The 143,259-nt window shown below is 39.9% G+C and overlaps 7 protein-coding genes across 17 annotated transcripts; 4 read left to right on the top strand and 3 right to left on the bottom strand.

Moving 5' to 3' along the window:
* Positions 1–40,044: 40,044 nt before the first annotated feature.
* klf2b (Kruppel like factor 2b) lies at positions 40,045–42,463 on the top strand. The gene is made up of 3 exons (XM_074688789.1): positions 40,045–40,362; positions 40,593–41,502; positions 41,635–42,463. Exons 1-3 carry the CDS (start codon positions 40,291–40,293, stop codon positions 41,808–41,810), a joined length of 1,158 nt encoding a protein of 385 aa, XP_074544890.1. The 5' UTR covers positions 40,045–40,290; the 3' UTR covers positions 41,811–42,463.
* A 981-nt stretch (positions 42,464–43,444) lies between these two features.
* Positions 43,445–64,535, bottom strand: LOC141804095 (epidermal growth factor receptor substrate 15-like 1). 7 transcript variants are annotated; one of them, XM_074688351.1, is made up of 25 exons: positions 64,464–64,535; positions 63,913–63,954; positions 63,693–63,782; positions 63,561–63,608; positions 63,373–63,468; positions 63,173–63,238; positions 62,970–63,095; positions 62,812–62,871; positions 62,448–62,714; positions 60,183–60,340; positions 58,818–58,983; positions 58,552–58,614; positions 57,161–57,246; positions 56,399–56,471; positions 56,097–56,258; positions 54,404–54,601; positions 53,757–53,921; positions 53,332–53,443; positions 53,013–53,149; positions 52,700–52,760; positions 50,221–50,306; positions 49,903–49,966; positions 47,049–47,173; positions 46,320–46,336; positions 43,445–44,992 (listed from the first exon to the last, which is right to left on the bottom strand). In XM_074688351.1, exons 1-25 carry the CDS (start codon positions 64,488–64,490, stop codon positions 44,923–44,925), a joined length of 2,565 nt encoding a protein of 854 aa, XP_074544452.1. In that variant the 5' UTR covers positions 64,491–64,535; the 3' UTR covers positions 43,445–44,922. The 7 variants fall into 7 exon arrangements, 6 of the variants coding, with proteins under 6 accessions (XP_074544452.1, XP_074544450.1, XP_074544451.1 ...); XR_012599629.1 differs by having other exon boundaries at positions 44,862–44,992; positions 46,320–46,970; XM_074688349.1 differs by lacking the exon at positions 46,320–46,336.
* Positions 64,536–66,466: 1,931 nt separating this feature from the next.
* Positions 66,467–70,699, bottom strand: calr3b (calreticulin 3b). The gene is made up of 9 exons (XM_074689436.1): positions 70,537–70,699; positions 70,002–70,103; positions 69,348–69,551; positions 69,150–69,244; positions 68,831–69,040; positions 68,519–68,632; positions 68,255–68,398; positions 67,598–67,690; positions 66,467–67,480 (listed from the first exon to the last, which is right to left on the bottom strand). Exons 1-9 carry the CDS (start codon positions 70,622–70,624, stop codon positions 67,265–67,267), a joined length of 1,266 nt encoding a protein of 421 aa, XP_074545537.1. The 5' UTR covers positions 70,625–70,699; the 3' UTR covers positions 66,467–67,264.
* A 7,336-nt stretch (positions 70,700–78,035) lies between these two features.
* rx2 (retinal homeobox gene 2) lies at positions 78,036–84,548 on the bottom strand. The gene is made up of 3 exons (XM_074689283.1): positions 84,266–84,548; positions 81,062–81,318; positions 78,036–78,473 (listed from the first exon to the last, which is right to left on the bottom strand). Exons 1-3 carry the CDS (start codon positions 84,546–84,548, stop codon positions 78,036–78,038), a joined length of 978 nt encoding a protein of 325 aa, XP_074545384.1.
* A 16,747-nt stretch (positions 84,549–101,295) lies between these two features.
* Positions 101,296–115,977, top strand: LOC141804476 (caytaxin-like). 3 transcript variants are annotated; one of them, XM_074688920.1, is made up of 14 exons: positions 101,296–101,664; positions 101,998–102,196; positions 106,574–106,679; positions 107,553–107,605; positions 107,683–107,910; positions 109,484–109,642; positions 111,091–111,193; positions 111,292–111,423; positions 111,552–111,638; positions 111,794–111,892; positions 113,374–113,409; positions 113,513–113,560; positions 113,920–113,966; positions 115,450–115,977. In XM_074688920.1, the coding sequence occupies exons 3-13, from the start codon at positions 106,603–106,605 to the stop codon at positions 113,957–113,959; spliced, it is 1,062 nt and encodes a 353-aa protein (XP_074545021.1). In that variant the 5' UTR covers positions 101,296–101,664; positions 101,998–102,196; positions 106,574–106,602; the 3' UTR covers positions 113,960–113,966; positions 115,450–115,977. The 3 variants fall into 3 exon arrangements, with proteins under 3 accessions (XP_074545021.1, XP_074545022.1, XP_074545023.1); XM_074688921.1 differs by having other exon boundaries at positions 101,296–101,668; XM_074688922.1 differs by lacking the exon at positions 101,296–101,664 and adding an exon at positions 101,722–101,870.
* A 3,388-nt stretch (positions 115,978–119,365) lies between these two features.
* Positions 119,366–121,888, top strand: LOC141804489 (nicotinamide riboside kinase 2-like). Of its 3 annotated transcripts, none has more exons than XM_074688941.1 (8): positions 119,366–119,684; positions 119,771–119,861; positions 120,550–120,598; positions 120,838–121,012; positions 121,100–121,171; positions 121,259–121,365; positions 121,458–121,543; positions 121,642–121,888. In XM_074688941.1, the coding sequence occupies exons 1-7, from the start codon at positions 119,659–119,661 to the stop codon at positions 121,541–121,543; spliced, it is 606 nt and encodes a 201-aa protein (XP_074545042.1). In that variant the 5' UTR covers positions 119,366–119,658; the 3' UTR covers positions 121,642–121,888. The 3 variants fall into 3 exon arrangements, with proteins under 3 accessions (XP_074545042.1, XP_074545041.1, XP_074545043.1); XM_074688940.1 differs by having other exon boundaries at positions 119,367–119,684; positions 121,639–121,888; XM_074688942.1 differs by lacking the exons at positions 119,366–119,684; positions 120,550–120,598 and having other exon boundaries at positions 119,772–119,861; positions 121,639–121,888.
* Positions 121,889–131,640: 9,752 nt separating this feature from the next.
* On the top strand, positions 131,641–140,354 carry LOC141804307 (protein-lysine 6-oxidase-like). Its single transcript, XM_074688662.1, has 7 exons — positions 131,641–132,761; positions 133,143–133,251; positions 133,700–133,837; positions 133,920–134,076; positions 137,631–137,726; positions 137,830–137,945; positions 138,039–140,354. Exons 1-7 carry the CDS (start codon positions 131,861–131,863, stop codon positions 138,043–138,045), a joined length of 1,524 nt encoding a protein of 507 aa, XP_074544763.1. The 5' UTR covers positions 131,641–131,860; the 3' UTR covers positions 138,046–140,354.
* Positions 140,355–143,259: the final 2,905 nt, after the last annotated feature.

The following is a 143,259-nucleotide window of genomic DNA, read 5'->3' as shown; positions in this document are numbered from 1 at the left end:
ATAATTAAATAATTATATTATTATCATTATTATTATTGTTAATATTATCATTCATAACAATAACAACAACAACAACAACAACAATAATAATAATAATAATAATAATAATAATAATAATAATAATAATAATAATAATAATAATAATAATAATAATAATACATTTATATAGCACAAAAAAAACCCAAAAATATACATAAGGACAGAACAAGAACAAAAGATACAAAAGAACTTTAACAGAACCCAACACAAAAATCCCAAACAGGAGACAACAACATAAAGAAAAGCCCTGATAATTAAAACCTTGGAGACACATTAACCCAAGAACACAGGAACCAAACAACATGAACTAAGACCTTGAGAACCAGGACTATCTGAAAGATTAAGAAGACAGGAAATTGAAAAATAAAATAAAATAAAATAAATGAATAAATAAAGTAGAATGACATAAAAGTGAAATTAATAAAATGAAAAATTTGAACAGTAAGTTAATTTAGTATCAGTGAAAGCATGAGTAAATAGGTTAAGATATAAATTAAATAATACCTCAATTAAAAACTGCATAAAGGGTGAAAACTGTAAAATAAATGCAATGGAAAGAAGAGAGTAAGAAGTGATAAGAAGACAACAGCACATAAAATCTAATCTATAAAAGTGAGTTTTAAGCAGGACTTTCAATAATATCAGGTGGACTAATAAGGATTGGTTTAATTGGCTCTGACAGATAAACAAACTCAGCAATTTAACAGATCCCATCTCCGACAGAGGGCTTATCTTTATGGCCTCTCCTGCTTCTGTTTCCCCTGTCTCCATGTCTTTACACCCCTCCGTCTCCTCCCGCAGCAGAGTTGTCTTGTCGTGTCTGTCTTCACCTGCGGGGTCAGGCTCAGGGCGCTGCTTTGTCACCAGGTGAGAGGAGAATCCTCCTGATACTCGTGTTTATTGCTGCAGAGCCGAGGAGCTGCTGAGTGAGGTCAGTGTAAACGGGGATTAACCCTTCCCACTTTCTGGTTGACCACGGGGTCAGGGGGACTCTGCTGCCTCTCACTCAGCTCCTGCAATTTTACTTCTTTTGTCTGGAGAAGCATGAGAAATATTTCAATCATGTAGAGAGCTTTTCTTAGCTGAGAGGCTGGACTGTGGCGTCACGGTCCAGAGCCCAGAGGTTCATTCGTGGAGGTGAAACTGGAGACGCTGAGGAGGAATTCTTCAGAGATTCATTCCTGACACGCCACCGCTCTGAATGAAGGAATCCTAATTGACATGTTTGGGCCAGAATCACTCCACAAGTTCATAAATTACAACCAGCAAAATGTAAACGTAATATTAATGTGTGTCATTTGTCCATCCGTCACCAGCTTAGATTAACTGTTATCATACCGGCAATAGTTCAGTTTGTATCAACTATAATTAAGTTAAAGTCAACAAACAGAGATCACTGTTACAGCATTTCTCTGCACACACAACTTCTACTATGTTATTTATCTTCTACACAGTGCACTCACAGTTTCAAACTTGATCTGTTTGAAGAAGACTTTTCAAATCATGTGAAGTTTTTGGCTAAATTTCAGCTTTCTCATTGATTACTTGACCTTTTGATTTTTAGGATGTATGAAGGCCTCATGTATGGTGGCCCTGAGAGCTCACAGCGCTGCAACTCAAGAAAACACAAGCAAAACTAGAAAAGCAATTTCTGAAGAAATTGCGCTGTGAATGCAGAATGCTGAACATGAACGACTGAAGACATGTCTCAAAAATACAAAAAAATAAATAAATAAGTAAATTAAAAAAAACGCCGCACCTTCTAAACCCACACCCAGTCACCACTTGCTCCCACTTGAATCACTAGCTTTGAAGGGTCATTGTGAAGAAACTATGAATGCTAGGAAACATTAGAAACCCACTGAATGAAGCCAATAGATAGCTGAATATTTTGAAGTTTGAATGGAGTTTGTAGCTGAATGAATAACAGAATGAGAAGGGTTTGAAACAGGCTGAAAAATGTCCTGAAAGAAGCTAATTTTGAAAAATTCCCATTCATACTGTATGGGACCAAAATTGCGAAAAAATCGAAATATCTCTGAAAGTATTTGTGAAAAGTTTGTAAAAAGTCATATCCCCCTTGTCCTAAATGAGACGCACATTTTGAAGTTTGAACAATGAAAATGGGTTTAAGTCTGTAGGAGATGTAGTGGTCCAAAAAAAAAAAAAAAAAACAGGCGGAAGAATGAAGAAGAAGTACAACATTTTTTGTCACAGAAGAACGTATGCTTTGAATGCATTGCTGCATTCACAGCTATAAATTAGTTTTTTTAAAGTGTGAAATAACTCAAAATATCTGTAAATCTACTTGCATTTTGTTGTTTTATAAGAAAACAGGAAAAATCTGTTAAAAATACAGACCATTTCCTGTAAAATTATTTTTTTTTAGCAGTGTATGACCGAATGAGAATGTTTTGAATGAAGATGAAAATTAGGGTTAGGTTGGGGTTAGTCACAGCTCCATTGCACATACTCTAATGAAATGTTAAGTAAATCAAAAACACTTACTTTTACCTCATTTTCCAACACAACTGATAAAAAGAAAACCAAAATCAAGCTGTGACTGAAAATCTGTGTCAACATGTTGGAACAACACTTGGCAACACTTCCGTTGTGTTGTGGTGTATTTGCAGCATGTTTCTTTAATGCTGCACACATGTTGTCCAAATAAAGATGTTTTCTTAATTTGCTTTTGTTTTGTCGTTTTGCATGTGTTTTCTTGAGTTGCAGCGCCTGTGTGAGCTCTCAGGGCCACCATACTCATCTGATAGAAGACGTGTGAAACAAACAGTTAAAAAGTTTGAACACCTCCTTTACAGCCACAGCTTCTACTCACGTTAAACCATGTTTTTTGCAGACAGAGCCACATGAAGTATGTTCTCAAATCTCTTTTTTTACAAAGTGTACACTCTATTTATGAATATTTCCATCAAACAGCTCTGAATTTTAGGGACTATGTTTTCATCCTTACCACAACCCTGTATTCTTCCATCATCTGCACAAGTTAAAACTAATGCCAGAACAACAATATATTTTGCGTTAGTTACCTTTCTTAGAAATGGCAGGATGTTTACATTCTGTTTAGATGATAATTTCAGAGGATTTTTCTTTATTAAACCACGTTTTTTTCTTTTTCTTTTTTTCTTTACTAGTCTTATCTACAGCCTCAAAGAGACGTTGGCAAAAACTGGGAAAGTACGATATGCAGTCACTGAATAACACCTCCTGAGAAAGTTATTCATTTAAATCCTGAGCTTATTTTTTATGCTAAAGTTGTGATAAAAAGTTTTGTTTTTAAGAGTTCATTTTTATTAAGTGACCTTGAAATAGGCTCATGTTTATTTATTTCTATGTTTATAATCCATGATTTAAAACGAGATTATTGTAGCCCAAATAGGTTTTCCCAGAAGAAAGGTTCACCTCGTCATTACCTCATTACTTTGCATCTTGGGAAAAGTTGTCTTGAACAAAGAAAAGGAGTGCTAAAAATTAAAATCTTTGCTTGCCCTTGCAGGAGTCACATGTTTATGACAGTAGGTGATGGTGCTCATGGGAAACTGAGTCTTTTTTTATGACTACTACTCATTCTGACCAAAGGTATCACTGCAATCAAGCTTTTAAGGTTTAGACCCTAACGCTGGCCGTCTATAAAAAATGAGCTGTAGGGTTGGACGCAGTGACAGTGACCTCTGATATTATGAAGCTGTAGCTGAATCATGGTTATGTTAGCCGGTCGCAAAGTGACTCAGCAGCTAACGTGAATTAACGAACTGTCTGATACAGATAAGTATTGACAGTCTGTGTAGCCTGCTACGTAATTACTATTAATAATAACTGTGGTCTCCTTTATTAACTAATTGCAGCTCCTTCATATCTACAGACCTTATCTGTATCTACATACCTTCCCTCCTCCTCATAGCTCTGTTAACTGATAACAGCGGAGTGCCCGACATCTTATCACCCAGCAGGTGCCACACACTGAATTATTTCATCACTCAGACTGTAATTAACAATTAGTGAATAAGTCAGGTGCCAAAGGTCTACCACGAGACTTCCTGTGGAGTGGCCTGAACTTGGTCTGAGGACACTGCAGAGCTGGATGTGGGCACCCTGACCCCCCAGGCAGTGTTTGCTCTCAGGCACAGCCCGGACATGTTTTCACTGTGGATCCTGGGCTCATAAAACACACTAAGTAGAGGGCATCCTTCAGTCAAGTGCAGCTATCAGTCACTCATTTTATGTTTACAGCCTTTTTTTCTGTTGCTGTAAAAATCCTGGAGTGGTGTAAAGCTGACTTAAAGAGCCGGGGGCACAGATAAGACACCCATAACATGTTGGTATCAGCACTGAGGTTAAAACTGTCTCCGCTGTGTTGTAACCCTTGTCCACACTCCGATACACGGCTCTGACAGTCACCCACGCATGTCTCCAAAGTCAAGAACAGCTTGTGCATACGTGTGTTCCATTAAACATATCAAACTCCAGCATTCTTGGGAGGTAAAAAAGGACATGCATGTGCTTTGACAAGCAGATCTCATCGTGGAGCTGCAAAGTAGTCGTGAGTGACACGGGACATGCAGATTTGAAGAAAAGAAAGATTGGAGAAGGGTGTTTTGTTAGCTTTGTGATGGATGTTAGCATGCGAAAAACGCAGATAGGAATAGCTGAGAGCTCAAGTCAAACAGATCGTCTACTTAAGGCATGAGAAAAGATCTACAGTCCCATCCAGAAAGCACGCAGTGAGTCACGGCAGCTTGGGCAAACAGTGTTGTCTGGCGTGAGTCATAACCACTGACACATGGGGATCCAGAACACGTGGATGGGCACACAACAGACAAGTCCAGGCAGAAGGGTTGCATCCAGCCTGACTACCATTTACACCCGGCTTAATCCTCTGATTTATCTTGCACCGAATCATCCTTTCTACACCCCAACTGTGAGTGTGTGCGCACACGTGAACCGAAAGTTTTGCTTTCACGGCATGCTTTGTGATTTCTGTTGTGCACCTTGATTGGTCATTCTTTACTTACCTGCAGCGAGGATCCTGCTCCTTCAGCCGCTCACATGGCCAGAAACTCTTCTGATCAACAGCCAAGTGCAAACAATGACAATCCTTCAATGAGTCACTGAGTCAACATGAAGAAGTTGTCGTTTTGTCTCTGAAGAAATTCCCATCGAATCATCTGAGTCTCTCTGCAGCGCCTGCGAAAGTTATAAGGATTATTCCTGCACAAGACAAACTTATAAAACTTTGACCTTGTACGTTGAATTAGAGGCTGTCCTCGTTTGCCTTTGGCTCAAAGTTTCAATTCAAATTTCCAAAAGCAAACACACACACATCTGTCAACCCTGGCAGTTACACAGGCTTTGCATATCCTGTCTTCTTTTACAAACAGGATTTAAAGATTAATACTTCACAGCGAACAAAGTCGCCAACATCTTCACCAAATTTTATGCAGGACTCTTTATTTGTTCACAGTTTTCCAGGATCTAAAGTTTATGCAGCTGCCACATGTGACTCAAGGCTGCATTTGTTGTTTTGGCGTTGCCACAGAGAGAAACAAGGCATGCTCTCTGCAACCTGACATTAAACTGGTGAATGCCCCTGAAGCATTTCACAGATTCTTGTGAAGGCTGTTTGTTTTATGTTTAACCATACGGATGGTAATTGATTTGGTGGAATGTGGTTAATCCTGCCAATGCCTTCAGGTGATTGAGAAGAAATCACCCAATTAACCATCAAACCGTCAAAGTTTTTTAGTTTTACTTTCATCGTCAAGTTCATGTTCTGCAGTAAAGGTGAGACTTTGCACGGCTGAATCATTTTGTTTTCATAGCACAGGTTTGTTTTATTTTCCAGATCAGTTTACAGTAAGTTTCTCTGGACTCACTCCATTTCAAACTAACTGAGCATTCCTCATGTATGAAGAATTTGATTATAAAACCACACGATTTGATAACAGTGGAATAGCATGAAATCATTCATCTGTTTTTCTGGCCAATTCTTGAACCATTTTTCCAATTTCTGATAACTGATGAACGTGGTGTTTTTCATCTATATCATAAACGCTGTGTCATAAACGCTACTAAGTCATCTTTGCTAAATAAACTGTTTCAGTGAGTAACTATATGATGATGATGATGAAATTATATGATTTTCCTTCTTTCTCCTGAAATTGAGACGAGAGGATTTTATTTCGCATCAAACACAGATATAATGTTGAAGGTAATTAGCATAGCTTAGCACAAAGGCTGCAACATGGAGAACATTGCACTTTCTGAAGTTAGAAAACAAACCAAAATATGCGATGAACCCAACTATGAGCAGAATAAAATCTGGAGGGAATGAAGCCGTAACTATTAGAGCTCCCCCTGCTGACTGGTTGGAGTAAAGAGTTTTTATTTAATAAGCGGATTCAGAGAAGAATGGTGAAAGAAAACACGTTTGAGAGCTATGAAACTTTCTTAGGCCACAAGTGTTTTGTGGACATTTTAGTGAATCCACAGGTATCACAATAAGGTTTCAGACCTCAGATAAAAGATAAAATCATCAGGTCTCAAGAAAACCTCTGTCATGTGTCCGACTTAAAACCAGTATCCTCAGACTGACTTGCTTCAACCCAACCAGCTTCAAAAAGAAGAATAGATACATTGGCCTTTAACAAAGGGAAAGAAGTAAAACACGGACATGAGGTCACAAGTTTGTCTGGAAAAGTTTGAGAATAGGGAAAATAAACCTGATATTTAGATGTAGGTACGTTAATTCAACAGACCGCATTGCTGTTACCGAGAACCGAGCCGTGGCTCCACAAGGCTCAGCCAGCCGCTGTAGGTCCAAACTGTCCAAACGGTTTGGACCTGATTGAAAACAAACGTGAGCCCTACGAGCTGAAAACAAACGATGAATCGTTTTCACATGTGGTGAAAGATTCTTAGCTCACAGAAGCTTTGAGCTCTGTGCTAACAGCTAGCAGCCATGTTCTCCGTTTTTTGTTTTTTTTTTTCAATTGCAACCTGTTGTATTTTGATCTCAATTTTTTCCATTTCTCACTTATTCTCTTTTGCTTACAAATCTTTTTTTTGGTTTCAAATTTATTCTTTTTGATTGAATAATAAAGAAACAAAATTCTCTCCATAGCTACTGGCATATGGTTCAAACTTGTAACGTTTGCTTGTCACGATTCAAACAACAGCGCTAAGTAACTGTACTGTTAAACACCTTACCTCGCCACGTTGTATCCAGTAAAAAGTTGTTGTGAACAAATAATTTTTTTTCCAAAACAAGCACACGCCTGGTTAAAAGTCACATCTTTATGACAGTGTGTGTGAGACTCTGTGACAGAAGACAGCGAGGCAGTCAAATTAAAACAGATCCTCTTCATAGCATCTTTAAATGAACCATGGCAGGCTGGTGCACCAAACAGTGGAAGTGCTGCTGTCACTTCACTGCCACAAAGCCTCTCATGGCTCTATCAAGTCACCGCCATTGAAACTTTTTTCCTTTTTGAGTGGATCATCTACTTTACATGCTTCACATTTTCAAACTCAAGACAAAATTCATGTTAATTCTGAGGAGTAGTAGCTGTGCAGGTTAGCGTGAAGGGGAGATGCAGAAAGTTCAAATATTTCTGAGCACAGCCGCCTGAAGAGAAAGCCAGGATTGGAATACGTATATCTGATATGTGGAGCTGGGAGGCTGTAGTTGTTTGCTTATGAAATTTATGAGACTGATAAAGGTTGGCCTTAATCACAAGCACATGTTGCACTATAAATGATCCTCGCAGAAACAGCTGCCGCAGCAGTAAGAGGTCTTTATCCTGAGGAATCTGTCAGTCTGACTGATGTTATTTTATTCCTTATATCCCTGCTGTTTTGTGTACATTTTTCATCCACAGAGAATCCAGCCTGAGCCGCGAACTCTCTGCGGCTGGTCATCCAGGGTCTTCAGATGGAGACGAGCTCCCTGGGGTCTCGATGTGGCTTCCTCACTGGACACCACAGCTCAGAGGTCTCTAAGCAAAGAATAGGATCTCATTTTTTCATTCCTTTTTTTTTTTTTTTTTTTTACTCCAGGGTCGCGTAAACACCAGCGCCAGACCTGAGTGGGATCAAAGTGCTCATTAAAGAAGCCCACAACCCTGAGAAATGGCAGACCAAATAGCAGCCCATGGTGGCGGGTGAAAACTAAATCTGGAACAAGGGCACGCATTCATTTCCCAGGAATGGGGTGTCTTAGGCAATTGCCATTGAGCAATGACAGCGTTTTTAAACAGTCGTTTGTCCTTTTTTTCAAGATTCAAAGTCACAAACAGAGCGGAAAACAGAAGTAGAGCAAATCTGAGGAGATAAAAAGAAACAGAAAACACTCATCATGACTGGTTATTCTGAACTTTCACTGAACCTGCAAAAATAGTGCTGTTTTAATTTGGCTGTATTATCAAATATTAATGTAGCATTGGGTTGAAAACAGCTGTTCCAGAAAAAGGAAACTGAAAGTCCCATATTCTGCTCCTTTTCTGCAGTGTAATATGGATCATTGATGTCTTCATGAAATGGTAGTAACATGTTTTGGTCCAAGAAGCCAATAAATCAAGCACAGCAGCATTGTTTCCAGGCTCTCATAGCCCCTCTGTTCAGAACGCTCTGATTTAATGGGCGTGGCCTTCATATGTAAATGAGCCACCGCTGATACCGCCCCGCTCTTCCGCGTCACTGAGGCCCCGTTTACACGACGCCGAAAACGGTCGATTCTGCAAACATTTCGTTGCGTTTTGGCCTTCCGTTTAGACGAGACCACGTTGCGTTTTCAGTGAAAATGCAAACTTTTGAAAACGCTCCCCAGAGTGGAAAGATCTGAATCCGCTCCTCCATCCAGCTTTGTGTAAACACAGAGCGGAGCGTCTCAGGGTGAAACGCTGACGTCACCGCATGCGCACTCGCAGTTTTAGGTGAAGGCTCCGCGCTCAGCCACATTTCCAGTTGAGCCAGTAGTTGGCGGTAATGCACGTTATGGTTGGATTGCCGACCGTCTCACACAACAAAACGGCAGAAAAAGAAAGAACAGAAGAGGAGACTTCTCCTCCTGGAGTCGTATGAATGCGAATCGTTTTCACGCCGTCCTCATGTAAACGCGGGTGGCTTTTGAAAACGCAAAGGAAGAATCGTTGCGGGAGTCTCCGTGTAAACGGGGCCTGAGAGCGCCGTCCTCATGTAAACGCGGGTGGCTTTTGAAAACGCAAAGGAAGAATCGTTGCGGGAGTCTCCGTGTAAACGGGGCCTGAGAGCGGCGCCACGAACGCCACGAGCGCCACGAGTGCACAATGTTTAGAAAACAGCGAAACTCATTCACCATAACATTACAGGCTAAAACAACAGGCTAACCGCAGCTAAAGTTAGCATCCTGAAGCTAACACAGAGACAGGGGGGACACTGAGGAAAAGCTCTTACATCTGCTCCACAGCACACAGCATTTAAAATACTCACATTTCCAGGGTCCCAGGTTTGTTGGTGGATGGTTGGTAATGCACCTGGATTCAGGACCAGTCTACTCGCTAGCCCTCTGTTGGACTGTCTAAAATTGGAAAAGCAGTCGGCCGTGAAGTGACTAGCACACACATGCACAGTTTTACTGAGTGTAGCTGGAACATTTCCTTGATAAATGAGCTCTAACCACTTAGTCTTGTCTTTTTCTGAGATGGGAATCTTGTGCATGGAACTATATGGCTGTTTACAGCCAAAAACAGAGCAGTGATGGCCCTTCAAGTTTGGCATTTGAGAGTGGGCGGGAAAGGGGTTCGGGGGTATTTGCTGCGGTGGATGAATCAGGTCAGACTTGCTCATGATTGGTCAAAAAAGGGAATCGCTGACGTCCGCAAATCCCCAAATTCCAAACAGCTCGTTTTAGGTCAGGGTTTTACATTCTCAAGCACTACTAAGTACAGGTTTTTTCATTAAATATCACATTTTATGGGCTGGAAGGAAAGCAAAAGACCCACAAATTTCACTAAAAGACTTAATAAAGTGATTTTTGCATAATATAGGACCTTTAAAGCTCGATGTCAGAAAGCGTCATTATCAGGCGTAATGATCCAAATAAAGAGAAACTCCTGCCAGCCATTCACTCCACAGGTCAGCTCAGCTCACGCGTGACCAACAGGTCTATAAACAGGTGACAGACCAGTTAGAAAAACACACTCCTCTGTGGAAAGAAAAAGTGCAATTTTCATACCATGGAGGTGTCATAGTTTCTGCTCATTTAACAGTTTCCGCCAGCTGTGTGCAGCGTTTGTGTGTGTAACAGGAACACACTTGGGCAGTTTTTGTCCCCAGTGAAACACAGGAGTGATTCTCAGAGTTTTTTTCTGATCAAACTGCTTCTTCTATCGACCGCGGAGACTTAGAAAAACAGCTTTCATGTGGCTTGGGAGAGAAAGCAAAAACACAAAAGCACAACTGCATGTCAGCTCTAAAGGCTCAATCAGAGAAATGTTAACAATGGTGCGAGGGACAATAGGCGCTCCAGCTCCGTACGTAAATCAAGACAGCCTTGTGTAAACTGAGGGAACGAGTCAATCTGGAATAATCTGTTGATTCAGATTTCTATTTGAGTCGTTGTGATTATGGCTTCCCCACCATCGCTCTGTAATTATAGGCCTGCTCTCCTCAGCAGTAAGGTTCGCATTACAAGTGTGGTTATCGACATGTGGATGGGAGCCGGTGAGAATGTGTGAGAGTGAGTGTACGTGACGGGAGAGGAGGACTGTCAGCGCGGGCTGAGCGTGCCTGTGGTTGACCTGCTAGCCTTAATGTCCACGTTGGAGGCTTCATTATCAGGAATAATGCCTCTGCTAAGGCTTCATATTCAAAGTGTGATACATGAGCGAGCTGACGACAGGCAGGCACGCTCGTCAGGGATTGAAAATAACTAAACACATTTACACAAGGTCTGCTGGAGTTCACTCTGTGGTGTCTGTTCGTTTAGTTTTTCCATTTCGTTCTGGTTGTTTTCCAGAGAGCAACTCAACCTTTACGACTTCCCCACGAGGATAACCACACAGCTAATTACTAGATACTTTAAAGGATTGTGTTTACTCTGTATGGCTGTATTCACACTTGCACAAAACTTGAGTTTCTCAGGGTGGGCTGCACGCAGGAACACAACCATCAAAAATTGTCCCATCTTTGCCCGTATGTTTTCCCTCTGCACTTCTTATAAACTTTCCACATCAATCAGAATTAGCCAGTGGGCAGAGTTTATTATGTTTCAAACTTGTATCATGCCTGCGTTGCAAACTTGAATAGCAACATCCAACTAGTTACCTCCGCCTAGGAGGTTATGTTTTTGGGAGAGTTTGTTTGTCTGTGAAGAACATAACTCAAAAAGTAACAAACAGATATTGATGAAATATTCAGGAAATGTTCAAAATGGGATAAGGAAGAAGTAATTAAATTTTGGAGGTTATCCAGATCACTGTCTGGATCCAGGGTTTTTTTTAAAGGATTCTTTATCATTGTGAGATAGGGCTGTTTCACCATATGTGTTTATAACTCCACCATAAATGGTTGGATTGCTTTACAAAACAATACAAGACAAGGTCACCATAATTTCTATCAGATGTAAAAGTACGATCCAGATCCTGGCAATATTCTGGATACTAAGATCCTGGATATGAAATATGTACTGGGTCATCATAATTTTCAACACTGTCAGGAAACAAATTATCGTACAAACCTGCAACTAACACCAAATTGTAGCAGACAGTCTGCTGAAAGGAAGTATAACATTAAAGTCGGACATGATACATCGCAATTTTTGTTCGGCAATATCAAAATCAGAATTCCTTGTCATTTTTTTCCCCCAAATTCTTCATTTTGTTTTTCTTTTATAAACTTGAATGGAAAATAGTTGCAACTTTTCTCCTGCAGAGGGTTAGATGTTTTTCTCTGACTCATGTGATGTTCATTATATGGGAAAATATGGCTCCTCATATAGTCTATAGACATTATCATCTTCATTTAACTTTTTCACATCCCAAAAATTCCCCAAGTTGTAAATTTTGAAGATTTGCAATTTAAATTGAATCAGCAACTCATGTATCACAATAGAACCAGATCCTGAGACTATCATATCGTCCCCTACTATTTACAGCCTGGTTCAAAAAAGGTTTCCTGTCTTAATCGCTAATTTCACCATCGGCACACACTGTACGGTGGGTGAATGTTTATCTAACACAGGAGCTCAGAGGATATTAAGATCGTGAGCTCGCCCAATCAGAGGCACAGCTCAGCTCATATGACTGACGGCGGCTTGTAGCTGTGTTCAAAGCCCCTATCACTTCCAAGATGGCTGTGATAGCCGATCTGCTTCAAAAGTCTGTTTCAGAAATAGATAGGTGACATTGGGGAGACTACATCCATAAATTCTACTGTCTATGTTTACTTCAGTCACCGTATAAAACTCAGGACATGCCGACACTTTCCGCTTTATATGTTAAATTATTTTCTCAAAGAAGTTGATAGTTTCTTATTTCCATGTATTTTGTACTGTGTGCATTAATTTACTAAAATTCACCAGATGTGACTGCAGTGTGTCTCCATTCCGTCACAGCAAACGGATCAAACAGGTATCATTCAGATCAATGTGTCAACTCGCACTGGATCCGATCTGTTGCAGTAAGTCTGCCTGGCTGGTCCGTCGTGTAACAGGTAATATGGAGCCATCCTATTTTTCACATAAATTGCGCATGAATTCAGCTTCGGAAAGATCGAGCGGGACAGGAAGTCGTGACTGGAAACTACCAAAAAACACCCAGTGACTTTCAAAATGAAACAAACTGTGTCAAAATCAGTTCGTATTTAGCTAGACTATGATGATAAACGGTCATAATAAGTGGAGCCAGACCAGACCAGCTGTCTGTTCAGTCACGCTGCTTGTCTGACTAAACACGCAGTGGGTGTAAGTTGACAAACACAGTCAAGACGCAGCACAACAGAGTCACACAGCAGACGTATCTGGTGTATCTCAGGCGTTATACTCATCACTCCTGGAGTTTTGGATTTAAAGCTAAAGTAAAAGTGCGAGGAGGTTGGAGCCTAGACTCCAAAAACACAAAATAACATGTTCCTCCATTGATCACTGGTGAAATTTCTTGAAATCAAACTAATAAACGACGCATATCTTTGGATTAAGAGATAAAGCCAAGCCAAACACTCGGTCAGCACTTTATTCATTACACAGTTGAACAAAGATAAAGTAAAATATGTGAAAGAAGTTTTTTTAATCACATTTGAAAGCAGAGTTTGAACACTGAGATTTATTATTCTCACTTTTTCTCGGTAAAGACTTTAAAATCCTGCATCGACGAATGTTTGTGTTTTGTGAATGAAGCCAAAAACCTGGCGGCTGAGACAAAGTGCTGTTTCCTCCGTCAGGCAGAGGGACTGAAGAAGTGAAAAGCAGGCGCACAGCTTTCAGGTATAAACCCACTTTAACCGTGGAATTTTGATTCCCCGGAGAAGTCATCAGTCAAACCCAGGACAGGACTGAGTTGTAGTTTCTTTAAGCTCAAGAGACAGAGCCAACAGTCCCACTTTCTCAGTGTAGATAGAGATATTCCCCGATGAGGCTTCGACAGGCCTAACCCCAGATGATGAATTAGGCCATTCACCTCTCCCAAATCCACACAGACCTCTGTGTGTTTTGTCACATGAAAACACAAGGTTGCCTCTTGTACCCAGGGCCCAAGTATGTAAAAACAGAGGAAATAGCTGAAAGAAAAGGTGTCATTTTTCTTCATCTTGAAAGAGTCCACGTGTGTGTGTGAGAGAGTGAGAAAAAGCAAGAGCTGCATGCGTGAGAAGCACATGCAGGGAAAGTGAGAGTGTGAAGGAGGGAAAGAGAAACCGGCCTTTAATTCGCTGATCTCAGCTGATTACATTTTCCCGTCCAGACGGTAGACATTCCTCCAACCTGTGGCCGAAACCATCGGGCCCCTCGGTTTTCACTCCACAGCAGAGTCCCATTAGAGGTAAACAATCTGATTCTTTGCCGGCCGCAGAAACAGGTGGGCGTCGGGGCTGGAGACCGGTCACTGCAGACCGACCTTTAAAGACGCTCCATGAGAATCTGCTCTTTAAACATTTGACCTTTTCTACATCTCATTTTCTCACACACATCAAAAAGGAGGGAAAACGTCTTTTTGTGGTTTCAGTTTGTTTACAAGGCTGTGAAAAGTCAACACGCGGGCCACGAAGAGTTAAACATGAGATCTGTTCGCTGCTCTAAATACAGCTTTGGATTGTGATCCGCCTGAGCTGATCCGAGCGGAGCTGTCATTCCCACAGGGAGGGAACCGCTTCACGTCTCAGCGTTCGCATGTAAACACCAGGATCTGCCGTCAGAGCCAATCAATGACACTGGGAAGACATGACATGGCAGAAGCTCATAGTAAATCAATGATGTGTGTGTGTTGACATCTCTCAGCGTCTGTGTGAAATGACACACAAGTAATGGAGGAAGCATTGAGATCTTCACAGCATGAATAACAAATGCTGAAACAGCAGCCCCAGGGGGAAACATGGGGATAAATGAAATTACTGATGAGGAGTCTTAAAGCAGCAGGAACTTTTTGTAGAAGCTAATTCAAACTTTCATAAATTCTGATATATAAGGGGCCATTTAAGCCGCGTTTCCACCAAGCAGTCCGGGTTGGTTCGTCTCGGTACGGTGCGCTTTTAGCGGCGTTTCCACTGACTCATCCCGGGACGGATCCCCAAAAACCGAGACGAGCCGTCCCACTTTTTTGGGACCCTTTCGTATGGGTGCCAGACTGAATCGATCCGCTCTCAGAAGGTGGAGCAACACACTGCAGACCGTTGATTGGTCAAAAGAATCGTCACTTACCCCGACACCGGCTGCATTTCTCCTGGCGGCACACAGACTTCTCTGAAACGAAGCTCGATTGCACTTTGTAACAGAGAGTTACATGAAAATCACAGAGAGGACGAAATGCTGCATGTCTTCCATCCGTGCTCTTTGTTTACTGTGTCGCGTTTTCTTCTTTGTTGGATTTAATCGCGGGGTAAGCTGCTACGGCGTCGCGCTATTGTTTAACAGCTGTGGCTTCCGGCATCCGGCTTACACGCCGCCCACCACGAGAGGGCACAGTTTGCTGTGGAAACGCAAACGGGATGAGACTTAACTGTCCCAAACCGTCCCAAACCGTACTGAACCGACCCGTACTGCTCGGTGGAAACGCAGCTTTACACAACAACAGTTTTAGGGTGAAACACAAAAGTTTTGTTGCATTTCAGCCTCTTGTTTACACAGAAACAGCGTTTCAGCCAACCTAAAACCCAAACTTTTGAAAACTCGATTCACATCAAGATTACATACAATGTCAATGCAAAGCACGTTGGACTCGTTTGCCGGGGTGCATTTGGAGCATAGAGGCATTTGGGGCATCAGACGCCTCTACGTTTGAATTGAAAATAAACTTTGGACGCAAATTTGCTTGAGGCTGCGCCGCGGCAGCCATTCAGCAATGATGTTCCCCTCAACGTCATTGATATGATGAGGTGTGATGCTCCCATCACCTGCTCCAACCCCGCTGGAAGATGGAGTGGGAAATAATCTGTGCAGTGTGTCATCATCCAGAGTTATACTATACGACCTGTGTACTCTACAGAGACCGGAAAAAAAGGAGCAGGCTTGGGTGAAAGTCGCTGTGGAGACCGGTTTTGAAGGCAAGTTCTGTAAATATGCATTCCCAGCTTGATTTTCCTGCACGGGTCATCACTGAGTCCGATTGTGTTTTCCTCATTGGAGTTTTGTCGTAAAAGTTGTAAGAGCCTGATAGATTAATATGCATACACATAAAGCGTTAGCACGTTGGCTTGTCAAAATAGTCCAGCCTCCAGCCTCGGGCGTTAGCATGGCACGTTTCAGGCATGACGCGTGTTTAAATTCGGCAATTTTCATCGGGTGTGGCCCCCAAATCAGCCAGTGTCTATATTCTGAAGTGTCCTTCTACTATGGAATTTATGGTACTTTTGTTATTGGGCTACTTTAGAGAAATTTGGTAGTTAGTTCTTTTCACAGCAAAAGCAAAAGCTGTGAAAGAGGAGTGAATATAGAGAAGTTCAAAAAGTAAAGAAACTGTTACCCTTTGATTTCCATTGAAACCAGCTTTTCTTGAAGGTCCCATCTTGTGCAAAAATCACTTTATTAAGTCTTTTAGTGAAATTTGTGGGTCTTTGTCTTTCCTCCCAGCCCACAAAATGTGATATTTAATGACAAAACCTGTACTTAGTAGTGCTTGTGAATGTAAAATCCTGACCTAAAATGAGCTGCTTTGAATTTTGGGGATTTGCCGACGTCAGCGATTCCCTTTTTTGACCAATCAGGAGCAAGTCTGACCTGATTGGTTCACCAGAGCAGATACCCCCAAACCCCACTACCTGCCCACTCCTCTCCCCCTTGCTGCCCCAGTAGCCATCACTGCCATCACTGCTCTGTTTTTGGCTCTAAACAGCCACATAGTTTCATGCACAAGCTTCCCATCTTGGAAGAAGACAAGACTAAGTGGCTAGAGCTCGTTTATCAAGGAAATGTTCCAGCTACACTCAGTAAAACTGTGCATATGTGTGCTAGTCACTTCACGGCTGACTACTTTTCCAACTTTGGACAGTACAACAGAGAGCTAGCGAATAGACTGTTCCTGAATCCAGGCGCATTACCAACCATCCGCCAACAAACCTGGGACCCTGGAAATGTGAGTATTTTAAATGCTGTGTGCTGTGGAGCAGATGTAAGAGCTTTTCCTCAGTGTCCCCCCTGTCTCTGTGTTAGCTTCAGGATGCTAACTTTAGCTGCGGTTAGCCTGTTGTTTTAGCCTGTAATGTTACAGTGAATGAGTTTCGCTGTTTTCTAAACATTGTGCACTCGGAGCTTGTGGCGCCGCTCTCAGTGATGCTGAAGAGCGGGGCAGTATCAGCGGTGGCTCATTTACATATGAAGGCCACGCCCACTAAATCAGACCAAAACATGTTACTAACATATCATGAAGACATTAATGATCAATATTAAACTGCAGAAAAGGAGCATAATATGGCACCTTTAACATTTTCATTTTCACGACAGGAACGCAGCACTGTGGTGTAATGTTGTGTTTTGTTTTCTCACTTTTTGGTACCAGAGCTTCTGTTACGAAGTCTTTGACCACATCCTGTGTTGTAGTAGTATTTTTGTGTGAGTGTCTCCATGTCGAGTCTTTAGTGTTTCCTCTTTTATTTTGTAGTTCTTGTGTGTCCAGTTTAGTTTTTCCTTGACTTGGCATTTTTTTTTGTTTTTAATCACTTGGTTTTGTTTATCAAAGACTTTTATTTCATCTGCTTTTGAGTCTTCCTCCATCTTTATTTCTTGCCTTGTTTATGACACCCTGAGCGAAACGGTCTGAGCCTGAATTCTCATTGCAAAGAGCACATAAGGTGAAGCTGTAAACCTGGAAAGAGAAAGGATCCAAACTCTGCTCTTACATGGAAAGATTTTATGATCATTTCAGGATTGTTTCTTTAATTTTAGCAATGATCATCCAGAGAGGAGCTCAGGGTTTAACCATCTGTCTCTAAACTTCTGTATCTTTCCTACACAGCTGTTCACGTCACAGTTTGTTCAAACAAAACCGACTTGTACCTGAACAAATGTACTCAGTTACTTTCCATCCCTGCTGCTTCACCCGCCAACACATCTCTGCAGTCAAAACACACCTCAGCCCCACGACAGCATCACTTTTTCCGCCATGGAGGCCGTGAAGGTCAGGGAAACACTGGCAGTGTTTCAACAAACCCCCCCGCCCCCTCCTTTTCTCTGTTCCCCAGCAGGCCACACGTTTACTATCAACAGGAAACATCTTTCACGGCAAAGGAAGTGTTACTCTCTAATTGGCCTGATGTGATTCAGTGACCGGTCTGCGCTCAGCCAATGGGAGGGGGCTTATTTTAAGAGGAGGTATAAAAGAGAAGTGCGGCCCTTCCAGAAAGCTTAGACGGCACAAAGTTCTCACACCGACGACATGGTGTGCTCTCGCCTCTCTACTTCTGCAAAAAAGACTGTACAGAGACACATTACTAAGCACATCTGGTTTCATTGTTGTTTCATGGATCCCATAACACATCATAAAACCACAGTCTAAGCAAAAGAAGATGGGGGGAAACCCAGAGTGTAAAAACTGACCTCATTACGATTCCCCAGACTTGGCGTGTGTTGCTTTGGTGCAAATTATGAAGAGAGAGATTTCTCCGTGAGTACAGTAGCCTGAAATGTCTGAAATCATAAATCATGATGGAGCTAACAGGCCCCTGAAGGCGAGGAAAAAGAGCGACTTGTGAGGCATTTTTCACCTCATGACGGATGCTTTAAAACGCCACAATTTCATTTTTAGTCCTCACATTCCTAAAGGTGATTGTTCCTGCCAACTTTGACATTTTTACCCCCCTTCAATGGACTGCGAGAGGCATGAGAGCAGAGCCAAAAATACCACGGCTCACACAGAGGGTGACATTAGGGGGAGCGTGCCTGTTGCGACGGGGAGCTATGACGGAGTTCCCTGATTAGTGAGTGAGCACGCAGAGACAAAGGGGCCTCTGAAATCACAGGAAACAGAACAATCAAAGGGCCAGCACACATTCCAAGAAAAGCAGAAACACAACATGATCCAGGACGTCGCTGCGTCGCTACATCTGATGAAAGCTTCAGCCGAGCGACTGCGGCGAATTAATAGAGAATGACGACAACGGACGGAGCTGGAGTCTTAATTTGCTGGAACGCAAACATCAGATGCTATCTTTGATCGCCGTTCCTCACTTTTTCTTCCTGCCGAGAGAGAAAAAAGTACAAGAAGATGTGAGCCGAGCTGACGAGACCTGACCCTAATTGTAAGCTGCACAATGTGGGAGCCCATCTCACAGAGTCCTTGACAGGTATATTCATACACTTCCTCATGCAAAACCCCAAACCTCCCAAATCTGTAGGCTCCTCTCCCCGTGAAAACACCGCACACAGGCCCACACAGCTTCCCCGTGATCCATTAGATCTCGGCCTGCGCTCAGGAAATAACCAGCTCCTTCTTTTTCTCCAAAATGGCAGCCCTGTTTCCGCAGCGTCGGTTTTCTGGATTAGAACAATTACCCCACCAGCCCATAATTTGTGGGATTCTCATAACATGCCACACCCTGCCATACATTTCATTTAAACCCCATTTTGCTCCCCGATGAGGGTATTTATGGAGTAAAGAGGAGATGTTACCCAGCTCTCTGGTGAAGGACCCTCCAGCTTCAGGGGTGCTGCTGCTGCTGCTGTGAGGATGAGCGGCGAAACGTCTCTGCCTCCTCTCTGGTTATTCAGCAGCAGGTAACAACAGGGTTGGCTGAAAAAGCCTCAATGTGGGTGCACAAATTCTAGGTCAAGCAGAGATGAAGGGGATCTATTTTGAGCCAGATGTGCTGTTTATCTCTGTGTGTAAAACCAGCGGGGAACCTCTTCCCCCACAGCGCAGACCCACTTCTCTAACTTGTGGCGTGTGGCTACCTGTGTGATGCGGTCACTAGATCGTCTGTTTTCTCCTTCTCTTTTGTCAGATCCTCTTTTTGTTTGCCTCCAAATCAATCAGAAACATCTTGTAGACATTTCATCCAAACAGAAAACACTGATGGAGAGTTTCTGTTTGTTGCCACATCTTTCAACAGATCCAAACAGTGAGTCGTTTCTCTGTGTTGGTGAGGCATAAATCTCATCGTCAGTCAGTGAAAGCTAACCTCTCAGTTTTCTGGGTTATTGACAACAGATTTATCTCATTATCTTGAGATAACATGTTCATTTCAGCGGTTTCTTGAGCTCTTTTTCTGAGTTTCTCAGGGTTAATCTGATCCCAGAGCTGTCTTATCACTCAGTCTCTCATCGACAGGCGAAACATGCCTCTGGGAACAGATGCCAACCCTTCAGACTCTTCTGATTTAGAGAAAATGACCGAGGGCCACTAAGCTCACCTGTCCCTCAGGTATCTCCTAATACCAGATAATAAGTGGTCAGTTTTCTGCAGTGTTACATCAACAGCAAACTCTGCTATTGACCAAGGATAAATTTCTCCATTAGGGGGCAATGTGGGGAAAATAAGTTGGGATGTTTTTATGGCAGGATCAGGATCTGGGATCACTATTTTTTGTCTTTCCTGACCCATTTCGTAACTTTGATCTGGTCTTGTGTCTTCTGATGTGTTCTTTTTGAACTCACAAATTTTACGCCATGATAAAAACATTCATGACCTGTACACCTCCAGGACTCTGAGGCGTACAGGCAAGATTTTGCCCGACCCCTCTAACCCTGCACACGGACTATTTGAGACTCTCCCCAGTGGTAAGAGGCTGCGGTCCATCAGGACTGCTGTCAGCCTGATGAACGCTGCCCATGTCCTCCCTCCTCCTCCTATATAACCCAGAGTCTTCCCATAGGACTGTTCTTACGCCTGATTATACTTGACATTGACATCCACTGAACTTACAATTGCACAGCTCCAGCTGCACCTTGTATCCTCCGTTTCTCATTATAATTATTATATTATTATTTCATTTTTCTGTGAATATTCCCATAGATATATATTTTATTTTATTTTATTATTTTATTTTATTTTTCTTTAAATATTTCCATATTTTTTTTATTAATATTATTAATATTATTTTATTTTTTTATTATCATTTTCTCTATATTTTTGCATATTTCTATATCTTATATCTTAACTTTTTCTATATTCCATCTGCATTTTCATTATTTTCTTGTTAAGTGTTTGCACCAACACACCAAGAAAATTTCTTTGTATGTGCAAATGTAATTGGAAATAAAACTTGATCCTGATTCGGATTAAAGACATCAGCTGTAAAAGTTGTTGAGTTTCTGCAGAAATCTTATCAAGTGTTTTTGTCTTATTCTCAGTATAAACATCTTTTTAGACTTAATCTGAGCCAAATTCACCTGACCAGTCCAGAAAAATGTCTTATTTCAAGTTACTTAAAGACAAAAATAAGGTCTGAATTGCTTGTAATGAGTTTAAAAAAATCTGCCAATGGAACAAGAGAAAAGTTACTTGAATTAAAACATCATTCCAGTTTGATGCAAAGTTTTGAGCAAAATTTTTTTGTGCCAGTGGCAGATTTTTTGTCTTTAAATAACTTGAAACAGGACATTTTTGGGTGAATGTAGCTAATATGGAGGATAATAAGACCATTTTTTACTGAGAACAAGACAAAAACACTTGATAAGATTTCATTTTTTGCAGTGTAGCTTTAAACAAGTAACCTATGCACAGTCCAGATGTTCTTTGTGACTTTAACCTAAGATGTTAATGAACACATAATTTAAAGCATGATTCATTTTAGCGCTGTAGTTGACACATCAGAAGATCAATCAGCTGGGGGCTGTATGAAAATGGAAACAGAAACCGATTTGGACGTGTCTGCTGCAGCTCATCTCATCCCCCAGGACAGTGCCCTCAGCTACCAGGAGGCCTCAGCTCAGCAGCAGACACAGAGACGCATCGCTTTATCTTACCTCAGCAGTATAAACCCCAAAACAGGAACCTCTTTTGCAGACTTCATCAGATCTGTCCTCCTCCAGAGAAGAAAATCACAACTATACTTTTCAAATGTTGGATTGATCATTTCTGATGTTTTCCAGGTAGTTATGAAATGTTGACAAACTTGTGTCCCTTAGCTTAGGTTAGGGAGTCGTTACAGTGATGTACAGTGTGGTGAAAAATGAAAATTCAGACCCCTGTGTGCAGATTCTTCATCTTTGTGGACAGTCTATAAATACGATTAAGAAAGACCAAGAAGGTGTTTTTTTTACAAGAGTGAATTAATTCTCATTATCTTAAGATTTCTCATGGTCTCTTAAAACCTGAGTTAATATAAGCACTTGCATGTCCACTTTAGGCTTCCATACTCTCTTGGATTAAGTACAGAAGCATGTTGGGCGTACATGTGTTCCTGTTGGCCGCTGATTTCAAAGACAACATTCAACGTGGGCTTCATCTTTGGCAAAGAATGTGGTATCTCTGTCAGGAGTCTGCGTGAGGCCTGAGCTGCTGAGCTGATTGTAGACAAAGCACAAAGAAGAGACGCAGAGATGAAGAGACAATGAGAAGCCAGCGCTCACATGCTACTGCTCAGCCAAGCAGGAAGGTTACAGTGTGGGGCCACAATGGTGAACAAGCATCAGTTTCCTGAAAGACAAAAAAGCCCCCTACACGTGTCAGCCTCACGAAAAGTTTGTTTTACTACAGTATCCCTCCAGGAAAATGCTTGCATCACACTGGATATTCATTTTGCATAACTCAACACGCACAGATCCTACAAAGAATATATCGACAAACTTCTGCTTCAGCGGAGTCGAAATGTGCACCACATCTCGAAGAGAGGTACTGTGATTGTTCATTGCAAACCTCGCTGCAAGCCGCCCCCGTTTGCGTGAACCCACAACACACAGAGGCGCTCCTTTTTACACACGAAACACACTTCAGGAAACTATGGCCAAACTGTGAGAAGATTCACTGTTTCAAAAACAGGAAGCGGTTAGCAGCTGCATTAAAACCCGAGAACACCTCAGAACAGGCTGATGAGCTGCGATATCTGACTGCTGGAAAACACTCTGTCAGTGCTTTGACAAATAAAGATTTTATTAAGGGATGCTTTATTTATTTATGATTTAAAGCTGCAGCTTTCTTCATTAGAAAGTCAAAGACCACCTCTACCTCTTTAACAAAAGAATGTCTGAATTGCATAATACACCGAGCAGGTAGATTAGCAGAGGCTTATTCTCCTGCAGCCGTGTCTGTGCCTCAGGTTAAACAGAGCAGCTGCATCAGAGAATGTCACCCAGGCCTGCAGGGCTCCCCTCCCTTAATGAGCACACATGCATTTATGGATCAAGTGTTTATCCTCTCAGCCTGCCGCAGGTTGAAGTGCACCACCTGAGAAGTGCCCGGGCACGCTGACGATTCAGGGGGGCTTAGCCGTGACACAAACAAGCAGGGAATTAATCGAGGCAGGAGTCATTATCTGCGGGGTTAGTGTCAGAGGCTGAGAGGAGGACGCAGGCAGCAGGTCATGTGACTAACACGTTCTGACAAACAAGATGGACCTGATAAGGTGACGCTGAAGGGAGGGCTCAGGTGAGTTTTAAGTGGTCAGTCAAGGTCGAGAGGGTGAGGACCTCAAGGGTCAACTCAGAGAGGTAGCACTTTGACCTTTCACCTTTAAAGAGGCCGGTGAGACACGGTTAGAGGCTCTGATGTGGACGAAGGAGAGTTGCTCTGTTTTGGCTTTTCCCGTGTGTGTGTGTGTTTGAGTCGATGTACAATCTGAAAACACAAGATGAACACATACTTTGGGAACAGTCGGTTGATGAATAAGAGACTCAGTCATTCAAAACTGCGGTCACGTTACGTCAGCAGTGCTTCCTCGTGTTAATAACCTCGGTCACTCAGAGGAAGAGCTGACCCCGCCGTGACTCTGGAGAAAAATACACAACCAGGCCTGAACTGATGTGCTTTGTCTTCCTCTGGTATCATTCTGATCTCAGATTGTCTCTTTAGATGGAACTGAGAAGTTTTCACTCCCTATTTCATCCCCTCCAGAAAGTCTGTAAATTACAACCTGATCGACGGTGGGCCCCATTCAGGAAGCAGGTGAAGACACACAGATGATACGAGAGATACGGGTTATTAAAGAGAAGACGGGGGAAGCTGGGGGAGTTTGAAGCTAACCAGTCGGGTGAGGCCCCTGAGCCATTACAGCAGGTTAATTATACCTCAGTTGAAGTGTTAAATGGAGCAGTAACCTGTGCTTTGGTGCCGTATATTGAAGCCAGGTGTGGTAAATAAATCAATTAGGTGTGTGGGTTCATGAGTAAGTTGACTCGCTCTGCTCCTCGAGGGAGTTTTTGAAGTTATTCTGCTCTGCGTGGGCATTTCTCACTTCTCCTACAGCTGTACCCTACACACGTTAGATTTACAGAAATCCTCTGTAAACGGCTCGGGCTGACTTTAAATCAGTTTACATCAGCGGATCGCACACAGCCACAAAAGAAACTGCTGAAAGTTGGAGAGGAAACCGACATGTGGCTCTGCAAACCACTCTCTCCGTTGAGGTAGCACACTTCACTCATGATGAGCTGAATATTTTGCATGATGGACCCACCTGGTTAGCTGAAAAAACCACATAACACACATCAATTCCTGTACGCAGGCAGAGTGAAAGAGGGACACATCAGAATCTGAATGCAGCGCGTGCCAAATGGTCGGTGCACACCGGATCTCGTTTTGTTTGTCAACCACAGTGTTATCTTCTCTGTCTTTTTGCAACCAAACCCCAAAATCTAAATTACTCAGTTGTAGATACACCCTCAGCACCTGAACACTCCCTTTAACTGCTCTAACTGTCCAAAGCAGAAAGACATTGATTTAGCGCAGGCTACACCCAGAAATCACTTCAGCGGGTGTGCTTTTCTCAGCATGAAACTGACTGTGTGGCCATCACTGAATACAAATCTTTCTCACTATCAAACAATTTAACTGTTTCCACATCCTCCTGGCTGAGCCATCAATAAGGAAACCCAACGAGACACTATCTGTCAGCATCTTTCCCACCCCTCACCCTCCTGAAAAGACGGGTGTTTTATGACAGTTTGACTCTGGGTTAATGTCCCCGTGCTCCTTTGAGATAGCATCTGAAATGTGCAGAGGAACCTGTCTGACCCTCCTGTGCCACAGCCTGATGAGTTATTCACTCAGAGTGTCGGACGGCTCGCAGGCAGACCCGTGACACGTCATGGCCCCGAGACACGGAGAGGAAAAGGTCTCACCTGTTTGGATTTGTCTTACCAAACCTGCAACTTCAGACTTTTATTTTGACAGAAGGTCCTAGATGTGCATATTTTTGTCTCATTCTTTTTCATCTGTCAGTTGTTCACCACAGAAACCCTGTAAGTCACTCACAACCTGAGCTGTGGCCAACTGAAAAATTTGCTTTCTACCTTTCACGATTCAAATGAGACAACTTTCAGTTTGAAAATGTTTCTTCACTGATCCCTCAGAGCTTTAAGGTTCATTACACTGCAAAAAACTCAAATCTTACCAAGTGGTTTTGTCTTTTTTTCAGTAGAAAATGTCTTTTTAGACTCAATATGAGCCACATTCACCTGACCAGTTCAGAAAGATGTATTCATACAAAATAATAAATAAATTGAAAAAAGTTCTGCCAATGGAATAAGAAACAAAAATGCTAGAATACAAAAACATACAAGAAAGTATTCTCTTGTTCCATTTGCAGATTTTTCTTACTTGTTACAAGCTATTTAGACCTCATTTTTGTCTTTTAACAACTTGAAACAAAACATTTTTCTGGACAGATTAGCCAAATGTGGCTCATATTAGGTCTAAAAAGAAATTTTCTACCGAAAAAAAGACAAAAGTAAGTAGTAACTTTGGCTATTGCAGCAGATATCTTGACCTTAAGTCTCTGATGGGTGTTAGGTAAAATTATAGACTAAATGATGCACAGATGTAGTCTCTATGATGTCACCAATCTGTTCCTGGTACAGGGTAATGAAGCCACTCGCCGGCAGCAGCCATATTGGAATTGTGGACTAAAGAGGCAGACTTTAAAGCCCCGTTTCCACCAAGTGGTTCAGTTTGGTTCGTCTTGGCACGTCACGCAATTTACTGAGTTTCCACTGACCTATCCCGGGATAGATCCTGAAATAACTGAGACGAGCCGTCCCACTTTTTGGGACCTCTCTGAAGGGGTGCCAGACTGAACCGATCCAATCTCGGAAAGTGAAGCTACAGCTCTGCAGACTGTTGATTGGCCGAAAGAATTGTCACTGTGTCAGCAGCTGTTTTTCTCCTGGCGGCACACAGACTTCTCTGAAACAAAGCTTGATTGCACTTTGTATCAAAGAGCTACATGCCAATCACAGAGAGGACGAAGTGCTGCATGTCTTCTATCGTTGCTCTTTGTTTACTGTGTCACGTTTTTCTTCTTTGTTGGGTTCATTAGCAGGGTAAACTGTGTTGCACTGCTATGGCTTCACACTGTTGTATTACTGATGCAGCTGTTGGCATCAGCTTACACGCCGCCTACCACAAGGGGACACGGCTGGGTGTGGGAAAGCAAACAGGACCAAGCTTAACCGAGCCAACCCGTGCCAAACCGTACTGATCTAAACCGGACTGCTTGGTGGAAACGGGGCTAACGCCTCCTCACTAACAGCTACAGGGTGCCAGACCTGTCAGTCACATGAGCCGTGCCTCTGTTTGGGCAAACTCCTGATCTTAATATCGCCTTAAACCGCTGAGTTAAAAAACCTCACAGTACAGAGAAACAAGCAATCCAAACTTAAGTTGTTTTTGAACCAGTTTGTAAACATATTTTTTGATGCTGCAAAAGTCTGTTTTTTGGCTTGGTGTGTATGTACACTGCAAAAAACTGAAATTTTATCAAGTGTTTTTTTCTCATTTTCAGTGGAAATGTCTTCTTAGACTTAATATGAGCCACATGACCTGACGAGTCCAGTAAAAATGTCTTATTTCAAGTTGCTAAAAGACAAAATTGAGGTCTGAATTGCTTGTAACAAGTTAAAAAAAAATTGCCAATGGAATGAGGGAAAATTTAGTTTTAAGATATTTTTTACTTGTTACAAGTAATTTAGACTTCATTTTTGTCTTTTAACAACTTGAAACATGACATTTTTCTGGACTGATCTGTTGAATGTGGCTCATATCAAGGGTAATAAGACATTTTTACTTAAAATAAGACAAAAACACTTCATAAGACTTCATTTTTTGCAGAGTAGCCTGGTCTTTCTGCAGTTAGCTTCACGAGGACACTCGATAAACACTTCTGCTCAATCACATTTTCTCCAACTTTCTCCAACTTTCCCCCAAGGCTTCAGTTATCTTTACTTTGAGTTTGGAGTCATTAACACACAACGTGACTTGGAAATCCTGAAATGCAGAGGTAGTTTGTCCCTAGCACAGAAAAAATCTGGTCTAGCTGCTTCATTTCTCTTTAAACTGGACCTCCTTCAGTGAAAGGCCCCAATGCTGCAGCTGTAACGTGTGAGTATGAACCTGAATCTCGGCTCCCCTCCGCTTTATGATGCTTTAAAGCCGGTTTCAGCTCATTCTTCAGATGTCTGGCTTACATCTTCTCTGTTTCTGCTCAGATTCATTGCTCTCATCATGTTGTTTGTAACCACAGCAGGCAGCTGTTTATGCTACCTGCCAGGCACTTAACGGCAGACACGAGTCACTTTCCCTCAGGAGATGAAAGACAGCTTCACAGGAGTGATTAATTCCTTACATTTTATATAATCCCTCTTTTTTTAAGTTACAGCAGCTTAAAGGTAACAAAATTGAACAAAACTGAATAAAACAGAAGCTGCCAATGAGAATAAACGAAGGTCACAGTGTTGCTTTAACATAAGTTAAATAAATGGGTTGCATCAAAATGTTTGTCCCAAGACGGATGTAACAAAACAAACGTGTGTGTAAAACCAGTGGGCGGCTCTTTCTGGAGATATCAAAAATCGAAACAGAAATCTTTCACGGTATTAATCATCTGAGACCATGACCCTGAGATTAGGAAGCTCACGTACACATTTAGTCAGGTTGTGGTGGTTTGTAGTAGTTTTGTCACAGTTACTTCTTAAAGTGACACATCCTGACCTTTTGACCCCTGCTCCACTCTGCAGCTGATAACCTCCCACCTGATTTCACACAAGATGACTTACGCTCAGTATGTACTTCCATTCATTTCACCACACTCGCTTATTTCCAGAAAAAAAACCTCCCCTTTAAGCTCGTCACAAACAGATTGAGCTGAAATGGCGTCAAGCTTCGCCCCCACGTGTTTTCAATGTCATCCATGTGGAAAACACAACACCATTCACGGTACAGGATCGATATCCACTCCCTGAAAGAGTGTGGTTCTGTGAAAACAGACCAGTGCACTCAAGGAATCGTAACCAGGTGTAGGAGAGGAAATACCTGGTGCATTCCTCGCTGGAGGAATGTTTTTATTAGCCTTTTTACAAATGTCGCCATTTCGAGGTGTGTACACTATAAAGTGCAGTGCAGGCTGGATCACTCCATCAAGCAGAGTGTGGCTTCAATGGGGAACCTGTGTCGGGACCGGGGTTATGCTATTTGAACAGCTGGCACAGTTTAGTTCGGCATGTTCAAATGCGCACAGGTCTGGGGCTGTCGTACCACACAGAAGAGAAAAACACAGGCCTCCCTGAGCTTTCAGCGGGATAGACTCTGCTTTGTACGGTGTCATCATTCTGAAAGTGAACAGTTGAGTTAACCTGCTGACATTAGATGGATCAGAAACCAGAGGAAACAGAACAGAAAATGTTGTAGATGAAGAGAGATGATATCTGTGGGACCTGTCCAACATTTTGCACAGTCAGGTCTCCACTTTGAAAAGAGAAGTTTTCACAGGTTTGGTTTTTCAGTTGTGATTGTGTTTTTCTAAGTTGTGGATTTTCTGTCTTGAGTTTCTTGTTTTTTCTATGAATTTCTTGTGTCAATCTTAGTGATCCTGGTTGTGTGTTTCCTGGTTTCATCTTTAGTTCTGGTTTAGTTCTCGTCTTGTAATGTTTATACTTAAGGCCCATTTATCCTCCTTTTACGTACAAAAATGTATCTGTCCTTTCCAAGCAATGTTTGCTGTTAGCCAATACATCCACCAGGGGAAAGCAGCCCAAAGTTAAAAGTTTATCTTTAAGTTTATGGCAACAAAACTCAAAAACAAGCATGGCGACTGTGGAGGAGGTATTGATAATGTACCTTTTGCATTAAAACACAAAAACGGGGGCAGAGCTGTGGGAGACGGCGTTTGATGAGGCAGTTTAATACTTTGCAAAAGTTCCCCTAGTGGTGTTTCTTCTTCGTGTCTCACTAAAGCTTTGGATCAGGTAGTAACAGCAACACTGCCCCCATGGTTTCCAGTGGTACTGCTCCGTTTGGTCCGTATTCGTAGGCTTCATGGAAACATGCAGAAATTTGGACGAAATGAACCCAGAGCACGAACAGGAGGCACTGTCCGTATCCGTATCCGTATGTAACACTGGGCATAAATGGGTCTTTAGTGTTTCTGTGTTTTGGATTTATCTGGTCTCTGTTTAGGCCTGGACCACACACATTTGGATATTTTTTTGACCAGATATCTTTGTCCTTGTTTGAATAAAAATCTCTGTCCTCACCACAGAAATATCTCTGTCTATACCAAGAGGCAAAACTGAGAACAGTTGCCTCTGAAGCCTGCAATGCCATGCCTGGCCGATAGGTGGCAGGTTAGCAAAATGTGAAAACCATAGTAGAAGAATGTTATGAGTATGCACAGTCAAAAACAGGAAGAAGAAGCAGTCAACGGAGTAAGGAGATGGTGGAAATTGAGTCGTTTGTGTGGACAGACGATGAGGGGGACTTGTTACTTTGTCATCGTCAACAACATTACACTTATTTATAGCACTGTAATGAGGGCAAAAAGTGCAAAGAACACAGAAGTAGCACAGTAAATGTCAGCGAAACTTCTTGTTGTTGGCAACTGTTGCTACAGTGGTGTTGATGATTGCGGCAACACCAGCTTAGTTTAACACCGCTCCACTCAAGAGGATATTTTTTTATTTCAACACTTTCTTATCCATTTTAAAAAATCTCAGTTTCCTGTGGTTGAGTGGCCCAATCGGGCATAAAAAATATGCATTTAGGAATATATCCATATTTGCGTGGTCCAGGCCTTACTTTCCCTGTGTTGGTTTTGGGCCTTGTTCACACATAGCCCAGCATTTTTAAATGTTTAAAAATACTTTCATTCACACACAGCAGGCAAATCTGCAGCTTGACACATACCAAACCCATGATGGGCAGTCTTTTCCAGAAGTAAAACCCGTGCCAGCCAATCAGAATAAGCCCCCGTCGTTCGGCTGTGACGTTCGAGAACCAAAAACGCTGTTTCCCGGTGTATACACGAAACCATGAAACCATTGTTTTCCAAAATCTTCACTTTGGCCAGAGTTTTCAGAAAATGTCGTTTTAAGTGACGTAAAGATGCGGTTTGGTGGATGACAGGCGTCAACATATAAAAAAAATATGCAGTTTCCCAGATACCTCATGTTTCCCTCCAGTTCGATTACCCCTCATGTGTTTCACCTGTGTCTCGTTTCACACCTGTGTTGATGTCTATGTGTCTATTTCGGCCATGTCCCTCTGTGTTTTTGAAAATGCCCGGTTATGTGTGAACACAGCCTTAGTCTCAGTGTTTCTTAAGTTCCTTGTCAATTCATTGTCTGCTGTGCATCTTGTTTGCAGTCGTGTAGCGTGCTTTTTTTCTGGGCTTTCTTATTCGCCAATGTTTTTTGATTTTGTTTCTTTTGTTTAAGTTTTTGGGTTTGAGTTTTGGGATTTTTGAGTTTTCATTGAATAAAAACTTTTTTGTCGACCTGCAACTTGGTCCTCCTCCTCCTCCTCTTGTTTCTTGCTCCTGTGGATTGTGACACATTTTTTGATAGATGATTCTTTTTTTTCCCTGTTAACAGGAAAAAAGGCAGAGCACTCTTATGTTCAAGTCAAATAAAAGGAACTACGTCTAGTTAGTTTGCACGGAGACTGCCACACAAGCAGTTTCCTTCTAAACCTTTCATCCACGTTTTTACAAAGATGACGCTCTGAGCTTAACTTAGATCGTGTGTGTGGTCTTTATTTAAAGCTTGAGGAAAATTAGAAAAAGTTTTAATTTATAAGTTACACTGAGCCCCTTTAAACCCTTGAATTTCAATGTGACTGAGAAGAAGACTAAAAACGTTCCAGTTTTTAGAGCAGCCCACTTCAAGATCCCAAGAGCCTGCCCATTCTCATCTATCAAATAAAAAAGGCCCTTCCTTAGCACTTTGGAGGGAAATAACAACATTTTCACAGCCAGTGAGGCCATGTGTGTGTGGTATGACGAGTGGGACCGGTATGATTCCTGGTGTTAACAGCTAATAAATTGGGGCCCATCCCCCTGGTGCTCTACTGGCTCAATTATATCCACATGTAGCCAGTATTCCTGCCATGTTAGCCGGACTGAGCTGCATATTTTTGAAAGGTGGGTTTCCATAACACTTGCTAAAAGCTACGCTGGTTGTCGAGACACATGTTTGGGTTCTGTGTAAGCCAGACGCTGGCTGTTTTAGGGCAGAGGTGCAGAGGAACAGCAGAATCAACCCGTTGTTTTTAACAGGCTCAGCTCAGGAACGTGTGCAGGGAAAGAAAGGTATGTTAATTACCTGGATAAAAAAGGGTCAGATCTGACTGAAGCCTGAATTCAGAATCCTCTGAAGGTTTTATTCTGGAAACATGCAACAGCTAACTACAGCTAAAAAAGAGCTTCATATGTCAAATCCATCCCTGTTGTCACAAAAAGCAGTTAATCGATGTGCGTACACCAAGCTAAAACAAAAGTAGGCTGAGGCTAAAAGAATTACTGTTAATAATCTAATTTTTAAAGTCATTTTCTAGATTTTAAAGCTTTTAAGCTGTACAGTTTACTCAAATGGTGTCTATATTTAATCAATCTTCATTGATGAGTCATGGTTGTTTGCTAAGGCCCAGTTTAAGCTAATGAAGGCTAGCATACAAATGTGCTCCCTTCATTAGAGATACAAACACTTACTTTTTCTTAAATTTTAAGTTTTTTTTTTTGTTTGTTTTTTTTAACAAGCAGTTAACTGAAAAGTGTTTTTTGTATTTCGACTTACTATAAATGTGAAAGATGCTAGCTATCAGCACACCTAGCTTAAATGCATCTGGAAAACAACAGTGTGCTCCAGCTATATGCATATAGAAACTAAACTTTTGTCTTTTTTTTATTATTTTGGTGCCTTGAGCTGTATAAAAATTCAATTTAAGTGTATACATTCAATTAATCTTTATTCATGAGTCATGGTAGCCTAGCTTAAACTTAGCAAGGCTAACACAGCTCTCCATTTGAGGAACAAAAGTTTCATTTCATCATCAATTCTGAAGGGTTGGAGCTTTTGAGTATCATTAACTGACTTAAAGTGTTTGGTTTTTTTAGTTCAGTTGATTCTTATTGATAGAAGAGTAACGGCCACTAGCTATCATCTTACCTGGCTTTAATATATTTAGATGAGTATATAGGTGAGCTGTAGTACTAAGGCATGTAAAAACTGAACTTTATAGTCTGTATTTTGTAGATTTTGGTGCCTTGAGCTGTCTGAAAATTTAATTAAAGTGTATCTACATTCAATTTGTCTTCATTGATGAGTCATGGTAGCCTAGCTTAAACTTAGCAAGGCTAACACTGATCTTCATTTGAGGAACAAAAGTTTAATTTTATCATCATTTCTGAAGTTTTAGAGCTTTTGAGTATCATTAACTTACTTAAGGTGGTTTTTGTATTCAGTTTATACTTATTGATAGAAAAGTGACAGTTACTAGCTATCAGCTCACCTGGCTTTAATATATTTAGATGAGTTTATAGGTGAGCTGTAGCACTAAGGCATGTATAAACTGAACTTTACTGTGTTTATTTTGTTGATTTTGGTGCTTTTGAGCTGTATGATAATGTACAAAAAGTGCTTTCATGTTTATTTTATCTCCATTGATGAATTGTGGTTACTCACAAACACCTAGCTTAAACTTATCAAGCTAGCACCCAGATGTGCTATCTTCTTTGAAGTTTCAAAAAGCTTAACTTTATCAATTTTTTTGATATTTTTAGTAATTTTGAGCATTAACAGTTTACTGAAAGATGTTTATATATTGAGTCTATTATAATAACAGTAGAAGTGGTTGCTAGCTGTCAAAACAATTAGCTTAAATGTAGATGTATCTCTCACAGGTGAGAGCAGAGCTTGGACATGAAAACTAAACTTTACAGGCTTTCTAAGTGGGAAGAGTTTCTTTGGTTCAGTCCATCTACAGAAATACTTGTGTTAAGTGTTGTATTTCAGTTGAGTTATGTTTGTCTCTTCTTGTATTTTTTAGTCTTAGCTTATAATGTAAACAACCAGAGAGAGTCAGTCAACACGTTATTCAAATGAGCCCAGTGCAGTTACCCTCTGTTGGTTACTGTCAGCTCTGTTTGGTGACAGTTATCTCTATCAGTGAAACTCAACTGTTCTTTAGTTATGCTAATCCACGGCAGAAACCTTCTTGAACGCTTTCCTTCAGGTAGAGACGTGTGCTGTCTGCCCTGTCCGTGCGCTGTTATTCTAACAAATGTTTGAGGTTTTCTGAAATTGGAGCAGGACTGAGGCCAGCTCTTTGAATGTCAAGCTGACGGCGCGTGCCAAACTTTTCTGCTAAACATTTCTCCCCCTCCATGACTTTTTTTTTTCCAACAGGGGGGTTGGGGAGCCTCAATGCTATCATTCTTTGATTCTGTTTGAATCTGGCCGCATGTGAGCAGGAAAAGGAGCCAAACGTGCTTCCTGAGTGGTCGAGGGGGGGGCAACGCTGTAATAAGCAAAGGGGTGGGTGTTTAAAAATAACTGGGCTATATAAGCGTGGAGCAGGATCTCAGTCACTCTCAGACTCCGCTTGACTCGGACTCAGTCAGGACGTCCCGTGCAGGCCCGCCGCTGCCTCTCACACTTACACACTGTTTTTCCATGGAAGTTAACAGCGTGTGCCACATGAGGCAGAGCTGATGTGTCCAAATTCTCACCACAGTGACGAAACACTTTCAAACCTGACCCAGACATAATGTGTGCTTGTTTTTCATGTCACCAACTTGGATACTTAAAAGTGACAACACGAGGTTTCATCATGGCGAATAATCAGAAACCTCTGGAAACTCAGCAACCGTCACAGTTTGGAGTCTTTCCAAAAGTCTTACACTGTTTTTTCAACTTATTTTATGAATCATACATTCCCAGGCCTCTTGACTTTTGCTCACTTGCAGTGTCTTATTTTCCTTTCTGGGTTTAAATGTAAGAAAACCACTTTGTGTTTTGGATGAGCTCTCTTTTGGATGTCTAAATAAAACTTTAAAGGAAGAAGGATAGAATCAAAGTTTGTCATGAGAAAGTTTTTTCAAGAACAGGTACGTTAAGAAAACAGAATACTTTAAAGTGTTAGTGTCACTGTCGCTGCTGTAAGAACATGTCATCGGCTTCATGTCTCAGTAACAACTCGACAACATGTTGATAACTCGGTCACTTAACTGCATGGCTAAGTCGGCACTGATAGTTCAGGCTTTACAACTGTGAAACAGCTCATGTTGCTCAATTTACGCTATTGTGTAAATCTCAATTCAGGGAAAGGGATTTTTAGCTGCTTCTGTAGAAGTGTTGCACATCTGAATACAGCTTTTTCCAGACATTGATTCGACTGGTTCCTCTTCTGCAGGCAACAAGTGTGCAGCTCTTATTGGGCAACAGGTGTTATAGATGTGACCTGTGACCTCTTAAAAGCAGATCCTTGATTCAGTTCACTCAGCTTTCACTGAACGTTTGATAAATCTTTTACTTTCACCTCCATGAAGGAATGTTTCTCAGTCCCACCCATCGTAAGTGTGGTCCTGTGCTCAGTTCGCCCAAATGAAATTCTCCCGCCGGGTACGTACACTTCTCCACAGGAAGTGACGGATCAGGATGAAATACAAGCCTGTCTCTTAAACGTCATCTGAATTAGCGAGGGCTCCCTTCGGGGAAACACCAGACTTGCCAGCTTTGGCTCCCTTGTTTGCTTTTCTCATCCCTTTGCTGAACGTCATGGAGCAGAGCCCCGCTGTGTGCAGTTTCACATGATTTCAGGCTACTCAAGTGAAAAGTTTTCACTTCTGTCTGCCTGACATTTGAATCCTCCAGGTGCAGGCATGTCTAGAAAAGACTTTTGTGAGCAAGAAGTGGCTGAATCATGATGTCTGACTCTAAGGTAAAGGAACAAACTGAGTTTTTTTAATTACGTTAAGTCCTGTTAGGATGAAGGAAACTTAAAAAAGTCTCAGACTCTCTGCATCCTTTCTTCTTCATTAATGTGAAACAGATTTTGTCAATTTGTTCACTGGTTTCCGTCTGCAAATAAGAACATTTTGTACCACTTATCTTGCAGGTAATAGATGCAACATGCTCGTTTCTGAGTAAAACTGATTAAGAGTTATAAAAGAACAAAGAGATCTGAACATGAGAGTGGTTCCTATTTTGATATGACCATGCAAATAAAAAAAAAAAAAAAAACTTTTCTTTTTTTTACTGCATGATCCCTAAGAGGATGACGACAGATAAACAAAAGCATCAGTGGGTTTGTTTAGGTAACAAGTTCGACAGTTCTACAGTTTCATTCAGCAGACACTTTTCTCCAAAGTGACGTACAACACAAGCAAGAATTTAGACAGAAGGGAAAGTAGTTAGTGCAACAAAGTGCTACAAGTTATTTGGCTGCAGGTGCTGGCGTTAATCTAGCCGACTAACAACAAATAATTGCAGCAACAATAAACTGCAACCTTCAACAACATTCAGTAATTGGTGCTGAAAATTCAGTGAGAGCTGAGTCTGAGACCTTCTGACTCATTCTACCCCTCAGGACAAAGAGGAGAAGGGTCAGATTAAGGCCCCGTTTACACGACAATGCTAAAACGCAGTGAAAAAAATCTGCGTTTACACGGAAATGCAGGTTGGTAGGCCTGTAGGTGGCGCTATAACTGTCTTGTCCAGAAGCCACTTTTGGCAGATCTCAATTAAAGTAGAGTCGAGCCGATCATCTGGTGAATTGGTGAATGCTAAGTGCAAAAGTGGAGCAACTGATGCACATTTTGTTGAAAGACAGTCAGCAGATTCAGCAGATTGAGCAGCACAAGCACAACACGGTAGTTCACGACGACCGTAACAACAAAACTGTTGTCCTGTTGTATGCCCCCGAGCAAAGCGGAGCGTGACGCCAGCGTTTCCACGGAAAACGCCGGCTTACCTGTACACGGCAACGGTGTGGGCAGCGTTTCAGAAAAATTTCACTCTGGAGGCTGTTTTCAAAAGTTTGTGTTTTAGATCGTGAGGCTGAAACTCAACAAAACTTTTGCGTCTCATCCTAAATCCGTTGTTGTGTAAATGGCCCCTAAAAGTCTAAAGGGTGTGCTATGCCTTCTGCGCGAACGTGACACCCAGGAATCCCAAACTGTAGGGGGCGGTGTATCACAAACGTACGTCTACCAGAGTACTCAACAAGAGTCAAAAAAGTTTGCCTTCGTTTACAACATGACATATCTGTCCTCGAGATTCTTCCAGGTTATTTCAACCGATTTCTCTTCTCTGCCGAGAGTGGCTGCAATTTCACACCATGAATTATTTAACACGGTGATCTCTGTGTGAAGAGTCATACAGATGCCTGTATTTCTGCACTTCGACCACTAGGACATCCCACATCAAGCATAAATCAGCCTTGAAGGGCAACTCCGGTTTTTTGACACCTGGACCTTATTCAAAGGTGTGTGCATGCTCATATACTCACTCAGACAAACATCGTGCAAACATCTGTTGGGCACAACAGAGAAGAGTCTGGCTCGAGATTTAGAGCCACGCTGGGCAGGGAGCACCAGGCGTCTTTCACAAGCAGAGCGTAGTGGGCCAGAAGGAGTGTAGACCTAGAAGAAGGACCCCAGGTAGGAGGGAGCTATTCTTGTCAGTGTTTTGTAAACCAGGAGAAGATCTTTGAATTTGATTCAAGTTACATGTAAGAAGGCCACAAGTGTCTTGGCTCATAATTTTGGGCCAAATAATTTTATTCTTGTGAGTTAAACCCTGAACAGAAATGTAGGTTTTGTCCTGATGTTTTGACGTGTTAAAGAATTTACAGTCAGACAGCACAAACATACAAACAATTCTGCATGAGAGACTTTTTGCATTTCTGTCAGGGAGTGGTGCATTTTGCAAAAGGCTTTTGTTGCATAACTTTAATTTCCAAGCGAATTATGAGATATGACAGTAACTATCAAGAGTTCAGCAATGAAAGAAGTTCCTTAAACTGAAACTGTGTCTTATTACAAAGCACTCAGGTTAGCTGAGTAACGGGGGGAAGTGAGATTGAAAGCGCTCTCACTGGCAGCAGAGCAGAGCAGAGCAGAGCAGAGCGGAGGACTCTGCCGGCCGCACAGAGCCCGGCTCGGACTCAGCAGGTCAGAGGTTCAGACATCAGGCCTGTCCCTCCGTCCGCCGTCCGCTGAACACACACTTCCTCTGGACTGGGCTGCTGCCGTGTGACGCACTTTCCACTGAACACAGTGCAGCACAGATCAGGGATCAGGATGTGGAAACCTCACAGCTCCACTCATAGAGTTTACTGGTGGACATGACAGCCTGCCGAGAGGTGATGAGTCCGTCATGTGGGTCTGAGCTCAGAGGTTGTGTTTACTCAAACCATCATCATCATCACACTGTGTGCTTTTACTGTTCTCACAGCACCTGTTGCAGGAGAAGAGTGTTTTACTCATCTATACCCCCACACACAGCTCTTCCTATGTTTATCAGAGGATATCAACCCAAGTACAGCTCTCTGCTGTAGAAACACAACAAAATAACTCATTACTGAAGACGTCAACTAGAGCTGTGAAACACGTCATACTCAGAATCTCTTACACTGAAGGGTTTCTTCAGATGTGTTCAGATAAATGTTCCTGTTGGTGTAAAACACAAAAGAAAATCCAATGTCAAAACAGATAAATGCTCACTTTCATCCCTATGAAGTCAAATTACAAAGCACGGAGTTATCAAAAAGCATAGATTAAGTGCTTCAAATTTACAAAATGCACACTTTTGATGCCTAAACTCTTGGAGTGATTTTTTTACACTATTAGTATAATTTCTTCTTCTTTGTTTTTCTTTTTTTTTTTATGCCTTTGATCTTAAAGCATGTCTACAGGTGTGGCATGGACCCCCAATGAATCCTTGACTCTGATTGGCTGTTTGTCTTGTCAGACACTATACGTCTTGAATGATTTACTGCCAGTATTTTATTTTACCTTTTAACATTATTCATTTACTTTGTCGTAAAATTTTGATTTTGAACCCAAATTTTATTTTCTAGCTCAAAGTAATACACTTAAAGATTCATCCGTTGAATAACTCCTGTTTGAAACAAGCGGCAAACTCTGGTCTGAGAATATGAGACAATGCTGAAGTGCTAAAATCTGCTGTTTCTGGATTGTTCGCTTGAGGCTGACTCTGGAAGTACCAGAAGTCACATACACACCAAGCCAAAAAAAGCTGTTTTCAAAGCAGAAATTAACCTATTTACAGCCTGGTTCAAAAAACGTCTCCTGTCGGGCGGGTGACGTCGGCGGGACTGCGTCCAAGTTTTATACGGTCTACGGTTTGAAACTTTCTGTTGCGTCAATTTTGGCGCCCCCTGTGGACAGTGCAGGAGACACTGTGTAAAAGTAATTTATCCTGCTCCAATTATTGTGACTATTTCCAAAGGAAAATGTGAGCCTTTTACCTTCTAACAGTATTGAGAGGCTTCAAAACTTACTGTAAAGAAACTTTTATTCTTACTGTTGATGTTTTTTTTAGCTTTCATAGGTCATAAATGGTAATATGTTGTGATTTCAGCCCATTTTATTACCAGAAAAAAACTCTTCACAGGAGCTTTAAAGTTAATTTATATTGGCTAGTTAAGAAAAAAAGGAAGAAAACTGGTTTGCTGTATCCTTTCAACGCCTGCATGCATACTTAACATGATTCCTTCATGAGTCAGAGTTTGAACAGACAATATGAAAGTTACAGCACAACCCTGCCCCCAGTATCATCAGTGGTTGTTAAATTTAATTTAAGAAATGCAAATCTCTGTCTCAGATTATGTGAAATTACAGTTTTTTTTATGTTAAAGCTGATGAGAAAAAGGACTGAGAAGATAGCCATCATGAAATTAGTCAAAGCTTTTGCATAAAGAGACAATATGCTTTCACATTTACTAAAGACTTTAAAGCAGGTCTACAGTGCTGTGTTACAGTTGGCCTAATGACCTCTGGAGCCAGAGGGCTCCTGCTGGGAAAACAGACCGACTGTCTTCACGTCAGAAACCAGACCCCTTCAGCAGAAACAGCAACAAGCAGCCGAGAGTTGTGATGTTAATTTGAGCTCCAATCGACACCGCGGCCCCCTCTCTGCCCCCTCTCTGTCCATCATTTACACCTGAATGAGATGTTACCTCGAATCATGTTTACATCACCAGCGGTTAGAGCGTTTGAAAGCCGTGAAAAGCGCTTCAGACGAGCCTGGCGCCTGTTTGGACAAGCCTGCTGCGAGGGAACAAAAACCATCTTCCATTAATGATAATGAGCCGAGAGCGGGACGCGCCAAACAGGTGGAGGCAGCAGCGGCACGGGGCACCTTGAACTGCCTGTACAGTTATGTCTCCACTAAAATCACATTTACGTTCAACTTTGACATTTCCAACAAGAGAGGCTGCTGTGAGGCTTCTCATTTTATCGAGGATATAAAACAAAGTAACCAGAGATTAAATGATATCTTGAGGCATTAATGCGCAAAGTGGTGCAATAAACTCAAGATATGACAGAGAGATGTTGTAAAATCCAGCTTGATGCTGTTTTTATATCAAACATCTCAACATTAAAAGTCATATTTCTTGCTTTTTCCACTCTCAATCTGATTATTTCTGTATTAATGCGCATCCTAAAAGCTACAGCTCCCCTGATTAACTGGAATACTGACAGACTCTGATGTTTAGTGCATGTTTCATTAGTCTTGTTCATTTCAGCACATTACGTAAGAATCTATGGTTGCTATATTGTCTGTGTGATTGTAATGTGCCAGCTACTTTTTTCCAACTCAAACTTAAGGGGCGTGTCCCCCGAGTTTGCGTCATCGAGGAAGCTTTATAGGCTGCTCAGCCGTCCACTGCCTGTCATACAGTGAACTGAGCAGCGCTGCCTGCATGAGCCGCTTATAAAAGCGCTAAATTTACCAAACTTTTACGTTGTTTCCTGAGCTCTCACAATTGGCCGAGCGCGCAGGGCTTAGACAGTTATAAGTTTGAAGGACCTCCTACCACTCTGAAACTTGTTCATGTCTTCTGAGCGCAGCGGTGGAGAGGCGACAGTGAGATAGGCGCACGGACTCGCGCGGCTGCCGCTCAACACGACGCAACTTTGACGAGAGATAAATTATTTCATCCAACGATGGCCTTATCCGGAGTGATGCTGCCGTCTTTTTCCACATTCACAACCCAAAGAGAAAAACCCTGGGAAAACGTAAGTTCGAAGTCTGTTTTTTAATGTTCAAAAGTTCAAGCTGAATAAGAGACGCATCATTTCCACCTGTTTTGATTGGAACGGCTTTTTAATACTTTAAAAAGCTACTGTAACGAATTCATTTGCTCCAACAAGAAAACTTTTTAAAGACTTTTTTTATTCACATGTCTGCAACTGTCCCTAACTTTTCAAAGTGCAGCTTCACTCATCACAACTCTTTATTCTTACAGAGGTGGAAAGGAGAGATGGACAAACACCCCAGCAGCTGCTCCATGCTTGAAATGGTACACAACATGGACAATCCCGGCAAAAGGGACGACGAGGATCTGGGTAACTTTTTGGATCTGGATTTTATTCTCGCCAACACAACAGGCGCAGTCAGCGCACCGGACTTTGTTAGTGCAGTTGACCCCAGCATGTACACGACGGGACACTCGGTGCCCGCCTACCCAGCAGAGGACCACCGCTCCCCGCCGCCACCGTACGGCGCCAGCCTCATGACAGAGCTGCTCCGCTCCGAAGGACCAAACAACTATGGCATTACGCGCAACCCCGGCGTTCAGGGGAGGTTTTATGTCAACACGGTGCCTTTTCCACGCCAGGACAACATCAAAGTGGAGCCCTCCATGGACGGTTACGGCCCCGTTATGGGCATGGTGCCTCAAAGCTGCAGCAAAATCAAGCAAGAAGGGAACGTGTCGTGCATGATGTCTTTCGAGCAGCCCCGGGTTGCCATCTCCCCGCGGGCAGCCAGCAACATGACCCCGCCTCTCAGCCCCGATGACCAGGGAGTTTCAGACTGCCAGGCACAGCTGTGCCAGCCCATGAACTTCTCCCAGAAGTATCACACGCAGACAGCGTACCCTCACCACTCCCAGGCTCCACAGATGCAGATCCCCTACCACGCTCCACACTCTGCTTTTGGCATGTACGATGAAGGTCTCAGCATGCAGCCAGGCGCGCAGAGGGTGATGCTCACACCGCCCTCTTCTCCCCTGGAGCTGCTGGAGTCAAAACCAAAGAGAGGGCGACGCACCTGGCCGCGCAAGCGCACAGCCACGCACACCTGCACCTATGCTGGCTGTGGGAAAACGTACACCAAGAGCTCCCACCTGAAGGCACATCTCCGAACTCACACCGGTAAGTCTGAGTCCTCATTACGCATTATGGAATGATTATGTCTGTGCGTAATTACGCACAAGCCTGCAGAGTTAAAACTATGGTTCCCTTGGAGCACAGACTAACAGTGTGTCATTTTCTCTGTCCACGCAGGTGAGAAGCCGTATCACTGCAGCTGGGAAGGCTGTGGATGGAAATTCGCCCGCTCTGATGAGTTGACTCGTCATTTCCGCAAACACACAGGTCACAGGCCCTTCCAGTGCCACCTGTGCGAGCGCGCCTTCTCCAGGTCTGACCACCTCGCGCTTCACATGAAGAGACACATGTGAAGGAGCCCGCGCAGAGACTGAGGGTTCATGGGGAGGGATTGTGTGTTTTTTTTTATTATTGTGATTCAACTGGTGTATTTTTTATTTAAATTGTTCTCCACCTGACCAAAGTCTTTTTTATATATAATATTGAATTCCAAATTTTAGTGTTATTTTCTAATGACGTAGCTGGTACTACTCTGGTTGTATGGAAGCTTTAGAAAAGCTTTGTTTGCTTTAGAGCAGGCAGACCAAGAAGGGGCTGGCCCTGTATATACTACTCTTCTCTGACAGAACTGGAATGCTGTGTTTGACACAAAGTGCCTTTCTATGACTGTGCTACTGTAAAACTCTTCGTGACAGAATGACATGGCCACATTAACAGAACGTGTTGTTGATGACAGGAGTGAGGTGCACATACAAATGCCTAACATGTGCAAAGACAATGTTTTATTTAAACTGCCTCAGTGTCTCAATGGCCTGATAATCCTGCCTGCTTCTCTTCGGAGTAGATGTTATCTCCTCTTGTGTGAAACTCTTGGATCCAGCCCCTCTGTTCACTATCAGGGCTTGATGTCCTGTGCATTATTTTCACTTAAATTTATATAAATATGTACATGGATTTTATACTGTCAAATGTATTTATTGTAAATATTAAAAAACAATGAAATTGAGCTTTCTGACTGGGTGACTCTTCACTTCTTGTGCCTGTTCAGTCATTGCAGAAATATCTTGTTCACACATTGAGTTCAATGAACCACATCCACCCACTCAAGAACAGGCCCACGCAGTGTTTACAACCTGTGTAAGGAGGAGCAGCAGACCTGCAGAGTGTCAGATCAGTTACACTTAATAGGTTATACATGTTGCCATAGCATACCCACTTTAATTCAAAACACGGGCACTTGATTTCCACTGTGATGTCTTGCAGCTGCACGACAGAGAAGGGCAGCCGCTTGTGGGCTTAGCCTATAAATACAAACACTCCATTTCCATAATTACAGAGTGAGCCGGGAGCCGTCTGGACAGAGGGGCACAGCAAAAACCCTCATCAGGGAGCCCTTAGACTCCCTTTCTGATGGGTAGAAATTATAGTAGGACATCAAAGGGCTTTAATGCTGCAATTACACCGAGTCCCTCTGCTCTGCAGTTTTCAAAGTATCTCAGTCCGTGTGTAGTGTGTCTGCGTGGTGTCACTGAGCATTTGTGTCCCCTGCATCAGAGTCTGACCATGTCACAAAGCCAGATGGCATTTTAAAGAGCAAGTGTGTGGACATATTTACGCTCTTTCTGTTGTGTCTGTGGTGTCACACAGCGCGGCACTTATCTCAAATCTTAAAGTAACCCATAAAAATAAACCGTACATTCTGAGTGTGACTTGGATGTGTCAACACTTTACTAGAATTTATCAACATATTTTTAAAAAAGAGGAAGTACACACTTGGTTAAAATATCTGCAAGGGTTGATGCAAATCCTCCACTTTCATTTCACCTTTTTTTTGTTCCAGTACTAATACAGAACCACAAGATTTAAAGAACATGTCGAAGTTACTCTTTGGTGTAAATCTGTGTCAAAAGTAAACCTAAAAATAAAGTCTTTCCTTTATTACAGAGCTTGTGTTTCATCTTAAAAACAAAACTTACCTTTCCCCAAAAGTTTTAAAAATCACTTTTATTTAATCAAAACAGCACCTCAAAGCTGAGTTCCTTTTTAATCACATACATACTGTGCAATATTACACGTTACAATGCTGATATGTTGATAAATAAGGCGCTGTCACTCCGTACACATCCAGCCAACTCTGGAATATACAAGTGCGTACATTATGTGCCCAATAAACCTGATTATTAGTGTTTCAGAGTCACAAAGATGCAAGAATTTAAGGCATTTCAAGAAATGTCCTCCATCTGGATCATCGGACATTATGAGACAATCGAGAAAAATAATCCAACAGGAGAATAAATAGAGATCCGCTGGTTGGAGATGAGCAGAGAGCTAGAAGCTAAGCAGTAACAGCACCAGTATAAACAACATGTTTACACCTTTTCCATTTTATAGAGGCTTTTAGTTGTATGGGAGTGCAAGTTGTTGTTAGAGGGGCGTTACAAGGCAACCAATGATAGCCCGCCTGACAGACTCAAGCTGTTGACATCAGAGGGATGGTGCAACAGAGCTGCAGATGGGCTGAACTTTGTTCAAATAAAGGAAGACCTCAGTGATTATCAACAGCATCTTAAGTATGAAAATTCTTCTTTGACATTTGCTGATAAAGGGCTACAGTTCTTCATAGGATTTCCAAAAGCTCCTTTCTTTTAATTTCATATATACACATGCTTGACTTGAGAGTTTGGTTTATGTTTCAACAAATCTCCCTTCATTTGTTTTAAGGCCATAAATATTAAGCCTGCAGAATGGATAAAATGCTTCTAATACTAAATCATTCCTAAACTCTGGTCCTTTAACACAAGTCTGCTTTTTAAAAACGGATAAGGCTTTCCAAAGCTCGCCTACAGTATATTTACAGTACATAGAGAAGCTCCTTAAAACTAAACATTAGAAAGTGAGCAAACTACCTCATAGAGTACTTGGCATGTAAAAGTATCTGAGCATGATTATTTAGAGAAGTTAAAACAGTTTATACATTTCATTTACAAGTACTTCTTGCGCAACATTTGTTGCTTTTTGTATAAATTAAAGAGTAAAATATTCTTAAAAGGTTATTCTTTCATAACACAAAGCTTTTCTTATACTTCAGAGTGATTAGATGAAAAATATGACGTTAGATATAAGCTGGATTCGAGCTGGTTTGTGTGGTGTTAAGTTTGTTTTTGCAGAATGAAGCCAGGTTTAAATGTCCCTGAAGTTTGGAGTCATGAACCTTTCCTGGTTGCTAAATCTGGAGGCGTTTGACAAGAGTCCATTCGTGGCTGGAGAAGCACTGTTCTCGCACACGGATTGGGCTGCCAGTCACGTTAGGCCAGTTTTTGGTGCTGTTGTCATGAGCCTGAGGACAAAGGGACTGAAAGGCTGAGAGCTGTGATGTGTGCATGCCTGGTCAGGAGCTGGGCATGTCGGCCTTGCTGAGCGCGATGGCCAGCTCCAGGTCCTGCTGTTCCTGGAGCCGCAGCCGCCTCAGCCTCTCCTGCTCCTCACGCTCACTCTCACGCTTGGCCCACTCCAGCTGCTGGCTCTCACTTCCAAACTAGAGCAGAGAAACACGCATTAGACGGGGACAAGAACACAGAGATACTGGCTGAAAAGTCAACACAAACAGAGACGTCACTTGGCGTAAGCGAGATTTAAACGTATTGCTGGATGCAGATTTGAAATCATCATCTTATACTTTGGCGGGGCACAAAATATTCAGCAAACATAAGTGAAATTAAAGGGGCTGTGAGGAGTTTGAAAGTGATCTTGAAGAAATCTCTCTGGATATATGCCTGATTGTAATCCACACTTTAATATAAGATTATCAGCGCCAATATTGCTGGTTACAAGTTATTTTTTTGAATTGCAACTTCTTAGCTTCCAGATCAGGTCGACCGGGACCAGATTTATTTATGGCACGTCTAGGTCTCAGTGGCAACACCAACTAACTGTCAGACAGAAAAAGGACAGAAGAGCAGAAGAAAGCTAAACCGGAGAGTGATACAGCCTGAGCTTGAGGCTAATTAGCCTTTAGCTCGGGCTAAGCTGTTTGTGATTAAGAGTAAAACTTGAGAGTCTATCAATAAAAAGAAGAGTGAGGTTACGTTAGCTCTGCTTGGTAGATGACGGGCAGGACGTAGCTAACCAGGATTTGTTAACGTTACACATTACGGACATGTCTTAGAGCGCCGGGCTGCCAGCTGAGCTAAATATAGACAGCTGCTAAACTACAAACAAACTGACAGTGTTTACTTGTTGTCACGTTAGCCTACAGATACGGTGGAGCACCTGGCTGCCGACAGCACTACACCTAGCCGGCTACTACGTTTGCTTGATGTCACGTTTCAAACTGTATCGCTACGTAACTGTACTGATAAGTCCCTTACCTCGGAGCGTTGTATCAGGTAAAAAGTTGTCTTGAACAAAGAAAATTTGTTTTGATCCGATCTCCGTTTGATTCCAAAACAAACACACTCCTTACTATAAGTAATTTACGACAGTGTGCGGAGACTCCGGGCCAGAAGGTGGCGAGGGAGTGCAATCAAAACAGATCCTCCTCATAGCATCTTTAACTGATTTATTTGGCGGTAATTGAGGAAAAATAATGCAACAATTTGATGTTTGGATTACGTTTTCACATCACAAAAAAAGCAGAAAATAGTGACACTTAAAGCTCTAAACATAGATTCCTACAAAATCAGCAGCTTTGCTCTAGTGCCACAAATATCCGATAACCTATCACCCACAATCCTTCATCATGTGAATCACCGTGGCTGACAGTATACACTTTAAGTATTCATGCTCATAAATCAGCTTACTACGCAGTGCAGACAGGTTTCTCACATGCAAAGGATTGACACCACACCCCTGTACAGACTTACCTCGTCAGATTCAGATCCTGGCAGAGAAACAAAAAATTACAATACAGAGCTCGATATAAAAAGAACCCACAAATCCCTTTTAAAACTCTCATGCTGGCATGAGGGACAACATGAATGCACGTCAGGTCAAATGAATACAAACCAGACACAAAAAGCTGCCATGCATCATCTCTATAAACTCGGGTTACACGGAGGCAAAGAAGCGGAAGACGTGGGACAAAGCGGAAGATTTACTCTGCTGTGCTCTGCTTTGAGGCATATCATGCTTTGACAGCAAATAAGCCTTTAACTTGTACTTCCAAGACTTAAAAAATGCTCCTCGAGTGCTACCTGACTGGGCAAGTTCACAGAGTCGCTGATTAAGAGTTTATAAATCCTGACTTCCTGTCAAAAAGCTGGAGACAACAGCAAGCATGCAAAGGCCCCTCTCCCAGACAGACAATGGTCTAGACAAACAAGTTCGAAGGCTGTCACATAAACATTCAATTTCCGCCTTTCAAAGCTTTTAAAGAGCTCTCAGGTGTTCTGTCAGTGGTTAGTTAACAGCCAGTAAGCACGACGGTCCTGCGATCGCTTGCTGAGTGAAGGAAAGTGAAGAGATAGAGGCGCGGTGACAGACAGCTGTCACTTTCCAGCCTGCAGCGCAACAGTCTGAAGAGAGAGATCACAAGATCAGCGGCTCATGCGGACAAAAATACCAACAGAAGACCGTAAGCCGTCTACACTTACAGGACCAGCGTCCGCAAAACCCACTGGACAGTTTGAAGGAGCGCTACTCGAGTGAGCCGCAACAAACGAGCCCGTGCAGGGAACGCTCGGGGACGGCTCTGATGCGGTCAAACCGAGCATACCTACTGGAGGAGAAGACATTCAAAGAGGATCCATGCAGGAGAACACGTCAGGTGCCAGCAGCTGCTCGCCCCCTTGAGAAAATGAGCTCACACTTGAACATGTGAGCCAATGTGCAATATTGTGAAGCTCAATTTTCACAGGAAGGCAGCAGCTTCAGGCTGATGGTGTGCAGAGCAGTCACCTTGGGGGAAGCCATATTGATTCAAAAAAAGGTGTTAACCACCTCTTTTGAATCAGGCTCACTGATGCATCGAAGCTGAACAAGCAAAGTGTGGCTTTTTTGGGAGACTGGTAACTATAAAAGACAGACACACCCTTATTTACACAAAGCTTTGAACTCTTCTATGTGGCTCAATATTTTAACTAGTGTTTGATAGAGAGCTTTGATACTGACATTACACATGCTTCTTCCAAAATCAACCCTTAAAAACAACGCTTGCCACCTTTAGTTTGACAGAAATAGTTGTGCAATTGTTCACCCTCAGAGCTGCCCATGATTTTCAGAGCCTTCTCACTTCCTTATCACACAAGATGCACATCTCTGGGGCTAGCTCTCAGGCTAAATGTGGCCACATATCTCTGCCCTCCTCTGTGCGGTAAAGCAAAGAGGAACACCAACTTTCTCACGCTGCGGCTTCTGCTTAAAGAACAAGTGCAAGGTCACAGCGGAAGGGCACGCGCTGGGCATGGCCTGTGGGTAGTGGTTAGCTGTGTGAACGCTCACTCACACCCAGAAAAACAAGACGAGCATGAGACGAAATGCACCCAGGGCACAGGAAAGTTCAAGCTAACACTGCACTAACTCTATTAGAGCTCAGAGAGGGCACGTCGGTGTGTGAGACCCCAGTGCTCACCTCTTCACCTCTTACCAACTGCTTTCCTGTTTACAACTTCAAGAAAACACAGCTCTCTTCACTTTTACTTCTTCAACAGGGAAGTCGTTTTTTTTTTTTCCACAGAACATGGCACAAGAAAGCCTCCAGAACAGGGCGAGAGTTATTCTCTTAGTCACCGCTGTTACACTTCTGTGACTGGTCGCAAATTTAAAAAGTGAAAATGGAGTTTATTAAACGTAGGGCTGGGCGGTATGGTGGTATTGTCATGGTATTTTGTTTGTTTTTGTTTGTGTGTGGATGTGTTACCAGTAGTTTTGCAGATTGGGGTGAACACTGCATGGGAACCTCTGGTAATTTGGTGTGGCACATTCCCATGTCTGTAAATCACTTGATTTTTCTCATGTTTCAGACTGAAAACGCTCCCCATGTTATCATTTTAAAACTTAAAAGCTACGATGCAACAGATCAGTTCTTATTGAGTCCTGACCCCTTTATTGGACCATAAGAAATATTGATTTTGACGCGCATGCGTGAGTGAGTTAAGCGCTTCAATCTTACTTCTATTCTGAAGACTTCAAAAAGGAAAGGTAGTTCACCTTGTATTTAGCTGCTGATGTTACCATAATGTGCGCACTCTGTTAGCTCCGTAAATGCATAAATGCAATGAACTTTTGCTTAACCGCAATCTGCAGCAACGCTTTTCATTCTTACTCCACATCTCTGGATATATGGAGCAACTATTGGACAAAAGCTCTGACTCCTCATAAATGTCTACATTTAAGAGCAATAAGAATAGAGAAACCAATTTCATTGGTTGAATTCAAATTTTATCATTGATATGATCGTGTGCTCTGAAACAGCGCCTCAGTGCCAACCTGTAACACAGGGAGGGACTCCGAGAGCGGAATTAACAAATACGCGTTTACACTTTCACGTCATGATCAAAAGTGGTATTAGTATTGGCGTTTGAATCATGGAGATGTATTGCTGTCACTTACAGAAACTACAGGCACATTTCACGTGTTTAACTGTGTCAAACTGTAACAGAGCGCGTGCAGCACAGACACACGAAGCGCGTGGCACACGGTACTAACAGTCAAACCTGTCAGCTGAGACGAGCCATCCCACTTTTTGGCACCCTTCCGTATGGGTGCCAGACTAACCCGATCCGATCCCGGAAGGTGGAGCAACAACACTGCAGACCGTTGATGGGTCGAAAGAGCCGGATGCCGAAAGCCGCAGCTGTTAAACAATAGTGTGATGCCGTAGCAGCTTACCCCGCTAATAAATCCAACAAAGAAGAAAAACGCGACACAGTAAACAAAGAGCATGGATGGAAGACATCCAGCATTTCGTCCTCTCTGTGATTGATATGTAGCTCTTTGTTGCAAAGCGCAATCAAGCTTTGTTTCAGAGAAGACTGTGTGCCGCCAGGAGGACTGCAGCCACTGTCGGGGTAAGTTATGATTCTTTTGACCAATTAACAGTCTGCAGTGTGTTGCTCCACCTTCTGAGAGCGGATTAGTTCAGTCTGGCACCCTTACGAAGGGTCCCAAAAAAGTAGGCTGGCTCGTCTCGGTTTTTGGGGATCTGTCCTGGGATAAGTCAGTGGAAATGCCGCAAAATGCGCGCCATACCGAGACGAACCGAACCAGTCTGCTTGGTGGAAACCGCGGCTTAAGATATGGCAACACATCGGTGTTCCTAAAATCCATCATGAAGTTGGCCAACGGTATTTCATAAACACTGGTATACCGCCCAGCCCTAGACTGAAATGAAAGCATGAGGGTGACAAACAAAATCAGATTCCATAACATGCTAAACATGAATATAACAAGCCATAACTGCAATTTCAGACACACACACACACACACAAACACAGAATTGGGGCTTACCATAGGGAGGTGCAGGCCGATTAGGCACATTCTTCTTTGATGGGAGCACAGGGTTGTCCGACTTCTGTTCACACACATGGGAGTAGAGGATAAAAAAAGTCTCAACTATCGCACAAATTGATGACTCCAACAGAAACCTGAGCCAAAAGCTAAAAAGCTTTGGCTTCATACCAGAGAGTTTGTTTTCATAAAAGTGATAGAGTGTCAGGAAAGCAAGAAATCACTCCTGATGAGAGTAAAAATAACAACACAGCTCAAGTGGAAAACGCTGTTTTATGGTGAAACTGATTCATAACCCAGAGAGTCTCCAGAGCTTACCTTTGACATCTGACTGAAGTCAGCAAATCCCCCTCCTTTGCTTCCAAAAGAGTTGCTTCCAAAGGGGTCTGTTGTCCCAAACACATCTGAGACAAAGGTGCATTGAAACACATTAGGCACGTTTGAGTGTGTTTATGGAAAAAGAAACTATAATAAGTCCCAAACCACACATTCAACATCATCTCTGCATCTCGCTCTGAAAGGGCCTGCTTGCTATTTTTAGGAAGGGGAATGTGGCATGACCGTTTAATTTTCCGTGACATTTCGTGAAGAAAAAAAAAAAAACCTGGAAAGCAGAGGTTTTGTTCGACCTGACGTATGCATGTGATCAGCTAATTAAAGGCGTCAGTCGGCGTACTGTTAACCAGAACTGTGCCCGGGTTGTTTTGAAGCTTGGTCTGTAGGCCGCTTAATGAAAAAAAATGTCCCCACTGCAAATGGTTACAGTGGAAAAACAAAACATTGTAATAGAATATGTTTGTTGTGAGCGTGCCACCATAAGAGAGCCCATTCATGTGAAGTACGTCGTGTTTTCTTTTACGCACAGTAACTGGGCTCAGGGCTACAGTTGACCCTGTGTTCCTCTGAAGGTGTGCAGCACAGCAGAGCTCTGAGCAGAAGTAGCCACTAACTTAAAACAACTTCCGTAGCGAATGAGGCAGAGCATTTCAATAGCAGCAGATATAAAGACAGGACAGAGGCAGCGAGCAGAGGACTGCAGTGTATTCTCGCAGAGCAGGACCAACAGTCACAAAGTTTCTGTTATGTTTGGCTCCTGCAAGCCTCCTGTTTTTCCAGGGTAGGGGGGAGTATTTTTAGTTGGCCAGCAGTTAAATGCGTAGGTACTGGACTAAAAATAGCCTGAAACCACAGGAAAAATTGAGACCACAGAGAGTAAAAATTGTTTGCCTCCAATGCCCCAAAAAACAAAATCTAAATCTGACACGTCACCCAGAAAGGCAAAGAATGACTCTTTGAGTTTCATGACTACAACAATCTCCTTTTACATTCACGTGTCCGTTAATAGAGCCCTCCTCTGGGAAATCTTCACGGAAAATCTGTTCAAATTTGGTTGAGGGATGAGTTTGTGTTTGTCGTAGACGCAGAGCAAAATGTCAACGTACAGTTTGTTCCAAAGCTAAACCAACACAAGAAGAACTATGTCAGCAAATCAAGCAGATTATAAATATGACTGTCTCATATTTGATTTAACATTTTTGTTTTATGAACAGATAAACTGTTTGACTTTTTGGGAAAAGATCTAAAACAACTTAAAGGGGACATATCATGCTGATCCGCAATTTAATACTTACATATAAAATAAAGTTGAAAACAAGACCTTACACCCCCTGAATTTTCAAAAAATGAGATATTGTAGTTTTTCTGATACCCTAGAACAAGATTTGATGCCTCTGAAAATAGGTCATTGCCAGTTGGACGCAAAATTTCAACCGTCGTGACGACACGAGGATCCTCTCTTTTTATTGGAGTAATCTGATAAAGCAGCTCCTCCTCTTTGATGTCAGTTAGTCACACAACTGCCACCGAGGGATACGCCCACCAAGAGCCGAGTATCCCCCCTCAGATGCTGGATGCAGGGACTCTGCTCTGCTGAGCAGCTCGGCTTTACATGGTGAATTAGCAGTTAAAACACAGTAGTTTTAGCAGATGTCGTAATACTTGTGAGACTGTGATATTTCCATGCTTGTTCTGACATGCACTGTGAACCTGGACCACAATAATGCTGCGGTAATAACATAGTGACGAACTGACGGTAGAGGCGATCTTTAGACTACACTTTCAGCATGATGGATAAAACAGACGGAGAAAAGTGAAGGAGCAGGATGGAGCCCTGTTATAGAAATAGTTTATTGGTGAAGTCTGCCTATATTTCCACGTATGAACTATACATGTTACAGTACCGCTTTGACTCACCACACTGAAGCATCCTGAGATGATCTGTGTCGAGGTGGATTTTCTTCCTCCTGAGCTGCAGAACCGTCCGGGTCTGACTCGGGGTCCAATACAAAAGGACGTATCCTACACTCTGCCATTTTATTAGTGCTATCAATGCCTTACAGTGAAGTTTTGGCAAACAGCAAACTCGCTTGGTCTGCCCCATTCAGTGTGGCGATTTTGTAAATACTGCAATGCTGCAAAAACCGCCCCCTGGCTCTACCCCCTCCGCCCCTCTGATAGAACTGACCAATCAGAGCACAAAGGGCTGTGACGTTGCGAGGTTACTGGAGGTCAATCTCGAAACGGAGCATTTCAACGAGATCTTCAGAATGGCCTAAAATGAGGATATTGAGAACGCTATTGTGGGGCAATGAAGGAACTAAATGACTTGTACTGAGGGCAGGAATGCTTTACAGGCATCCTAGTCTGGCATAGTGACAGGACAAACAAGCATGATATGTCCACTTTAAAGGACGAGAACATCGACTGCCAGAGTACATTCACTTTATTTGTGCCGTACCTGAGTCCTTTGGCCTTTGGCTGTTTGATGAGAAAGGGTCACCACTGTTGAAGGCACTTGGCTGAAAAAGAACACAGAAAAGAAAAGCACAAGTTGAGCCGGGGAGCTTTTCAAAAGATCTTGTTTAACATACAAACACAAAGTCCACATCAGCATGACCACGAAAACCCGTCTTTGTCTTCAACACGTCAGAGCTTGTTTCTATCAAAACCCACATAAGAGCATCAGTTGTTCTTTCGTAATAGAGCATGCAAAAGATTCATGTTCAGCTCTTTCATCAAACATCACTAGTGTTTAAAAAGATGTCTGATACCTTTGCTGGTGGTGTTGGTTTTCTGCCAAATGGGTCCGAGGATCCAAACAGGTTTGGCTTGTCTGCGTTCTTGAAAAAGTCATCAGATGTAGTGCCTTTGAAGGGATCGCTTTCTTTGAAAGGATCGCCAAATGGGTCTAGAAAACAAACACGACAATGTAGTTTTTATAACACATGAAAACATTTCTTTTAGTGCTGCTTAAATGATTATTCAACTGATATGCGAGGTCACAGAAGCACAAAATTACCACACAGGTGATTAACTTTGATCCTTTGAGGTGAAAAAAAAAGTGTTGGGAGTTACAGATAGCTTCCTGACCTTTGAAAGGGTCGCTCTTGAAAGGGTCTTCTGTCTGGAAGGGATCCACTGGAGTCTCCTTTGCGCTGCTGTTGTTGTTGAACATGGCTATTTTTGACTTAAAAGAGTCATCCTGATGAGCGAAACCAGAAGAAGACTAAATATAGAGTACATGGTGAAGTCTCGACTGTGCACAGAAACTGGTAACTGGGAAGCCGTCATTAAATCCGTCACAGAAAGACACAACAGAAGAGTTGGAAATAAAGCTTAATCATGTCTCTAGAAGCCTGTAAACACATGAAAGATGGAGGAACAAACAAAAACCTCCAGAAGACAGTTTGGATTTGTGCAGGTTTCCGTTTCTGCTTCATTTCTATCAGGAGGAAGTTCCTGCGATCTACGTCTGATGAAAGAATGAAGAAAAATAGCATTAATGATCTCCTCACCGCACTTCTGAAACCTCCGTTCTGCTTCCCAGCAAAACCTTCGCTCAAGTCCGGCAGGTTGCTGAGGTTTCCCCCGTTGATGTCGTTTAGAGAGATGTTGTACTGGTCGATGGTCTTGGTCACCTCTTTTTGGCTGTCCTGGATCATCGACAACTTGCTGCGGGCCTAAACACACAGAATGTGTACACATTTTTTTAATTATACATTGCTGTAATTGATCTCTATCCATTTTTTAAAATTGTGTATCAGGGATGTTTCAGCTAGCTTAATGTTTTCAGGCAAAATACACCAACAAAAAACGTCTTCTCAAGACAGAGTTGAGTTTACTGGAGGAATCTGGATGATGACTTTTTGGCTGATGTTTGTCATGGGTTTGTATTTGCATATGATCTAACTGGTGGTTGGTGGTTAAGTTGATCAAACAAAATTAATTTTAACCACTGTGGTGCGACAGTTTCACTTCAGTGTGCTTCAAATAAAATTCTTCAGAGAATGCTGAACACTTGAAACACAGTGGAAGTAGAAGTGAAACAAAACTTTCTTTCACCACAGAACATTCTGAGTTACTGTTGGATAACTGAAGCTTCTTTTACATCAACTTAAAACCCCTTTAACTTGGGCTGATCAGAGATCCAGACATCACTGACCTGGTTGAGCTCCTCCTGAGTGGTTTTGAGCGACTTGATGATGCTGTCCAGCTGCACGCGACCTGTGAGCAGGCTCTGCTCCAGCTGGGTCTCCTCCTCCTGCAGCCTGCTCAGCTCCAACTTAGTTCGGGTAAGTTCATCCTCCTGGCTGCGGATGTCGGTCTCCTGTGAGTGGATCTGGCTCTGCATGGATGAAATCTGGAAGGTGCAGGCAGGAAAAAAGAACAGTCCTTGATTTTTTTTTTTGGCGTAATAACTAGAGCTGTCAGGCGATTCAAAAATTAATCTAATTAATTACAGGATTTGTAATTAATTAATCCAATTGATCGCATTTTAACCTCACATCTGTTTAAGGTCCTGAAATAAAGAATCTGAATTCTAGGACATTACAAAATTGTCATGCATGACTAATCTAGGGAGGAGGGGTCTTGAGGAACTTGTCAATCAAAATCCTGCTTGTAAACTACTGTGGGTGAGAGCGGTGCACTTTTTGGATGAGAAATCAACATGGATATGAGGAGAGGATGTGAGATGACAGACAGTGAGACGCTGCGAGTCAGAAAAGTTCAGGCAGTTCACGCTCCAACTGAGGATGTGTTGCAGTAGTTTAGAGAGAAAGAGCGACGCCATCTTGAGAAAAGAGGGCGGAGATCATGGAGAGGATCAAAGGATGGCGCGTCCGAGATAAACGCGATCAAAAAACTGTACTTTTGGATCAAAAACAGTCCACTTTTCTTAGGTAGTTTTGGTGTTCACGTAGTCATAGAAAACAAGATTATTTTGGGTCTTTAAAGATTGTTCAAGATGCTCTGAAAATGTCTGGCAGCCAATGAGTGAATCTTGCGTTGATTTTTATAAAGCATTAATTTGCGATGGAATTAGTTCATGTAATTAACTTGTTAAAGTGTTCGAATGTTACATTACTTTAGAGATCTTTTTGAAAAGTAAATGATCTCTTGTATTGTAAGGGATAAATTGATTAACGGCCAGGCCGACTATCGGGTACCATATTTGGCATTTTGAGGCATATCGGCATCGACATTTTTGAATCCGATGGCCGATAAACAAATTTAAAACTACATTGTTGCGGCTCTGATGCAGCCGCGCCACTGTCTGCTGTCACTACTCAGTCCCCAGCACTGTCCCACCCACAGAACCATCTGATTGGTTACAAGCAGAGCCATGGCTTGGGTAACAGCCAATCAGCAGTGCAGTTATTACAGTTATTGCGGTTGCATTGAAGTTTTGAAAACTTTATTTACGGTAGAAAACTTAAGCAATTTTTTTTTTTTTATTTAACTTTATAAAACATGCTGCTAAGCCTGGGAGCTGTTTAATAAACTCATGCTTAAAGGTATTTTAATAAAGTTAAGCGTTGGAGTTTGTATTGTTCAAAATTTTAACACCAATATTTGCACTTTGACTGCAAATTAATATCGGCTTCAAATATTGGTTATCGGCCTCCTTTACTACAAATAATCCGTATCGGCCTTGAAAAATTCCATATCGATCTATCTCTAGTATTGTACTTCAAACATTTCAAATAATGAGTTGATTTGCAAAAATAGTTGTGTATATTTGCACTGCAACAAGGCACCCCCACTGTGGACCATTCTGTCACTTGAAGTTCAAAACAAGGAAGCTTTTCCTGTTTTCATAAATTTGCATATGTGGAACAAGACGGGTCACGAACCATCTGCGACTCTTCCTGGCATTTTTGCTTGATGTCGTTGAGCATTCCCTCCAGCTTCGATCGCTGCTGATCCATCTCCTCCAGACGTTCCTGTGCATCCTGCTTCTGCGACTCCAGCTCCTTCAAGCTGCTGCTCTCTCTGTCCAAGCCATCCTGCATGTCCTGAGGGTCAAACACACACACACACGGATTGGTGATCAATCTCAATTCATTAGTTAACTCTTAGGCAATTTTCCTCCAAAACAGCATGAAGTTAGAGAAACTCAAGGTGGGGATAGTTTGAAATGCATGGTCGGCCTTACCTGAACGTCACTGTTTTGTTTTCTGATGGCTTCCTCATTTTCCCTGATCTCGTGCTCTAAAATGAATTTCTCTCTACACGGAGAACAACGAAAGAGAAGAGGAAAGAGAAACAAAGGGTTACAGATTGAATTTAATAACTTCCCATCAAAGCTTCTGTTGAGACAAAACTTTGTCTCATTACAACAGGAAATATTCTTTTATAGTTTTTGCTTACTAGCAAAAAGAGACTGCTGGGGTTTCCCGCAAAACAACGCCATGAGTGGCAAAAACATTAGTAGGTTGTAATAAAGAAAATCTCCACTTTATGGTCATTTTACTCAGTATAAACTGTCCTCATGTGGAAAACTTGAGCATGCGTGGGCACAAAAGAAAAAGATTCATGGTTGTTTTAAACTGCTTTTGGCCTAATGTGGAGACAGAGGGATTTCCAAAAGAATAAACCCGAGGAAGCAGTTAAAGATGGGGCATCTGCTGCAACCATTGATCAGTATTCCTTCCATGACCTTTCTGACCACATGCAGCCTCGACTATTATCAGCTCTCCAGATACTCCACTGCTTGATTTGTTCATTTCCTCTTAGAATAAAGTCGAATAAAAGCACCTGGTTAAGTGAAGGTTACCGTTATGTAGTGGAAACATATCCAATAGTTTTAAAGAACTTTGATCCTGAACATCCTCTGACTCTAACCTCCCCTCCTTTTTTTCAAGGGAAGGAAGAGAAACAAAGCTGTCCTCCTGCTACTCAGAGTTCAGGGGCTCACCTCTGCAGCTGAGCTATTTCCTGGCTGAGGTCATCCAGCTCTTTGATGCCTGTCAGCTCAGCCGACCCCGCCGAGCTGGTGCTGTCCTGAGGTGAGAGACGGAGACAGACGAGAGGAGGAGGGGGGAGAGGAGGGGAGCAGGGTAAGAAAATATGATGAATCAAGTAACCTCGAGGACAAAGACAACAAGAGTGAAAAAAGGAAAGAGGACAGGGAATTGTACACCGAACAGAGGAGAAGAAGGGGGGAGTGGGAGAGCGAAGGGGAACATACGAGACAAGCTCCTGCTGATAAGTTCAACAAAACAAAAGACGCAGGACAGGAAACAAACATCTCTCCCTGCTTGGGAGAGCACACAACTTGAATGAGACACACACAAAAAAGAGTAAACTGAAGGGCTGAACACACACACACACACACACACACACACACACACACACACACACACACACACACACACACACACACACACACACACACACAAACACACACAATAAGGTGAGGCTAATGTGCTCAACATAAAAGACTAATGGATGAACTGGAAATCTAATGCATCTCACAATCCTCTTCTTCACATGAGCTCAAAGCATCACTCATATATTTTAGACAAATTAAGGGTTGAAAAAATTAAGATTTCCTGTTTAATTTGAAAAAAGAGAACTGTGAAACAGAGCTACGGTATTTGTTCCCAACTTCAAAACTTTTGTAAGAGTTGCAAAAGAGTGTGCATTTGTTCTGTATTTCTTGAAAGCTCTTGCCTAATGACCTTACTTATTTATGACATCACTCTGTGCATTCACTCAAGAAACTATGTTGTCATGTGACTCTATCCATCCCTGTGTCTTCTTCATTGTTTCTTAATTTGATGCTTTCTTATTAAGAATTAAAAGCTTTACCCTGATATCTGAGATTTTGATGACTTTACATAAACCCAGAAGCACTGGTGTCAAACAGGATATAAAAAATCCTGTAACTTATTTAAATAATGCTTTAAATAAATGCCACAGATAGGATAGACACTCATCATGACTAATTGCAACAGTGATTTCTTGTTTTATCAGAGGGGAACAAACCTCACTTGGATTTTCTAAGCTGGAAATAAGATTTTGTGTCAGCCTTTTGTTGGACCAGCAGATGGCAGCGTTTGCTTTTTTTAGCAGTCAAGATTTAGAACAGCTAATTCAGTCAAAAAAATAAATATGAACAAAAAAACAAATAAAAGAAAAAAGAGTTAGAAAATGCCTCTGTTCCTGTAAGGTAAGATTAAAAAAAAAAACTACAACAAAGCATGACAAAAGGAAAAAGTTTCAGTGAGCACAAAGTTTCAGGCTGTGACAAAGACTGTGAAAGTACAACAGCATCACCTTGTGACACAATGTTGCATTACTCACTCTGCGCATATTAGCAAGTGAAGCAAGTTCAGGTCTCACCGCCGGCATAAACCCCATAAAGCTCTGTTTGAAAGGAAGGAAGAAAGCTCAAAGCGTGAATCAGTTTCTGCAGAGCAAAGCTGAAGAGTCAGAAAGCAGATTTCACCGTTTAAGTTGCAAAAAGTGGCAGAAAAATCAGGTCCTTTGATTATAAAAACAAGAGAGAATTGGGCTTGAAAATAGAGGAAGGATGCTGGAGGAGATGTTGGAGTTAAGTATAAACTCACAGGACTCGCTGTTGAAGCTGCAGTTCTTTCTGATGGGGGGATCATGTCAGGGGTTAGACTGGAGGGAGGGTCGATACCTTTGGTGGCTTTCTGCTGGATCAGATACATGGCCAGAGAAAACTGCTCCCGGTTCAGCTTGCCTGTTTGTTTGGTGTCGGCAAGTCCCCTGCAGAAAGAGAGGAGATGTATAACCAAGCAGTTGTAAATCTCTTTTAAAGACACATTTTAGCAAGCAGATTTTAGCTGAGCGTGTTTTAATCAACAAAATGCTGCTTTTACGTTTTAACTTTTTTTTTTTACAGTATCATGGGCAGGATCATAAACCCTTTACCTTTTGTTGTTTTAATCTGTTTTAATCTTTTATTGCTTTTATTTTACAGACATTTCCTTTCCATTATTTGGTGGTGATTCTTAGCCTTTTATATTTCTATGTATTTCTTCACATTTCTCTTTTACTTCTTCTCTTTCAGTTATTTTTATTGTTTGTTTTTATTACGTCATGCACTTTGTAACATTGAAGTGCTACATCAATAAGGTTTATTATTATCATTAATATCATTATCATTATTAAAACTACTACTCACTTTTTAGACATAAAACCCAAAAACTATTGATAATAGCAAGCGGCAACCTCAGGTCTTAGAATATGAGACAATGCTGAAGTGCTAAAATCTGCTGTTTCTCGAGTTTCCACTTGAGGCTGGCTCCAAAAGTACTGGAAGCCACGTACACACCAAGCCAAAAAGAAAAGTTTTCAAAGCATAAATGAACCTATTTACAGCCTGGTTCAAAAAACTTCTCCTGTCTGAATCGCCAATTTTACGATAGGTATACACTATACGAGGGGTGATTTTTTTTTCTAACTTGGCAGTTTAGAGGATGTTAAGATCACGAGCTCGGCCAATTAGAGGCACAGCTCAGGTCACGTGACCGGCAGGTGCCCTGTAGCTGTACGCAAAGCCCCTGCCACTACCAATATGGCCGCGATAGCCGATGTGCTTCATTTTCCATTTCAGAAACAGACAGGTGATGTCGGGGAGACTACCTCCATGTTTTATGCAGTCTATGGATAAAAGTCAAACTCTATCATCTTGCATCTCATGTGGTCTCTCAAAAGGATTGACATGCTCACTAGGTGGAGCTAGAGTTTAATTATTGCTGTTATGGACGATTCAGCCCTGCTCAGATGGACTGGTAGAATGAAAAGCTTTAATGATACTGGTTCTACGAGTGGTTGTTTATAAAACACCCAAAATAAATCATGTGATGTCAAACTGCTGCATGTTGGCTTGGGTTGTTGTGCCGCTGATTTTGCTACTGTATGATAATTCTTCAAAGTGTGTTGCAAAAGTGCAGAAGTCTCACCAAATCTGTGCCAGCATGGTCTGTGAGAGAGTGGACAGCATGAAGATCTCAATGACCTCAGTTCCGTTCACAAGGCCGTCGTTATCGGTGTCTGTTTTTTTGAAGATTTCATCATATCTTTCCCTGTCGGCCACTGGTACCACCCAGTTCACAGGCGCCTGTGAGAGACAAAAGAAAACATTAATGTGGTTTAAGAGAGAAACCACATCTGTTAAACTTTCATTGCAACAATAAGTGGGTTGGATAAATGTGAACTACTGTTTGAGAAAGAAATGTATTGGAACAGGTGACAAATGATAAAACATGAGTTTACTAGCAGGTCATAGCTACTTTAACTTATATTGGACATCAACAATGAAACTCAATAAAATATCAATAATAATCATGGTGCAAAATCTAAGTTTCACCCAATAAAACATGATGATGCACGTGTAAAAAATGTGACTTTTTGGGTCTTTGGGTAGGTAAGAAAAAATGTGAATTGAGAAATTTGGTGGTTGTGGTGGGATTGAATAGTCGTAAACATTATGAAAACAACTCCACAGCCCTGCAGGTATTCATGGTACAGCTCTGAGCAGAGCTTTGCATCTCTTCCCTCTTTGGGAAACCTGTTTCTCCAAGAGTCACGGATGAAAAATCCCTGCAGCTACAACAGCTACTGGTAAAGAGAAACAAACTGGGCCAAGCACAGGGCTCGAAACAATGTGGAAAAACAAGTCCTCCCATCAGAGAGGAGGAAGAATCAATACATGCAATGCGGGTTTCTTCAGAGGCAGGGCCTCTTTTCTGAGGGAGGACCAAGGAAACCAAATGTATGGAGTTTTCTTATCACATTTTACAGGTACACATGACAACGCACGCAAAGAGAGAATTCAGGAAGGTGGTTCAATGATACTACAAATAAAAGTTAGATGGTTTATGGATACTTTTTTTTCTCTTCTGTAAAAGCTGGTCAAAAACAGCTATCAATAAAAGTGATGTTAAATATTTCATTAACAGTTTGGCTGGATGCTAACTAAATAATAGCATTTATCAACTTGCAGTTGAAAAAAAGTCTTATGAAGTAAATTAAGCAACATTGAGTTTGATTTCTTTTACTTTAGTGCTTGAAAAAAGAAAAAATGTAATTATTAATCCGGAACTAAAAATAAAAAATAGTAAATATCTATGATGGATAATGTATTAGCACTTAAATTGGATCAACACTATGCTCATAAGGTGTTCGGAAAACTACTTTCTTAATAAAACTAGAGGTGTCCCAGTCCGATATTGATATCTGATATCGGTCCGATATCAGCAAGTATCGGTATCGTATCGGAATGCATCTAAAATCTCCGATACAAGCAGTTTCTGTTATCCATTGGTTAATGATAAATGGGTCAGTTTTTCCTCATACCTACTGTTGCTGACTACTGTTCTTTGTTTGAATAATATCACTTAATCAAGCCTTTTCTAATATGACAGACATATTACAAAATAAGTAATAAAAGTATGCATGTTTAATGCTGATATCGTATCGGATTAATATCGGTATCGGCCAATACTCAATGCTGCAGTATCGGTATCGTATCGGAAGTGAAAATGTAATATCGGGACATCCCTATACAAAACTATGGCATGTTTTGCCTGACAACCTTTGTCTGTGCACACATTTTATAATCATCCTGAGTGCTTTTTCATGCACTATCCGTGACGAACATTTTTACATGGATGCATATTGGGAAACATCGAAGTCAAAATGTCTCCATTGGGATGCACCTATCCAACTTTTCTGGTCCCCATACCGATACCTGGGCTTTGGGTATTGACAAATACCGATCCTGGTCCGATACCAGTGTTAAATCATAACCTGCAAGCTCTACTGTGGGATAAGACTGGTAACATTTTGAGTAAAAGACAAAAAATGAGTACATATGGAATTACTGGAGTCAATATTTATTTAAACTATAAGTGTTTAAATGTTTAAAAGCAGTTTGGTTTAAAAAATGCTTCAGAATTTACAGAAATGACTATTTCATAGCAAAAAATGTTATACTTTGTAGACTAAATCATAGTTTAGCCTTAGTGTCAAGTTTGGACCGATCCTTTTCCGCAGATACTCGAGACCAGGATTGGACCGGTGCATCCCTAACTAAAATTTCAACACAACTCTTCTGTCACAATAAATCATTCTCAACAAATTATAAAAACCGTTTTACTAGTACCATGATGCATTCATTGTGAATGCATCCAAAATTCAAGAAAAACCTTTGTGAAGCAACGTACCGGTGCGCTGGATTTGAAGGAGTGTTTTGGAGAAAGGTTGACCGCGCTATTGCTTAGCAGGGCTGTGCCGCCCAGAGGAGGAGTGCTTCTCAAGGAGTCTTTGAGAGCAGCCGGGCCAGCTGAAAGCCCAGACAGAGCAGGCAGCACGGCCACAGCACCTGGAAGGGCTCCTGCAGTCCTCTTCTTTTTAGATGGGGGGATGAGGGAGGAGGGTAAGGTAGCTGGGACAGGCTCTGCCTCCATGGCCCGGTACACAAGATGCATTGCCTAAAAAAGGAAATCAGATGATGTCTTAGTAAATGATTTAATAAACATAGTTAGGTTTTATTGCTTTTTGAAATGACAGGAGAAGGCACACACTCACCACTGTGAATTCATCTTTGTCCAACTGTCCATCTTTATCAATATCACTTAGATCCCAAATCTACAACAACATTGGAGTAATTCCAAATTAATGACACTTGTCTGCTTTGAATTGTCCAGTGATGTTATGTGCTGTATAAGCATGACATGAGTAATCACCTTTCCCAACACATCCAGAGGTAGCTTTGAATTTATTAAAATCGGCCTGACTTTATCCCCTGAGAGAAGACCATTTACAGGAGACAGACTCTCAAAAATGCCTTCAAACTTCCCTTTTTCATCAGCCTGTGGAAGAAAAGAAGTTTAGGCTTCAAAGAAACTCTTAACTTGTGTTTATCTGAAAGAAAAATCTTGAAACTCACCCTTATTGCCCACTGAGAGTCAGATCCCGTGGTTGAAACACTTACTGATGGGCTGTTACAGTCTCTCTGTTAAAAGATACAACAAGAAAAAAAACATATGTATAAAGATCCAGTTTCATTTTTATGTTTTAAATAGTTATCCAGTTCCTTATCACATCCTTGAATATTACACTTGTCATAGTTGTCATTTCTTTACTTACAAATTTGGGTGCAGCTAAGTTTTGGTTGAGGTTGTGAAGGCTGATATCGTTTCCACTCTGTGCTGACGCCACTAGTCTCAGAGCGATGAAGAAACCCTGGAAAAGAGGAAGAACATGATGCAAATCCTGCGTTTTAAGCACACATCAGCAGCAGATGTTACCACAGGAGTCAGACAGAAACGCCTTACCCTTTTATCCAAATAGCCTTTTCTTTCAGAATCTGCCAAATCCCAAATCTATGAAACAAAACACACGAAGAAGATTTAGATTCTGAACACATGGTTTTATGTTGTGTTGACATGAGTTGGAGTGTGACCCACCTTTCCTAGTGTACTATCTGACAGCCCTGACTTTTTAAGGAACTGAGCTGCATCTCCAGCTGATATTTTCCCCGTGTTCACTGGATCCAGCTACAAATAATCACACATGCAAGACTTAGTGAATAAAGCAGAAATAACTGTGTAAAAATCATAGATTCAATAGCAGACAACAGCAAACTGAAGAGCCAGAGAGGCAATCACAGCTTGGCTTCGACCTTACCTGTCTGTAGTAGCTGTCATAGGCTGGGTTCCCACTTGATAACTGAATAAGCACAGGGATGGGATATATAATCAAGTTTCAAAAAGTGTATCAGCTTGTTTATAGGTAGAATTAAGCTTTTTGAAAACTAGAAATAGCTTTAAAATAAGTATCACTGCCTTAACGTTTGATTATGATCGGCAGACTTCGCTAAACACTAAGAGAGCTAACGTACGATTTCTATAGTTATTTACTTAACGATTCAGTGGTTTAATATGTAGCCCTGGGATTATATCAGTTAGATAAACCCTTGCAGCAAAATTTACTTGTTTCAACAGATTGAGAGCTTCTCTTTCCTCAAAATTGTTCTGAACTTTGCTATCCTTATTTAACCTAGCTAACCATGTCAACTTTGCTTACAGCGAAATGAAGCTAATACGGACGAACAGGCCGATTTTCATCACTTTAAATATAGGACTGATATGGCTAGACCGTAAAACAACTGCCATCGTTAGTTGATAAAGTTAGGTATCGAAACAAGGGGCTTAAAGAAAGCTATTATGAATTGTTACCTGACTCAGAGTCATGAGCGCCGCCATATTTCCTGGTGACTCGGGAGCGCGCGTACGCCCCTTAACTGTGCGGGCACGAGCGGCGACGGACAGGACGGGACGTTGGTTCCGGTTTTTGTGCCATGTCAGGAGGCACAGTGAGTTGATTTACACCACAGCAAATCACAGTACTGGCAGAAGTATTAAATATGGAAATTAGGGAATAAAACATAGTTTTACCATGCACAGGTGGCGGCCCAACCCAGTTTACTATGTGGTATGCAGTCTATGGTCGTTACCATGGGTAACTCAAGTACCCAAGGATCTATGGGCCCCAAAGTTTACTATATGGTTATTGGGTATTATCTAGTGTTCATTTAAATACATGTGCTTGCTTCTTGGTTTAACAATGTTCAAATGCAAAATTTGGATTACTGTTTACAATGTTAACTTGTCCATCATCTTAAATACTTTTTTCTCTTGGGGTCACAGAGGGCAAGACCATAGCTAGTCAGGACATCCAGAGAGATCGTGCACAATACAGGAAATCAAACCAAGAACCTTCTTGCTGTGAGGCGACAGGGCTAACCACTGTGCCGCCATGTATTATATCTTGGCTGTGCGCAAACTTTTTGTATCTGAATGAGGAAAAGACTGAAATTGTAATGTTTGGTTGTGATCCTACTGCTTTTTCAGATGGTTTTCTGGGCTGTCTTGCAGCCAACGTCCGGTCTTCGGCCAGAAACCTTGGTGTAATATTTGACAACAAATTAAAACTTGACCACCAGATTGGCGCTGTTGTCAAAAATAGTTTTTATCATCTAAGGATTTTATCAAAAGTCAAGGGGTACCTACCACAAAAACAGTTGAAGACTGTGGTCCATGCTTTTACCAGTTCGAGGTTGGATTACTGCAATTCACTTTATTCTGGCTTAGACCAGTCCCTACTGCACTGCCTGCAGCTGGTGCAGAATGCAGCTGCCCTTCTTATTATTGGAAAGCGCAAATTTGATCATATATCTCCTGTCCTGGCTACCTTGCACTGGCTACCAGTTGCTTTTAGAATTGATTTTAAAATTTTATTGCTTGTTTTTAAAGGTGTTAATGGCCTAGCCCCCCAGTACCTGACTGAGCTTCTGGATCTCTGTGTCCCGGCCAGGACATTGAGATCAAAGATCATTTAATCAAAGTTGACTGCACATCTGAGTTTTTGTTTGTTTGTTTGTTTTTTTGTTTGTTTGTTTTAATTTAATTTTTATGTGTTTTATGTGTTTTAATGTATTTTAATGAATACAGACTTTTGTTTATGTTTTAGATATTTTAAGCCGTGTTGTTTGTGTTTGTACAGCACTTTGGTTGTTTTAAATGTGCTCCATAAATGAAGTTTGAGTTGAGTTGAGTTGAGTTGAGTTGAGTTGAGTTGAGTTGAGTTGAGTTGAGTTGAGTTGAGTTGAGTTGAGTTGAGTTGAGTTGAGGACACCCAGAGAGATCGTGCACAGTACAGGAAATCAAACCAAGAACCTTTTTGCTGTAAGGCAACAGGACTAACCACTGGGCCGCCATGTATTATAATTGTGCATCAAGGCCACATAAGAAGCATGGAATGGTGTAATAAATGGAGGCTATATCAGTGACTTGCCCCTGAGACCTTTAACACTTACCAAGAAACAAATAGCCTGTACAGTACAGGGCATTTCTACACCTTGCAAAAACAAAACTCACTTTATGTTTAAGACACTAAGTCATTGGTGAAGAAAGTAAGATATTTATGACTAAAGCTGGAAATTATATTTCTGTATAAATCCCTGATTTTGTTACCTATCAAATTGCAAATTATTTTGATATCAAACCTTTTATCAAATCTTTTTAACACCACACAAATGCATCTTTTTTTAAATTCCACATTCATTAATGATTGTGTGATAGAGATAAATGCTTCTATAAATCAAATTTACAAAAAAAAAAAACAGCAACATAAAAGGAGAAGTAAATAGCATTTTCAGCATAAATTATAGACAGGCAACAATGTTATAATCTTTTTTAATAAAAACTTTGGTATCATTAACATTCTGTCCAATAAAAATAATCCCTTAGTGAAGTCATGAGTCACTCCAGGGGCTCCACATCTGCTTTGCCAGACTTTCAGGTTACAATGCAGGTTCCATCACATTACCACAAGGACATTTTTTTATTAATGTAGAAAAACAATTTCTTTTTTTAGCTGCAAAAATTCCATTCAGGTCGGCCTTGTGGGTTTGAAAAGGAAACAGAAAGTCAGTGCCACAGACATAACAGAAATAAGTTACATTATCAACTTGATTTGTCTGTTCTTTGAGATTGTTTCGCATTCAGTTTGTCTCTCCATTCATGTTCAGGTGTGTATGTTTAATGTTACACTAGGCTGCAAGGAAATCATTCTTTACAAGGAAATCAGATTGAATTCTTAATATTTCACATGTACCACTTCTAGACACCAGAGCTTTAGGTGAAATTCCGCAACCATAAAGAGGAAATCTATAAATCAAGAAGTGTAAATCAAGAAAAAAATGGCAATCAAAGCCTCCTTATTCAGTTATTACGAAATGAGAAATGGACTTTGTTGGTGTAAAACACAAGAATCAACACAGCAGCCCCAGGGCAACAGAAAATATGACCAAAATGAAAGAGAAACTAAGTTCATTAACACCCACTTCACTACATTTTGCACCCTAAGCTGGGTTATGTCCAAATCTCAGGGAAAGGATGCACAGCAGCCAAAATACCCCTGGGAAATACAGGACAGTTTCTAAAGGAGGACGTACAAAATCAAGGCTCACACCTCCTCAAAGCTCATCTTTAAGCTTTGCTGCCTCCTCATCCATATTTGAAAGTTCCTCCGCCATCGCATCCTTTGTGTCTTCATCGCTCATATCTTCATCGTCATCATCCTCATCAATGTCGTCGTCATCATCAGCTTCAGTGTCTTGTTCTTTGTTCTTCTCTTCTTCTTCTTTTCGTTTCTGGTCATCTTGCTCTTGTTTCATTTTCTTTTCTGGCTCCTGCAGAAAGAAGTTAGAGTCAAACAATGTCTCTGTATCTGTTTAAGATTCCACCAGTAATAACGTTTTACACAAATGACAATTGATTCAACATGGCTTAAAATCTACACAGCATACCTTTGTTTCACCCCATGTGTCTTTTCCAATGTTTTCAGCCTCCTTCACGTCATCTGTGATCAGGAAGTTGTCAAAGATGGTCCCAGATTTCACCTAAGAAACATTAACAGATGTTAGTCTGGGCTTTGAGGCCCCGTTTACACGGAGACTCCCGCAACGATTCTTCCTTTGCGTTTTCAAAAGCCACCCGCGTTTACATGAGGACGGCGTGAAAACGATCTGCGTTCATACGACTCCAGGAGGAGAAGTCTCCTCTTCTGTTCTTTCTTTTTCTGCCGTTTTGTTGTGTGAGACGGTCGGCAATCCAACCATAACACGTATTACCGCCACCTACTGGCACAACTGGAAATGTGGCTGAGCGCGGAGCCTTTACCTGAAACTGCGAGTGCGCATGCGGTGACGTCAGCGTTTCACCCTGAGACGCTCAGCTCTGTGTTTACACGAAGCTGGATGGAGGAGTGGATTCAGATCTTTCCACTCTGGGGAGCGTTTTCAAAAGTTTGCGTTTTCACTGAAAACGCAACGTGGTCTCGTCTAAACGGAAGGCCAAAACGCAAAGAAATGTTTGCGGAATCGACCGTTTTCGGCGTCGTGTAAACGGGGCCTTAGAAACACTACAGAAACAGCTTAATTTTTCAAGGCTGATTTCTTCCTTACCTGCCAAAGATCCAGACCTATAACCCCGATGTTATCAAACTTGTAGATGTCTGAATCAGGGCTGTATTCAGGATTGTCAATTTCAGGGTGCACCCAGGTTCCTTTGTAGTTGGGGTTGTCAATCTGTTTGGGTTTCCATTCTCCCTGCAATACAACATAAAAGAATGCAAGAGGTGTTAGCAGGGTTAAACTTAAGAAATGCTCAAGCAAAGTGAGGACACCTAAAAATACACAATCTAATCCTGAAGACATCTTTAGCATTACCTTGTACTCAGGGTTGGGGATCATGGGTGGCTCCCATTCTCCATCCATATCCTCATCCCAATCCTCAGGCTTTTTAGCATCTGGGTCTGGAATGTTTTCAGGTTTGTCCCAGTCCTAAAACAGAATAAATGGTACAAAAGGCGATTACAATGATAGGATCATCAATGTAATTTAAAATAGTGGAAGGCCTGGTAGGTATTTGAAGTCTTGTGGAGAAAATAAATCAACATAAAATAAGTTTTCATTGACACCAAAGCTAGGTTGTAACAGGGTCAAGATATGCTATATGAGGCTGATTTACTTAGCACCCACCTCAGGCTTGGTGTCATCAGCATCATCAATCTTTGCACGATCATCCCAGTCCTCTGGTTTCTTGGCTTCAGGGTCCTTGATTTTCTTAGGAGGCAGGAAGTCCCAGTCTTCCTCCAGACTGCCAGATTCCACCTTCTCATTATCAATCTTTACCTCATAGGTCTGATCCGGGTTCAGGATGAGTGTGTACAGATGGGTCAGCTCATCATCCTTAAAGACACATCAGTGTTTGGTTTTAGCTATTGGTGCATGTAGATAACGCATGTCTGTGTACTTAAACAGAACTGAGACAGCCCCCTCCCTTCAATCTAAATAGTACCTTGCACTTAATTTCCTTCTTGATCAGGTGATTCTTGCCTTTGTAGTTGAAGATGACATGGACTTTCTTTGTGCTGTATCCACAGATGTCAGGGCCTGGGTAGCATTGATAAAATAAATAAGCATTGCAAATAAATCAACTTAAAAAAGGTGCATTATCTACTTTACAAAATATTAAAAAATCAAAATAATTCTTTACCAAACATGATGTAGTATGAGGACTCTCCGTGCATATTGGTCTGCTCCAAGTCTCTGGGGAACACCTTCACGTAGCCGCCACCACAGTCAATCTTTTGTTCATGCTTGACTGTAAACTGAATAACCAAAGACTTGCCTTCGTTGCTAAAAGGCTCAAAAGCGGCAGAGATTGCATAAAATCGAGCATCCTGGCTTGTCTGGAGACCTGAAAAGAAAAGTGAAACAAAAAACTTGTGTAAGACAAATACAACCAAGAAGATTCAAAGAGATTGTATCTCAAAATAGAAACACCAGGCTTTATTTGAAATTAACCTGTATTGTTAGGCTAAAATTTGTGATTTTAAAAACTTTAAGAAATAAAAAATTCAAAATGATCAAGTAGAAGAATGTTTGAGGGATATGTCAACACAAATTCTTGATTTAAAACCTAGAGGCATCAACTTTTGGATAGAAATTCAAACAAGAGACTTATTTATCAACCGATCCCTACTTTCATCAATGTGTTTGAACAATATTTAACACCAAGCGCACACATAATGAATGGTAGCTGATTGACAATGAATGGAGCACAGCCAACACAAATTGAGTTTTATACTCAAATCACGTGGGTTTTTTTTTTTATGATAACTGATTGCTAAGAAAACAGAACTTTTACCTTTGTCTTTCTCAGCATCACCATAGAAGTTCCCAGATGTTAGTTTCCACTCTCCATAGTCAGATTTGTGTTCAGAGTTCACCCATCGACTTTTCCAGGCATCTAGAAAGTAATCAAAGAAAAGTTTGGTCAGTTGAGGCCTTGAAGGGTTTCTTTGAACAAACTTCACAAAAATCTAACAATATCACCAAATGTACACTGACAAGCGAAGATCTTGAAACTCTCTTATTACAATTTTTCATAACGTAAATTTAGATCACATTTAGCAGCTGAGGTGTCTGCAGTAGGAGTGCATCACGTTTGCAAACTTAGGGCCTTGGCTAGAGTTAGCCAGTCAACAATAAAGGTAAAAGTAAAAACACTAAAAGTAAGGGGAATTTCCTCCAAAGCTATGAAGAAGAAAACAAATTACATACAGTTTGCGTTGATAACGGCTTTAAAGAGAAACGCATTTTTATCAATGCTACATTCAAGCTAACATGAAATGAATTAAGCGCCTTTAGAACTTGTAAAATGTACTTTAACACACACTTACCACCGTCCGTAAACTCCTCTCGAAAGTATACATTTGCATGTACACTGTACACTGCCAATATTACCGAAATTAAACTAAAGACTTTCATTTTTCCAGTTCTTTGCACCACTACCTACGTCCCGGCTAAGTAGGGAGAACCTTGTGGAGAAGGAAGAGAGGAGAATATTTTAGAGTCGCTTGGGCGAACAGATGTCTGCCTGTCATTGGACAACAACACGGTGTGTCTGGACCAATAGGAGTAGACCACGAAACATATGCCAGCCACAGAGCCTGACCCAGGATCAGTGAAAAATAAACGATATTTACATCGTCATTCTGCGCAGTTTCCGGTAGAGGACGCCAAATGCCCGACATGGAAAATAGAGACGAGGGCAACTGATGTCCATGAATACTTAAAAAAAAAAAAGATAAAATAAAATAAAATAAAAAATAAAATAAATTAAAAAATAAAAAACAAAAAAAATAGTCCGTTAAAGATATATTTTCAATAAACGATGAACGTTTGGTGTAATTTCTAAAATAAATAAATAAATAAATAAATAAATAAAAAAATTTAATCTGTTTTCTGTTCATAAACCTCCCCCATTTTTTAATATCTAAATGAGTTAAATTTACAAACATATAAGAATATATAAAACATTAAAATATAACACTTTTATGAAGAAAAAAAGGATATCAACTAATTTGACCATCAGACCTTGTACATCTTTTTCATCAAAATAATTGTAAATTTTTAAAGCCCAAATAAAATTTTTATAACTAGAAATAAGTTTATTCAATTGAGTTTAATCTAAATGTTAGTAACTTTTATTCCAAAAATACCAATTTCCACATTCATTGTACTTCTATTGTTTATGCTCCTCGTGTAACCACAGAAAAAATAGATTGAAATAGAAATAGAAAGCTTTTATTGTCATCATACACAGTGTTCACACGTACACAATAATAATTGTAATTAATAATAATTTTTTATTTGTATAGCATTTTTAAAAACATAGTTTACAAAGTGCTTTGACAAACATTCAGCACAAAAGAATAAAACACAAACAAACAATGAGCACAATTAAGTAAACACAAAAAACACAACTTAAATCAAGACTTACAGAGAGAGACAATGTAAAAAGACATGAGGTGAAAAGGTCCTTTCCATAATTTAAAGTACTTTATAAGAACCCAGACAATACAAGAACCATGCAGTGGTTGTAAAACGAAATTTAAAAGACAGCTCTGGTGGTGCGATATCCGAGATAAGGTATAAATATCAATATATAAAAACTAAAATAAGGATAAAATAAGTTAGATAAAATATTTACAAGGGAGCATTAAGAATATACAAGTGTGCAACAGTGCAGCAGAGGGTATGATAGCAGATCCACCCTTTTTAATTACCTAATATTTGGCCAAAACAAAATCATTTTCAAGATATATCCTTCAGTTTTCACTTTGATAAACAAATTAAACCTAAAGACAAGAAAGAGAATAACAGGGTGGTTTTAAAACACATGAAATGGATGTGATGGAGCAAAAGACAAATAGTAAAAAGAGCCATAGCCTATTCATGGTTTTGTTTGGGGTCAAGCTGTGTTCACGTTTTTACCACTGGGTGTCGCTGTCTGATTGGTAGGGTATACAGGTATCAAGGTACGTGAGTACGTCACTTCTAAGCCGCGGTGTACGGTTTGACCCCTGAGGTTGATTTTAAAATCGTCTACATGTAAATCAAGCAAATTAGCTGGATCGATTTTTTTTAGTCAGTTTATTTAAAAAAAACAAACAAACAAAAAGCAAACATGTATAACCCGGAATAATAATTAAATTAAAATAAATATATTAAATACTAGAAATTAAATTTTTTTTAAGTGTGTTTTTGACCCCGGAATGACTTAACGGTTTGACAGTTCTGGCGGTAAGTGAGGTGGCACGAGGACAACGCAGCTGGTTTGTTTACATTTTTTGTTCGTCAGATGGGGCTGAAGGATGTTCCCATGGTTCTGCAGTAAAATGATTGTATTACGCTGCAAAATGGAGACGTGCATCCAGAAGTTTTATTGAACATCCTACAGCAAGGGTATCAACCTACAGCAGTACAGCGCGCCAGCCTGATCACTCCTGGGAGTCAAACACATCGACAGCTTAGGTATTTGGCCAATCTTCTATGTGAGAAACTCATTGCACCAGTTCGGGTTAAATAACTTGTTGCAAGCTAGCTCAGACTCCATCAGGTGGTTGGTAAATCTAATGCTTCTCTTTTTAATGTGAGTCAGCAGAGGGAATTGGCACAGCTCCGCTCTGCAGCCATAGTTGGGACAGTTTTTGTGGACACTAGAAAGTGTTCTCAGTGAACTCCAGGTGAACCTTTTCTACTGGGTTTGAGTCCCAGAGTTTAGCTCTAATTAAAGGAGTAACAGAATAGTAAGTCATCTGCATAAAAGGACTAAACACCTGGAGACCTGAATCTGGAGAGTTTTAAGCAGTTTGGATAAATGATCAATGTTAATGTTAAAAAAGAGTTGGTGATGGGCTGCAGCCTGGTGAACATCACAGTGCTGTTTGAAGAACTCTGTTCTTTTCTGTCCCATTTTAACAGCACATTTATTTTCAGAATATTAACTTTTAATCAAATCTGTTAGTTTTTTTCCTCCAATCTCGCTTTGGAGAAACTAGTAGAGCAGACTTTTGTGCCAAATGGACCAAAAAGCTTCCCTGAATTCAACGAAACAGCAAAGATCATACATTTTTTTCTTCTGGTGGACGTGTTTTCATATCCGTACTCAGAACATTACCTGCTGTCAGGTAAGATAGGATTCTTGAATTTAAAATATTACAAAACAATTTGCCTACATTTGAATTTACACCTCTATAATCATTAGGGTTAAGATGGTCTCCATTTTCAAAAATAGGGATAAACAGACCTTTGTTCCATATTTCAAGGTAGACTCCACTTTTCAACACCAAATTAAATGATTTCAACACAGCAGCTTTTAAGTTTCTGCTGCTGTAGGCAGGTTGTCTTCAAGCTCGTTCATTGTGATTGGAATGTCTAAATGGTGTTGATAATCTTGAATGATCTTCTTCTGTAAGAAAGTGAGTTTCCTCCATAAGTTATCATATCACCTGCTGCTTTTCTTTACAGGTACATAAAGGACTCTGATCTCACTGAGTCTTCACCTGAAGTGCTTCTCACACACTTACCTGTCATCCACATGTTTGCCATCAACTCCACAGCACCTGTAGATCCAAAGCTTTGTGTATGCTTGGTCTACAGGAAACCAAGACGCACAGACCTGAATTACATCACTGCGGTGGTCTTGCTCACCGTCCAGCCACCAGATCACTAGATCAAGCCGTGTGTTACCCTGCTTTGTGACATCAAAAGTACCAGGTACCGATTCATGTAAAATCAAAAGGTACCATGTTTAGGTACCGAAATGCATCCTTGTGATTGTGAGGGAGTGGAAGAGTAGGCGGTTTTCCATGCTGTACATGAACACAGCATTGCAAGGTTATATACTGAAGAATAAATGTGTCAATTAAAAAAAAAACATATATTTTATTATTAAACAAATTGATATTTTTTACCACATCAACACAAAAAAGTTGTACTGATTGACTGGTACCGGGCATCAGTATCGTGTCATTTTAAATGTGAAAGGTACCCACCCCTACTTTTCAGTATCTTTTCCACAAATACACATTTTTTTAATTCATGGTACATTTTAGTGTTTTTCTTAGCCTTTAATTCCTTTTCATGTTAATTTGAACTGGGAAGTGTTAGTAAATAGTATACTGGGTAAGTTAAACATCTTCAAATCTTTCAGCTGAGCTATACATATATTAAAAAACTCACCTTCTTATCATCCATTTTTAAAAGGATCCAAAACGCTTGAAGTACTCATGTTGAAATCCACCACAAGGCTCTTTTAAACAACATTGTGAGTATTTATCAGTTCCCATTGAAACACAGGAGAACCAGGAGTGTTTAATGTGAAAGAAATAAAAATCAAATCACTCAAGACATACTACTCAGACAAACTGCGCAAATATCACCATCAGTAAGTAACCACTCAATGCTTGTTTCCACTCAGAATGGTGCAGCTGAAGAGCTTCAAACAAATGTTGCAGATGGATTTCATCAAGGAACCTGACCATGTATCTCAGTTACTCTGACATCCTATTGGTCCCAACTTATAAGGAATTGTGTAAGATTCTTCTATTCACATTGATGGGATGTTGATACTCATTCTTACTTTATTTAAGAATATCCATGACACCTGGGGGCCAAACTACTCAGAAAATGAAAGAAACTGCCAAACCACTGGAGACCCTCACTCATATCTGCACCCAAAAGCAGGTAAGCCGTGTTGCGAAGAAGCTGAAGTTATGGTAAAGTTTTGTGCCAAGCAAACCACTTTTTACAGTTTGAATCCTTAAGAAAAAGAGACAGGCGGAGGAAATGTTCAGCTTGTAGCAATGCACGTGTGTGCAGGCAGGGGGAGGAGTGCGGTTTGAGTGGCATGTTCTTTCTCTAGAAGTGAACACTGGGGCAAAGACGAGCAACTGGCGCCAGCCATCAAATCCCTCCCACCCTCTGAGTGATCCCCAATTATGTCAAGAGGGGAAAATGGTGTCCCTTTGTAAAAGTGTTCTTAATCAAACCCAATTAATTCCGCTGTTTTCCCTTATTATTTCCACCGTGGACCACGTCCTGGTAGTCAGCCTGTTAACTAGAGCCTGGGCCCCAGTGAAGGGCACGCTTGGCCGAGCAAAATAACATAATAATATGTGTGTAATTAAATACTAGCTCTGAGTGAGTCTACTGCAAATTCAGGGTGTTGTTATGAGAAATCTTTCTGACAGAGGTGGGGTGAGAAAGGGCTTCGACTAAATATAGAAAAGTCTAACTTCATGTATTCATTTGTCAACTGTGCCAGTCCAGTGAAGCATAAACATGGCACTGGACTCGTAATTTGCAAAATTTACAGGTAGCAGTTAAAACCAGGGGTGGGAATAAGGAAAATAACCTAGTGTATTCCACAGTGGGCTATGTTTGAAGTCTGTCATGTGTCAGTATTAATGATATAAAGCTGCAGGCTTTTGGTTTTATTCCTAAATCAACATTGAACACACAAGTTTCATGTAATTATGGGTTTAAAAATTGTCCACAGGAAGCTAACATTCTTATCAAACAGCAACTGAATTTATATTTTTACTATATAAAATAGTGACTTTATAAACTGCAGGTCTCACCTCAGAGATTCTCTTGAAAAGCCACTCACTTATCACCATTTCCTTTAACCTTCAAAGCTATTTGACTCTGAACAGAAGCATCTGAATGATGTAAGCACGGATGGAAAGCTGACAGTGTCACAGAAATTGAGACGTATTGAGTTTAAATCGTCTGTTTCCTAATTGTGGCGAAGTACTTAGGTGCAAAATAAACTCCAATACAATCCTCCATCCAAAAATAAATTGGAGCAGCTAAGCCACACAGGCCAACGGAGGGCAATTAGAGCTTGAGCCCTTGTGGCCTCTGCAGCCCTAGCAGGCGGGGCCTCCTGACACCCCTGGTTGGGCCTGATGGAGTGGAGCTTCATCTGTCTAACGGCCTGGCAAAACTCCACAGGCCTGGACGAACACAACAGGCCTCCATCAGGCCAGCTCCCTCTGTCACAGCTTACATGGCCTATTGTACACCGGCGCTCATTAACGTCACTAAGCCATGTTGGTGACTCACTAATGCATGTGTAAAAAGAAAAACAAGACTGACAATCGAAGTGCTTCTTCAGTGTTCTACACTAACTTTATTCTGTGTAACAAAAGACACGTTCTAAAAACTTGAATAGAAATTTTTGATCAGACAAATGAAAAAGAAAAAATCACAAACAATAAACATTCTTACAACTTTATCAATATTTCTTGTAGTAATAAATGTTCTTTTATACTTCTTTGGCTTTTGTCCACTGTTGTCAACAGGAATCATAATAACACTAACTACAAAACTTACATACGGACAGTGTGGGTGCTACCATCTTTATCGGCCGTGATTGAAAGAGAGATAACTTTTCATTACACTTTTGTACGGTGTGCACAAGGGGCTCTGAGCTAAGGTTAGCATTGGTTACGCTAACCCTGGTTAAAATGGTTAACTCTAACCGTTATTGTTCTTAAAGTATAAAAAGTCTGATTCCATTTCAATGCTTGTACAGTGTACATGGTCCTGTCTCAGATCGAGAAAGGTCATGACAACAAGGTAAATGCTTAATGCCAGCCTAGCAATCTTCTGCATTTCTTTCATGCACACAAATAAACAAATACAGTATAAAACACATAAATCATAACAACATGACCATAGGTCTCTTAAAACATTATTTCCTTTTAGTTGTAGTCCAAATAATCCAAAAGTGTCATCAAATGGAGCTACTTCCAAGAGAAAAGAGAAGCTGCCAGCTCCTACTTACTCACTCTGAATCCACCTGACCTAATGAATATTTTGTCGCTAATGCAATGAAATGCATCCTTTACCAAAAAGGGTGAATACTAAGACAGTTGATAGTGATTTCAAATAAAAACAGTGTTATGTAGTGCTGTAAAAAAAGTACCAGATAAATGGTGAAGTTTTGAGGGGCGGGGTGAAGTTAATCGGGCCTTGAAAAGGCTTTTTCAGGGGAATCTGAGGGCATTCTGTCTATGGTTGAGAATCCAGGGTTAATCGCTTTAAAAGCAGTAATTAGGTGTTAAGAGGCGTGCTTGTCTGTTTAAATTAGCCTCTGAGCCAGATTACACTTTGTGACTTCCGATCAACTCCCCCATCGGGGCTCTCTGCTCTCCTAAAGGCCTGTTTTGATTTAGGAGAACACAGATCACACTGTCACATTAAAATGATGCAAGAAAACAGTTTTTACCCATTTCCAAAAAATATATGAGAATACTGGACCCTTAAAACCTGTATTCATGACAGAATTTGCTTCGTATAATTTGCTTCGTATAATTTCAGAAATACATTTTTCTTGGAAAGTGGATGTTTCTGAAGCAAGACTACACACCTGCATCGACTGGTTTGAATTTTTCCTAAACCACAAAAACAAACCTTACTACTCCTGACCACATGGCTCGACTAATCCAATGATACACTGTGCTGCAATGTGACTGTTCCGTTTTGTTTTTTCCAGAAATGTACAAAATTATTTTCATCACAGATTTGTTAAAACATTCACGTTGAAGATTTTCTCTTTAACAATTGTCTTTTCTCAGGCTTTTTAGCTAAGCCAAAAGAATTGACTCCCAGAGATTTAGGGCTTGAAAATGTAAAAAAAAGAGAAAATAAATCAAAATTGATCAGATTTTAAAGTGAATTTTAAAAAACTCACAAGAAGTTCAAATCCAGAGCCGATTTGGGGGCCAGTGAAAAAGTATTTGACTCCTTTGGTGTCAAGTACCCTCTGAATTGTTCCTTGAAGCAGTTTGTAAACATTCACAGGAGCAGTTAGTGCCGCATCCACTCACATGTGCTGCCAGGTTTTATCCATTGACTGAATGTGCTCTTTGGCTTTCATCCTGAGTGCTGCGATACTGGAGCTCCTGTCGTCCTCCATGGGGTATTTATCGTTGAAGCTGGGTTGACACTGGTAGGGAGGCGGGCCGATCGGCTGCATACCTTGAACCATCCCAGGTGGAGTGTTTAGAAAGCTGTGGCTCGAGTATGCGGGCTGCAGGCCCTGTGGTGAACCCATGAACCCAGGGATGGTGTGCATGGGTGTGGCACTGGAGATGGACGAGGTCAGCCATGGATCCAGTGGCATTGGGTTTGCCACTGGCCCAACACTGGGAGGCATCGGGGGACGGTTGAAGGAGAGCATTGGGGAGTCGTGTAGCTTCATGGTGCTGGTATCCATTTTTTCTTGGCGTCTCCATTTGGCCCTCCGGTTTTGAAACCACACCTTGAGAAAAGAAATTATCACATAAGATTAGATGGTTCAAAATTGATCGTCTTCACCCTGGCTACACTAGAAATCTTATCGAGTGTTTTTGTCTTATTTTCAGTAGAAAATGTCTTTTTAGACTTAAAACATGCTAAATTCACCTGACTAGTCCAGAGAGAGATGTCTTGTTTTAAGTTATTTAAAGACAAAAATTAGGTCTGAATTACTTGAAACCATAGACTGTATATGGAGTGGACAGCGTGGCTCCGCATTTATCATTGTACGATTTTGAAGCCAAAATACCCCTGTCTCAGGCGCAGCCATTGGCAGCAATTGCAGCCAGAATCTGCGCAGTAGAGAGGATGAGGGATTCTGGGAGAATCTGAGTGGAGCCAGGTGACAAAAATAATATATATTTTTTTCTTTCAGGAGTCTAATCACTTCTTTGTTTTACAATCCCCAGAAAAAATACTCCAGAAGCAGCTGTCAATCATCGTTAAACGTTCTGTTAAACCTCGTTTTTAACCTTGTATAACTAATGAAAACAAAACTTTTCAGAAAAAAGAGGACTTGAATACAAGACAGCCAAATGATATCTTCAAACCACCACAACAATCAGACGTGAGAAACATTTCTTTGAGGTGTATTAATTTTTTAAAGTTTGACCACAGCCCATCTGGAATGGCTGGAAAGCCAGATTTTCTAACCTATACTGCAGCCAGCCACCAGGGGGAGCAGTTTTTGTGGAGACCTCACTTCGAGCCAAGGAAGCGGACGTCCATTTTTTTTTACAGTCTATGCTTGAAACAAGTTAAAAAAAATCTTCAAATGAAACAAGAGAAAAGTTAGTTGTATTAAGACATTAATCTAGTTTTAGGAAAATTTTCTGGTAAATTTTTCTTTTTCCATTGGCAGATTTTTTTTACCTGTTTCAAGTGATTTAGACCTCATCTTTGTCTTTAAATAACTTAAAACAAGACATTTTTTTCTGGCCTAGTCAGGTTAGCTTGTTTTAAGTCTAGAAAGTCATTTTCTACTGAAAATAAGACAAAACACTCAATAAGATTTCATTTTTTCCAGTGTAGTCAGACTGGGACAATATGCTATTCCCACTATTTGATTCTATCACAATCTTTTTAATACTCCATTACGACCCAGCACCAATGTTATTTAGATTGGGATTCTTCTATATTTTCGATGTTTGCGATTTTTGGTTTGCTTTTTTAACACCAGACCATCTGAAAAAGTTAGATTATAACGTCTATTGCCTTTATCAGGAGCTTTATTTTCCCATAAAATGCACATCACATGAGTCAGAGAGAAACATTTCACCCTCTGCTGGAGAATAGTGGTAACTTTTTTTCAGATCCAGTTAATAAACAAAGACTGAAATGAAGAATTTGAATTTGAAAAAAAAAATTGCATTGTCAAACAAAAAATCCAGATAAATCGATTTTCTAACCGTTAATTGTTAACTATTGACTGCTGACATCAGACTCAGTTGTCAAATTATTGATGTTTCGTTATAGTTGCCTGAAGTGACGGACATATGTTGTCTAAGCTACAGCTCAGACACACACCGCTAACCAGGGCTGTAGCTTCAGTGGATGGGGATTACTATCTGGTTTTCAATAAGCACAGATGACAGATGGCAACTTGTAGATTACCATATTTTGGTTAATAAAATTTGGCTGTAGTTGTATTCAATCTGTGTTTGAGTAACTTTACAGGAGGGATGTGTAACCATCAGAGGCATTTGCCCACTGCAGGACAGTTAGCTTTGCCATTTTGTTTTCTCAGAAATCTGTTAAAGTCTGTGACTCAGTGTTTGGCCATTTCAAGTACATTGTGCTAATTTTAAACTTTAATTTTTTTTCTTACCTTTAGACCAATCCTCTTTGAATTAAATGTCTGTTAACCAACTTACTGATTAATTGCCTGAGGACATCCCTCTCAAAACATCTTTCAATTTAAATGTGTTCTCAAAGTGTTCACGTAGATGTGAGGTGTCTTATTCTTTTATTCTCATTTTTTTCATCATTCACTTTTGGGCTTATAGCTTTGAATGAATAGCACAGTTAAAGTAGCACGTAAAAAACTGAGAGTCGTTTCTACAACCAGTACACTGCAAAAAATTAAGATCTCATCAAGTGTTTTCGTCTTATTTTCAGTGGAAATGTCTTCTTGGACTTAATATGAGCCACATTCACCTAACAAGTCCAGAAAAATGTCTTGTTTTAAGTTATTAAAAGACAAAAATGAGGTCTGAATTGCTTGTTACATGTTAAAAAAAGAGCAAGAGAAAAATTACATGTATTAAGACATTATTCTAGCTTTAACCAAATTTTCTTGATCCATTGGCAGATTTGTTTTGCTTGTTACAACCTCATTTTTGTCTTTAGATAACTTTACATTTGTTAACCGGATTTACCAAGTGAGCCAAACCTGTGCCTTTGTTGGGACTTTTTGGTTAAATTTGTTCATAATCAATCGTTTTCTCAGCTGGATGTGAAATGCAGAACATGAAATAAGAACGATAAAGTGACTCCCCATGAATTGAGATTGTTTCACTGATAGCACAGAGTTGGACTTTACGTGATCCTCACCTGAACTCGAACCTCGGGCAAATTGACCTTCATGGCCAGCTCCTCTCGGCTGTAGACGTCTGGGTAGTGAGACTTCTCAAAAGCCCGCTCCAGCTCATGAAGCTGATAGGTGGTGAAGGTGGTGCGGTTTCTCCTGTGTTTCTTTTTAGTGTGTTCTTCATCTTTTATAGTGTCTGGAGAACCTTCAGGAACATCCACGTCCTTTTGAAGGTCGCTCATGTCATCATCACACTTGTCGGTGGAGAAAAGGTCTGATTCTGTAAAGAGGAGCAAAATACACAAAGTATTATTTAGAATATAAATAAATATACTTTCTTACATTTCTGAATTGAAGTAACCTTTTAAATCTGAGCAGGAATCAAGTGTTGCACAGCTTGTCTCACACGGTAAACATATTGTGTGCTTAAATTTGGCATTGCTGCTATCTTGACAAATCTTATTTGTCTGAGTAAAGCTGAGGATGTGAGGACACAGAGAGAGGACAGTGGAGTTAAAAGAGCAGTCGAGGTTCCTGGAGAGGTAAGACCTCTGTATCCTTAAAACCACAATAGCTAAACTCTTATCCGGGGAGTCCGTCGCTTTGGAAACAATCTCTATTGTGCACTATCTCGTCGAAAATGTTGTCGTCATGAGCGCCACTTTGAATTTTTATGAAGGTTTTTGTTGTCTTTGCTAGTTTGTTTTTGTTTTAGTTACAAAAAATTGGCAGTATATATGTTTTCACTAAATGTAAGTGTACACAAAAAAAATTGGTCAAAGATTTATTTAAAAAAAAACATCAACTCACAAAATAAAACTCTTCATGTTAAAAAAAAAACAGTTTACATGTTGCATAAACACATTTTACTCAACAAAATATTTCCAAACTGAGCCAAATTTTTCAAAATATTATTTGCCAAACTTCTTAAACAATCCTTTATTTCCCTTTTTATCTTCTTACTTGTAAAAAAAGAAATATATAATTCTTTATTTACGTTATTAAATGTGTAATTTCAGCCTGAATTATGACAAAGAAAGCGTGTTTTGTGGTGCAATTGTTGATCATTATATGATAAACGTCGCATCAAACAGCCTAATGAAAAAGTGAAATCTTAACCCCTCTCCTGATGATTACATAGCTTAATGACCGATGCCCTTGTGAGCACCAGGGGTTTGGCAAGTCCGAATAACATCATGTCTTTCACTGAATTCTGTCCTGTAATCCCATAGTAACAGATGCTGCTAGTTAAACCTGCAATCCCCGCCTACCCTAATAACAAGGGACTTTAGTTGGCTCCTGCAAAGCTGAGTAAACAGTCATAGTCTAGATTATGTCTTCCAAGAAATGAATGAGAGGCACATGAAGCACGTGTCGGGCGGTGAAGCTTGTTAAACATATCTCACAGTTTAAAACAATACAGTCAACAGAAGACGACGAGAAGTAAACAACTTTAGTTATTCACAGCTCAGGAGGTCATTAGGAAGAGACTGTGGTAGGAAATAAGTCTTACCCATAATACACACTCTGTCTATCACCCTTCGCCCATAATATTTAAGTCCTGGAAGTTGCTTGAAAAAGTTTATTCTTATCAAGTGTTTTTGTCTTAATTTAAGTAAAAAATGTCTGATTATGCTTGAATGAGCCATATTCAACTGGTCAGTCCAGAAAAATGTCTTGTTTCAAGTTATTTAAAGACCAAATGAGGTCTGAATTGCTTTTAAGAAGTGAAAAAAAATATGCCAATGAAAGAAGTCTTCTTTAAATAACTTGAAATCAGACATTTTTCTGGACTGGTCAGGCAAAAGTGGCTCATATTAAGCCCAAAAAGACATTTTCTATGGAAAATATGACAAAATCAGTTTATAAGATTTCGTTTTTTTTGCAGTGCAGTCATGCCAAACTGTCATAGATAAGGGGTAAGATGTTAACTTTGCTTAAACGGAGATGATGGTCTCAGTTTAGCTATAAAAAAAAATCTGAAACCATTTGAAAAAAAAGGTTGTTTTATTTCCTTCTTAAAGAGAAATGGAAGCACAAAACAAACTTTTCCCTTTTTATTTTCAAGTTGATGTGTCTTTCGCACACCTGCTCCATCCTAGCTTAGCCCTTCTTTTTTTCAGTCAGGTTCCTGTTTTTTAATTCACATATTTTATATGAGCATGGCACCATTTGTGTTGACTACTTCCTGACTGTCACTTAATGCATTCTGCAAATACAGTGAAATCAAAGTGTCTTCTTTTTAAAAAGTGTGTCATCTAGCTGCTCAGTCGAGAGATCAAACTATTCGTTGAGACAAAGTAACAGCAGGCCACATCCAGGCATGGCCGCACAGAAACAACTACTTTTGAATGTGCAACAGTTGTCAATGGTTTTACGGCTTTTGCAAGTTCCTTTCGTTGTAATTTGATTGATTTAAAAAAAAAAAAGAAAAAAGAAAACAGTTAAAGAAAGCACACATAAGCTGACTTTAAGATTATGGATTCTTTGCATGTGTTTGGTGACGTCTCTATTAATTAAACTACCATAAGAAAATGCTAAAAGTCAAAAGATAAAAAAACAAACAAGAATGTGATAACTGCTGTCAACATAATGATTTTCCATCATCCTTTACTCTTATTCAAGACCAACATGCCGGGATCACCTGCTGTTTGCCCCCCCCCTACTGCTCCAATCCATCATCAATCATTAAGTTATTTCAGACTTCCTCAGGTTATCAAAGAAGACAATCGCACCTGTCTCACAACATCTGTCTGACAGTAAACACATCAAGAAAAGCACAGGTAGAACTAATGACATTAATCTTAGCTCTTCTCACTTTAACTTTGCCAATAAGCCAGCATGCACAATACCAACAACACCTCAGGACCAAAACATTGGGATGAAAGTCGGCGTTAATCATGTTAATGGTCCCACGTTTGTGTCACAAGATAGAAAAGAGATACTTTTTTGTTTCCATTTCACAGTTAACCCCTTATGTTTGTAAGCTTTCTTTAACGATAAGATTTTATGAGCAGAGAGAGTCTGAAACTCTTTTCTCAAAGGCCCCAGTTCAAGACGTGGGACACAAACTGTTTGGAGTATTGTGTTTTTCTGGGACCCTGCCAAGTACAGTACAGCTCTAATTACACTTGTTAGGCCTTTAAAGACAGAATCCCCTGGACTCTGAGTGATGATGATGAAGAAATGACAGTATTTGACAGTATTTGACAGTAGGAATGACTCACCGTGGTAGGAGGAGTGTTGAGAGCTGTCACCCAGCTCTGGAAGATGCCCATAGGGGTCCGACTGGTGATGCTTGTCGGGATGCGGCGGGTTTTCTACATTGTTTTTTTGGCTGTCATCCTCTCCCACTGAATGAAGTAATGGGTCCTGGTCTTTGCTGAATCCCAGTATGACATCAATGCTGTGGACCCTGCCTCCACCGCTTGACCCAGCACCTTTTGCTATGTCGTAGTTGTCCAGGCAACTATCGTCCACTATTCCCAGGGTATCCATTGACAAATGCATCCGAGCCTTTGGGCACACTTTCTCTCTCTATCGCTAGAAAAAAGTCCGGTTCAACCAAAGGGGGAAACTCGAGGACAGTTGCTGTGAGGAGCTGTTGTTCTGCTTCACATGCAATGGAGCAGCTTTATGAGGAGCGTGAGGGCTGTAATCTTAAGAGTGGCTTCAGAGAGGTTGGATGAGTTGTTTTCTTAAATGCAGAACAAACTCACATCTTTTTTCTGAAAAAGAAATATAACGAACACATTTAGGCTTTGTGTTTACATTAACAATCAATACATGATTTAGATTATTTAGATGATTTTTCATTGTGGATTGTGGTGGATATAAGAAAATAGGGTTTGAAATACACATCATCAAGTGTGCCTTGTTTTTCTTAAACAAGAAACTTCATCAGCTAGTACTTTGTAAGTAATATTTTCATTCATATGAATGGTCTGAATGATAAAATAAAGAAGTATTTTAACAATTTTAAGTCTGATCTCCACTAGTTTTTGCACATTATTTTAAACCTCCAATTTTGTAGCATTTTACAAAAGTTTGCATTTGTTGCTTTAAATCTTCCCGGAGGTTTTTAAATGTCTTGGAAAACACCCCAAATAATCTAAATCTGCAATACGCCAAGAATCCCATCACTTAGTGGGATAAAATTAGGATGTTGTATTTGATAAATGTAGTGTAATGAAAAAGTCTTACCTTCCTCAGGTACCAAACACAGACAACGCAGCGCACATGGTGTCTCCAGCCCATGAGCAGACGATTGACACTAACAATATCTACTGTAGGCACTTGTTACTCCCAGTTAAGTCCTTGAAATCCCCTGCACACAAGTGAGCAAAGAGCCTACCGTTGAAGTCCTGTGCAACAAGCACACATAATGTCTTTCTCCCCCTGACAAAACTCTCCTTAACCTCATAAGACACCAAAGCTTGCAGGGGAATAGTAGTAAAACCAAAGGGTTTAAGAGGTTTCTTAATTGGAATCCTTCCCCTTTAAGAATGACTGACAGTTGTTTTCTGGTCAAGTAATTGCTCCAAATGTGTCCTGCATTCAGACCACAGAGGGAGGCCATTGCTAATGAAGCCTCAACAAAACTTTCTTTCAAAAAATCTATTGTCTGAAAGATAATGGCTTGTACTGAGTTTTTCGCTAATCCCTTCATTATAGACAATGTAAGGGAGAAAGGACACAGGGATGGACTTTTAACTTGAATGGCTACTCACCATTAGGACTTTTATCAAAGATAGTTTCACTCAAGTGGACATTATTCTTTATGGGGTTGAGCAGGATGTCTGGAAAAATACAACCAAAAATAATTCAAAGGATATTTTTATTATCTTATTAGCATCAGAATTGCCTTTATTTGCCAAATATCTTCAGGAATACAAGGAATTTGACTTAACTACACTCTCTCTGCACAATTATTATAAACATATATTAAATAGTACAAAAATAGAAAAAAAATAGAGCTTAAATAGTAAGAAAAAATAAAGATACTATTTTTTTTAAAGAGCTTTGTACAGAAAAAAAATTAAAAGAATATACACATAAGTTAAAATTAAATTAAAAATTAAATTCCTACTGGAAAACAAAATAATATGGAAATTATAATTGTATGCTGTTATTATTAATAAAATGTAACTTACTATGATATCACTGCTTTAGTAATAAAGTTACCATTGCTAACAACAATAAATTAGCATGATGCTAATATCAACCTGATGTCTAATGCAGCATTTTTAAAATTCATACCTAAAAATCTCACCCTGTAAATCATAAGTCTGAAGAAGCCAACTCCTAAGGTGGAATTAACCTAATTAATTCAAACTCAGTCAACTAGTAAACCTGGCTAATGTTGAACTCAGTCCGTCTCTTTTGCGACTGGAGACAGTGACATAAATATAGTATTTACATGCGTCATACATGTACAGGGCAAAAAATACTAAGCCTGTTTGAAGAATAATCTCACGGGAGAATTGGGTTAGGGGCACTGGGGTTGCTCTGTCCTGCGACCTGCGAGGTTTCTCATTTGCCAGCTGGCACAATCCAGGCTGTAGTGGCTGCAGTAGGTGTTGCAGAGATCAATCCCATCCTTAATGAGCCTAAAGACTTCACTCGAGATTTCCTCTGCCCAGGCTCCTCCTATCTAAAGTTATATTTAGGAGCTCTTTGCTCACCAAAATACAAATCCGACATGGAGAGTGGCGCAGGGAGAAGCTTTTTCACCAAAACGTTAGTATGAGAGATGTCGAGGAGCCCAGACTAATGCATCACATTATCAATTAGTCAATCAATAATTGACTATATTTATGCAGCATCTCTCTTACAAATGAAATGTACATGACTAATTTTTGAGTTTTGATTGGAGCAGACCATATGTTTAATTAAAACTCCTTTTAAGATTGTTTGACTGCAAGGAAGGAAGCCGACACTATACAAGATCCTTCCTCATTTACTCTGTTGCACATTGGTGAATAAACCATCATCTGTGAGTTAAAAATGTACAGAAACTAAACACGTCTGTATGATCGGCTCACAGCTAAGCAAATGAGGAACTTGAGATGCTAACGAGTTTAAAGCCATCTGGCAACATTGGGTTGCTTTGCCAATGCTTTCTATGAGCAGAAAGGCTGTTAGTTAAATGGCTTTGGCTGGACAACTTTTCTTGGTTGTCAGGGTCGTTTTCCAAGAAGGAGGAGACCGTAAAGCCTATTACTTTTGTCTGTGAGCCACAAGGATGAAGTAAAGAACTCTGGCACGGACACGCCTCTAAAAGTTGCTCAAGCAAGCTGTAACTCTTTAAAGTGTTGGGCACAAAAACTAGAAAGAAAATAAAAGTAGCTTTCATTAATGTACTCCCTTAAACCATACATTTTTATAGCGTTCCCTTATAAAAGAAATGCAGTATCAAAGGGTCTCATGTCTTATTGTGTTTTCAGGGAGTTCTCCAAAAGAAAACTCTTCTACCATAATTTTGGAAAATTCTTTCAACACATAAATAGTCTGAAAGAAGCATTGATAGCCCAAGACTGGCATTTGACTAAGCAGATAACAACCAGTCTGATTAATTAATGATACAAGAGGAAAAAGGAAATTTAGTTGTTTACTTTTTTTATTTCAAGTATATTAACCAATAACTTTTCCAGAACAAAAAACAAATTGTTATTAAAATAAATTATTTATGGTTATTCATAGTGATGGGCCAGCACAGATACCAGGTATTGGTATTTGACAGATACCAGCCTTTTCACAAGGCATTGGTACTTGTAAAGGCTGCTGACAACAGCATCCGATACTCAAAGCAAGAAAATCTTACTTCTAGTCAGTCATCCTGCCAGTAGTTGGCGCTGTATTGCTTCAGTTCGACACCACAGCAAATGTGTGTCAGGTCCTGTTGAGACAATGGCTGGCCATTTTCGAATTCACATACTATACTAGCAGTGCCTACTGATTCGACCAAAATGTAGTATACAGTATGCAGTATGCAAACAAATGTCAGAATTGTAGTATGAGAAAAACACCCGGATGACGTCCTGAATCGGGAAAAATCCACAGTATGCATCGGACCAGTCTGCTTCGCCTACTGTTACCCACAATGCAACGTGCCTGGTCCCATATCAGAAGTGAGAATGACAGAGAGTGGAGCAACAACAACCGGAGTAGCAGAGGAATATAAATGTAAGAGCCATTTCTTTTTTATCTTTAAATCCTCATTATCTCCACCACTGAAAGTTAAAATAAGATGCTCTCTCTGGCAATATATTTGCAGATAAGTTACTCGTGGTTTGTTTATTTTGTACATTTTCAATAAAGTTTTTTGGGGAAAAAAAGTCGGCCGTAGCCAACTTCCATTTTCTTCGAACTGAAGACCAGCGTAGCATACTACAAAAATTAACCCAACCGAACAGTCATACTACATACTGCTTATGAAAGTAGTATGTAGTAGGCAGTGCCTACTACATACTACTTTCATAAGCAGTATATAGTAGGCGAATTCGAAAACAGCCAATGACTGTTTTCCAAACAATACTACCTATTGCTTTTGCTTGTAGTATGTAGTATGTAGTATGTAGTCTGTAGTATGACTGTTCTGTTGGGTCTGTTTTGTAGTATACTACCCTGGTTTTAAGTTTTGGAAGGCGGAGCTACAGCTGAATTTTTTTTTTTACCTTATCCTTGGGTAGATCATGATATTTTAGTCATTTCGTTAATCATACCACAACAGAAACATCATATTTAACTTTTAATTTTACACTAAAAGTTGTATCGTTTATTTAAAAAATCTGGAAGGGATTGAGTTTTTATTTTTTACAGCTGATGGAAAAAAACTTCCATATAATCCACGTATGGTTAAAAAAAAAGGTAATTAGTGGTTTATATGGGCTTTAATGAATTTGGAGAAGTAAACAACTCTTTTATAACTAGAAGTGACAAGATTCACCAGTGTTTCTTTCTTATCACTTCACCTCTATCTCACATATTTTCTAACGTCAACGTTCTTGTGTTGTGGTTTTAGTGCCGACTCATTCCAGTAGATGGCAGTAGTTCACCGAAACCTGGCACCTGCATTGACAAACAGCGTTGGCGCCATGCATTGTCGGAAACAGTATAGACTGGTCCGTTGCGTACAGAGAAGTTTTTCTGGATCAGTAGGATATCCAGGGATTTTTAGCATACTGGAGATTTTGCAACTTTTTGCATACTACCTACTACATTCTAAATTTTGGCCAAAACAGTAGGCACTACTAGTGTAGTTGTAGTGGTTTGGAAAACAGCCAATATGAATGAACCAGGGAGAGTTCACAGCTAAACTGTTTTATTTTGCTCTTCAGTTTATTTTTAAAAATGACTAACACTCTGACAGTTGAGTTTTTTTTCCACTTTTGTTGATTTATTAAAAACAAATCATAAACTTAGAGAGATTCTTTTGTGTTTCATGTATAACTTAATGGCAGAGTGACTGTGCTGTCTTTGTTAGAAATGATCTGTCACTGTTAGTTGAAATTTTATGTATCAAAAGTCAGTACTCGGTATCAGGGAGTGCTCAAGTGGGAGTACTTGTACTGGTATTGGTATGAAAAAAAATGGTATCGAACATCCCTAATTATTTATAACTCAGTAGAGAAGCAGGTAAAGGGGGAGAACAGGGATGGTGTGTTCTAGGGAAGGGGTCATAGTTATAATCCACGCATCTGAGTTCTGGATCAGTTTGAAGTTTTAGAGGTAGAAGAGAGTCGAAGTTCGTATTTGGATTCAAGTAGTCAATGTGAGAGGTGACCAGATAAGTGACAAGAATGGGGATGCTGTCAGGTGTTAAGAAACGGGCTGAGGAAACTGGTGGTTTAAGAATATACAGACTGAGAAAAGTTGTTGATGTGGGCTTCAAAGGGATGTGTACCATCAAGGATGACACTCAAACACTTGACCTGAAGAGAAAGAGGAACTTGGGTGTTGTTGGTAATAGGGATGGTACCGAATTAGCTACTTTTATAGGTCACAACCAAATATGATTCACGAAAAATCAAAAGGTACCATGTTTAGGTACCTTGTTGCATCCTTGTGACTGTGAGGAGGTGGAAAAGTAGGTGATTTTCCATCCTGGACTAGAACACATCATTTTAAGGTTATATGCTGAATAATAGATGTTAATTTGAAAAAATAAAAAACATTTTATATTTGAAGAAATTGATATTTTATACCACATAAACACAAAAAAAGTACAGAAAATTGGTACTGTTAAGTACCGATACTGATTGCCAGGTACCGAGCATTGGTACCGGATCGTTTCAAATGTGAAAGGTACCCATTCGTAGTTCATAAATCGGGTGAAACTATTAGTTTTGGCAAGAGTTGATGTGGAACCACCCAGAAAAATCTCTGTTTTATTGCAATTCTGTCAAGTTGTAACATAATACTTTAAACAAAACATAGTTTTGACTTCAGGGAATGTAAGATCCAGGGTTTTGGAGATTTTTCGTTTAAAGTATTTTGACCTCTTAGTCTTCCTGTGTTGTGAAATTGCAGCACTGAAACACTAGAGTATCCTCTCATACTGTAAGTAGCACACCTGCTAATTTGTTTGATGTAATTGTTGACATGAAAGTAGGTGCTTCAGTGTTTGAAATGTCTTCACATTATTTTTTGCTTTCTAAAAGTCAGCTTCTTTTTTGTTTTGTCTGCTTGTGGTCGACCATGTGAGTCTACTGTTGACAGTCAACACTCGACACGTTCCTAAGTCCAACTAAAATGTTTCTGTTGACTTTCCCGATTAGCCCACTTTAACAGCTAATAATCATTTTGTGCAAATACTCCTAATACCATTCAACTCATAGGCAGAGGAAATTGATAATCATTTTATCACATTAATATATTAAAGCTGTCCCTCTTTGCTTGTTTCCCCATTATCCTAATTGAGTGCAAATTGGTTAAGAGGGCGCGGCATAGCTATCAAGCTCCTTAGTTTTATCAGATGACAGTTTAAGCCTCCAAGATCCTATTAGCAAGAAAGCGGCTAATGTTTAAAGGCGCTGTGTCAGCTTACAGAGGGAAAGGGGGATGGTGAGCAGCAGGGGAATGACAGGCAGATGATGGAAAGGGAGGGTAAAATGTGGAGACTGGTCATGTGACCAGCTTGGGATGAAATGTAAAGGAAAGGCTGATCCTATCACGATGTACAGTCCTGCAGGTGCCAAAAGAGTGAGTGGACTAAGAAGAAGAACTTTATTTACTCCCAAAGTCAACTTGGTTTTACTAGTGAAGAAAAAAACTATATTTGATATTCGCCCATTAAAAATATAGAAATATGTAGGTGTGTAATGTTTCCACATTTGCTAAATTTTACCTTAGGCAGTAGCTGTTCAACCTCATCTCAATGATTTTAATAAATGATGCAGAGAGAAAATTACTCCAGCAGGACATAAAGGTGTTTTATCCTTTAATCTTTTAGTTTGTCATAATGGTCAGAGGAGATAACCACCATCTCTTCACCGTCAGGATTAAAACCCTCCTCGACTTAACGTTAATGCTCCCCCTCTCCTCAAGTCTAACCTCTTTAACCTTTTAAACCAGGGGTGTCAAACTTGCGGCCTGCCAGCCGAAACTGGCCTGTCAGAGGGTCCAGTTGGACTTGCAGGGAGACATTTTTTAGAGAAGAGCAGCTTTAGTCCTAAGAGTTTGGTTTGATGCACTGCAAAAAGCTGAAATCCTATCAAGTGGTTTTGTCTTATTCTAAGTAAAAATTGTCTTGTTTTGCTTGATATGAGCCACATTCAACTGGTTAGTCCCAAAAAGTGTCTTGTTATAAGTTAGTTAAAGACAAAAATGAGCTCAGAATTGCTTTCAACAAGAAAAAAACAAACATCAATGGAACAAAAAAAATTGCTTTGGATGATTTATATTAGTCCTCCTTATGTTATCCACCTACCTCATAAACAAACAAAAAGTATACAAAAAATAAAAATAAGTGCATGGACGTTTTGGTGGTGCATGACCATCAGGGTTCCCTACGAGTGTTTTTGTCTTATTTTCAGCAAAAAATGCCTTTTCTGACATAATATGAGCCACATTCAATATGTCAGTCCAGAAAAATGTCTTGTTTCAAGTCATTTGAAGACAAAAATTAGGTCTGAATTGCTTGAAACGATAAAAAAAAAATTGTCAATGGAACAAGAGAAATTTGCTAGAAACTTTGATTAAAACTACAAAAATGTCTTAATACAAGTAACTTTTCTCTTGTTCCATTGGCAGATTTTTTTACTTGTTACAAACAATTTAAGACCTTTTTTCTGTGTATAAATGACTTTGAATTAGATATTTTTGGTGTATATGGCTCATATTAAGTCAAAAAAAGTTTGAAACTGAAAATAAGACAAATACACTTGATAAGATTTCATTTTTTTCCTGCGTGTGGAACCCTGTTGGTCACACACTACCAAAACTTTTATGTGTTTTTTTAATACACATTTTGTACATTCACAAGGTAGTGGGATAACTTAAGTAGGGTTGGTATGAATCATCCAATTACTCAGAAAATTGTTTTCTATAAGTGGAAAAAAGGTAAATCAGTAAAACTGTTAACACTTAATGTACTTATTTATGTACTGTAGCATTCCAAAAGTAACTTTTTATTATAATTATGCCTCTTACTGATAGACTGCATATAGAGTGGACAGCGTGGCTCCGCCATTTACCATTTTACGGTTTTTAAGCCAAAATACCCCCGTCACAGGCCCTGCCTTTGACAGCAGTTGCAGCCAGAGTCTGCGCAGTAGAGACTGAGGAATTCTGTGAAAATCTAAGTGGAGCCGGGTAACAAAAATAATAATTATTTTTTTTACTTTCACGAGTCTAATCACTTCTTGACTCAACCTCCCAACATATTTTACCATCCCCGAAAAAATGCACAAGAACGGCATCTGTCAATCATTGTTTAACATAATGTAAAACCTTGTTTTTAACCACTTAAAACTAATAAAACGAAACTTTTCAGAACAAAGAGGACCTAAACACAAGGCAGCCAAATGATATCTTCAAATCCCCACAACAATCGGACGTGAGAAACATTTTTACGAGGTGTACAAATGTTTTAAAGTTTGACCACAGCCCATCTTGAATGACTGGAGACCTCACTTCAAGCCGAGCAAGATGACGTCCATTTTTTTTGCAGTCTACGCTCTTACTACATTAAAACTTGTAAGAGATTACCCAAGGGAGAAAAGAGAGATCATGGTATATTTGAATATATGTATTTATATATATATTCTGTTATGGAAACGTGGAGTTATATGAGGAACACTAACATGCAGATTAGATTGTTCCAGAAATGTGATATTTATGTATTTTGTAATTTCATCGGTAGTTGGAGCATAGACTGTATAAAACATGGACGTAACCTCCGCAACGTCGCTCGTCTGTTCCTGAAACCATTAAATGAAGCCAATTCCCGGACGCAGCCACATTTACTATGATGCCGGCTGTGTTTGGAACAGCTACAGGGCGCCCATCAGTCACGTGACCTGAGCTGTGTCTCTGATTGGACAATCAAACAATCTCAATAGCTACTAAACCGCAGAGTTAGAAAAAAATCCACTCACTGGACAAACTTCTGAAATCCCAGGTAGACCAGTGACTGATTCTGCCTCAATGACCGGTTTTCATTGTTTGACGGCTCCTACGCCCCTGATCTGTTTATGAAAACAATGAAGGTGCTTTAATCACAATTTAAAATGAAAACGAGGAAATTTCTGAATACCAGTTTTTTTTATGAGTGGAGAGAAGTGAAAGAATTTTAAACATGTCCCTGTGATCACAACAGGGGGAGTCGATGCTGGTATTATCGAGGCTGATCAAGTTAAATCATAACTCAAAAAATTTACCATTACTGATTTTGTAAGGGGGAAAAAAAAGAGGGAAAAGGAGCAAGAATTTGGGTCTCCAAGTCCTGAGCAGAGGGATTTAGCGAGCTGAACTCACGCAAAAATAAACTGCTCTTTTTCCCCCTCTCAATCCTCAGTTTCCTGTCGGGGCTGCTAAGACCAAACTTGCGTACTTCGTACCATAAGCCCCCCTATGATCGTGTCTGTACTCGCAGCCTGATGATGTCATCAGTCTCCATATTGGTACCAGATATGACCCATGTCTATTTAAGGGTGGTCTGCTCAGGCCTTGACTCTCTTTTAATAAGATTAGCTGCATCTAGAGCTGCAGCTTGGCACAGATCTGCGGCTACTTGATGTCTTGGCCGGGTTTGCACTCCGTCACCTCGTTCCTTCACCCTGCTGTGCCATCTTTCCACAAAGATCATCCCTGGATTTACCTATATGCTGTTTTGTTCTTCATGGAAAATGTAAACAAGTGTTAGTCTGGCTCCAACCAAATCAGAGAAACTGACTATGGACGTTATCAAACATTTGTTTGTCTTCTGAAAAGTTATTACATCACTTTCTGGATGGGGTGGTTTCAGTGACACTGTGACTCAGCTGCAGGCATAATTAATATCACTGAAGTTGACCAAAAAAGTGGGACTTGCTGCTGTTTCAACCAAAAGGTAATAGTGTTAACATGTCTGCATCATGAGTTGAACACCCCTGACCTTATAAATTGGAAGAAAAAACTGTCACGTTTCAGAAATCCTCTCCTCATCCAGCACCAGTGAGACTTTAACGTCATTACACTTTGGCTTTTTATCTAATTGAAGTTAACTAACACATCGGCACTACTTGAGATTGTAAGGTGATTAAATAATTATTGTTTTAAAGCACACTGGCTAAGAGATGTGTTTAATGATGGCTTCTTGAAACCGAGCCCTGTCAGGATATTACACATGGAGCCTAATTAGCTTCTCTTACTCTAATTTGAGCCCTGAGGAACTAAACCTCCACCTAAAGCTACCTTATAAGCCTGGCTCACATCCGTTGATGTCACACAGGAATGGCACATCGCCACAAAGTTGAGCAGGTTTAGTCTGCCTCAGTCTGCTGACGATGTTTCCACTGGAGTTAAATTGAGTTAAATTGATCTATACTTTTCGTTCTCATGCACCGAATGGGATTTAGGTACAGACGGGTTCAGTTTAAACTTTCTATCTATCTAATTTATTCTAAATAAAGTCAAACATGCCTCTTTTTAGGGAGTTAACCTGAAGTAAAGGTTTCATCTTGTAATTCTGAGTTGGAAAAGTAACACGCTAAGGCAGGGGTGGCCAACCAGTCACTGACCAAGAGCTACAAAAATTACTGTGGTACTACAAAGAGCCGCATCAAAATCACACTTCCTCTCGCACATAAACGAAAGGACACGAGATGAAAATCAATACACTTCCAAATTTTGAAGTGACATTTATTGTCTAAGACAAGTTTCTGTTTTTACTGTAGAAGAGACAAAGTTCCATCCATCTATCTATCCATGTATCTAGATAGCTATGAGCACATGCGCAAGTCGAGAAAAGAAACTGAAACTTAAGTATCAATCTCATCACCTAAGTTTTGATCAATACTGATCACAACATCAATATAGCAATAATTTAGATTGATTGGCACACCACTACTCTTAATAACAATAATGAATAGATCAAAGAGCCGCATGTGGCTCGCGAGCCGCAGATTGGCCACCCCTGCGCTAAGGATTTGCCATTGTTGCCCACCTCACTAACAAGCACTAATTACAAAAACAAACAAAGGATCAGGACATTATTACCACAAATTAGTTCAAGGTGTTAAACGTCATAATCAATCAATTTAGCAAACGGAAAGAAGGTTATAAAAAGTCTTCAATTTTAGATCCACAATGGTGAAAAGACACAAATATTTATTTATTGTTATTTTTATTGTTATTGTAATGGTAAATAATAATAATTTATTGTAAATTGTTATTTCTTTTTTTTAATATTCTTTATTTTATTCTATATATTTTTGTATATTTTTATATTCTATATCTTAACTCTCTCTATATTCTACTCTGTTTTACAGAATGTACAGCAAGTAATTCTGTATTTTTATTATTATTATGATTTATTTTTTTTGTTAATTGTTGAACCAACACACCAAGTAAAATTCCTTGTATTTGCAAATTTACTTAGTAATAAAACTTGATTCTGATTTTGATCATAAATGGCTTTTGTTGAGTTTGACACACTTTATTTGAAATTGGCAACTTCAATCGAATAGTGAAGACCCAGGATTAGACCTGAAAAGAAGTTTCATCCCATAGTATTCAGACGTTAACGATAAACTCCAAACCCAACAGTTTTTGTCAGAGCTCAGACTCTTCAATGCCAAGATCACCAAACCAAGTTAAATTTAATTTCAGCCTCGTACTGATTTAATCTCGTCATTTAACGGCAGATTACATCACCCAAAGTTTCAGATATTCTTCATTTAGCTGCTGAAACTGTTGCTCAAATCTTCTTTGGTGACCTTACTAAAGAGAAAATGTGTTATTTGCCCTGAGGACAAGTAAACCAATAAAGGCTAAGTGGGCTAAAAAGCTTTGTGGAGATGAGAAGTCATCTGCCCTGTAATTTACCTTTCACCTTAAAAGGAATTGTTCATTTATTTGTTGAAACAAATAATAGTGACAATAAAAAGAAAACTGTAAAAACTCATCAGCTGGCTTTGGAAGCATATGAGAGCAAGTAAAGGCCAGATAGAAAACTATTTTAACTTTACCTTACATGTAGTTATGTGGATAAAGCACATTTATGATGATCCTTCACTTAGCTGTGACCAAACTTGTGATGAAACTTTAGACACAGCAGTGTCCACTGTAGGGTAAGCCTCCACAGTGGCATATGAAGCCTAATCCGTATGCCTCAAAGCCCTTATACTCTTGACCCTGTAAATATACTGCCCTCCTAAGACTCACTTGGAACACTGCGTCTTCCAACCTCTGTGACCCCAACTCTGTATACTCAGTACAGAACATAGGAGGACCTGAACATAAATCTTTTACAAACTAGGTTCATCCAGTTACAGAAAGGGGCTTATTTCTGTCGTCTAGACTTAAGGCAGTATTAGTTAAAGGGTTTGAGTGAATGTTTTACTAAAGAATGTTTTAATTCCTTTTTTTTTAAAGATACAAACATTGTATGTTGACACAGTGCTTGTTTTAAAAATGAGAAAACACTTCACAGTTTATTGTACATTATAGAGAAAGGATACAAAGAACTAAAATCTTGAATTGCTTTGTATTTTTTTAAGTAAATTAAATCTTTACTATTTGAAAATTAGACTTGGGTAGACGCCAATTCTTTTCTCTAACCACCAAGGAGGTTTTGTTTTTGAGAGTGTCTCTGTGAACAACATAACTCAAAAACTAACAAACAGATCATGATGAAATTTTCAGGAAACGTTCAAAATTAGATAAGGAAAAAGTTATTTAATTTTGGAGGTGATCTGGATCACCGTCTGGATCCAGGATTGTTTTTAAAGGATTCTCTTTATCATTGTGAGATAGGGCTGTTTTCACCATATGTGTATATAACTCCACCATAAATGGTCAGATTGCTTTGCAAAACAATACAAGACAAGGTCACCATAATTTCTGACAGACGTAAAAGTATGATCCAGATCCTGGCAATATTCTGGGTACTAAGATCCAGAATATGAAATATGTACTGGGTCATCATAATTTTCAACACTGTCAGGAAACAAATTATCATACAAACCTGCAACTTACACCAAATTGTAGCAGACGGACTGCTGACAGGGAGTATAACATTAAAGTAGGACTAAAGTGTTGGTGAGAATCACAAAATGCTTGGTGGAGGTCTGGTTCTCTGAGTGCTTACTAGTTTTCTTTTCTTTTTCTTTTTTTAGTAAATTGGTACAAATTAAGTGATCTTAAAACAGTGTTTTTTCTAGATATATGCCTGATCATAATCCACACTTTAAAATGATGTTATCAGTGGCAATGTATGTTATTCCTAAATTCTACTTCTTAGCTTCCCTCTCGGATCAGGCAGGACAGGATTGGTTTACAATATGTCGAAATCTCTATGACAACACCACATCAGCTGATGAAGTTTAGTAGAGAGAAGAGAGAGCTATGTTTTTCCTCTACTGAAAACAATTTCTGTGATTAATTTTGTAGTGATGGTGGACACTGGAGCCTAACTGTCAGACAGAAAAAGGACAGAAGAGCAGAAAAAAGCTAAACAGGAGAGAGGCTAACACAGAGGCTAAACTGTTTGTGCTAATGCTGACTCCAACCCACAGTCAGCAGTTATTCTGCAGTGGTCTGTTCAAACTTATCTATCATTAAAACGAAGAGTGAGGTTATGTTAGCTCTGCTTGGTAGATGACTGGCAGGACATAACCAGGATTCGCTAACGTTATGCTTTACAGACATGTGAGTAGTGCTACATATAGCCAGCTACTAAACGTTGGTATGTTTGCTTGTTGTCATATTTGAAACCTTACCTCGACGTAACTGTTGATACCTCTTACCTCTTTGTGTTGTATCTGGTAAAAAGTTGTCTTGGACAAAGTAAAGTGTTAAAAAGAATATCTGATCTCCATTTATTTCCAAAACAATCACACGCCTTGATAAGAGTGACGTCTTCACGACAGTGTTCATGCGACTCCGGGCCATTAGGTGTTACTACAGTCCAATTAAAACACACCTCCTCATGGTCTCTTTAGAATCAACAGTCAAGTGTTTGTCTAAATGCTAAATTACAAAACTAAGCTCTGCCATATTTCAACATTAGCATACCATGTTTTCATTGTTAGCATGTCAGCTGCAGCATTTGGCATTTTTAATACATCTATCATTTGGGATGAAATGCAAAACTATCTGCAGAAAACACTACACTTTAACTTGACCTAGTGAAGTTTTAACATTTTATGATAGTCCTTAACCCTAACTAATGGAAAGCCATATCCTTAAAATTGTCTTTAAAACTTGAAACCACTGACTCAGAATCAGTCTGTAACATGAATAAATTAAAAACCTACAAGAGGCAGTCAAAGCTACTAGTTTCAATCCACTGGTCAATGAGCTAATGTGTTGTTAAATTAATGAGAATTCCACTTAACCAATGCAGCAAACAAGACTTTGGTGATGGGATGCAGTTAAAAGAAGAGATCTTATTTACTCTAATTTAGTTTTTTAGTGCCTTGTCCTCTGTTCACCACAGGATGGCGCTTGTGACTCACTACAGGAAGGAAAATGCCTCTGAACATACTGAGATGTTGAATCATTAACTGTCTCTGATAGTCTGCATCTCTGTAAGCATCGCTTTAATTGTTTGTGATTCACTGCCTGGGAGTAGTCATCCTTTATGTTCTCTGATAAAGAAGCACGGAAATCTGTCATTTTTTGTATATGCCCACTTGTTCTGCATTAAGCATCTGTCTCTGCTTGTTAATAATAGAGTTATGTGGGTTTCTTCTCAGTGTCTAAAAACTTTGATTGTTGCATCTGTGAGCATTGTGAGGGAGGCCTCCCAAAGACTTGCGAAGTTTCCATGGTGATTGTGTAGGAATCAGCTGGACTGCCTCCTTAAGACATTTCACAGCTGATAAATTTGATTAGATTCTGTTAGTGCACACTGTACCAGCATCTGTGAAATTATCCTCAGTCCATTTACTGTAGCTGAAACACATTATGGGTTTGAAAACAACATGACAATCTTTTGTAAGCTGTAACATATCATAACTGAGGATTAGGGTCAAATTTTCAATTTTCTGATTAAAGGACAAAATTTGTGCTAAAAAGATGTGAATTTATGAGTTCATTCTTGTACGTTTTTGACATTAGGAGATTTTAATTGTCTTGCAAGCTGTAACCTTCTGTCTAAGAAAATGAGACAGTGCTGAAGTGCTAAAATCTGCTGTTTCTCAAGTGTCCACTTGAAACTGGCTCCAGAAGTACCAGAAGTCACATACACACCAAGCCAAAAAAGCCGTTTTTAAAGCAGAAATTAATCTATTTACAGGCTGGTTCAAAAAACATCTCCTGTCTGAATCACTAATTTCACTATCAGCACACACTGTACAGGGTTTAATTTTTTTCTTACTCTGCAATTTAGAGGATATCAAGATTGTGAGCTCGCCCAATCAGAGGCACAGCTCAGGTCATGTGACTTACAGGCTCCCTATAGCTTTATGCGAAGCCCCTGCCACTTCCAATGTGGCCGCTATAGCCTTTTTTTTTTTTAAAAATGTTTAGCGATAGATAAATGTAGTATTATAAAATATTTACTCTGAACATTTTGAATCCTGCACCTGGCAAATAAGGTATGAAAAACTACAACTGAACTAAAACTAAACTTAAACTAATCCTTGTTGCAAAAATCAAAACTAAATAAAAACTAGAATGGATGCCCTAAAACTAATCAAAACTAAACTGTAATGGAAAAAAAATGTCAAAACTAACTAAAACTTAACTATAGTGACAAATCCAAAACTATTGTAACCTTGATACTTGGTCGTAATAGTTTTTCTTTTGAATATAACTGAGAACTTGTTAGACCTGAGAATTAGAAAACAACAAAAAATGCTGTAAAACATTTTAAAATAATGTTGAATTTGTTATGCTACATTTCTCTTTGCTTCAGGTTGAATGAACGTGAAGGTTTTTTTTTAATCCAGAAAAAAAATTCAACATTTATACAATATTAAACTCCAAAATTGTATATGAAAAATACAAAAAGAGACAACTTCTCTTTTTTGAGGTGCTTTTCAAAAGCGACACTCTACTGACATCTAGTGGCAGGAAAGTAAAATGCACAACAAGAAAAAAATATCTTGGTGACCCAGTTGCACATGAGCTTAGCAGGACATATAGAAGTGATGAATATTTTATTTTACTGCACTTTATCAAAGTAAGAATTGAGTAGAGAGTCTGAAGCTAAAGTAGGAGTGTGTTTGCTCCGCAAGTAGAGCACTGGGGAACATTTTATTAACAGAAATGAAACGGGATATGTGAAGTTGAACATCCCAACAAATTCAAAATTCATCTTATTTTTAATTTAAAGAAAAGAGGCCTAACCTTTTTGATTTGTACATTTATTTTAATAAGTTTTTACATTTTTTCTACTGATTGGATTGTTGTCTGTTAAAGCAGCATCAGTCAACTGCACCAGATCTGTTGAAAAACAAATGCTTTTAGTCAGAAGTCTGGGCACGTTGCAGTATTTCCATGCCATGCCAAGGAGGGTTATTAATAGAAAACTCTAAACACACCACAATGCATTTATCTTCCAGGCAGCAGATGACGGGGGAAGAATAGGAAACCGTGTCTGCCCCCACCGGGTGATGAGTGCAATGTCGGAGAGATGCCACTGACATCGCCCAGAGCTCAGTGCAGCTGTGAGGAAAGAGGGAGGGGCTGTTTGCATCACGGCAGGAGAAAAGGAGGGAAATTCACATGGAGGAGGGGTTTCACCAGGAGAGAAAGAGAGCTTAGAAGAGATGGTGAGAAAAACCAAGAGAGAGAGGCTGTGTGTGTATGTGTGAGGGAGGAAGATGCTGTTGCCAGGGAACAGCGGTGAAGTAGACACGTCCGTCTTCCCCAGCTTGTGTTTTTCAGGAGAAAAAGAGACGTCTCAAACCATGGAGGCTAAATGGACTGAACGTGAGGAAAACAGCTGATCTGGACGCAGAAACTGAAAGAGAAGGTAGGTAGGTGTGATTACATAACCTCCATACCACTATTCCCATTTGGGTGACATCATCACAGCAGGATTATGGCCTGGGGTGGGAGCATTAGTGTTGGCGGGAGACTGGAGGAGGAGGAGGAGGGGGAGATTCAGCAGAAGTAAATGGTAGAAAAAAAAAAAAAGGGAAAGAGAGTGATCATCATGAGACGAGCTAAAAGCGCAGGGTGAGGATTATCTTTTGTCCAAAAAGCAGCGAGGGATCTGACGGGCAGAGGAGGGAGGAAAGATGAGAGGAGGACGGCGTTTGCTGCGTGTTGACCCTGACTTTCCTGACTCTGCTTCTCTCTACAGGAGGATACTCCGTCAGCATCCACCGAGTGCGTCAGTAAACGGCGAGACCAGATCCTGAGCAGAGCTGGAGCGTCAAACCCGCAGATGTAAACAGTGATGAGAGACGGGCAGATTTAAGGAGGAGGAGGAGGAAAGAAAGAGGAGCAATTTCAGAAACGCTTTTAATACGGTGAAGAGGAAGCCTTCCTTGTTAAAGCGGGTGAGTTTACTGCTTTACATGACCCAGGATTTATCTGCTTTTAGCTTGATAGACGGTGTGTCTTTTCTGAGGGGAAGGTTCTGAATCAGGCTTATTTTTATCAAGAGGAAGTGTCTGCTTTTGTGAGTTAAATAAAAAAAGAGAACAGTTTGTCTCCATCCAAACACGCCCAAATGTTTTCTCAATTTAGCTTCTGTATAAGTAACCCACACAAACACTCTTTCACCATGGGAGTATGATTGAAAATAAGAGATTGTTTGGACACTGTGATTCAAATCTGATCTTACCACAAAGATTCAGCTCTTACAGGGCAGATTAGCTTAAAAAAGAAGCCTAATTTAATGATGTTAAGATGTTTTAGTGCCATCTTAAAGAGATGAAACTCTGTTAAAGTGAAATAGATCCATATTTTATTAAACCATAGCTAAACAAGTTGAGGGACGCCGTAGCAACACTGATTTCCCAGCTTGCCTTTCATTATCTATGGTTTTTTGATGCTTATCTTCAAGCTGCAAGCTATGTAAATGCTCCCATCATGCAGAGAAGGTAGAGCACAATGATGATCTATTCAAGCAGACATTTGCTTCACGGTCATGAGACTTCAAAACTATGAAAAGTATTCACCAAAATAAGCCGAACAAAGATTGTGCTTGACTTGAGTGTATTTTTAACGGTTTGCCTCCAATCCTTGGCACAGATTAGAGGCAGTTTTTGGTGAAAAGCTCACAAGATAGTGTTTAGGAAATGAAGGCCGCTCTGCCATCTGGACTCAAATCCCCACCAAACACGTGCAACTGCAACATTACTTCGAGTCCATCAATCAGCAGTTCACTGTGTGAGCAGCTGAGCCATCTGCACGAGCAAAACACACGCATTGATCTGCTGTTTCCGTGTGACTTTCCCTCTTTAACCCCATGCGTGTAACCCTTTCTTCACCGTGCTCAGATGTGAAAATGATCAAACCGTTTGAAGAGTAAAGAACTGAAGAAGGGACTCGTGTCTTTTAAGTCTGGAGGATCTTTATTCAAGTGACATTTCTGGAGTTCCCCATCAAGCCCACATCACACATCACACACTGCTGCTTTGTCACAGGATGATTCAGTTAAAGACTGAACCATCGTTTTCAATCCAATCACAACACGGAGCACGAGCAGCATGACGCCTGAGGGCTGTGCCTGTTAGCACACTTTGAGCTCACCATAAGCACTTATATGTTCCTCTGTCCCACATCAGTGCCATCCCAGTGGACAAATGGACCGTCTGCTGTAGCATGAACTCTGCCTGGGACAGTGATGTAGGATACAAACTCCTCCCCTAAAACAGGCATATTTTTAACACAAGACTGGCGCATGATGTTCAGTCTCTGCATGACTGACCCCGATAGACCGCAACCGACCTGAACACGAGACGCAACGAGACGCAGCAAAGCTTTACGTCACAGATGAACCGAGACATCCAGCATCATATGGAAACATTTCTAATGTGATTATGTAAAAAATGAGAGTTCAGAGCGTTATCTGCCGTCGACACACACAGCACGTGTGATTTGTTTGTATGGCCCTTAGGGACAGTATGAGCAATTTGATGTTTTATTTTTGTCCTTTTCCCCAAGGATGCTTGGCAGGGAAACTCACTGGGACATAACTTTCTAAATTTCTGATTTGTTATGACATCATGTTACAATCATTGCCTTTGGCAAAATAGCACCAGTGTCTAAAGATGCTGACTTATTTTGTGCATGTTAAGCCAGATGTTGGCTGGATTTTTCTTTAGAGCTTTCTGAGTTTGCCCTTGAAATCTGATTTTTCGTTTTAATTAACTTTTTTTCTTATGATTTTTATTAATCAGCTCCTATTTGAGAACCCCCTAAGCAGGGGTTCTCAAACATATTTTGGGACCCCCTCATTATCTTAACAACAATTAGCATAATGTTAATACTAGAAAAAATGGGTAAACCATATAAGGATTCTTTGTTTGACAATATGAAAATTGGGATTCTTTGTCAAAAAATTGTTTTGTTTTGTTTTTTAAATCTCCATTTTAGTCTTTGTTTATAAACTGGATTGGAAAAAAGTTACCACTTTTCTCCAGCAGAGGGTGAAATGTTTCTCTCTGGCTCATGTGATGTACATTTTATGGTGTAGTGTTTAAAAAAGCAAATTTAAAGTCGTAAATATCAAAGAATCCCAATTTTAATCAAACAGGCATCCCAGAAATCATAATAGAATCAAATTGCAAGAATAGCAAATCATCCCAGCCCTGCATGGTATTTTGCAACCATAGAATTAGGCTACATTTATTCTTTTAACAGTAATTCATTTTGTAAACTTTAAGAAAATGTTAGTTCTCCGAGGCAGTGGTGTGCACAGAGGGGGGCAGAGAGGGTGGTCATCCCCCTCATGGCTCAATTGTTGAAAAACACGTGCTCAAGTTTCTTCTCTGAAGCCAAAACGTGCAAGCTGAAGTGGCTTCTCAGGAGTCAAAACGTGGGCCAAAGTGCCCTCCTGGTTGGCAAAACTCAATAAACTGCCCATTTGGGTGACAATAACACACACTATTTGTGACTCTTTTTTCACTTGTCTTCACCTCCGCTCTTTAAAAAGTCTGTGCACGCCACTGCACCAAAGTGTTTTTTGGTTTTGAGTAGGGCTGTCACTTTAACAAGTTAATTAGATTAATAAACCAGAAAAGCACTCAGAGATCACAGACCTCCTCCAAGCATATTGTGTTTGTCACCAACACTTTAGTCCTACTTTAATGTTATACTCCCTTTCAGCAGACTGTCTGCTACAATTTGGTGTTAGTTGCAGGTTTGTACGATAATTTGTTGTAATCGTAATTATGATGGCGCGGTGCATATCTCATATTCCAGATCTTAGTATCCAGAATATTACCAGGATCTGGATCGTACTTTTACATCTGTCAGAAATTATGGTGACCTTGTCTTGTATTGATTTTCAAAGCAATCCGACCATTTATGGTGGAGTTATATACACATATGGTGAAAACGACCCTATCTCACAATGATAAAGAGAATCCTTTAAAATAATCCTGGATCCAGACGGTGATCCAGATCACCTCCAAATTTAATCACTTCTTCCTTATCCCATTTTGAACACTTCCTGAAAATTTCATCAAGATTCATACTTTACTTTTTGAGTTATGTTGTTCACAGACAAACAAACAAACTCTCCCAAAAACATTAACTCCTCGGCAGAGATAATTACACTGCAAATTAATGCATTATAAAAGTTATCGTTATTCACTCATTGGCTGCCAGCCATTTTCAGAGCATCTTGAACGATCTTTCAAGACCCAAATAATGTTGTTTTCTATGACAATTTAAACACCAAAACTACCTCGGAAGAGTGGACTCTCTTCTTGTATGTCTCACCCTGTTTTTGATCCAAAAAAACAGTCACAACATACTTTTTTCTGATCTCATCTGGGGCGCTCCATCCTCCGTCTTTTGTTACAAACATGCCGGTCTTACTCTCTGAACTACTGCAACACATCCTCAGTTCCTGTGAGTTGACTAAACTTTTCTGACTTGCAGCATCTCGTTATGTCTCTGTTGTCTCACATCTTCTCCTCATATCCATGCTGAGCTCTCGTCCAAAGAGCACACCGCTCTCACCCACAGTCGTTAACGAACATGATTTTGAATGACAAGCTCTGTCAGACTCCTCCTCCCCCTGCTGAAAAACATGCAAAAAAATATGGACTTCTCTTCTTCATGTATTCATCTGATGAGTCATGCACTACAAATTGCTAATGTCCAAGAATTCAGATTCTTTATTTGGGGACCTTCAGCAGATATGAGATTAAGATGTGATTAATCAGATTAATTAAATACAAATCCTGTGATTAATTTGATTATTTTTGTAATCGCCTGACAGCACTAGTTTTGAGTTTTTTTTCTGTTGTTGTTTGAAGTTTTAGACGTGTCCCAGTCATAAAAGAGTTGATCCCATGGGACAAAACTAAATTGGGCGAGTGTATTGAGAAAAAGCTGGTTTTAATGATGCAAGAGATCCCAGTTTGTTTATTTGCTTTTTCAATGATTAAGCATTAAACATTGATATTGAGAACATATTTTAAGCAAGAGGTGAAGATACTTAGTCCTACATTTCCCACAATGCAACTAACGTTTTCTTTTGTTGGACCCTCCCTGCTCTGAAAACACCCACGTCTTTCAAACTCCACACCTTCAGCGTATCACACAGACTTGTTCGATCATACCAGTCCTGTTACAAAATTTTGATGATTGCTTCAATGAGGAGGAGCTTTCTTCTTTGACAGCTAAGACTCTTGTATCTGTGAACATGGTTTAAATTCTCATTCTCTACTTTGATTCATGTTTTTGTTGACTACAAGGAGCTGAAGCCCGTCCTCCCAGGCTGAGGATGGGTACAGCAGATGTGACTTTACGCATGGACAGCATGGAGGTGAAGGACGAGTGGCAGGATGAGGACTTCCCCAGGTAATCCGATGTGTATACAGTGCGTGTGTGTGTGTGACAAAGAGCTGTGTGTGGGCGTGTGTTGGACTGATCTGTGGACAGCCTTTGTTAAACAGCTTCAGCAGTGATGGGAAGTAAGACGTGTGGACAGAGCTGAAAGGCAGCAGGTGTGATCTTTCCTTGTTGTAGTCAATGTGTTGTGTGATGAGTCTGGATGAAATCAGTAGCTTCTCTTGAGAGAAAATAATCAAATACCTCAGTTGCACATTTATACGCAGTGAATGACACAGGAAACCCAACAAACAATGTCTAAAGTAAAAAGAAAAGTTGCTCTAGATTCTTTGGATCCCATAAAAAAAACCCAACAGCCTACTTCTCTTTCTCCCCTCCCCTGTCTTTAATCACTCTTTAATATGTTTTAGTCCTGTCTTTAACTCACCTCTACAAAGGTTCTGACAACATAATAACAGCAATTACCCCAACAGTGCCATCAACTAGCCCGTACTTGTGGTGTTTTTTGGGCGTGTTCGTCTGTGCATGCATGTCTCTGTTAATGTCTTTCCCCTTTTGTGTACAGTGTGTGTGTAAGTGTGTGTGTGCTATAATCTAGCCTTCTGGTCTCAGGACTCACAGTTCAGCTGTCTCATTATAATGTCGAGGGGAGTGGGTAATTACTGGTGTGACTTTTTCAAACAACACGTATTGTTTCCAAAGACACAGAGACACTCCAAAGACAAAAGGCGGAGTGAAAAAAAAGTCATGGTTTATTTTTGTATTTTTTCATCCCACATAAATAAATACTCATATAGCAATTATAAAACCCCAAAACATTGATTAAAATAGATGCAGGAAAACAATATAATGGTGTTTTTTTGTGGTTGTCTGTCTGTGCAGGCCGCTTCCCGAGGACGGAGATGCTCCGTGCGGCCTCACCGACAACAGGAGCAGTAAGTGGAATAAATCAGACAGAATGAATTTGTATTGATTGATTGAAATTCTATACCCTGGATCCATGCTTTTCCAGATCCTCCCACCACTCTGAACGTTGGCGAGTCCATTGCCCAGCGTAAGCGCCGCACTCTGGTCGCCCCCGACATGAACCTCTCCCTGGATCAGAGCGAGGGCTCCGTGCTCTCTGACGACTTCCTGGAAACACCCGACGACCTGGACATCAACGTGGATGATATCGAGACTCCTGATGAGACGGATTCACTGGAGTTCATCAACAATGGAAATGAGCTGGAGTGGGAAGGTCAGACAGAGGAAAATGACAATAAGTTAGTTTGAGGATGAAGAAGCTGATTGGATGAAGGTCAAGGGATAAAGAGAAGACGTAGCAAATTATGCTACCCTCATTACTTAAAGTGTTCTTGATTTGAGTCTCGCCTTTGACCTTGTGATATTATTTCTATTTGGCTGCCCTGTCACATATTGCTGCCAAATGTTGAATACAGCAGAAATCAAACACAGGACTAAACTTTGTTTTATCATTGAACGGCTGCAAAGTCAAGGCTGTCCAATCGAAGCTTTCCTAATTCCTCAAATTCTGTCTTTCCTTCATTTTTTGACATGTTTTATTTTCACCAGTGCTCTGTTTTTCCATTTCGTGTGATAACAACGCTAAAAAGAGTGGACTGAAATAAAACAAAGAAAGACTTAACGTCCCACGGCTGACCTAAAATTAATATTTCAAGCCTTACAGTTGCAGTGTGACTCAAAATGTTGTCTTCTATCTAAAGTTGTATATTTAAACCTTTTACCATCACTATTACATCAGCAACGTTTAACTGAACAGAAATCTGATAAAGTTGATTCAGCATGTACTACAAGCAATCTCTATCCACCCTAATATGGTGTGAAAAAGTATTGATACAGAAATATATTATAATCCTTTGACCTGTAATAATATATCAATATTTCAACTCTTAATATCAATATTTTTGTTGAAATAAAAATTCGTATTTTTTGTGAGTTGGAAGTACAATATGCGTTCCGCACCCCCACTGCAGTAGATGGCACCAAAGAGCTACCCCGCTGTTTGTTGCCCTTAATCTGCATTATGAATATAATCTCAAAATATATTCAAGATATTTTATTACTAACCTTAATTATGTGGGTTTTGATGCTGTAAACATCAATATTTTCTCTCTATTCTTGGGTCAGTTAGTTTAAAATCCTTTAAGTATCATTCTTACAGTGCAGTAGACTGATAAACTAATTATCATAGTTATGTTTTGTGCTATATTAGTGACTTTTATCAGTTCACCAACTGACCACGGCTTTCATCCAATATTTTATTTGCAGCATTAGTTTTAATTTCACAGTAGTTTAAGTGACAAACTTGGTGCACTTAATGTTTTCAAGTTAAGTGTTTGTATGAAAAAGTGCATCAGACTTTCTTTATTTCAAACACAATAAAATAGAAAAGCTGTTTTTAATCAGATAGTTAACTGTGCAGAAAATTGTAATATACCAAAATATTGTGATATCCTGATATCCTGATATCGATTGTGACTAGACATACATTGATCGATTGGTGCCGATTTCCTTTATTGTTTCAGAGTTCAAAGATCGGTACATTGAAGGTATATGCTGTCAGTTATGAAAAATTAAAACAATAGAAATCTGTATCGGCAGGTCAGGCTTTTTAAAGATCAATGATCGGTGATCAGCCAGAAAATTGTGATCGGTGCACCCTCAATCGTGACCCAAGTATCGTTAGGTTCTTGCCAATACTCACCCCTACCCTTATCTACCTGATGCTTAAGTGAGAGAATTCTCTAAATGTCCTGATCGATGTCTTTCCTGTGTCACCTTGTATCCAGACGACACTCCTGTGGCCACGGCCAAGCGTCTTCCCGGTGAAGGTGAAGAGGAGAGAGACTCGTCTGGTCGTCTGTGGCGGACAGTGATCATCGGTGACCAGGAGCAGCGGATCGACATGCAGGTCATCAGACCCTACCTGAGGGTGGTCACACATGGAGGTGAGTAAAAACAGTGTATTTCTTTTTAGATTAGTTGGTTGTTTTTCCTGAATGTATCAGGAAAAAAGCTGTGGACATGTTCCCTGAGGTCCAATGAAGAGAGTGTCTGTGGAAAGTAGTTGCATAATAACAATAATAACACTTCTTTGTTTATCAGCTACATCATACTTGCACTAAAGCTGCTTTAAAAAAGGTGCTAATAATTCTTCCATAATCAAGATATAAAGAAGTCTAATAACTTTACTATGACAGAGAGATGTTGATATGAATGTATGTTGAGTTTGGAGTCGATGAGGATCCTTTTTTAGTGACTTGTTCATCCTTTATGAAATGTATGTATGTGAGAAAATATTGCCTATAGGACAAAATATAATTTAAAACAATCATGAAGGATTGGATAAATATATTTCTAAATCAGCTTTATCTGACCTTAATGACCTTCAAGAAGGCACGAGACAGTGTATATCATTATAAATGGACATTTTTCTATAAATAATGTTTGCACTGAGAATGACTAAAATCTTATCAAGTGTTTTGTCTTATTTTAAGTAAAAAGTGTCTTGTTTTACTTGATATGAGCCACATTCAACTGGTCAGTCTAGATAAATGTCTTATCTTAAGTTATTTAAAGACAAAAAAATGAGATCTGAATTGCTTGTTACAAGTAAAAGAATCTGTCAATGGAACAAGAAAAATTTGCTTGAAACAAAAATAATGTCTTAGTAGAAGTAACTTTTCTCTTGTTCCATTGGCAGATTTTTTTTTCTTACATGTTACAAGCGATTCAGACCTCATTTTAATCTTTAAATAACTTTAAATAAGACATTTTTCTGGGCTGGTCAGGTGAATGTGGCTCATACTAAGTCTAAAAATGCATTTTCAACTGAAATTGTCTGTAAACTTCTTTGATACTTTCAACCTCAATTTCTTGTGACTCCTTTCTTACTTGAAGTTTTCTCAGCAGCTTCATATCTAAAGGAACTGTTCATAGGTCAAAGAACTTAGCCCTAAAGCTAAAGAAAGCTCTGAAGTTTTTCAGTTTTATCCTGAGGAAGGCTAAGTTTTTATTTCTTGATCTAAACAGACAAAATAAAATATAAAATCTAGTCCCGGGGCAGCGTTCACACCATCAATAGACATTTGACCTCACTGAAAACAAACAACAATAAATCATTTATGCCGCTCTGTCACGCACCAGCAGAACTCATGTTGCTTTACATCTACAAGTAAACAATGAATCTTTCATGATGTTAACAAGTAGACATCCTGAGCCACCCACTCACAATACAAGCATGGAGGGAGCACGCAGTAATTAAAAAGACAAGACTCATGAATAAAAACAAACAGGAAACAAGTGTTTAGACTATATATAATAAATATATAAGATGAAACAGCCTCTCTTGTCAGACCTCGCTAATGTCGCTACCTGTTTCTCTCTCCTCTGTCAGGTTATTACGGTGAAGGTTTGAACGCCATCATCGTGTTTGCAGCCTGCTACCTCCCCGACAGCAGCTGTGAGGACTACACGTACATCATGGAGAATCTCTTCCTGTAAGATCTATCCCAGTCTCTGACGATCCTTTCATGTGCACTGCTTTTTTTCTCGTTTATGGAGTATCTGAGAGTGTTTGTTCTGTCCCTGTTCTCAGGTACGTCGTGAGCAGCCTGGAGCTGCTGGTGGCAGAGGATTACATGATCATTTACCTGAACGGAGCTACTCCTCGCAGGAAGATGCCGGGCATCAGTTGGCTCAAGAGATGCTACCAGATGATTGACAGGAAGTAAGAAACATATCAGAAGAGTTTGTGCAAATGTGATAAAAGCGCTGTAAATCTGGTTTGTCACAGTAATCATTAAACAGCCGAGGAGGTGAGACTCACAAATCCTCCTGATCTGATTTCCTCTGCAGACTGAGGAAGAATCTGAAGTGTCTCATCATCGCTCACCCAACATGGTTCATCAGGACCGTCCTGGCCATCTCTAGACCTTTCATCAGGTGAGGATACATTCAGTGTGTCCGTCTGCCATTTCAGGTTTCTGTTGGTTGAAAATCTCTCCTGTAAAATAAATCAAACAAAGAGAAAGACTGTAAACCGAGGAGTCTAGGCGTCCAAGTCTTAATAATCTGAATATTCTCGATGTTTCCTGCAGCGTGAAGTTCATGGATAAGATTCGTTATGTTCACACTCTTGGTGAACTCAGCGAGATAATCCCCATGGAGCATGTGCAGATCCCAGAGTGTGTGTTGCAGTAAGTACTCTCAGCCACCAGGTGTCACTGCTGAGACACCAAACTCTCACTGCATGCTGACAGTAATCACAGAACACCTGAAGCTCAGTGGTGTAGTTATACCTGAGACAAACTGTGTTAAAATTATTGAAGAATTTCCTTATATAACTGCTAAATGAACTTGGAGGTAAATCATTGTCTCCAAACCAAAACGGAACTAATTTATTAGACTCTAGACCAAGGGTCTTCAACCTTATTTAACTGCCAACGTGCCGGCTTAGTATGTGGGCTTAATATGTGGCGAGACATTACCAAACTACTTGAAATGATAAGTTAAGCAGTATTATCAAAATATGTAATTAAATTCAAGTATTCATATGCATTTTTTTATCTCAATTTTTCAAAAATTGTAAGCAACTTTTTTTAAATGTCAGTTTTTGCTGGGTTTTTTTTTTGTTTTTGTTTTTTTTTAACGTCAATTTTTTGCCATTAAATTTTATTTTTTGAAACTTTTGCAAATTTTTGAGATTTCATCATTTTGAAGTTTTTTTCATTTTAACAATCTTTTTATTTATCTGTTAAAAATTTAAAACTAAGACAACACAGTCTTTAATCAAGAAACTTCTTGTTAAGATAATTATTCACTGGATTTTACTATTTATAGAATTTTATACAGTGCATAGTCTTTACTGTGAAGATAAAATAGATTTTGCAAATTTTTGTAAATTTTGCGATTTTTTCCAAATTTCATCAGTTTTGAATTTTTTAATTTTTTAAAAAATTTCCAATTTCTTTGAAACATTTCAAAAAAATTTAAAATGTCATTTTTTTGCATTTTTTAATTTAGACAATCTTTTGGACTTTTGCAAATTTTTTGCAATTTTTTTTTGCAATTTTTTGAAACGTCTATTATGCAGTTTTTTTATTGTTTAAAAACATCTTTTAAATTTTTGCAAATTTATTAATAATAAAAAAAACTAAACATCACATGTACAGTTTCTTTAATTAAGAAACTTCTTGTTAAGGTTTTTATTTATTGGGGTTCAACTATTTTTAAAATTTCATACAGTGCATAGTCTTTATATTAAAGACAAAGTCGATTTGTGGCTCCTGATTGACTTAAATCCAGGTGAGCTGGGGAAAAACGGCTCCAATGAAAGTAAAATTTGCAGACCCCTGCTCTAGACCTTCTCTCAAACCATGACAGACAAGTCCTCTGCAACACTCAGCAGACCAGACTTTCTAAAACACAAGAATCTCCTGATGGTTTTTAGGCTGTAAAGCAAAGTGTAGGTGGCCAAACTCTGGAATTCTGTATTTTTAGCTGGCTGAGTCTCATAACCACATGCTTTGGAAAGCACCACAATAAATACTTACACAAAGCAAAAAAAGGTCAAATAATCTCACTCTCATACCATGGGAAACTTTGCTTTTATCACCTCAGAGAAATACGTTGATGTAATGAAACAACCGTTTGAGATGTGATTTTTCTCATTTTTAAGGTACGATGAGGAGAAGCTAAAAGCACAAAGAGAGAGGTGGGCAGCAGAATTTCCATGCCATTTCACATTCAGGTGTAAGAGGTTGTGCTTGTTGGGTGTTTTTTTTAACATGCTATCTTTATCTCTTTCTTACTCACAGACTTGAGCAAGAGCAGAATCAGACCAACTCAACACTGCCCAAAGAAAGGTGACCTCATTTTGTAACAAGAACAGTCCACTGCTATTTTTGGTTAAAAAAGAAATGCTTCACCACAACAGCATCAAGATACAGGATGTTCAAACACAACTTATCCCTAAACTGTTAGAGACTAGCCTTATTTAAATATGCTGTTTAGAGCTAAAGATGATCTGATTTAAACAGTTCATACTGAGAAAACATTAAAGTTTAAAATGCACGTCTGTTGGTGCCTTTTCTTACATTCAGTGTGTGCAGCTTTTGCAGACACGTGGATACCTTTTGGCAACAGAAAGCACCGCCTAATATGGACTTCATGACCAGGCTAAATAATATTTATGTATGTCTCAACTTTAATCTGTCATTTCCAGGCCAAAGTCGATGATCGCAGACGTTGTTCGTGACATCTGACATTAAGGTGAGATTGACTCAACTGCCTGACCTCGTCCCTCCTGGTTTGTAATGTCATACTGCTGCAGTTAATCTGGTACATACAGGGAAATGTCCTCTTCTGTCTTCATACACATGCTTAAGTGTGCAGAAAGAGACACGGGACATAAATTCATCCAAACGCTGGGCGCTGGCCTGCCCAGGGTTTTGGGTCATGGACTTTAAGTCCGCGGGGTCAAGGGAAGGAAGATCCAAATTTACAGTCTTGGTGTGAGTCAAGTGAAACCACAAGCAGAAAGAGTGAAAGGAAAACTCATGTTGCTGTTCGTCCTGCAAAAAGATGTTCAAAGACGTCCAAACACTTCATTTCTTTCTTATAACAGAGATGCTTCAACATTTTATGACCTTGGACTTCAAATTGGACAAAAATGAAAAGTTTGATGGCAACTCTTTTGAGACTGATCCTCAGAAAAGAAAGAAGCTTCTGGTTTCAAGTGTTAAGCCAACACATGCATGCTTGAAACCTGTGTTATAACTTATGGCCAGAAGGGGGCGACTCTTGTGGTTGAAAAAGAAATCTGATTCTGTGAACTCAGAGGGGGGTGAGACCCTACTTCTTGGCTGATTTATTACCACAACTAACTTTTACCAAGTGATTAAATTGACTCAGTAGTTAGTTTTAAGTCATCCTTAAAACAGCATGATGCTTATTTTGATACAATTTAGAAAGATAACACAACTTTCTTATCTACAGTCTCAGTTATCCTCAAATTATCCATTTATAAACATGATTTAAACATTTCCTCTGTTTTGATAAAACAAAATGTTTTAAAACTAAAGAAATCCTGTCTTCTCTGCCTGGTACATGATCATCTTTCACTTTTTGGGAACATTCAGCTGAAGCACAAAATGTAATCTATATGATTTCTGTCAATCCTTCATCCCTGCTCGTTTTCCCCGGTGCCAAGTCATGTTTCGTGTCTTTAAATTCACGCTTCAAGTGAGTCCAAGTAACGTTAGCTGATCCTCACACATCGTATTCCTTCCACACAAAGTGTTACATAAGCACAGCTGCTCATCTCTTTAAGCCCGCTGCACACAACCAATCAATTCTATTTTTAATGGGCCATACCACTAACGTCTGGCAAATTGATCCGCGCTGCACAGCCTGTCCTGAAATCGAGGGAAATACCTACCGCAGCAGGGGGGGTGTGTGTTGGGGTGGGCGAGGTTGGGGAGTTATTTTGGAAGGCCCTCCTCTTCGTTCAGTGCCGTTCTGTGCAAGTATCAGTATCTATATATCAAAAGAGCTATCAGCCGGTGTCTGTTTGACAGCCCAGGAATGGATACCAGCACCAACCTATTACTTAATGTCACAGCAGGAAGCAGGGGAAAAATAAATAGACCAACCTGATACGTGTCGAGTTGTATTCAGCTCAAGTTTTGTGCACTTAAACTTTCAGACTGTTGGGAAAACCAAGAATTGACAAACTTCTGTATTTTTATTACAGAGCTTTGCACTGATGAACCAATGGGGAGAACTCGCTCAGTAAAACGGGACCCAGCCTACACCAACATCACACACACGGGACTGAATGTCCTCAATGGATCCATAACCTGCAAGACAATCATTTCTCTAACGCGTACTGTCAGCGTCATACCTGCTTCTTACTTAAAGTTAACTTAAACCAAAGCGTAACGAGACAAAGCTAAATGAAAACAGTATCAGCTCCCTGCATGTCAAGGTGAGCTTCATCTACAGCATGACGATTTAAGGACATCCGTTCATTCCAGCTCTAAGCTGTAAATACTTGTATATATTTATTTCTGAGAGGTGTTTGCGTGCGTTTGGTTTTGATATGAATGGCATGGGTGTTGTTTGGTTAATGTGCAATGATACTGTTCTTCTTCTTCGACCTCATTAGATGTTACTGATGCAAATGTGTGTAAAGAGTTCAATCTGCGGGTGGCATGCTTGTTTACCTCCTTCTGTCTTTGTCAGTTTTGCAGTTGTTTTTACAAGATGGAAAGCTAACGTTGTTAAACAAGAAATATATTTAAAGAGAGAGTCTACGTACATGCTGAAAGTATTATTTATGAAAATGTGCCATTTACTGTTTGTAAAAAAATAAACAAGTGAACTGCACCAGGCGTTTGTCATGCTGTGACCTGTCATTAAAGAGGGACACATTCAGGAGCAATGAAAAGGATCTGAACATACTGACAGACAGATACTGATGAGATCCATAATTAGTGTTTACGAATGATCTGTCCCGGACTGCCAGGTGATGATGGTGTGTTTGTCACCTCACAGTCCCCTGTTGCTCTCCATAGGGGTCGTTTGGACACTCCTGGAGTCACCTCTCTTTATTTTTATAAGCAATGTCACTGTGATCACAAGGCACTTATGCAATAAAAACACCACGGGCAACTTAAAGGAGCAGTACGTAGAATAAGGATGATTTAGCAATACCTCGCTGTCACATTTAAGATACTTTCCTGTCAGCAAGGAGACGGTGGCCTTAGAGGACAACTCTTCTAGAAGATAAGAGTTTGTGAAATTGCTGTTACTGTGTTACTATTTTTTTAATCAATCAATCAAACTTTATTTATAAAGCATTTTTCATGCACAATGGTTGCAACACAAAGTGCTTGACCAATCAAAAAAAAAAAAAAAACAACCGTGTACAAACCTCCACCTCTAACCCACCAACCCACACCCCTAGACTAGTGCACACGGTGAACACAGTTGATTAAAATTCCTGCAGATGACCTGAGGAACTGTGGATATGCTATCTGGAGACCTTCATAAGGAAACACTGAAGGTAAAGTAAAATGTTAAACTCACTGTAAGAAAATAAAACAACAAAGCTAAAAAAAAAAAACACAAATGAGATTTAAAAAAAAATGAATTGATTAAAACAGTAAAAAAGAAACGATGTAGAACTAAAACTTTAAGATACAAAGTTAAAAAGCTGAAAGTAACAGTGCAGTAAATAAGAAGATAAAAAATAAGGTTAAGACACAAAAAAAGATATAAAAAAGGAATAGAAAGAATTAAAATAAGATAAAATAAGTTAAAATGTTATATATTTAAATAATAAATTATTTATATTTTTTCTTAAGTTAAAATTAAGTTAAAATATTTTTATTTATTTTTTTTACTAATTTATATATATATATATATATATATATATATATATATATATATATATACTATCTTCTTATTTACTGCATATATATATATATATATATATATATATATATATATATATATATATATATATATATACACTATCTTCTTATTTACTGCATATATATATATATATATATATATATATATATATATATATATATATATATATATATATATATATATATATATATATATATAATTTAGATTTTTACCCATGTATCTCAACTTCCTTAATTATTCTATCTTTATAAGGTACTATTGAGGTTTTGAAAGGTGCTATTAAAAAAAAATGTGTAAATTTTATTATTATTATTTATTATAAGTAGTAGTATTAAAAAAGAACAAATAAATTATAAGAGTGTTTAAAGGTTCTTTAAAAAATATAGTAAAGCCTACTTGAGATATTGGTTTTTCATTGGACAAAAATTTAAAGTTTGTTGATAACTCTCAGCTTCTGGTTTTAAGTGTAAAGCAAACACATGCACGCTTTCATCCTGCATTATAATACATAGCCAGCAGTGGGTGACACTTTTGGTTGAAAAAGAAATCTGAAGAAAACTTAAATCTGTGAAATCAGAGGGGTGTAAGACCCTACTTCTTGGCTGATTTATTACTACAACTAACTATTACCAAGTGATTAAATGGACCCCTCTATTCAGACACAAAAAATAAGATTTGGTGAAATTGCTGTTACAATGTTACTTCTTATCTTGACTTAAAGCCTTTGGTGAGGAATTTTGTCTGTGTCAGTTTTGGCGCCTCTTGTTGACAGATCATCATGTTTCCTGTTTAAATATCTCATCCTGATCTCATCCGACACCTACCCTCTTATAATGGTTAAAAAATTACAACAACCTTTCCATGGATCATCTGTTTTGCTTGTTAAGGTCATAGACAGACATCAGTGTGTTTTGCAACCAGCTAAAAACTCCCCACAGGAGGCTTAAAAGAACAGTGCGACCTGTTTGAAAGAAGCACATTTGCTTTACGGCTGAGAGTAACGTGAGAAATCCATAAGCTCCAAACATAATGCCAGAGTCAAGAGGCTCTTAGCATAGCTCGGCATAAAGATGAGAAGCAATAGAGAAGACATGGCTGTCCAGCTCTGTCACAGCAGAATGTTGATCATGCCTATCACTTTAACACAGTGATTGAGACTGTTAATAACTGTTCAGGTTTGTCACAGTTTAGATTTGTATATGTGTGGATTTAGGGTCTGGTTTTTATCTAAAGGGGATCTAAGAAGTTAAAAAGTGAAAACTAAAGTCAGATCCCAATTATTCAACCAACTGTGAGTGAAGTGAAGTCTCTGAGGGGGGACATGTATGTGCACCACATGCTCCACGTGGCTGACCATTTGCTACAGTGCCCTACATATGTCAGCCCATATGGGACAGTTTTGTAATGCCAGATTCTCAACCAGCGTGCACATTTCGACTCCACTGAAATCCCTCTACAACTCAAAGCTGTTGGAGACACATCATCACAACACACTCATCTGGAATAACGTCTCCATCAGGATTTCTGACATGAAACCATGTGCTCTGATAGCGAGGACTCAAAGTTCACAACTTTCACACTTACAGTCAGAGAATCAGAGCTCTTCAAACACTGTACAAACACAACAACCACAAGGTTACACCGCACACATCCGGAAGGAGAGAGCTGATAAGAACATGGCGCTTAAGTTATCAGACTGATAGCCGTGACTCGAGACACTGTGGTCACATGTCTGGTGGAGGCACTCTGCAGGTTGCATCAGAAATATTCGTGACGCAGCAGGCGTACACACAACAGGAGACTAAATATAGAACTTCTGGTTTTTACCCACCCAGGGCTGTCTAGGCATGGAAACTTTTCCCTCACAAATCCAAGATAAACTGGTTTTCCCCCAAGCTGTGACACAGATGTTTCAGCGAGAGGAGTCCAGACACTCCTAGACTCTGTATCTTACATTTTATTGAGCTGTTCTCCTCATCCTCTTTTATTAAAAGAACTGAAGTATCTCAAACCAAACTTGTATAAGATTAAAGCTCCAGTGTGTAGTAACTCCACATGTGACAGCATCTCCCTCCAAAGAGAGAATTAATTTCATGTTTCACAGCTCAGCCCGTCACATATTTCTCTATTATCTTCCTAGAACTGTGTTAGCCCAGGGATTTGTCGCGCATTTGCTTGGCTGATGTTCACAGACTACTGACAGCAGGTGGAAAATTTAGGATCTACTTTCATGCAAATGTCGAGGCCCCCAGGTCCTCCTCCTCCTCATTGGTGCAGCCCAGCTGTAAAGAGCCGTCTCATTGGCTGAGGGAAAAGGGGGCCGAGAGCGAGGGAGGCTGTGACGCTGCAGCTAAATCCTTTAAATGCCCGGCAGAGAGATTGTCTATCAATGAAGTAGTAAAAGGGGGGGACGTCTGTGGCGGAGGAGAAGGAGAGGTTTTTAGAGGAAGAGTGTTTGCTTTGGCTGGGTTCCCTTCTTTTATTTACTGAATTCCACAAGAGACCAATAAAAAAAACCCTAAAGATGAAGTTCATCATTGGCATTGGAGGGTAAGTCTCTTTAGAAATCTGTTTTATTTTTGTCTTTTTATATTTGAATGGATGTGACTCATGTGTGACATGTGCTTTACTTTCAGAGTGACCAACGGTGGGAAGACCACTTTGACAAATAGACTTCTAAAGACATTACCCAACTGTTGTGTGGTGCATCAGGATGACTTTTTCAAGGTAAGTTAACTTTCTGTGAAATTATTTTAAAGCTTACTTGAATCAAAACCTGCTAAGATAAAGACATAGAAACTTTATTTGATGTAGAGAAGGTAAGTATCATGTCAGATAAACTTAATTCACTACGTTAAATTTGCCCTTGAGGACATTTTGTTTCCCCCAGTCTGACCTGCCGATGTCCTGTCGTCTCAGTAGCCTAGTAATACATCTGGCTGATTGTCTCCTGGACAGCCAATCAAAGGGCCGAACGTCCCCACTTAAAGTCAGACTTTGGCCAATCATGATGCAAATTCTGCAGCCCACTTTTTCTTGCATGAGTATTAACACCTTTATCTAACACAACCATCCTTTGGTGCTGCATTCAGGGACAGTACGGATTTACAGATTATTTTTAAATAGGCTTAAGTGTGCTTTTACTGCGGAAAAAAAGAAGGCGCAATCTACAAAAAAAAGAAAAGCAAACTAAAAAAAGTTTGATCCTTAAAAGAACTCATTGGATAGTAGAAGTTAAGGTTTAAATCTTTCTGTTAGAAAGCTAATACCCCGTCAGCGCTTTGTAAACGGCTCTCAAACATGTCAGCGCGCTCCTTTAGGTGGAGACGAGTCCTTGACTTGTCCTGTCCAGGTGCCATCAGCTCCGGCTGGTTACTAGGTTGCAGCAATGTTTTATTGGTGACTGTTATTTCAGAAACCCGATCAAATAGAAGTCGGGGAGGACGGCTTTAGACAGTGGGATGGTAAGAATGGATTTCCTGTAGGAAAACCATGCAGTAATGTACTCTTTCTTTCCTACACATTTCTCTCGTTTGGTAACCAATCAATCGTAAACTTAATGATAAATAATCAATCATCTATTCTGTGAGTGCTTCAGGCGCTCACTGATGGTGACTGATGTGTGTTAAAGCACATTAGTGAGGAGGGTTGGTGTCATGTGTGGTGAAGGCCGCTCTGGTTTTCTCTTCTTCTTGTGCATCAGTGATCACTGCTCTGGACATGGAGGCCATGGTGAACACTGTGAAAGGCTGGCAGGAGAACCCGGTCAAGTTCGCCCGCTCGCACGGCGTCAGCCTGTCGCCTGAAGCCGAGGAGGCCGACTCGGAGAAAGGGATCCATATTCTGATCGTAGAAGGGTTCCTCATCTACAACTACCTGTGGGTCACCCCTCTCTTTTCACCCCCTGAACATGTAACAGGTCTTTGACCTTTGTGCTAACCTGAGCCTCTGCTCCCCTTCTCCAGGCCTCTCATTGACATCTACGACGAATGTTTCTACATTTCCATTCCTTATGAGGAGTGCAAGAGGAGGAGAAGGTGAGCAGCTCTTCAACTCACTGATAGACACACATTCAGGGACGTTTCTCAGACCCCAACATAAATCAATTCACTCTGTTCCTGCAGCACAAGGACATACACAGTCCCCGACCCCCCTGACCTGTTCGACGGCCACGTCTGGCCCATGTACTTGAAGCACAGGAAGGAGATGGAGAACAACTGTGATAGAATAAGTACGTCAAGAAGCAACACTTTCTGTCTCTTTCAAAATAAAAGCAACTTCCTCTACAACTTTGACTCACTTTAACTCATCGTTTTCAAACAGAATACCTGGACGGGATGACTTCGAAGGAGGAAATCTACAGCACAGTGTATCAAAGCATCCAGAACTCCCTGCTGAACAACTCATAGGTAAACACACACACACACACTCACTCACACACACAGATTAGTGTCATTTCTATCTTTCAGTGTTAGTAACTTCTCTCTCCTCTCTGTCTCCACAGCAGGACGAGGCTGACAGTGGATCTGTGTATAGACTTGTAAATATCATTGTGCTTCAGCGTGTGACCCCACTTCTGTACATCTAGTCTGATTCTGTAAATAGTCAATCCTGTAACTTATTAAGAACTAATGGCAGAAGATTTCTGTTTTGTATAACCCTGTGTAACTTCTTTTTTCTAAAAGATAAACCATCTCCGGACTGCCCAGCGTTCGACATCGTAACGGCTCTCGCTCTGATCTTGTTAAAATGTGAAAGAATAAAAGTTTAACGAGCCGGCTGGGAGGACGGATTTGTGTCTCAAAGCGAAATGAAACGATTGAATGAACCTGATGTTTCCTGTCTTTTGTTCTGTCTCCTGACTCATCATCACACACACACAGGCTCACACAAGTTCACACACAGAGCATGTTCCTCACGTTTTACAGCTCAAACGTTAGCGACTGATTGTTTTTGTTATTAGGGCTCTTACCGCACAGATAAGATTAAAAGACTCATAAAATGACGAATGGAGGAGGAGGATGGTGGGAGATTGGGTTGAACCCACATTAAGCTGCCAGATACAACACAAAGAAGAGAATCTAACATTTTAGGTTTCTGTTTTAAGTTTGACTATATTTATCAAAGATGGTCTATTTTAATCATCTATAAGCCGGGCTGCACAGTGGGGCAGTGGTTATTACTTCCATAAACATCCAAAAACGTGCTCAAAAGGTTGATAGGTCACTACATCAACACTGAAATTGGTATGATAGGTGTGTGCACGTTAATGGTTGATTGTTTCTACGTGTAAGCTCTGTGATTGGCTGCTCCAAATGACAGCTGTGATTGGCTCCAGCTCCACAAAAAAGGGACACATGATCAATATAACGGCTGAGTCTTTAACGCAACAAATGACTCACTGATCAACTTTCTCTCACTGATATGATATCTAAAGAGTGGGTGTGAAGGATCAATCAATCAATCAAACAAACTTTATTTGTATCGCACTTTTCATGAAGGACTTTGTACTATAAAGCGCTTTACAAAAAAAACAAAAAAAAAATCTGAAAAAAAAAAGAAATAACAAGAAGTGGAATAAAAAGCAGAAAAATTGCATAATTAAAAAAAAATTAAAACTTGAGACCCCCGCGATCCCCCCTCCCCCAAACCACACACACAAAGACATAAAAAGACATTTTTTACAGAAATCTGAGTTAGAATTAGAGGACTGCGTAAACACCATTTTGAATTAAAATGGGAAAACACAAGAGCTAAAACTAAAATAGTAATTAATTAATCAAAAATAAATAAAACAAAATAAAAAAAATACTTCAAAATAGAGGGTAAGATAAGTAAATGAATGAATAAATAAAAATAAATAAAATAAGAACAAACAAATAAATTAATAAATAATAATAAAAAAAATACTCAAAAATACGATAGGGTAAGATAAGTAAATGAATAAATAAATGAAAATAAATAAAATAAAAATAAATGAATAAATAAATTAAATAATATAACAATATAAAATAAAAGTTGGATACATAATATGGTTAAATGAGAAAGTGTAATATCAGGTACATAGTAAAAATAGCTAAAATAGGATAATAAAAGGAAAAGTAATAAACAAAGAAGAAAATTCCAATTAGAAAATCGGAACTGAAATGTAGAAATAAAACAAAATTAAAGGGTTAAAATACTTTAAAATATTATGTAAAATAAAAATAAATAAAATCAGCTAAAAGCCAGATTTAAAAGGAAGGTCTTAAGTTTTCTTTTAAAAATATGAACAGTATGCTTGTTTCAGCTTTGTTGTAAAGAATAGTGATATGATTTCAGGTTAACGTCTAAAATAACCTCAATTTGTTGTAGGTGTGACATAAAACTACCATAATCAGTTATCCCAGGGACAGGAAGTGTCCTAATAATTAAGCTGAGTGAACAGGACGATTGTTGATTAATGGGAAACATTAATCAGCCCTGATGCCTCCTTATGCCTCTGTATATTCTGGCCTTGCAGTGTCAGGAAGCAAAATGTCTGCCTCAGTGTCCCCTCAGACAGCTTATTGTTTGTTTTACAGGTTGTTTCAAAGAGTGACTGTCCTCTGAAAAGTCATCCCCACCGAGCCAGCACACTCATCAGAGAAATGAGGTCAAACAAAGAGCGGTAAATTTTCACTTTTATTGATTCTCTGATAGCAGAAGCTCTGTGAATTATCTGTCGACCTTGAAAGTTTCTTATCTGTTGATAAACTTACTACGAATGACTCACCTGAGTGAGACATCGAAGGATTTACTGTCAGAGGGAAATATTTTGAAGCCTGTCTGTGCTTTGATTTTTCCTGCATTGCCTCACACTGTACACCCCCCGGTTAGGACCTGGCAGAGGGTGTGTGTTCAGGGGCTTTTCAGGGTCTTGTGATGCGTTTCTGGAAGTCTTCACATACCAACAGTTGGTCTGGAGCAGGAGGTGGCTGCTCTGTCAGTTTATATTTAGGCTAAGTGCTGGAGGGTGTCAGGGGAATATATTTAACAAGTGCTCAGCCAATTACTGACCCTCCCCACCCCAACCAACCCACAGCCTCCACAGCAGGCTCTGACTCAGGGGCCGGTCCCCACACGCCACAGCGGGGAGGACGGGTAAGGTGAGAAGCTTGTGGGTTGGCATGTGCTCCCACGTCAGCCGCCACTATGGCAACCCCAAAAAGTACAGCAGGGGCGTCCATATTTGGGCGGAGAGGCTGGGACGCGGGGGGCGAGCGGCTGTCACATGCTGAACAGAGCCCTGAGTGAGGACCCCCGAGGCATGTGAACAGTTGTGGTTATAGCTCTGAATGAATGACTGACTGTGACCGAACACATGGGAATAACTCAACCTGTTTTATGCCTACAGTGGGCTTTAACAGCTGTACCATAATGAATTTATAACAAAAAATAATCACTAAGGTCAACTTTCAAAAAAATACTTAACTATAACTGACTCTTTAAGATTAATACTTGTTCACATTTTAACATTAAGACTATTGAAGTTCAAAAGTTATGGCATTGACTTTGACATGTTTGAGCGTTGTATGAGATCGACTGAGCTTTAACTTTGTCTATATCATCTTCAAAATCACCATCAGGGTAAAATTAACTCCGTCTATAAGGTGACTTTCACGACTTGTGTCAAACAAGGAAATAAACAACACACAGCTACAGCAGACTTTTTATGACTTTGACAAATATTTGATATTATTAATATGAAAGTTTATGAGTAAGATGTTTAAGATTTGAAAGACAGCAGGGTAACTTTTTTTTAATTGGCTGAGACCTACATAGCAAAGTAGTAAGTAATACGTAATATAATTTTGTCCACAAGGGGCACCGAATTTGACAAATTATTATAAAAAGTAAATAATTTAGATGCCGACAGGATGACCTGTTCAAACTGCATTATATTATAACTTAGCTGTCAAATCGTTAGCCTCATAACAAATGCCTTTGTCAAAAAAATGTAGAACTGGTCGGGTTGTTAAATGACAACTGGTGTATGTATCTCTTACATACTTTCTTGTTATATTTAAAAAGCGTATGTATATATTTTTTTACTGATTCCAACAATTGCCGCTGTAACACAACAGTTTCCCAGTTTGGGATCAATAAAATAATTCTTTTCTATTCCTATTCTAAAAATATATATATACATAAATAAAATAATAATAATGATAATAATAATAATAATAATAATAATAATAATAGTAATAATAATAATAATAATAATAATAAGTATTATTATTATTATTATTATTATTATTATTATTATTATTATTATTATTATTATTATTATTATTATTGTTATTATTATTATTATTATTATTATTATTATTATATGATTATCATTACTAGTGTTGTTGTTGTTTTTTATTTTTATAATAATACAAAAATGAAGTTTTACACAGTAATAAATATAAAAAAAAAAATCTCTTTCTAAATCCCTGAAATAGGTAATTTAGACATGAGGCTTAAGAAATAATTACAATTTAAGGTTAATGAATATCACAAGTCAGCCACAAACGATGACATTTTAATCATGTGAACACGTCATTATCGGGACTCTAAAAGTAAGTCTCTGGTGAAATGTAAACTTGTCTTAGCAAGTCGGGACAGGGAAATCAAATGTTCTGTCAATCAAAAATATTGCTCTGTTAGTTTTCATGACACCCTCTGATACTTGTTCTACCAGCTGCACCTGTATGCTTAGCTCAAAGGTGATTCTTAGTTGTACTGGTTACAAACGACTAATTGTTTCAGAGTTTTCTGGGAGATTTTTTAGGTGAAATGTGCTTTTAAATAGTTCATCAGTGTTGAAGCGGGAAGACGCTGCAGTAGCTAAACCACGGTGTGGCTTAAGGGACAAAATAGCATGTGATTAAAATATACAACACATTAATTTTGGACCTCACTAACATCACAGTTAACATGTTTTATCTGGCAGCTTTTGTCATAATTGTAAATTGAGTGTTTAAGAGCAGCTTACGAGCGCCACATATAGAGATGTACAGTAGAGTACAGCGTTACCTTTTCATGTTGTAAAACGAGAAGCTGGCCCAGCCTCTGCCATCTATTCAGAAGTTTAAAGGCAGCTTGTGGTGGATTATGTAACTGGCATTTGTACCTGATCAGTTTGCAGTAACAGAGAGAGATATAAGCGACATGTGGAGCCGGTAAACTTTAACACCAACAGCTGAGGAGAGGGTACCTAACAGCAGCCGTCACAGCTCGATTCTGCATGTCTTAAAACCTCATTACAGCCAAACAGAGGGAGAAGACATCAGTGCAGATTTACTATTAATTTAATGTCTAACATTCATTTTGATACTTTTTATTATTATTTTTATTATTATCATTATTATCATCATCATCATTATTATTATTATTATTATTATTATTATTATTATTATTTCTCTACTTTGTTTTTATTTATTTATTTATTTATTTATTTATTTATTTATTTATTTATTTTTCAATTTTTACTGAGAAATCACACTAATTTGGGGTCTCATTTATATTATCCATTTTTCTCAAATTGATTTTCTTGAATTTTATTTTTCTTATGTCTGACTTTGTGAATACAGGTACTGTTCTTTCAAGACTCCCTTAAACTGACCTAACTATGGTAACTGTAACCAATTTACATGATTAATCCTCTGTAAAATAAGCATTTAGAATACAATAAAGCAAAATAAAATATATTATTTAACATAAATCAAAATCTACATTTAGGTATTAGACTTTTACCAATTTATGATTAATTAACTGTCTTTTATTTATCTATTTTTTTTTATTTATTTATTTTGCGCCTTATGTTTTTAGTTTAGGCTAGCTGTCTCACTTTTAAATAAATTTAATACAATATTAGACACAAAACAAATTTTAAAAAGTAAGGAAATAGATCTTTTCAACTAATATTTTTATAAAATAGAGCAGGAAATGCCGGGCAATTATCTATCTTTTATCTTTAAGTTATCTATTTCTAAGAAAAGGTCATAACATGTCCTCTGTTGCCTGAATAAACCGTATTTTTTCTTTAACTGTGTAGATCTTTAGAGAATGAAATCTTTAATTTAACTCTGCTTTGTAAGGTGACCTTGAGAGCTTTGAAAGACACTTGAGAATAAAATAAATTGTTAATACTGTTGAGAAAGTTTGACCAGAAGCAGCCTTCAGTCAGACTAACCCCCTCACCCTGTCAGGTATCTGGGTCAGGGTCCATTCCTTGGCAGCGTGTTAAGAGACGGTTTTTAATAGCTCACATATTAAGCATCCTCGACTCTCAATTCGTCACGTGCAGATCGACAAACGTGAAAGCAGAAACAGGTTGTTTGAAACCGAAACGTGAGGACAGCTGGCAGCGCTCATGATTGGCAAAGGTTAATCAACGATAAGCAAGACAGGTGTCACAAGAAACCTGAGCGTCAAATCTCCCGCAATTCATCATTTATCAGACATCTCTATTTTAAAACAGCCGTTCAAACAAGTTTTATTTCAAACTCACACATGACAGAGAGTATTTATTTCATTTCTTTCAAACATTCTGATCAGCGTCTCACCTGCATTGTCTCCCCATGCTCAGTGGTAAACCTCTGGATCTATCATTTAGGTGTAAACTCCTCAGACTGGCAGTGTGAGGCCTCAGGGGAAGACAACAGGTGTATTCCTTGTAGGGGCAGTTTTCTTGTGGTAAAACCATTTTAAGACCATCATCTTCCTTTAATCTCACAAGAAGCAAAGCTGTGAGCAGCCCTGGATACCTAGATTCATGGGATAAGATATTTCAAAGCGTAAAAGAATTAGTCTTTGACACGGGGAAGGATCTTTCTGCTGCTGCTGCTGCTGTAGGCGCACCAAGAAAACAACCACAGAGTGTTTACTTTATTTCCAAACACTGACAACTTACAGTAAAGATTAGTTTTTGTGGCAACATTTGTTGTGATTTGTTTACTTTCACGTCAGACACACAAGAAAGACTCAATTCAGCATTAATACTTACTGGCTAACTTTTGTGGCTTACATGTCCTGCTCGGGAAGTCTTGTGCCAAACCAGTGCCGAGGATCTGCGGCTCTTATAAATCTGGAACTGCGGGAGAAGCAGAGAGCAGGCGGGGCCAGACTCTGGACCAGGGGGAAGGTTTCTGAGAGTAAAAATAGAAAAGCACACAGGCTCACCATGCTCATGCCCTATTTGGCTCTTCATTTGAGAGGTGACAAAGTCTGAGCTGGGGAGGGCTGTGTGTGTATGTGAGTGTGAGTGTGTGTCTTATTCAGCTAACAAATCATAGTCAGAGAGTAATTAATAAGTGATCCAAACGAGCTGGGACACTGTTCAAGATGGTGGAAGGAGAATTTTAGTATTAGCGTATATTTTCTTGAAAACAGTGCAAATAAGGAACATGGGAACAGAAGTGATTGTTCATAAGTAACAAACGTATTTTTAATTTGATACCAGCAACATGTTTAAAAAAAGAAGACTCCTCTTATAAACACACTCAGTAAAGGTTGCCAAACTGAAAAGACCAGTTTCTTGAGTTTTAAAAGTGAAATTTTCTCATTGATTTCAGCTCTTCAACAGTTCAGGGTCTACTTTGTTTTATTTTTTTGTGTCATAACATGTTGAATGTCAGGGGTAGCCAACCAGTCAGAGACCAAGAGCTACAAAAAATACCATGGTACTACAGTGAGCCACATCACACACATGGTTTTACAAACACACTTCCTCTCACACATATAGGAAATGACATAAAATGAAAATCAATACATTTCCAATTTTCAAAGTGAGATTTACTGTGTTTGTGCATTTCAATTCGTACTAGAGAAGAGAAACTGAAACTTAAGTATCAATCCCAACTGATTCCAACTGATCCCAACGTTGGGATCCATATATATAGTTTAGATTGATCAGCACCACTACTATCAGTAGCACCACTACTCATAACTATATACATTTTTTAATGAATGGATAAAGGGCCGCACACCGAAAGGCAAAGAGCCACATGCGGCTCACGAGCCACAGGTTGGCCACCCCTGTTGTATGTCATTCTAAAGAAAGGCCACTTTATCACTTGGACCCTTCTACAGCTCTACAGTTTCGTTTAGCAGATGCTTTTGTCTAAAGCGATGTACAACACAAATTTAGACAGAAGGAAAACCCTTAGCTAGTGCGACAAAGTGCTACAAGTTGTTTAGTTGCAGTTGCTGCTATGAAGGGCAAGAAGAGGGTTTTGTCATGTTGAATAATGTGTCCATAACTAACCACAATTAATGGCTGCAACATTATAAATTAACTTTCAACAATATTTAATAGTTGTAATGGTTTTGAGACTGTGCAGCTTGGTTGAAGCAGTAAAAAAAAAAGAGGAAAATAGCTGCTCATCGTTTATCAACACTCCAATCTTGCCAAACAAGGTTGTACGGCTACTACTCTCTCATACATGAACAAAATAGCTGCCACCTTTAACTGTCACCATATATTTCAGAAACAGTGGCGGCTGCTGGTCAGTCAAGGAGGGGAAGCTCATTTTTTCCAGCCTACACCATAAATTTGTCTATTAATTCAAAGGTAAATTCTACCCTCCGTGTCAGCTTGTTAGCAGCTGGAGCTGTTATGTGAGACTACGACAGGCTGTAAGTGTGAGTGACAGGGGGAGAAGCTCTGCAGCTGTAGCTGTAGCTGCTTATTGGTAAAAAGAGAGAGAATCTTTAAACACAACGCTCATTGTTTTTAAGAAAGGTAAACTCTCTGGGGGTCGATAAAGCCTCCAGATCAGTCCAGAACAAGTAAATGTAAAACTCACAAGATGCTCCGGTGGAGAGTTATACTTCAAGATCGCTGACTGGCTCATTTCACTGTCAATCAAAAAGGGATTCGGCCTCAGACAGATCATCCAATCATCATGCAGAAGCCCTGCGTCCAGGCCAGCCCACTGCCTCATAGACCCTCAGAGACGCTGAGCGTCCGATGGGCGGGACAAAGCCCAGCGTTTATCCAATGATCGTCCAGTTTCCACAGTGGAACAACCCACTCTAGCTTCCCCGCTGAAGTCAGAAGACGCTCAGCGTCCGACTGTATTAAAGTGCTAAGACGCTGCAGGGATGAATGAGAAGGAGGTGAAGCCAGTTACCTGTGATAGGAGCTGATTCTGAACTAAAGATGAAGGAATTCTAGCGCATATTTTGTCAATGAAATGTACACACAGCAGAACATAGCACTTATTTGGGGACATTTTAGGGGAAGCTGAGCTTCCCTTGCAGTCTTAGAGCAATCGCCACTGCTTCGTACAGATCAAAGAAACATTTATCTGTCGATGTTCTAGTTTGACCCATGTTCAATCTGTTCAACTCATTTTGACAGGATGCAACATTTACGTGTGTATACCTTTAAGACCAGATGTAACGTGTAGGTCATTTCAGATGGTGTCATTACTTTCAAGATATGTGACTCATGAAATGTGACGTGATTCTCTAAAATACGTGTGGAGGGACGGGAAAGTTTTTGTGTCTCTTTTTTTCGACAAGTTGGATGACACTGTGTTTTAAATGTTTTGGCTTCACTTTGGAGTAGCTGCTGTTCTGTCCATTGTTTCCATCACAGTTGAATAAAAAAGTCCTGTTATGACTTTGATTGTAAATTTCAGACCAATTTCAGCAGTTAACGAATAAATTCTGACTTTCATTTCTGTTATGTTTAAGTGATAAACAAGTTAAAGCATCAAGAGTTTATTTCCAGATGTTGAGTTTGTAGCACTCTGGAACAACCTCCCCACACACACAGAGATGGAGTGTGCTTTGATGCTCAATCTGCTTTTCGTCTTTGAAAATGCTCAGCCAACCAATTATCAAAATATAATATAAAAAATATAAAAAAACAAAAAAAAAAAACTGCTCTGAGCTTCATGCAGATGTTTGTTAGAAGAAGCATTCTCCCAAAACCAAATTAAGCCCAGGAAACCTAAGCTGTAATAGTTTTTCAATGGATCTGCACAGTCTCTCAGGATGGATGATGACAGGCTCCTGGAGACCTGGTCTGTCTGATCTCAGGATGTGACACAGACGCAGCCTGCCGCCCTGTGGTGAAGGGTCAGTGTCGCAAGAAGTAACAACGCACAGATTTTACAGAAGGAATGAAGATGTTTGGTCTTACATGTCTGGCATGTGTTTGTTCATGTTGAGATTTTAGGTGCACCATTTCGATATTCATTGGATTTTTAAAGTCGCTTTAAAGAAAAAAAAAATCAATGTGTGAAGCTCAGCTGTGGGAAAACTTCAGGTGGTTTTAATCAGATAATGTTTCCTTTACTGGGCTGACTGGTTTCTAGAAAATAACCAGACTGAACGGCCGCATTCAGATGACTTCAGTTCACACCCGTGCGTAAAGTTTACTCAGCAAACGTCCTTGTGTAAGCCTTGTGTAACGGAACTCCAGCACGGCAAGCCAGGGGTTAAATTTTCCTGCTCGAAAGTTTGACTTTGCGTTGGTAACCGGGGCTGACTTCGATAAACGAGCAGAAAAAAGGCCCCAGCCCTCCTCTGCTCCCTGCTCCTGTCCTCCTGATATGTGGTTCCGAGTGAGAGCAGCTCAGTGCGCACTCCTGCTTCTCATCCACTCTCCTCAGAGCAACATATGTGCGCGTGAATCATCTCAGTACCTGGTTATCTCTGATTTGAAGAAAGGATTTATCTTATTTTTCTACTAGTTTTTTTCTGTCATGGCGAAATTGTCTCTTTTATTTCTATACTTCTTCCAAGGACTACTTCCCCTCATCTCTGGGCAGCAGCAGCAGCAGCAGCAGCGCACAGCTGGCCCCTGGCGGCACCGGATTCAGTGGGCGAACAATGGACAGATTTATAGTCTAATGAGCACTGGAATGGAGTACCAGGCTCCGGTTCGGTCCAGAAGCCAGTCGAGGGTTTACGTGAGCAGTCGGAGCGATGGCGCAAGGAGCCAGGTGCCGGTTGCGCACAGAGGTGGGACGCTTGTAAGACCCAGACAGACTGAGTCCAGACAGTTTAGAACTGTTACCAATGTGGAACCTGGACCTGTTGCTTCAGCTCACGATGTGAGACAGTTAATCCCTGCTAGTGGACGCGTGTCAGGGTCCACGCAGCAGTCTGAGCGCCCTTACCTAACAGGAGCGTCAGGTTATCAAGGCGCACGGCGCGTAATCCCAGAACACACCGTTGCTGTGAACACCTCCGCAGCGGGGAGTCTGACAGATGTACCAGGCAGAAGAGGAAGTACCGGCGTGGATGCTACTGCTCTGCACACCAGAGGAGGAGATCCAGCTCCCGGTGCGCAATTCCAACAATTACGCACGGTGCCAGAGGCCGCATCTGTGTCCAGGCAGCAAGCACAGACAGATCAGTCGATCCCAGCGCACCCTGCAACGCAGGAATCAGCTGCTGCTGCACCTTTCCCAGCGCTGAGAGAGGATGCTGCAAACGAGGCTGAAGGTAACAGGGAGGACATGATTAACGACGACCCTCGAAACCCGTTAAAAAACCACAGGAACTCTGTTTTCTACAACATGTATCCGACAAGAGGGAGGTCAGGGGCCCGTGCGAATCTTCCACCTGGCGCAGGACACGGGACTAGATATTTCCAGAATGGTGAGTTAAACATGCTACAGGAAGGAACTGAGCCATTACAGTTGGCATTTATTTTGATAACTTAAAGATAAATAGATATTTCAGAGCAGTGCTTGATAAAATATGCTGCAGAGCAGCTTGAAGTAATTTGAAAGTTATCCCAGTCAGTTTTGAAAATCAGAGGGAAGAAAAACTAACAGACAGGAAGAAAAAAATGTCTTATTTTGTGTTTGGAAAGCAGTCTGACAGCTCAGGAATGTAAAACACTTTGTTTTATGCCAACAAACACAAGCAGGCGCTCTTCTTCTTCAGCCAGAGCACTGTCTGTTTCAGGGGATTGTTCTCAGCATTGGCAGAATCAGGATTAAAAAATTGGACTATCCCTTTAATTTTCTTCCTCAGGTCTTCCAGACTTGGTGCCGGACCCGTACGCCATCCAAGCAGGTGCCTATATTCAGCGCATGCAGATGTACGCGCTCCGCTGTGCAGCTGAGGAAAACTGTCTGGCCAGGTAATCCCTGCTGCCAAAAGTGATTCACTCCCTCAGAACGCACGCACACACACACACACACACACACACACACACACACACACACACACACACACACACACACACACACACACAGAGGTATTTCCTTTGTTTTAAATGTTCGTCTCCGGTTCATTTCACATGTTTGAGAATAAATTTGGGTTGTTTAAAGATAACTCGGTCTAATTTTTCACCGTGAAGGATCTGAGCGCTGTTGATGGAGTCACTAAAGCTGTTTGAACTTATTATGGAGCACTGATTCTTCAACATGATGTCCTGCCAACACATAAATGTTCTGGGTTGATTTTCCCAAAAGCATTCAGCACGATGGAACAAACCATTCACACTTTAACAAAACTAACCTCGGGAGCTCGGCCAGAGGTGCTTTCCAAAGCAGCTCACGTCCTTCTCCTCCTGTGATCCATCCCAGGTCTGCATATGGACCTAACGTGAGAGACATCGACTTCAGAGTCCTCCTGCGCTTCCCACAGAAAGTGAAGAACCAGGGCACCACCGACTTCCTGCCTGTGAAGCCCAGATATCAGTGGGACTGGCACAGCTGTCACCAGTGAGTCTAAATAAGACAAAAATATCACTTTGTGGCTTTAAAGTCTTTTCTGACGCCTGTGTGTCCTGTCATCCTCCTTCAGACACTTCCACAGCATGGACGCCTTCAGTAACTACGACCTGCTGGACACGATATCTGGACGTAAGGTCGCTGAGGGACACAAGGCCAGCTTCTGTCTGGAGGACACGGGCTGTGATCCTGGATTCAGGCGGCGCTATGCCTGCACAGCTCACACACAGGTAATCCCTTAACTTCTACTCAACACCTTTGTTTTCTTGGGAAGAATCTCAGACTCAGTTTATGGATTGGGATCAGACTTTCATGTTCTTCCCAGTTTGGTATTTCATATTTCCTCCTGGATCTTGATCCTCGATCCAGTAGCGTCATCCTGCTTAAATCCCAACATTTCAGTCACTCAACAGCTCACAAATTGAAACAAGAGGAAACATATGAGCAACTCCAAATAACTTTGAACATAGAAATCCTGCTTCATCCATCCTGAGAAATCCAGCGTTTCTTTGTAACTTTAATCCAGATGAACATTGTTCTCCCAGACTAAGTCCAGCTGCACATGATCCTTAACTATTTGATAAAATTCTAGTGCATCAGACGGTAACAGCCCTCAATGGTATTGACCAAAGAGGAGTCTTTTAACTCACCAATGGGCTGCGCTGGCTCAATTTTCCATGTATTAAAGGCTGAAAGAGCAGCAACATTAACCACCGTTAAATAAAACACAAAAATCAACTCTTTCCCCAAATCATTCTCCAATCTTATCACTGTAACATGAGGCCGAATGATTCATAACTTTTTTACCAACAGGCTAAAAATTGCAAAACTTGGCTCATTTTATAAAGACAGGGCATCTAACAATAATAAAACAAGCGTTAAGTGATACAATTTCATACTTTTCCTCTTTAAAACCACATTTTTAAAGGAAAAATAAAGAAGAAACATTTTTTTCAAGGAAAAGTTTGCCAGGAAGTGAGCGGGCCTGGGACTGTTGGGCCCACCCGTGACGCCACCCCTGCATGAGGCCTAAAAGCCAATGTTGTCCTGTGAGCTTATGGAGGTTAAATAAACGCCATCAGGTCCCTCTTACTGTTAAAGGTCCCATATTCTGCTCCTTTTCTGCAGTTTAATATGGATCATTGATGTCTTCATGAAATGGTAGTAACATGTTTTGGTCCAAAAAGCCAATAAATCAAACACAGCAGCATTGTTTCCAGGCTCTTATAGCCCCTCTGTTCAAAACGCTCTGATTTAATGGCCGTGACCTTCATGTGTAAATGAGCCACCGCTGATACCGCCCCGCTCTTCAGCGTCACTGAGAGCGGCGCCACGAGCCCCGAGTGCACAATGTTTAGAAAACAGCGAAGCTCGTTTACCGCAACATTACAGGCTAAAACAACAGGCTAACTGCAGCTACAGTTAGCATCCTGAAGCTAACATAGAGACAGGGGGTACACTGAGGAAAAGCTCTTACATCTGCTCCACAGCACACAGCTTTTAAAATACTCACATTTCCAGGGTCCGAGGTTTGTTGGAGGATGGTTGGTAATGCGCCTGGATTCAGGACCAGTCTATTCGCTAGCCCTCTGTTGGACTGTCCAAAGTTGGAAAAGCAGTCTGCCGTGAAGTGACTAGCACACACATGCACAGTTTTACTGAGTGTAGCTGCACATTTCCTTGATAAATGAACTCTAGACACTTAGTCTTGTCTTCTTCTGAGATGGGAAGCTTGTGCATGGAATTATGTGGCTGTTTACCGCCAAAAACAGAGCAGTGGTGGCTCTTCAACTTTGGCATTTGGGAGTAGGCGGGGAGGGGGTGCGGGGGTATCTGGTCCAGTGGACCAATCAGGTCAAACTTGCTCCTGATTGGTCAAAAAAGGGAATCGTTGACGTCGGCAAATCCCCCAAATTCCAAACAGCTCGTTTTAGGTCAGGATTTTACTTTCACAAGCACTACTAAGTACAGGTTTCGTCATTAAATATCACAAATTTTTGGGCTGGGAGGAAAGCCAAAGACCCACAAATTTCATTAAAAGACTTAATAAAGTGATTTTTTGCATAATATGGGACATTTAAGTGTTTATAAATTTAACAATCTGTCACTAAAGTTCACAGACTGAGAATCAGACCTGACCTCATCCATGTTTCGTTTTCTCTGGCAGAGGTCTGGTTCCTCTTCTCTTCAGACAGATTTCCTGCTGATTCAGCGCTGATCAAGCTAATCACAACAGTTAATCTGAAACAAAGCAGGTTTAACACAGTGCTCTTCAGGCGAAGTTGAGCAAACAAACTCTAAAACTGTTGTTTGGCGAGTGTTACTGCTTTGTTTCAAGTTGGATTGTCCAACTGGTTCATGTCCATCTGAGCTCCGTCGTCTCACACTGACAGTTTCCTCTCATAAATCGGTCTGAGGATGCATCAATAGAAAATAAAGTTTTGGAGTCATGATGTAATATCCTGACATCTGAGGCCTTAGATGTCTTGTACGTCTTTGAAGCTTATGAAGTCAGTCGGGACCTTAAAATATTAATCCTACAGTTTGGATAAAACATCTAGAAAGTGTGATTTTTACGTCCTGCACCTCTAATTCAGAAGAAACACAAGTTAAGGCAGTAAAATCTACAAGCTCCAGCTCTTGGCCTTTTTTTTTTTAGCCCTATTTGAAATAAACTCACAACAACTTATGTTAAAAATTGGTGGAATGACCCTTTAATTAACAGAAAATTCTGATTTTAAAGTTTTTTCTCTGGCTTTATATGCTTTTATTTAAAGAGAGGACATGATAAAAGTGAGGAGTGACATGCACCTCATAGTGAGGCTGTACTGATGCCCCAAATTTGGATGTATTTATTTATTTATTTATGTTTTATATTATTATTTATTTTATTTTTTGATATTATTGTATTTATTTATTTAGTTATCTTTATTTTTATATATGTTTTTATATTATTATTTATTTTATTTTGTTATTTATTATTATTTTATTTATTTATTTATATTTTTATTTATTTGATTTTTATTATTTCTATTATTATTATTATTATTATTATTATTATTATTATTATTATTATTATTATTATTATTATTATTATTATTATTTTATTTACTATATTCTGCCTCTTCTTGAACAATTAAAAAAAAAAAAAAAACATATGGTCTGACATCACAAAGAGTTGATTTTCAATAGCCTACATCAACTAGTCATCAATTTTTACAACAAAAACATAAGATTGATTGGATTGATTTAAAAGAGAAAAAAAAAACAAGACAGAGAAGGATTTATTGATTATTCATCTCAAAGAGAAAGTCAGTTAATGAGCTTAGGAACTTTTTGGAGCCCTGTGCTTGCCGTCCATCAAAGTTTCTGCAAACAAAAGCTACGTTTTCTCTTTATTTCTTGAAGTTAAAGCAAACAGAGCAGAGAGAAATCAAAGCCCAGTTACTTTTCATTTGGACTCTGGTTGTACATCCTCCATATCCTCTTCTAAGAAATATTTTCATTTCTACAGCTCCATGTATGCCAACAAGAACAGAAACATCCTGAGGACATGAGAGTATTTATTCTATCTGTTGTCTGGCTCCGTGTTTGGAGTGTTTCGTGTGTTTCTGGCTCCGCACCGCTCAGTTTGCTGCTGCTGTCTCTGTTTCCAAAGAACTGCTTGAAGAACTAAAACTTGAATCCTTTTCAGCTCTTGTTGGAAAGTAGTCGTCAGTTCTGTCTCCAGAGTCAGAGTCAGACCTTTAAAACACGCTGAAGGGGTTTTATGATGTGTTTTCAGGGACTGAGCCCGGGATGCCACGACGTCTACGCTGCAAACATCGACTGTCAGTGGATCGACATCACCGACGTCCCGCCAGGAAATTACATCTTGAAGGTAACACGTGTCAGCTTGACCTCAAAGTATCTCTCCTTTTGCTTCCTGGAGATTCATTAATCTGCAGAGCAGCTCAAACTGTCTTCATTTCTGAATCTTGCAGGTCACTGTTAATCCAAATTTCCACGTGCCAGAGTCGGATTTCACCAACAACATTGTGAGATGTGACATCATGTACACGGGGATCTATGTGCAGACACGCAACTGCAGAGTAACAAGGTACCAACGTTTCTGTTACACGGCACACATTTTCAATTGTTACTCTACTTCAGTAGATACAAATTAACTGGAATATCTGTTTTCCCTTTTCAGGGGTTGAAATTGTTTAAAGACTTTTCTGCAGATTTCCAGTCATCATCTCTCTGTGCTGAGCGAAGACATCGACTCACAAATAAAAAAAGGGAATTTGGTAAAAAACTTTGACTAGTCTGTGTTGCATCTTCTCGACACATTCCACCTTTTTTGTACATTTTACCTGTGAGATCCTCACGTCTACTTGATTTTTTATCTCATCAAATGTGCCATAACGTATAACAAAACCCATCATGTTGTTTTTTTTTGCCTCCAAATGTTTAAGTAGTGTCGTCATGTATGTTTACTTCTTGTTTGTTGTTGCATGTTGACTTTGTTGTTCTGTTTTTATTTTCTTGCACATCTTTTTTTTGTATTTAAAGTACAACATGTTCTAGATTTTTAATAATTGTTAACACATTCCTTCAAAGAACCCAAACCAGTACTGTGTTCTGCTGGGAATCCTGGTCTGATCTGTGATGGTCCAAGTCCTGGGATAAGGCTAGTTCAGCGTTAGCACAACTTTCTTTTTCAGGCAGAAAAGGCTTCGTCATTTGGTCACTAAATACGTCTCTTTAGGTCTTTAAAGAGTTAGAAATCACTCACACAGTTTCTTTTAGCCTAGCTAGGTCTTGGTGTTTCTCTGGAACCAATTTTGTGACTTGGGGTTAGCTCTGCGGTGGCTCTGAACTAGCACCAGATCTGACCAGCTGGAAAAACTGAGGCCAAATTTTAAATTGTGTTAAATTCTGATTACAGATAGGTGTCTTTATATTTTTTTGTTCAATTGTAAAGACGCAAAAAGTTTAAAAAACAGGTCTGTCCTGTGACCTTCTTTGTTTTTCGTCCTTCGGGAAAAGTTCATCAGTCCATCAAACGCGCAGACTTCGTCAAAAAGAAAATCCAAATTTTATTACAAACAAAAAATTAAAAGCAAATTTTGTATTTGGTTTCTAATAACAGGTTAAAAAACAGGTGACAGCTTAGCCTGTGGTCAGCTACATTTTAGCTGTGTCCGCCTTCCACCCATAGGTGCTCTCTGCACTCATACTCAAAGGCGCGCCCTTCCGCCCAAAGAGGGTGCACAGAAAAATTAATTACAAATTTAGTTAAACTGCAGAAAAATCCTACAAATAGTTTTAAAAAAATTAAATTCAAGCCACCAATTTGAGTTTGTCTTGTTGTTCCCCACCATTCTTACTGCTCAAGTGACTGTTTGACATACTCGATTGTGATTGGTCAGAACCTGTTGATATCACTTATTGAATCTAACTAACAAAACCATCACCAGAATCAGATCAAGAGGAAAGGGTTCAAACATTTCACTTTTTTGTCCGATGAGGCAAAAATTTTCACATAAGAGTGTTAGAACAATATTTTTTTATGTCCTGTCCTGCAATCCAGGCAACATCAGCAGTCATGAATCATGAGTAGAAGTGATCATACAAATGGGTGAAAACCTGCAACTTTTTTGTTTATTTCTAATATCAAAGCTAAAAAACAACAACCTCTGAATAAGGACGGAAATGTTTTGGTGAAAATTGACCCATGGAGTCCTGTTCATCTTCTTTAACTAACTGTAAATGACTGAGACTAACTGTGACTGAATGAGAGTTATAACAAAACACATGCTTGTTTAACCTTGGGGTGGGTAAAAAAATTGATGAATTGATGCATCAAAATATTTCCTCGGCCAATTCAATATCGATTCAGCAAAATCCTCTGAGTCAATTCATGTCCTGGCAAGTGAGGAGGACTGTGCGTGTCATTTGTGTCGTATAGATGAGGGCCACCAGAAACCAAACAACAAAAAAAATGGCAGCCAAAGCAGCAGCATAAAGCCAGATCCTTCAGCTTTAAAGTCTGACATTTGCTCCAAAACGTGAGGTGACATACCACATATGTTCACACGGGGGGATGAAAATTGATAATCAAATCATTTAAATCAATATTGAATTGAAATCGAATCGATATCCAATGGATTCGCAACCCTAAGAATCGAAATCATATCGAATCGTGAGGTTCTTGGCAATACCCAGCCCTAGTTTAACCATAACTTAAAACCAATCATTAAACCAGCCTTCACCCAGCACTTTTTTTTTTTTCTTAAATCTATGGACATAAAACCCGTTTCAACCCATAAAATAGTCTTTACATCAATATTTTGAGACCTGGTGTAAATATTTTTAATCAATAGCCAAGATATAATGTTTATGCCAAAATACTCAGTAGGATTAGTTTATCTCTGGTTTTTATAGTTCACTTTATTTGTTGACAGTAAAAATAAGAAATAAGAGAATTCTCTTAAACCACTCATTGGTCACATTTCTGTAAGTATCCCACTTTATGCTACTTTATGTTAATGTTTGTAAATGTCGCTATGAATGTGTGTCTTAATGAGTGAATGAGAATTGTTAATATGATCATTGTTGAAACCTCATCATTCTGTCAGTTTGTCCGATTTAATGCAATAAAGATGAAGATGAAGTGAAGGGTTGATAACGCTGACTCTTCCTTTTTCTTTGGATTAAATCAATTTAAGTTTGTGTGTTTTTATTTTCTGATTCAGATACTGTTCAGACTTTGATTTTGATTTTAAAATGATAAAGATAAAAAAGGATTCTTGTAGAACTGAGGACAGCTACGTCTGTATTTCGTCCTGTTGAATGGAGGATCTTTGCTTTGAGGAGAGATTGCGGCAGATTGCGGCCTCAGAGACAAACAGGACTGCAGGCAGACGCTGGCGGCATGTTTGCTGACAGATCTCTGTGAAGACACAGCCCGCAGGATCTTATACGGCCGTGCCATATCTCCTAAAACACAGACGGAGCTCCATGAATGGGGGGCTTTTCACTCCAAGAATCTGCTGTGAGGAGCTGCTCCCAGGCTTCATTCACCTGACCCAAAGATGTTTTCACCTCAGACTAACCACTCTTAAACACGTTTACATACATCATGAAGAGTGTCTGAACAATATCATGGAAAACACTACGGCTCCAGACAAAGTCTGTACAGTTAAATGTACACACGCTGGGTGTTTACCATGAACCTGAGCTCAGTCTCATCTAAAGAAAGCAGCGCACCGCTCAGATTAAGCCCAACTGAAACGGTTTACACTGGAAGTTGCCAAGGTGCGTCCCAGCCAGAAAAGATTGTCTCTGTTATTGAAAGTGTCTGGAAAATTCCCCAAACTCCTGTCGAGTCAACTCCAGGCTACTCCTTCTTGGAATTTTGTGGAAAATATTTACAGACAGTGACTATTTCAGCAAAAGATCGCTTCAAAGGAAGTTTAAAGTCTGGATTCGGACAGGAGTAGTACATCCTGTCTGTGAGGCCTCGCCCAAACACAGCAGAGCTCAAAACGCTAACACAGAAAGAGTAAGATGCCTGTTTCTGATGGCGTTTAATCTCACCAAGTTAGGCTGAACATCCTACATCCCCCTTTCTCTTTCGTTTTTGTAAGGAACAAGAAGATAAAGGTAGTCATTTTTCAGAGATTAAGATCAACTCTTCATCATCAGAGAGCCTCTGTCACTGCACACTTTTAGGATTTAACATGATACTGATTACTTTTTGGCATATTTATTCAATACTAATACTTTGTGGGTTTTTTTGATTGTTTGATTTAACCATTACACATAAAATATAACTTGCACCACGCCTGCTGATGAAGTTTGGTAGTGAGAGGAGAGATCTGTATTTTTCTCTGCTAAAAATGATTTCTGTGATTAATTTTGTAGTGATGGTGGACACTGGAGCCTAACTGTCAGACAGAAAAAGGACAGAAGAGTAGCAGAAAGATAAACAGGAGAGTGATAGACCACAAGGTAAAGGCTAACACAGCGGCTCAGGTGTTTGTGCTAATGTTCATTCCAGCCCACAGTCAGCAGTTATTCTGCAGTGGTCTGTTCAAACTTGAGAGTCTATCAATAAAAAGAAGAGTGAGGTTACGTTAGCTCTGCTTGGTAGATGACTGGCAGGACATAACCAGGATTTACTAATGTTGCACTTAAGCCGCGGTTTGGCACGGTTTGGTACAGTTAAGCCTGATCCCGTTAGTGTTTCCACAGCAAACTGTGCCCTCTCGTGGTAGGCGGCATGTAAGTCGGATGCCGAAAGCCGCAGCTGTTAAACAATAGCCCGACACCGTAGCAGTGCGACACAGTTTACCCTGCTAATAAATGCAACGAAGAAGAAAAATGCGACACAGTAAACAAAGAGCACAGATGGAAGACATGCAGCATTTTGTCCTCTCTGTGATTGGCATGTAGCTCTTTGATACAAAGAACAATCAAGCTTTGTTTCAGAGAAGTCTGTGTGCTGCCAGGAGAAATGCAGCCGCTGCCGGGGTAAGTGACGATTCTTTTGACCAATCAACGGTCTGCAGTGTTGTAGCTCCACCTTCCGAGAGCGGATCGATTCAGTCTGGCACCCATACGAAAGGGTCCCAAAAAAGAAGGCCGGCTCGTCTTGGTTTTTGGGGATCTGTCCCGAGATCAGTCAGCGGAAACGCCACAAAATGCTCGCCATACAGAGACGAACCGAAACGGTCTGCTTGGTGGCGGCTTTACAGACATGTTTCAGAGCACCAGGCTGTCAGCTGGGCTAAATATAAACAGCTACTTATCTACTTACAAACTGACCGTGTTTACTTGTTGTCATGTTAGCCTACAGATACGTCAAAGCACTGGGCTGCCAATAGCACTACATAAAGCCAGCTGCTACAACATTTGCTTGATGTGATGTTTCAAACCATAGCACTACGTAACTGTACTGATAAAAACACCTCGGCATGTTGAACCCAGTAAAAAGTTGACTTGAACAAATCGGATCTCCTTTAAATTCCAAAACAAAAACAGACAGGTCCTCCTCATAGTAGCTTTAATTAAACAAAAAAGCACATTTTTACATCAAAACTACACAAACTAGTGAAAATCATGCCCACACCACACTCCTCTTTTTGTCTTGTTCCAAGCACACACAGCTGCAGACTTAACAGTTGCCGGCCGGCCTAAATCAGTTGCCGCACTTCTGGTCACATGACCTACCTGGATGGGGGGCTGTCAGTACAAAACCTTGGAGTACACAGCCCTAGATTCGAAATACCAATACGACATTAGAGTTATCAATCCTCAAATGATTAGCATGTGAGTAGCCATGTATCGTTTGCACAAAATTGAAATGTCCGCCACCAACAGGAAGCCACGCCTTATAGCGTATTGTACACACGACCATCAACTGA

Source organism: Halichoeres trimaculatus, unplaced genomic scaffold (assembly GCF_033239565.1).
Source record: "Halichoeres trimaculatus isolate MK-OKI-2021-1 unplaced genomic scaffold, fHalTri1.1 fHalTri1_scaffold_15, whole genome shotgun sequence".
Taxonomy (NCBI): Eukaryota; Metazoa; Chordata; class Actinopteri; order Labriformes; family Labridae; genus Halichoeres; species Halichoeres trimaculatus.
Note: the sequence above shows the minus strand (reverse complement) of the source record. Positions and strands in the feature narration are given on the sequence as shown.

Coding starts and splice junctions, on each gene's coding strand:
- klf2b (XM_074688789.1), top strand. CDS start 40,291: ATGGCCTTATCCGGAGTGATGCTGCCGTCTTTTTCCACATTCACAACC. Junction 40,363..40,592: donor GAGAAAAACCCTGGGAAAAC/GTAAGTTCGAAG, acceptor TTATTCTTACAG/AGGTGGAAAGGAGAGATGGA. Junction 41,503..41,634: donor ACATCTCCGAACTCACACCG/GTAAGTCTGAGT, acceptor CTGTCCACGCAG/GTGAGAAGCCGTATCACTGC.
- LOC141804095 (XM_074688349.1), bottom strand. CDS start 64,490: ATGGCGGCGCTCATGACTCTGAGTCAG. Junction 62,715..62,811: donor ACAAAGATGAATTCACAGTG/GTGAGTGTGTGC, acceptor TTCCTTTTTTAG/GCAATGCATCTTGTGTACCG. Junction 56,259..56,398: donor AACAAAACAGTGACGTTCAG/GTAAGGCCGACC, acceptor TTTGACCCTCAG/GACATGCAGGATGGCTTGGA.
- calr3b (XM_074689436.1), bottom strand. CDS start 70,624: ATGAAAGTCTTTAGTTTAATTTCGGTAATATTGGCAGTGTACAGTGTA. Junction 68,399..68,518: donor TCCCCAACCCTGAGTACAAG/GTAATGCTAAAG, acceptor GTTGTATTGCAG/GGAGAATGGAAACCCAAACA. Junction 67,691..68,254: donor TAGGTCTGGATCTTTGGCAG/GTAAGGAAGAAA, acceptor AATGTTTCTTAG/GTGAAATCTGGGACCATCTT.
- rx2 (XM_074689283.1), bottom strand. CDS start 84,548: ATGCATTTGTCAATGGATACCCTGGGAATAGTGGACGATAGTTGCCTG. Junction 81,319..84,265: donor TCAACACTCCTCCTACCACG/GTGAGTCATTCC, acceptor TCCTCTTTACAG/AATCAGACCTTTTCTCCACC. Junction 78,474..81,061: donor TGCCCGAGGTTCGAGTTCAG/GTGAGGATCACG, acceptor TCTTTTCTCAAG/GTGTGGTTTCAAAACCGGAG.
- LOC141804476 (XM_074688920.1), top strand. CDS start 106,603: ATGGGTACAGCAGATGTGACTTTACGCATGGACAGCATGGAGGTGAAG. Junction 111,194..111,291: donor ATCATGGAGAATCTCTTCCT/GTAAGATCTATC, acceptor CCCTGTTCTCAG/GTACGTCGTGAGCAGCCTGG. Junction 113,410..113,512: donor CTAAAAGCACAAAGAGAGAG/GTGGGCAGCAGA, acceptor TCTTACTCACAG/ACTTGAGCAAGAGCAGAATC.
- LOC141804489 (XM_074688941.1), top strand. CDS start 119,659: ATGAAGTTCATCATTGGCATTGGAGG. Junction 119,862..120,549: donor ATCAGGATGACTTTTTCAAG/GTAAGTTAACTT, acceptor CTGTTATTTCAG/AAACCCGATCAAATAGAAGT. Junction 121,366..121,457: donor GAACAACTGTGATAGAATAA/GTACGTCAAGAA, acceptor GTTTTCAAACAG/AATACCTGGACGGGATGACT.
- LOC141804307 (XM_074688662.1), top strand. CDS start 131,861: ATGGCGAAATTGTCTCTTTTATTTCTATACTTCTTCCAAGGACTACTT. Junction 132,762..133,142: donor GACTAGATATTTCCAGAATG/GTGAGTTAAACA, acceptor TTTCTTCCTCAG/GTCTTCCAGACTTGGTGCCG. Junction 133,838..133,919: donor GACTGGCACAGCTGTCACCA/GTGAGTCTAAAT, acceptor ATCCTCCTTCAG/ACACTTCCACAGCATGGACG.